This window comes from Urocampus carinirostris, chromosome 2 (assembly GCF_059441175.1).
Source record: "Urocampus carinirostris isolate Australia breed hairy pipefish chromosome 2, RoL_Ucar_1.0, whole genome shotgun sequence".
Lineage (NCBI taxonomy): Eukaryota > Metazoa > Chordata > Actinopteri > Syngnathiformes > Syngnathidae > Urocampus > Urocampus carinirostris.
In genome coordinates this window covers 7,473,137-7,612,724 of record NC_142350.1, presented here as the reverse complement: position 1 = coordinate 7,612,724, position 139,588 = coordinate 7,473,137, and the positions used below count along the sequence as shown (strand labels likewise).

Genomic DNA, 139,588 nt, shown 5'->3' with positions numbered 1-139,588 from the left:
TTATCTAATTTTTAGTTTCATTTCAGTTTTATACTGTGTAGAGCGACCTCGAGTTTCCTGACAGGCGCTTTGAAATAAAATGTATTATGATTATTACTATTTCAAAGGAAATGAAAACATCTAGTAGTGGAAAAACAAACAAAACTACAGTCAACATTTCTTTTAATCTCCAAGTCTTAGAAACAAATTATTTTAATAAGTGTTGGACACAAATATCACAGAATCTGAAAGTCTTGCACAGTCTCCAGCAAACACCATGAAAAGAAGTGGGTGAAATCTGTGACGCTGATACTGATTCAAATGAAACCTGTGAAAAAAAATAAATAAATCCATAAATCAATTTCCCTTTCTCTGCCACCCCCTTTTTTTTCTTACAACATGAACTGAATTGACTAAATCAGAGCAATCCACAACAAGATAAGAGCACAGACATGAGCAACAATTCACAAAAATCCTCCCAGGTTGAAAAATGAACGCCGTGAGGAATACAAAAATACTGTCTCATAATCCACAAATAAATACATGTATGAATAACACGATCGAAGTGGCAGCTTCATCACAATTGGCCTTGTAAACTCTACACGTTCTAGTGACACCAAAAAAAGTAACGGCCCCTTTAAATAAAGTTATGCTTATTACATCAATTGAAGTAAAAATGATAACACGCACACAGCACTTGGCACTTAAAACTAAAATCAACATTCCTTTGTTAGCTCATGTACATTTTTGTAAACAACTATGCCATTTTTTTAGGCATTGGGCGACAATCGGTTTGGGGATTTTTGTCACATCAAAACTGTCGCGGTTCCCTTCTTGACAAAATTTAGGTTCCGTTTTTACTGTGGAGGGGATGAAATAAACGAAATAAGTCCCATGTTAAGCTAGTGACACCTTATTTTACTTGCCCGCTAAAAATGTCGGACATTTATAGACGTCTGTTGGAGGAAATGACTGGAAAAAATATAAAAAAATAATAGAAATACTAACTGTAGTGTTTATCTGCAGAATTAAAAGGGGCAGTGTGTATTCTTCAGTGCTTCTTAGTGGTAAAGGAAAGTCATAAAAACAAGACGATTGATTAAAAAAGAAAGAAAAATACATGAACTACAATGTAATCGTGCATTTTTTTAATATAGTCGTAAGTTGAGAAATTTGCATTAAATGACAAAACACAATTACTGCTATGGGAACCCCCAAAAAACAAAAACCTTGCGAAACGAGGGGCAAAAAAAAAAGAAGAAAAATGATGCTGTTTTGTCACGTTGATACTCCGTAAATTTGCACTACACAATACAGACATGAGTCAAATATTACACAATTTTCCTTTAAAAGGACCTATAAAGGTGATATCGATTTTCACTCTCCTGAAGTACTACTTTTGTAAAATACACTTAAATAATTAACAAATTTTTAGCGCTTGTTTTTGGTTGCAGTACACAATACAGCGACATCTATAGGTCAAATAATACACACTGTCCCTTTAATGGCATTGTAAAAAAGAAATGCACAAAATACAAGTCAAGTAACGAGCGCTTACTGAGAATTAATTAAATTCGTTTAGTTGGTGTGGCCAAGGATTTAGTACTTCTCAGTTATGGCTGTGCCGTGGACAATTCTGCATGTCTCAACCACAGTAAATATATTGCCGATACTTTTTTTCCCAGCGTCATCAAATTGTCATCGCGTAAAGTTAACGGTGACCTCGAAGCATGAAGTTTTACATTCATGTATCTCTTAACTTGATGTCTTCTGTGTCTTTAAGGCAGGGGTGTCAAACTCGTTTCAGCTCAGGGGGACACATATGGTAGGAAAAGCACTCCAGCAGAGCCTGACCAGTAGATGAAAGAAGGAGGAAGAAAGAGAAAAAGAACATTTGAGATAAAAGAAACAATGGGAAAAAGAGAGCACAAAGAGAATGAGGGACACAAAGATATAGAAAGAGAAGTATAGGGAAAGAAAAAGACAGAAGAAACAAAAAAGAGAGAGATAACAAGAGTGAGAAAGAGACAAAGAAAGTGAGGGAAAAAGAACAGTTGAGATGAAAGAAACAATGAGAAAGAAGACAGTGTAATAAAAAGAGAATGGAGAAAAAACAGAGAGGTAGAGAAATGGAAACAGGGAGGGAAAGAAAAAGGAAGAAAAGAAGAAACAAAGAAAGGGAGCGGGAGAGAAAAAGAGAAGGGGAGAGAGAGAGAACCAGCGTGAGAAAGGAGAAAGAAAAAGACAAAGAGTGGAAAAAAAGTGAGGGAAAGAGAGAAAATGAACATTTGAGATCAAAGAAATAATAAGAACACAGAGAAAGAAAAAGGGCATGAGCGATAGAAAGAGTGAGAGAGAAAGGGAGATAAAAAGAACCAGAAAGGGAGAGAAAAAGATTAAAGAAAAAAAGCAAAGGAGAGAAAACAAGAGTGAGAAGGAAAGAGACAAAGAAAGGGAAAAATAAAATGAGAAAGGGATAAAAACACAAAGAGAGAAAAAAACAGACATAGAGATAATGAGTAAAAAGAGAGATAAAAAGACAGAGAGAAGGAGAAGGAGAGAGAAAGAGTAAAGACAAATAGAGAGACGGAAATAGAAAGAGATATAGAAAAAAGACAGAAGAGAAAGAAAGACAGAAATACAGCTACGGTTGTTTTGGGAGTGATACCCGTCTTTGGTGACATCAAGTGGACATATCTAAAAACGCATGTCATTCATTAAATCTGTTCGCGGGCCTGAACCGCCCACCGGGGCTGATGTTTCACACCCCTGCCTTAAGGGAAATGACGAGTATGAAACGAAAACTCTGAACTAAAGTCGCCGCCCCGCCTTTTACTCCTCCCCACCCCTCTTCAAAACGCTCCCTTCGAATGTCGATATGTATGCAGGAGTCCCGGAGTGCAAAATCTGTCAGAGGCTTGTCAACTCAGAAGGACCCGAACAGGAACCGAGTTGAAAACAAAAGTCTGAGGGGTAAGAAGAAAAACAAAGTGGGTGGAGTCATTTCTTCAAGGGCTGGTAGACTGAGGCATTGGGGTCCAGGGAGGAGGGACTATTGTCCATGAACTTAGAGGAGTAGTGAGGGGTCACCAGGCTCAGGTTGCTGCTGTCGGACGAGTAGGAGAGACTCGGCATCACTGCCATTACCTCGGCTATCTTCTGCTTGAGTTCTGCTATTTCTTGATCCCTCTGGTGGATCTGACCTGAAAACGCAGAAAGAGACACATTTCCAACAAGGCCTGGTACTGGTCACTGATCTCAAACCTACATGAGGGCAAGGAAACTCAAAAACCTCAACATGAGGAAAATGAAGAAACCTTGAGAATAAGTTCTAGAACATAAGTATGTCTTAAGCCTAGAATTAAACAGTTCCACTGAGGTTGCGGATCGAATCTCAGGGGGCAGAGCAATGCGTAGCCCCGGGGCCCGAATGGTGAACGCTCTCGAACCTGGGCATTTCTTCTTGGCTCTTGGGATCGCTCAAATCCAAGTGAAACAGGGTAGTATTGATCCATACCGATCTGACACTGATATACTCTGCTTGGAAATGTCACGGATTGGCGTGGTGGCGTGGAAGGGGACCGGACCAGAACGGAGGCAGGAGGCATGAAGGGAGAACTCAAATGCGTTGACGATCCATAAGTTTTATTTTACAAAATAAAAGTCGCCCAATACTCCGGGGCAAAACAGAACAATACAGAGTTCCTCCGGCACGAACTCAACAGGACAAGGCATAACAGACTAAAACAGGACAAGGCATAACAGACCGGGATTGTGAATAATGAGTAATGAACCCGCAACGGCAGAGCCCACAATGCAGCCTTAAATACAGACCCACAATTAGTGGAACTGCTTTCAGCTGTTGCCCAGAGGGCGGGGCAGACTGGTCACCAAGGCGACCGTGACAGGAAATGTCATGATCATTGAATAATTGACACCCCCACCCCTACAATGAGCACAGCAAAAACATTTTAGTAACTAAAAATTATTATTTTCAACTTTATTAAAGGTAGGGTTCATCATTTGAGGTGTACCTAAAAAAGTGAAAAGTGACATATTTTTTCTATTAAGTATGTGATAACAATCTCCAACCGACTTCAAGGAGTTCTTATTCTTTTATTTTACTTTTGGCAGAAAGGAGGAATGTGCTTGCCAAGAATGCAAATCATTTTAATCGTCGACTTGTCACCGACTATTGAAAGGATTAGTCGAATCATCGGCTTGTTCATTTTTTCTTAAACTTAGCTTGAGGTTGATTTGACGATGAGGCGAATGATAATAAACACTAGAAAAATTGGCACAAAAACAATATATCTTTTAGTGAGCATTAAGCGATTTTGTAAAAAAAAAAAATGAATACTGTATTTTCCAGACTATAAAGCACCTAAAACCCCAATTAGTCCAGAAATTTGAAAGTGCGCCTTATAATCCAGTGCACTTTGTAATCCAGTACCGTATTTTAGCAATGATCTCATTGATAATCATCGCTGATCTACACTAAATCACAAAATATTGTATGGAATGGGAATCAAACATGAGTAGTGGCAGTGAGTGTGCCGACATTTTACCACTGGACTGCCAGTGGTGCAGATGACATACGAAAAGGCATTAGAGCTTATCTCTTTATCACACTATTTTTTCTGCCAGAAAGACTGATTTGCATAGAGTACTCTGATAGATTAAACATTTGTGCACCGGTAAAGAAGTAAAGAGACTATTTAACCCAGGGGTTAGCAATCCAAAATGTCAAAAGAGACATAGTGGACTACAAAAAACAGGTTTGGAGCCACAAATATGTAAAATCGTTATAAAAGCGTTATAACTGTAGCAACACATACTGTATCTATCCATATTCATAGGAATGTGAGAACATCGTGTCATGCTTGTCCTTCTGCAAAAACAATATCATTTTCAAATATCAAACATAATTGCAAAAACGCCACTAGGGGATGTCAAAGATGTCCAGAGATGCTTATTGGCGACCCCCGGTGTAGCGGAACCAAAACTAATTACTACAGAGCACCACAAAGAATACAAACAATGAGAGACTGAATTGCACTACAGACGCTGCCCTACTTAGGAACTAGATAGGTTCCGGACGATCAATCGTAAGTTGAATTTGTTCATAAGTTGCTTCAGTGCAATATTTTGTATGTTTAAGGTCTATATAAGTATGTTTGAGGCTTGTATAAGTAACCTCTATTGTTTTGTACTGAAAAATAAAAATAATAAAATAAACGAAATGACATGCTCTATAAAGATAAATAAAATGAAGTTCAACTTACTTTTGGAAGATGGCCTTCAAGAGTTACTTACTTACTCCTTACTGGTAAAAATGTGGCCAAAAAAAAAGCGTTCTGACCATTTTCTCAACCGCATCAAGCTTCCTTATTCCACTTTCATTTTAAAACAAACAGCTCGCCTCCTCTTTACAGTTTACACCAAACGTATTGAATGGATGGACGAAATATCAAACAGCAAAAACGTCAACGTTCTTAGCGCAGTAAAGATACAGTACACGTAATAATTTATGTTTACACGCGAACTAGTAAGTAGAAGCCGGATTTCTTCTTCAGGGTGACCTCTCTTAGCGCCACCACAGCACTACAGTAATGTCCTGTACTCGGAAAAAGGTGCACACAATAAAAAATCTAAAAAAAAATCTAACTTACAGCAATGTCTGGATATTTTTTCGACATCCTGAAAAAACCCTATTTTGAAGCCTAATGACTAATTTGAAACCCTATCTGGAAACCCTAGTAACGCTTTAAAACCCTTAATTAAGCCTAAGAACTTGTTTGAAACCCTATCTGGAAACGTTAGTAAAAATTAAAACCCTATCATGAAGCCTAAAATTTAATTTTAAACCCTAGCTGGAAACCCTAGAAACGCTTTAAAATCCATAATTAAGCCTATGAACTAGTCTGAAACCCTATCTGGAACACTTTAAAACCCTATCTTGAAGCCTAAAAATTAGTTTGAAATCCTACATAGAAAACCTCAAAAGGCTTTAAAACCCTTAATTAAGCCTAAAAACTGGTCTGCAACCTGAGCTGGAAACCTTATAAACAAATTTAAACTGTATCATGAAGCTTTAAAACAAATTAAAAACCCTAGGTGGAAACCCTAGAAAGGTTTTAACCCAAACCCTAAACCCTAACCTTAAACCGTAACCCTTAATTAAGCCTAAAAATTAGTTTGACACCCTAAATGGAAACCCTCGAAACACTTTTAAACACTTTTAAACTGGAAACCCTAGAATTGTTTTAGAACCCCTAATTAAGCCTAAAACCTGGTTTGAAATCCCAGCTGGAAACCCTATAAACAAATTAAAACCGTATGGTGAAGCTTTAAAACTAATTAAAAACTTTAGGTGGAAACCTTAGAAAGGCTTTGACCCTAACCCTAACCCCAAATTAAGCCAAAAAATTAGTTTGAAGCCCTAGCTGGAAACCCGAGACACACTTTAAAACCGTATCATGAAGCCTAAAGACTAATTTGAAATCCTATCTGGAAACCCTAGAAACACTTTCAAACCCTATCAAGAAGCCAAAGACTAATTTGAAACCCTATCTGGAACCCCTAGTAACGCTTTAAAACCCCTAATTAAGCCTAACAACTAGTTTGAAACCCTATCCGGAAACCCAAGAAACACGGTGAAACCCTATCGTGAAGCCTTATGATGAATTTGAAACCCTATCTGGAAACCCTAGGGACACTTTAAAACCGTATCATGAAGCCTAAAGACTAATTTGAAACCCTATTTGGAAACCCTAGAAACACTTTAAACACCCTAATTAAGCCTAAAAATTTGTTTAAACACAATCTCGAAACCCTGGAAAGACTTTCAAACCCTTTCGCGAAGCCTTATAACTAATTTAAAACCCTATCTGGAAACCCTAGAAACGCTTTAAAACCCCTACTTAAGCCTAAAATTTAGTTTAAATTATAGCTGGAAACCCTAGAAACATTTTAAAACTCTATCATGAAGTTTAATGACTAATTTGAAACCCTATCTGGAAACCCCAGAAACGCTTTAAAAACCCTAATTAAGCCTAATAAATAGTTTGACACCTCATTTGGAAACCCTACACTGTAAATTTCTATCACGAAGCCTGAAAACTACGGTAATTCAAAACCCCATCTGGAAACCCTATCTGGAAACCTTAGGAATACTTTAAAACCCTATCGTGAAGCCTAAGAACTAGTTTGAAAACCATGCTGGAAAGCCTAGAAACACTTTAAAACCCTATCATAATCCCAAAGAAGAATTTGAAACCCTAACTGGAAAACCTAGACACGCGGTAGAGCCCACAATTAAGCCTAAAAACGAGTTTAAAACCCTATTTGGAAACCTTAAACATGCTCTGATGATGATGGCGGCGCGCATAGACGCAGCGGCTCGTAGCTCTTCAGCTAATTTTCTATTTATTATATTTTTTTGTTGACAATATCTGTGTTTTATTTGTTATTGCAACATCGACTGCAGCCTGGTCATCCTGGAAGGGGGATTACCTCATATGCGGTCTCTGCTCAAGGTTTCTTCATTGACCTCAGGTTGAGGTTTTAAGTTTTTCCTAGCCCTCATGTAGGTTTTAGATCAGGGGATGGTATAATTATAGTCTGTGGTTTGCAATAATCTGGTCCGTGCAGTCCTTGTGATTAAGGGCGTCACAAATAAACATGACTTGACTTGAATCACAGAACTAATTGATGTTTGCTTTCATGACGAAGCAGGAGTAGCTTACGATAACAACAGCGGCTAGCCGGGAGCCGTAGCCTGCAGCCAACTGGCTTACATAAGTGGCTCGAGAACAAAACAGGGGGAAAAGTATGCTTGATAAGACATTATTGGAATTTATAGTGTTTTATTCATATGAATTACAGTATACCACCACGAGTCGCTATATAACCAGGGGCTTTAAAATTAAAATGTATGTACATAAAAAAAAATGTGTGTGTTCTTTTTTTTGGATACATCTATATACGCAAGGCTGAGCTAGCATGATAGTTTAGCATGTGGACATGTTTAAACGACAAGCAGATGAAGAGAAGCGTAAGAAAAAAGATTGATTGATCGAGTAATGAAAGAAAAGCTGGTGTTCGCTTCTTGGGAGTGGCCTGGCATCATTGATGTGGGAAGATGGACTTTTCGCCATGACGACGGCGTCATCTGGATAAACTGTTGTCGTACCTGCAAGGTAAAACCGTCATCTTAATTTATTTCATCCTTCTCATTGTCTTTATTTTTAGAGAAGAAATGTCCTTCTTGACTCACGTGGTGACACACTCGGGGATCTGCACCCGTTGCGTGGGCAGAACCGCCGAAAGTTCTCGCAGACTCCCGACAAATTCCAGCTTCCTGCTGAACTTTGAACTGAGGGAAAAGGCAGAACTTGTTCAAAATATATAGGTCATATGTGACATTAACTCCTCGGGAAAGGACCTTATGAAGGGTTTGATGATGGTGATGAGCGCTTTGATGGCCCAAGTGGGATGGACCACAAACACACCTTTGAGGTTTTTCCTAAGTCTACAAAAACACAAAATAAATACATCAATTCAAAAAAATACGACCAGAAATACTCTGCTGCTTCCTTTCCCATTACAGAGACATGAAAGTCTTGGATCCCTTAACCACACGGGTCGTCGGGGCCCCATTTACTGTGTTGTGTCTCGGGCAAGTATAGCCTGGCGGCGCCCGTCCGTCTCCATTTTTTGAGTAGGAGTTTTTTCCCCCCACATGAAACAGATAGTACCGGTTTCTATGATTAGCACGAGCAGGAGAAGCCTCCTTACCGGACATGATTTCTTTCACCCCTTTTTACTCAATTCTCAGAATGTTTCTGTTCATTTGCAGGACTTTTTACTATTTTTCAGTTCTTTCTCATTTTTTGCAGGAATTTCCTTCAAAATGGTGCACTGTTTTTACTACATTTGCCATACTTTTCTCTATTTTTCCCTACTTTTTCCATAATTTTCACTCTTTTCGGGGTATCACTCGAGTACTTTTTAATGTTTTACAGTTCTTTCCCATTGTTCGCAGTACTCATTTCAATGCGGTTCACCGATTTGCACTACTTTCTACATGGTTTTCACTATTGATCTGTATTTTTGAATATTTTTATATATGTTCTATTTACATCATTTCTTACATATTTTCACCTCATTTCCCACACTTTACTATAATATATTTTCACAAGTTTATACTCAATTTGAGTACTTTTTCCACCTGTTTAAGTACTGTGTTTTTTATATTGTATAGCTGTTTGTGTGCAGTAGTTACTTGTTTCCATGGTGACTAGTTGCAGAAGAGGCCTAAAGATCTGACTCAGACACAGCACCTTCATCACCTGGTCGCTGTTGTTTTTTCGGCGTCATCACGCTCTTCAGAGACTAGCTGGACTTCAGCATTGACGGACTGATGCTAAATCACAGATATGCACAGAACACTAGATACGATACGCCCCTTTGATCGGCGTGCCTACTGCGAGGCCTAAGCTAGTCGGGTCAAAGTATCGGTCAAAAGTAGATGAATAACTTCCTTTTACTTTGTTTTGATTCCTATTTTATTAAAATGCTTAAAATATCATCTTAACCCTGTTTTTTTTCAATGAGTTACATATAAATTGTTACAATTTGTAATTTGTTTAACTGTTCATTAATTGTTGTTTTGACTTGAAAAAGAAGAAAAAAAAAAAAAAAAAAAGATTTATTTGGCCTTTATATTTTTGGGGATGAATTTCCCGTAATAACAGTGTGTGGTAACGTTGACAAAAAAGTTACCTACATGAAAATTGGTTGTAAAATTAGCAAGTTATGATTTATTTTCAATGCATGTCACTGCCTTAGAAGGTACGTTGACTCAACCAATATGTCCGCCACGTAGACACGTCAGTTGACGGGCTGCTACAGCGTGTTCTGTACATGACGGTGTACATTTATGTGCACTAAATCGTTCATCGACATTTTTTCACCCTTGGATTTCCATATCACGCGTTTAGATAGTGACGTCACTTGCATCTGAAATATTACAATGGCAAATTCTGGGTATTTATTATTGTTATTGTATCAAAATCATATTGCAATAAACAGATAAAAACGTAAGAATATAATTTAGATCATGGGTCGGGAACTTTTTTTACTCAAAGAGCCATAAAAGCAAAATATATTAATTTTATTTTGGGAAAGAGCCACACCATATATTCTGAGACAAATTTACTAAATTGCTAAACCCGCGCCTCAGACAAAAGCTTAGTCTTCAGCGCATTTATTTTTGTTGATTTGATAAAAATTACGAAAAGAGAATAATGCCAGAGCCCTTGTCCCAAAATCAACAAACATACCACTTTAAACTTGTCTCTTTCTTGCAATTACTCAAGATCGGTAAAACTCATTTTGAGCCATTTTTTTCATACATATTGGTTTCAAAACCAAATGCAAGCAGTTATTTTGTAAAAACGTCACAACATTCTGAAAACAGGGAGCCTGATGTGCTTACCTTTGGCGCAGACGGAGAAGGGCAAGAGATGGGAAGGAGTGCTTGCATTTTTTGCATAGCTCTACCCATCCCTCCCACTCACCCAATCAAATAACTTTAAGTTATTTTCCGGTGTTTTGGCGTATTTACAGTTTGTTCTGTGGATTCATCATCAGGTATCTGAACACTGTACACAGATTATATAGTAAGCTTTTATATAAAAGATTCTTTAACGTTGTACAGCCGAAACGAGTTTTTGTGTGTATGTGTTTGTGTGTGTGTGTGTGTGTGCGTGTGTATGTATGTGTGACACCTTAACTGTAAATTGTAGTGAAAAACGTGCCCTATATATTCTGCGAAGTACTGCTTTGTAATTCAGCTTTGGTTTGGCTTTGCGTGTATCTGAACAGGATCAATGGCTCAGGTTTGGAATGAGATGGAGAAAATTTGCATGCAATCAATTTTGTATCTGAGCCACAGGTACTCATAGAAAGAGCCATATATGGCTCGCGAGCCATAGGTTCCTGACCCCTGATTTAGATGGTGAGAATAAAAAAGGAAATAATTCAACGGGTTAAACAGCTCTTTGCCGCCCTTAGGTGGACATAATAAGGAAACGCAGATTGACATTTTTCAAATAAATGATTTTATCGGGTTTTATAGGGAAAATACCTTTGTGTTTTTTAACGAAATGAAACAAGGAAATTTATGGGATTTTTTTCAGGGAAAACCATTTCAGTTGTTACTTTTATTTATTTATTTTGGAGATTATTAATACCATTTTTGCTAACCTGTAAGTGACGGTGTGGTAGCATTCCTTTAGCCAGCCGATCCCAGGAAGTTTTTCTTTATGTCCGCCGGCACAAAGAAAAACAATCACGTAGTTTTCACGCACCATCAGCTCCAATGTGCCCACCAGGTATCTAAAAAAAACACATCTTCCAAAAAACGAGAAGAACAACACTTTTTTTTGAGTAAGTGTGCGACATACCTGAAGAGGTTATCCATCACATACTGATAATTCTCTAAAGTGCTCTCCGGCAGGTAGCAGGAGGAAAACACAATGATGTCGTTCATCCCGTCTCCATAGTAACCTGAGAAGACAGGTAAGACCATCTGGGGTCAGGGCTGGGGTAAAATTTGCGTTATAACAGGTTGAGGGCTAGGATTGGTTTAGTGCTTGCGTTAGGGTTAGTGCTTGCGTTGGGGTTGGGGTTAGGTTTAGGGTTAGGGGTAGGTGTAGGGGTGGAGTTAGGGTTGAGATAGCTAAAGGGTTATGTTTGGGGTTTGGATAGTGCTGGGGTTAGTAATGGTTTAGGGGTTTTGCTAGGGTTGGAGTTAGGGCTGGGGTATAGGTATTAAGATTGGACTCAGGGCGGGTGCTTGCAAGGTTCGGGCTAGGATTTGGGTATCACCAGGGTTACGGTTGGTCCAGATCCAAGTGTGTGTTTACCCCCATGTGACAGAACTCTGAGGAAAGGTTCTATGACGCTCATATTGACACCGGGTCCGTCTGAGAAAGAGCGCCACCTGGTGCCCTGGCTGTCCACTACGTCCTCACGCTCTAGTGGCCCCAGGCTCGGAGGCTCTGCCTCCATTTCCACTACTGGGTCGCAGCTGGGGTTTGGACCACGCCATCCTGAATCATCTGCGTTTCACAAATAATCAATATTTTTTATTTGACATACAAGGTAAAGAAGCAGTATGTTTGTGTTAATGGGAGTCAGATCACAACCAATCATAGTAAGCCTTCTCCCAGAGAACCATGATTGATCACTACCTGAAACCTGAGCAACTGTGAGATAATTTTGTCTCAAAATGGCCATTCACAGAAATGATAAAAACAGGTCAATATTACTTCTTAACTCATATTCAGTATACCTTGGGGGTCCAGGTCGTCGATGGGGAATCGAAGGGATTCACTGTCTGAGGGCGTCTCCATCGCGTCTAGGTCAAAGTCCAGTTCGTCAACATCCTCGTCGCCTAGAGACGGAGACAGGAAGGCTGAGTGGAAGTCGCCTGATTCGCTGCGACCTGAGTGGGTTATGTTGGCAATGCTACCTTTAATCAGTTGTAAACACACACATTCAAGTGTATGCTAAAGCTAAACTGCATTATAGACTTTGATAATTTTTTTAAGAGTATTTTTTCATACCTAAAGACACACTGAGCGTGGGGGCCACCAGAATCTTCCGGTTCTTCTTGTTTCCTTCTCCACCACATGGCGACAGCTCTAGAGTGACCGGGCGTTCTGTGGACCCAAAATGAGTAGGTATATTAACAATGATTAGGGTTAGAGTTAGGTAAAGTTATGCTTGGGGTAAGGCAGGAGTTAGGACTACGGTTCGGGCCCTGTTAGGCTTAGGCTAAGGCTAATGTTAGAGCTAAAGACTGGATTACCCTTGGGTTAGGCCTATGTAAAGGGCAAGGGTTAGGCTAGGGCTAAGATGAGGGTAAGGCGGGAGCTAAGGAAATGATTAGTCTTAGGCTTGTGTCCACGGATAGAGTTATGATTAGGCTTATGATTAGGATTAGCTTTCTGGTAAAGATAGGGCTAAGGCAAGATATGGCCATCTAAAATGTTGAAAGAGCCATATTGGACCAAAAATAAAACCCTCAAAAAATAAAAAGCTTCAACCCTTACAGCTACAAGCCTTACAAAGAAGGAAACACATGCTGTATATGCAGTATGTACTGTATACATTTATGTTCCTTGGAAAACGTTGAGAACATTTGTGACATGTTTATCTTCTTTCAGAAACCTTGTTTTCCATTATCAAACATTAGGACTAGGGAACCAGTAGGAGTGCCATAAAGCTGAATGTGGCTCCAGAGCTATCTGTAGCTGACTCCTGGATAAGGGTTAAGTTTAGGATTAACAAATATCAAACCTTTTTATTAGCCTGTCTTTGGATTTCATCAATTATGTTTACATTTGGCTAACTCCAACAATCAGTCTTTCACTTTACCTGCTCCACGATTCGAAGATACTCCTGACGACGATACCAATCACATGACGACCACGGTTTTCAGACCATCATGACGACAAAAAGATTTAAGCGACGTCTTATCCTTCATCCCTCATCACACTCCTCTTCCTTACCTGCGTGCTCTTCTTCACCGCCCAGCTCACGCTCCTCTTCCTCACAAAAAGAAAAACAATAAAATTGAGGTCAGTGGGTCAAACTAGGCTCAGATGTGGGCTCGTATGTCCCAACCTGCCGAGTCTGTTGCCTTGGCGACGTTGCATTCTTGGGGAAATCGGACACACTAAGGGTTAAGAGTGACATTTTAGATTTTTTTTACGTTATGTTTACCTAATGAACAGGAAAAGGTCACGTCGCTCGTCCTGGAAGTTGTCGTCACGGCTGACATGTTGCCTCCATAAAACCTCAGCTGTTACACACACACACTGAAGGAAAATTGTAAAAAGAAGACGCAAACAAATATTACATTGAGCCACACTTCAACACACAGAAGTAGGGAATAATAATGATAATAATCACCCAACAGGTAGCCCTCAGCCTCCAGTCAGACAGGAACCTGCCGCCTCACCTGATGACATCATCACTGGGTGGACTCTGACACTTCACCTGTGTGGGCGGGGCTAGCCGTGTGACTGCAGTTTTTTGCGCTTAAAAAAAAGAGCAAGTGCGTCCGAAGATCAGGAAGTAAGTCAAAAGGGGAAGTCAGATCAGGAAGGGAAGGCGGATCGGGTTTCAAGTGCCTTGACCAATCACAGGGCTTCTTCATGCTTGTGTGTCGGGTGACATGGCTGCCAGGTTCGGTCCGGTGATGAATGTACTTCCTGAATTTCCCCAAAATTAAGAAACAGTCAAATTTAGGGGTTTCTTTGATACCAATACCAAAAATCATGAGTAATCATTGATACCATTAATGCAGGATGAATGTATTTCCTGAAACCTTTGGACTTCAAATATAAGGGGCTTGTGGTACAGTATACCAATACCTAAAATCCTGACTAGTCAATAATACCGATACCATTAGTATAGAACATTTGCTTTACTCTGCAAAATAGATATATCTTTTTTGAATATTTCTTTAATAATCTTTTGAGTTCAGGTTCCTAAAAAACAGCTGATACCAGTATCAAAACCCTAAAAAAGGATGGTATGAACACTGATACAATACCTGGTATTGATGCTCGCCCATCCCTAATGTTAATTTTTTTAGACCTGGCGTCCGCATGTGTGATCATCAATGCAAAAAGGAAAAAAAGAAGTTAGAGCAAAATAAATTAAAAAGACACAGAGAGGGAAAGAGACAAAGAGAAACAAAGGAAAAGAAAAAGAGAGACACAGAGAGTGAAAGAGACAGAGAGTGGGAGAAATGGGGTGGAAAAGAGAGAGAGCGAGAGAGAGAAAGAGGAATAAATACAAGTACAGTGTCTTTGTGAGAGGCACCGGGCTTTGGCAACATCAAGTTGACATATTTCAACCTGCAGCTTGTTTTTCTCTTGCGCTTTTCTGAGTGTTGTCTCGCGGGCCGGATTCAATCCCTTAGCCGGCCTGATCTGGCCCGCGGGCCGACTGTTCGACACCTGTGATCTGGTCACTAAATTCTAATGTATCAAAATGCTGGTATCAACACTAATACCAATACCGGGTATCAGCATCCCCCCATCCCTGATGTTATGCCTGAAACTAATTTAATTTTGTTAAGATGATAGCAGCTAATATCAATGTTAAATTGTAATACTCAAGCTAACTCTCTCATCCGTATTGTTATAGGTAACACTAGCTTTAATTTTATTAGCATGAAATCATATAAAAGTAATACTCAAGCTAACTCACTCATTTCTAATGTTAAAGCTAACACTGCTCTTCATCTTTTTTGCATGAAAGTAGTTAATGTTAAGAGCTAATACTCAAGCTAACTCCCACACATCTGAAATGTGAAAGCTACCTCCGACCATTTTGCTAGCGTAACAGCAGCTTACATGAATATTCAAGATTGATACTTGAGCTAATTTGCCCATTTGTAGTGTTAGAGCTAACACTAGGTGTAATTTGGTTGGCATGATAGCATCTGCTCAAAGCTAATACTCATGTTAACTTTTGAAACTAGCATTGGGACTGTCATCTGGCGTTAAAATTGTATCCATTCTAAATTTAGAATTGGAGGCTAGGGTAATCTTGATGCTAAATCTGAAATGTGATGTTTAAAATTGTTTGGACTTGCGAATAATTCACCATTTCCAATAAAGCATGTGAAGAATGAGAGTTGTAGAACCAGTTTAAGGATTTTACTCTATCTTTATTTCTGGTATCCAAAGAACAGGTCAGACAACTATTCAACTTCTGGCACAATAGGTTTATATTTAGATACTTAGATTACAGATAAAGTTATAATATACATTAACTATAGAAACCCCCTTCTCGCCATTTGTATTAATATTCCATATTATCATTTTATCTTTTCGTATTAGTGTAACATATACATTACCATACAAACAAAAAGTTACACAAAAAGTCCAAAATGTATGCAATTATTATTTGTTTTAATGGCCTTCTGGTTCTGGGAAAGCTTTATGGATATCGTGTAATGTTTCACTTCACATTGGAAGGCAATAAAATAAATGGTTCTACTAGTGAATTTGACTTTTTCACAGATTGCCTACAGATTGGATGAAATCCCTTTAACACTTGGATATTTGAATAACATGCATATCCCAGGAGAGATTGTTCTAAAGACTTTTGCATAGTCACCAGGTAAAAATGGGAAAATTGTATGTTTCAACAAATTCCATATAAGAGTATAGGTTGATCAAACCTATCAAATAATTGAAAAACTATTATAATATTGTAGTCAAACCACTGTTGAATACAAAGGGATTTATGTTTTAATAAAATGTCCTGATTGTTCCGTATACATTACTTATACAGAGTGAAAAAAAACGTGTTTGAAAAAAAGAGACAAAGAGAAAAAAAGCCTATTGGTGGAAAGAAGACATTTTTATTAGTACTTTGTCAATATTGTAATTACAAGCTAAGAAGAATTGTATGGCACCCAGTTTGGACGGATTATGGAAGGGAATAATTTACTATATAGAGTCGGATTTTTTTTTAATCATGTGAGTTACCTGATTGATTTCAAATGAACGGTTTAAACTACCAAATAAAGAAATTGTAATCCTCCCTTTGCACAATCATTACAAAAAACACGTTTTTTAACATGTTGGGTTCTATTTTTCCATCGGAAATTGTTTAGTATCTTGTCAATCTCTGCTACTAATTTCTTGTCAATAAACAGAGATTGGGAGGAATATGTTAAACGAGAATTCTCTTCTGCCTTTGACAGGAGAACTCTACTTCTGGGAGAGAGAGAGAGAGAGAGCTCCCACAAGAGTCACTGAATTAATTTCTTTGTTGTTTTTTTCAATGATCGGATTGAAGTTCAGAGCAATTTTTTTTGTTACGGTCCTTGGTATTGTGATCCCCAGGTAGACAAGGTCGTTTTTTACCGGAATATTACAGATGGATGTGACTGAACATTTCTTGATACACATAAACCGGACGCCCAGGAGAATGTATTACCCCTATTTACCCCTATTTGAGAGACTTGTGTATCATCTGCTAATTGGATAATTTAATTTTTCTTGCCTAATATATTAATGCCAGTCATTTCACCAGAATTTATGGCAACAGCCAAAAGCTGGGCAACCAAAACAAAAAGGTACGGTGATACTGGGCATCCCTGACGAATACCCCTACATACCTTGAACCTGGGAGCCATAACATCAGATAATTTGAGTGAGCTATTGCTATTTTGGTACAAAGTTTTTTTATTGGCAGCAATAAAATATTTACCCAAAACAATTTTTCGTAGAGATTGTATTGCAAATTGCTGCTCGACAATAGCAAACGCTTTGTAGAAATCTAAAACCAGCATTAGCCCATCCCTCTCAACCATATCTGGATGGTCAAGAATGTCTATCACCAGTCTCACCTTGTTAGTAATCCATCCATACATCCATTATCTGCACCGCTTATCCTCAGTAGGGTCGCAGAGTGCTGGAGCCCATCCCAGCCATCTTAGGGCAGTGGGCAGGGGACACCCTGAACTGGTTGCCAGTCAGTCGCAGGGCACACAGGGACAGACAATTTGCTCGCTCATATGCCTATTATTCATGAAACCTGACTGAGTTTCATCTATGATAGATTTTACCACTGACTTTAACCTCCTTGCTATCAGAAGAGCATTCGTTTTATAATCTTTATTAAGTAAGCAAATTGGTTATCTCATACCTGTCAACCCTTACGTTTTTGCCGAACAAAGTACTTTTATTATGCATTTTAAGACGTGTACAACGTACAGGAAAATCTGTACGGAAAAACACAAATTCGTCAATTATGGGTGCCATCCGGTACACATCGACTATCACGAAACAGCAAATCAATCAAGTCAAACGAGTTCGCCGCGGTAGCCTCTATCTCGGTATCGCGAGCGGTTTGATACTACTGTGCGTATGCGTCTGCCGCCTGGGGGTTTCCCATCATGCATCATTCCGTGGTAGTTGTGTAGTGAAAGGTAGTTCGTCTCTTTTTAGAAAACCGGCTTTTTTGGCTCAACTCATTAAAGAGAGCCGGCTTTCAAACGGCTCACTTGTTTTGATGCATTATATTACGAATTATTATGTTGTATAAAGAAGTTAAGAAAAAAAAGTAACTATAAAAGGAGAAAATGAAAAAAGACCGGTTTGTGGTTATCCCTTTAATCAGTATATTACCAAAAATAATTTATTACAGAAAATGAATTCATAATTTGAATAAGAAAATTCTACTTAATTATATTTGCATGGATTTTTTCCTTCTACAGTGAGCGTCCAAGCTACTTATTTTTTGAACTTTTTTATAATAAACCTCATTCATGTCGAGGAACTCTGTATCTCACAACAAAATGTTAATTAACAATATATATGATACAACAAAACACATGTACAATATAACATGTTAAACTACAAAAATAAACAAGTTTGAAAAAAAATATGGTGTAAGATTTTTTTTGTATTTTGTAAGGGAAAATACGACAGTTTGTAAGGGCATGGAGCCGTGGAGGTTGACAGGTATGTTATCTAAGAGTCACTCCCACGTGGGCGATTCCAAATAATGTAATCCCTAAAATGTTTTCTTGAAAAAATATAACACCTAAAGGGAAATATTCCCCAACCATACAATCAACCATGGCATTAAGATGTGTGTTTGCGCATTTTCATCATATCGAAAGTCCTGGCAAAGACGTGTGCCGATGCGACGGTTCTATGCATTTTACGACATCTGTTTCTCAACCATGCTCTGTCATTATGGTTGCCAAAAATGAAATATTTTCAAAAACATAGTTTAAAAGTGTCGATTACTTGACAATAATTTTGCTAAAAACGATCAATTGTAGCCGTACATTACTTCAATGGAGACGTTTATCCCAATCAAATAATAAAGTAAAACGCGATTTCCAGTATGTAGTTTCACAACTAATGTTATACGACTGATATCTTTCAAAGTTGAGGATATTTTTTAAAATAAATGACTCCACAAAAGCTATTATTGTTATGGTACAGTTTTATCATGTTTTTTAACATTAAAAATAGAAATGATTTTTCAATGAGATGTTTTGAGTTTTAATTTGAAATGTGACGACAAAAGACTGCCACCTCCTGACTGAACTACCAAATCCCCCTTTTCTTCCGTCCACGCTGACACTCACTCACTGAATCGACAATTGCACTTTTTTAAATACCTGTTCTTTTCTATACATACTTAAATAAAGATTATGTTATTAAAACAATTTTCCTATGACGATGTGAAAAGCCAAGCTCCGCCCATTAAGCAATTATCAACAAAGTAACATCGCAGCATCGTAAGGTCGCCAAAAGGTAAAACAAACATTTATTTTAGTTATTTATTGCCATATATACTAAATAGTCAATAGAAAGCCGTTAAAATGTATTAATATGTCACAAATTGTTTTTGAATGTGTCGACATTTTCTTCTTGGGAACACAAAGACTTTGTTGTTTAGACATCTCATGCTAAAAAATAATTCGGGGCGTGTTGCGTAGTCTAGTATTTATTATTCATCATTATTTAATTTTATTGATGTAAAAATAACTCAAAGCTTTTTAACATGTTCTTGTCCACTTCGTATTTCAACCAAGCTAACATGTTAGCCTGGCTACGGACGTGACGTAGGCGTTTGTTATTGTCAGCCTCGCTAGCAGTTGTGGGCGTGGCTTACGAGGTAAACAGACGGATTGACGGAAAAGGAAGTGTATGAAATTCAATTAGTTATCGTTTAGTTTAATTTTATTCTAGGTTTATCTGTTGAATGTATTTGACTTTGTGCCTTTTCCGTAGGCTGCTTTTGTGAAGATGATGCCAGCGACAGGATTGATTGTCAGCAACTAGTGAGGCTTTCATGTTTTAAGCCCTGCTGTCATTTGGTCACATTCTTCATCATCATCTTTACCACAAAATGTCGGTCCCCGAGCCGGCATCAAATACTGATGCGTTCAACTCTCTGACAGAGGAAGTCGAGGAGAATCTCGTAGCAATGGCCGAGGCAGAGCTCACCTGCCAACCAATCCATGCAGAGGAAGACACCCCTCGGATTGACAAGGAGGTGGAGCTAACAGGAATTGGTCCAACGAGCGATAATTCAAAAGAAGACACGCCGGAAGGCGAGGTCAAGAAATCAGATGCAATTGAGAGATCATTAGAACTGACGGCCGATAGTTCTGGCAAACTGCTGGAATCTGGAGACTCCTCCTCTTTCTCCGTTCCCAGTTTGGATTTCTCCGAGGCGGCGACGGAAAATGTGCAGGAGGCGGATGAGGGTTTTGTGGCGGGGCCAAACCTGCCGGCCAATGAGTCGGCGAGTTTGAAAGGCGAGGAGGCGCCAGGTAAGGGTCGACTAGATCAGTGTTTCTTGACCTGTGGGTCAGGACCCTGAACTGGGTCGTGGGTCGTTTCCCTAACAGAGTAATGCTAAGAAGAAGAAAAAACGTTGGGTTGATTGCACTCCTTTTTAGTGGATGGCGATAATGCCTTGCTGGGAGTTCTTCTATCCGCTTGGTCGTTCGTCACGTTTGAGAGGGACCACATCTCATTTTATTTTCTAACCATAATAATCAGAAAATTAGTTTTTATGGGAAGGAAAAGAGGAAAACAGTGACAACATTGGTCGAGTGGAAGGAAACTTTCACAAAATCAGAAAATTGTGTATGAGTGTCTGCCATTGAAGCGCTTCTAGGAGGTTCAGTAAATGGTTTAAAAATGTTACATTTGTAGCTTTTTACCAGTCCTTATTAACCACACAACTAAATATGTTTCAATGATTAAGTATATACTTTATTAATATTTTGAGTATTTTATAGTACGTGGCCACATTAAAGCATCTTTAGGGGGTCGCTTTTACGCGATGTAGGTTTATATGCAAGTATATACGGTACTCAAAGTCGTTTTGGTTTGGCTAGTCATTTAGTTTTTTTTTTTTTAGTTTTTTTTTTAAGGTGAATATATTCTACACTAGCTGCTTTAAATTGCACAACCTTTTCATTTGACATGTTTTAGAAGAGGAATTGTTTTCTTGATTTGGGTCGGTGATTGTCTTTTGAGTTGAATAGTGGATCCAGAAGTCAAACCAGTTGAAGACCAGTGTACTAGAAGAAGATGTCATTTTCAGGTCTTGAGTGTAGTTCCCCCTCCTGTCCACAGGAGACGTTGCTCCTGCAGAGGCTCCGGTGGAGGTTCCGGTGGAGGCTCCGGCGGAGGTACCGGCATATTACCTTGTCAAGTGGATCACTTGGAAGGGGAAGAAGACGCCAATAGTCACTCAGAGCGAGAACGGACCCTGCCCCCTGCTCGCCATCATGAATATACTTTTTCTTCGCTGGAAGGTAAATATACTGTAGTAATCCCTCGGTGGTTGGAAGGTAAATATACTGTAGTAATCCCTCGGTGGTTAATAGAGGGTCAACCCCCCCGTGAAAAGTGAAAATCTGCGAAGTAGCGTCGCACCTTCATAAAAGCCCCCAAGGGTCAAACTTTAGTAACGAAATAACAACTGCAGATCTACAAATAAAAAAACAGAATTGCAGATGAATAAATGGTCTTTATTGTCTTTAATTAAAGTACAACAATATTGGATGGCTTCCCCTTCCAGAGTAAGGAAGCGATTTGAAGAGTGGCTAGCTAGCTACATGCTGGGATTGGGTAGTTTGAGGGGTGGCTTAAGAGAGTTGTTATTTTGCCTAGCCGTAGCAGTAGAGCCGACTTGCACCTTCGCTATTTGCTTTCTTACCTGATGTTTCCGCAGTTGCTTCCTGTACCCCATAACAATCCAGGGGGCACTCTCCGGTGATGACCATTTCTGTGCGCACTGACCTTTCTCGGAATCTGATATAAAGATTTATTTTCAATGTAGCTAAATGCTTCCCAGTTTTTTTTGGGGTGACTTGTGCACCTGCCCAGCTGTTTGACCAACAGCATAAACCCGCATATCACAGTGGCCACAGACACAGTCACGCCCTTCCAAACATTTGCTGTGTGCTGTCTGCTCAGAACACAATGCACGATACGTTGATATCAATGACAATTGGGACGATTCAATTCAAAACCTGCGAAGCAGTGAACTAGTGACACCCGAAGTGTCAAGTAGCGAGGGGTCTCTGGATATAATGTGTGTGTCTTCATGTTTGTAGGCGAAACTCCCAGCTCAGACAGAAGTTGTCACCACAGAGGACCTGATGGCTCACCTGGGTAAGCTGCCACCTCCATGTGTCATAATGACGTCATGACCCCCCTTCTGTGTGTGCAGGTGAGTGCGTCCTGTCGGTGACGCCGAGACAAAGGACTAACGGTATGGAGCTCAACTTCCAACAGGTACACAATAAATCTGAAGAAAAGGCGGGACTTAGTATAGCGAAAAGGCGGGACCAAACCATACAGGGGTGCTATTCTAATTGATTTCAGAACATGAGCGACGCCATGGCGGTGCTGCCCAAGTTGTCAACAGGCCTGGACGTCAACGTTCGCTTCACGGCCGTCACCGACTTTGAGTACACACCTGAATGCATCGTTTTCGACCTATTGGACATCCCGCTCTACCATGGCTGGCTGGTGGACCCCCAGGTGAACACCAAATTCCCGCCCCCCAATATTCCGAAAACCTCAACGGACACATTTTTGACTGCTGATTTGTGCACGTCGGCAGAGTCCGGAGATGGCGGCTTCCGTCGGTAAGCTCAGTTACAACCAGTTGGTGGAGAAAATCATCAACTACAAACACTCTGATGACAGCACCCAAGTTAGCGAAGGTACAAATGAAATATTAACCCTTATAATACTAACAAAGTTGGAACACAATAAGTCTTTTAAAATATGCATCTCAAACCAGTAGCCCTTCCCACTTATCAGTAAGAAGAGACAAAGTAGTGGTCGACTGAGCCTATTTTAGCCCTGCCCTATTCATAATAGCATAACACAATAGATTATTTCAGAAATACACATCAAACTGGGAGCACTTTGTGCTAATGAGTAAGAAAGAACAAAGAAGAAGTGGTTGACTTCTTCTATATTTTTTCTATCCTTATAATGATAATAATAATTGAGTAATGGTAATAATGAACAAAATTGAGTGTTTTTCTCAAATTTGAGAATGCGGCTTTAAATCAGGTGTGCTCTGTAGTCCAGAATTTACGGTAGTGCAGAACGTATATACAGAGTTTATACGAGAGCTTGAAATCCTTGAAAGTGCTTGAACTTTAATGATATGTTGTAAATGATGGAAAAGTGCTTGAATTTTGAGAAACCCCTTGTAAAGGCCTGAAATTCTTGCCATGTTTTTCAACAAGTCAGCTTAAAAATGACGCAGGCACTGCTCTCTGGTGACTTTGCTTTGCCATTGCATTTATTCATCTGTTGTGATTAACAACAGCCCGCATTAGTTTGTATGACCTTGTGCACTGAAATGTCATCGCCGCCTACAGGTCGCGTCTCAGAGGGAGTGCATGCTACACCTAAACAGGGCACTAAGAAATGTGTATTAGTGCAAGTATTACATATCAATTATGGACCTTTATTATATACCAGGGGTCGGCAACCTATGACACGCATGCCAGCAGTGGCAGGCAAGGGGTGAACCAGTGGCACGCGAGCGCACTGCAAAATAATACAAATAATTATGATTTTTTTTTTTAAAGCACATTTTTACCTGAAATTAAGACATTTTCAGTTGCGTTCAGTGTTGTTTAGGGGCTTTACGGTAGCGCCCCTCCTCCTCTGCTTCGTGTGTGAGCGTGTGTCTGCGCTGCACCTTGCACAGTAGGAAAAATCCCTGTTTTAACGCAGCCACAGAAACACTGGCGCGCGATAAATTAACAAATCATTAATGCTCCTCTAGCGAAAAAAATCTCGTTCTTTTCAGCCAGCGTGGACAGATGACTGGGGCATTGTGCAAATAAATGACCGTGCTGTTTGTGCATTATGCCTTGAGAGTGTTGTACGTCGCACATCAAGTGTTAATCGTCATTATAAGACTAAATATGAACATGAATTAAAGGATGAGTCTGACAAGGCGGAGACATTGAAACGCGTTGTGTCCAGGTACGGCCAGCAAACACAGACCCTGAAAACCTTTGTCACTGCTAAAACACCACCACTGAAGCAAGTTATCACATTGCTCACTGCATAGCAAAGCACGGAAAACCATTTATATCTTCGACCAAATCAGCTGTTATTTCTGTTGCACCTATTTTCAAGTAGCCTTCTGCCTTGCTGCTGTTATTTCAGTTTCAATATTTTCTGCAATAAGATTTCATTGATGAATTGTATGGTAGCTGTCCATAGCTTGTTTTTGATTGTAGTTCATTGTTGATGGAGAATGGTTGATTGTGGTTGATTCCTGTGGTAAAAAATTGAAGTCGTGGATGTCTACAGGATTTCCACATGTTGCTCACATTTATTTTTTAGTTTATTGATGAACAAGGATAGTGGAAGATAAATTTGTCAGTTATATGATTCAATGTACAGTATATACATGTTGTATATTAGGACTGGTGAAAAATTACAGCTGTCATTCATTCATTATCTGCATCGCTTATCCTCAGTAGGGTCATGGGGGTGCGGGAGCCCATCCCAGCTATCTTCGGGGAGTGGGCAGGGGACACTCTGAACTGGTTGCCAGCCAGTCGAAGGGCACTCAGGGACATACAACTCACTCGCTCATTCACACCAAGGGACAATTTGGACTGGCCAATTAACCTGACATGCATGGTTTTTTTGGGAAAATGTGGGAGGAAACCTGAGTGCCTGGATGAAACCCACGCAAGCACGGGGAGAAAATGCAAACTCAACACACACACACACTAACCACTGCGCCGCCGTGCTGCCCCAAATTACAGCTCTGTCGGATATTAAAAAAAAAATGAGTCATTGATCTTGGTGTGGCAAACTGATTTAAAAGGAAATTTGAAAGTGGCACTCACCACCAAAAAGGGAGTCGCTTCGCAGCGCTAAAGAGCCGCGTGTTGCCGACCCTCGCCCTAACCCTAGTTCCAGCGAACACCCTAAACCTAGCTCCAACACAAACCCACGACTCGAAAACTAAGCCCATGCCACTACGTTTTGTATTGGCTTGACTGCAACCAGTTCAGGGTGTCCCCTGCCCACTGCATGAAGATAGCTGGGATGGGCTCCAGCACCTCTGCGACCCTACTGAGGATAAGCGGTGCACATAACGGCTGGATGGATGACTGGTGATTGAACCCACAACCCTGAATGTAGAAAGGGGTCATTTTACCAGTTGAGATACCGGTAATGTGGAATGCTTAAAACTAGTGATGTGCTTCTCCGGTCAAATCCCTGAAGCGTGCTCTGAGTAATTTAGATGAGTGGTTCATGAACCGCAAGTTTGAAGACAGCAAAGCGAGTGTGCCCAGGAAATTATTCGTTATGTTTGAGTGAAGTACGAAAAAACGGCAAAGAAACACTATAGAATTCCCTTTACTTCACCTGGAACGTAGGTTTGATCCCCAGTTAAGACGGTACAAATCTGATGGTTTGGTTTTGGTTGGAGCTAGGGTTAGGGTTTTGGTTAATTCAACAAAAACCCTAAATCTATCTTGATTAGGATCAAATCTAGAAACCTGTATGAATAATACAGGCATTTTTGCAGCCAAGCTACCAGTTCTGCTTCAAAATTCTAACGCTAACGCTTGCTCAAACAAAAACTACCAGTTATGGCTGTAACGGTAGTTCAACTGAAAAGAGGCCTGTAATGCACCCACTAGGTTGAGATCGATTCCTAGTCAAGGCAGTACAAATTCTAGTGTTGGGGTTTCGGTTGCTTCAAAAAAAAAAAACCTTATTCTAGACTTTGTACTGCCTTGACTGGGGGATCAAACCCAGAACCCTTTAAGTGTAATATAGGTATCTTAGGAGTTAAGCTACCAGTGCTGTTTCTAAAAAAACTCTAACCCTTACCCCAGCTCCAGCCGAAACCCTAAGGGCTCCTTTAAGACTTATTGTTCACAGTTCTTGTATTTCCTTCACAATAATTAGTTAAAGGTAATGAAAAGGTTGACAGAGTCTAGATTAGCCCCAACCTAATAGTAAGATTTTAGTAATAACACAAAAAGTTATTTCAGAAATGCCTATCAAATCGGCCATTCAACAAAGTAGCAGCTTTCATCTTCAAGAAGATTTAGATAGATACTTTATTCATCCCCGTAGGGAAATTCACACTTTGACCCGCATTGTCAAAATCTCGTCTTTTTCCCGTTTGTCGTCAGGTCTGGTGGCCGAGCACTTCCTGGAGTCAACGGCCACTCAGCTGTCCTATCATGGCCTTTGTGAACTCAACGCCGCCGCCAAAGAAGGCGAGATGTGCGTCTTCTTTCGCAACAACCACTTCAGTACCATGATCAAACACAAGGTGGCGACAAAGTTCATTTTCAGTCAAGAATCAGCACGCATGCTAACTAGCGTCGCCTGCAGGGCCACCTGTACCTTCTGGTGACCGACCAGGGCTTCCTGAACGAGGAGGGCTTGGTGTGGGAGTCGCTCCACAACTTGGAAGGAGACGGAAACTTCTGCGACTCTGATTTTCGTCTGTGTCACCCTCCTCAAAGGGAGGCTCCCGCCGCTGCAGCTCCCCCTAAAGGTCCCCCGCTGCCTTGCGACCAACAGCAGCAGCGGCAAATTGACCAGGTAGCAGGGGTTTTTGTGTCCACAAAAGGGCATCTTTTCAACTTTCTAACTAAATAAAGACAGATTTTGGACGTTGGATTTTGGTCAAATCTGCTGTGTTTTAGAAGTCAGTTTTTTTTAAAGCCTATCATATGTAGTCCATTTTGTCCCCGAATTAAGATCTTTTGGGGCTAAATCTGTTCAGTTTTATGTCTAAAATAAGGTCGTTTTTAGCCTGCGCAATATTACCAAATTTTGTCCCAAAATAATCCAGTCCCCAAATAGATGTTTTCTAAGTCTTATAGACCCAATTAGGGATGTTGGATTTCAGGCTAAATCTGGTCTGCTTTAGACGTCAAAAATGAGGTTGTTTATAGCCTATCCAACAGACAAAATTTAGTCAAAGAGTATTCTTTGTTGCGTCTATTCGTCCCTAAAAAGGTATTTTTAATGTTTCGAAAAGGATTTATTTTTCATCTGATAAAGATGGCTCTTGGACATTGGATTTGGGGCCAAATCTGTCGTTTAAGCCTATGTAACACGTGCCAAACTTGGCCATGAATTAATCTTCGTTTGGTTTATTTTGTCCCCCAAAATTTGTCTTTTCAACATCTCTAAATATTAGTCTTTACATTTCTCATGCACCAACAAACATGGATTATGGACGTTGATCTTTTGCCCTATTCTTGTCTGCTTTAGAGATCTAAAATGGTCATTTTTAGCTCATGCAACATTGAACACATTTAGTCAAAAAATAGTTTTGCGTTCAGGTAGTCTTCACATCTTTTCAATGTCTTGAATGTTGTCTTTTTGAATGAATGAATGAATGAATGAAAACTATTTGAAACATAAAAATAAAAACAGGACAAAAACAATGAGTTAACAAAATAATGTTACATAACATGTTCTAAAAGGGGTAGTCAGAAGCAGATGCTTAGTCTTTTTAACCAGATAGCCGTCATCTCGGAGGTTGGACTTGGTGCTAAATCTGTTTGGTTTTGGATGTCAAAAATTAGGTTGCTTATATCATTTTCTCCAAAAATGGTCTTAGTTCTGTTTTTTTTGTTACCCGAAGGAGGTATTTTCAACATCTTCAAAAAGACCGATTTGGGGATGTCTTTTTAACCAAATAGATGTCTTTTGGGCGTTGGATTTGGGGCTAAATATTGTTTATTTAGATGTTCAAAATTTAGTTTTACCCAATCCAGCGTGGACCAAAAGTCCCTAAATAGAGGTCTTTTCAACAAATAAATACGTCTTCTGGACATTGGATTCTGGGCCAGATCTGCTCAGTTTTAGCCATAAGAATGTCATTGTCATTAGTCTATGCAACATGGACCAGATCAAGTCCTGAAATTGTCTCTGTTGTGCTTATTTAGTCCCCAACTAGATCATCCTGAAAAAGACGTCTTAACTAAATAAAGACGCCTTATGGATGTAGGATTTTGGGCTTGAATGTGGTCGGTTTTAGACGTCAAAAATGATATTGCTTATAGCCTGTCCAACACAGACCTAATTTAGTCAAGCAATATTCTATGTTGTGTTTATCTAGTCCCCAAAATACATATTTTTACCAAATAAAGTGTTTTGGGCTAAATCTCGTCTGTTTTAGACATCTAAAATTAGGTCATTTTAGCCTACTCAACATGTACCAAACTTAAGTCTAAAATTAATTTTGTTATGTATATTGTGTCCCCAAAGATGCCTCTTTTCAACATCTTGAAAAATGTCTTCTCACGTTTCTCACCGGGCAAAGATAGGGCTAAATGTCGAAAATGAGGTCATTTTGTGTTTATTCAACAGAAAACAAATTTAGTCTGAAAAAAAGTCTTAGTTGTGTTTATTTAGTCCTTAAGAAGACGTATTTTCAATTTATTAAAAAAAAGACGTCAACTTTGGTTTTATGTGAATAAAGATATATTTTCAGCGTTGGATTTTGGCCAAATCTGGTGTTTTCTAAATGTCAAAAATTAGGTAAGCGCGCAGTGCTTAGCGCTTGTGTGGCACAGTTCATGTCATGGGAACCTGTCGTGGGTTCAAATCCAGCTCCAGACTTCCTGTGCGGAGTTTGTATGTTCTCCCCGTGCTTGCGTGGGTTTCCTCCGGGCACTCCGGTTTCCTCCCACGTTCCAAAACCATGCATTTCAGGTGAATTGGCTGGTCCAAATTGTCCATAGGTGTAAATGAGCGAATGAGTTGTCTGTCCCTGTGTGCCCTGCGATTGGCTGGCAACCAGTTCAGGGTGTCCCCTGCCCACTGCCCAGAGATGGCTGGGATGGGCTCCAGCCCCCCGCGACCCTAATGAGGATAAGCGGTACGGCTAATGAGATGAGATAACCAATCCAACATATACCACATTTAGTCCAAAAATATTCAGTTATGTTTTAGTCCTTAAAGACGTGTTTTCCACTTTATTTTAACGAGATAAAGCGGTCTACTCGGCGTTAATTCTGCGGCTAAATTCAATCTGTTTAAGACGTCTAAATTGGGTTTGTTTTTATCCGATACAACATGGAACAATTTTAGTCTAGAAAGTCTTAGTTGTGTTCCCAAAAAAGAGGTATTTTTGACATCTTGAAAATGGCGTCTTTTTAACCAAGTAAAGATGTCTTTTGGATGTTGGAATCTGGGATAAGTCAGGTCTTTTTAAAACACACACACATATATATATATATATATATATATATATATATATATATATATATATCCCATGATCCAACATGGACCAAATATAGTCCCAAAATAGGCTTTTTGTGTTTAGGAACCTAAAAGTGTTTTCAGTGTCTTGACAAAGTCGGCGTTTAACCGAATAAAGACGTCTTTTGGACGTTTGCTATAGGGCTTAATCTAGTCTGTTTTGGAAATCTAGTTAGCCTATCCAACGAGGACCGGTTTTGTTGTGTTTATTTAGTGCCCAAAAGATGTTTTAAAGAAGATGTCTTTTCAACTTTAGTTTTAACCAAATACAGACGTCTTTTGGACGTCGGAATTTGGGCTAAATCTGGTCTGTTTTCAATATTTAGCCTATTCAACGAGGACCAATTTTAGTACAAAAAGTCTCTATTTAGTCTCCAAAGGGTTTCTTTTAACTTCCTAGAAAAGATGTCTTTTCCTCTTTCTTTTGTACAATTTAGCATTTTTAGCCTATCCAACGTAGACCAAATTTTGTCCTAAAATGTTTGTTTGTCTTGTCCCTGAAAAGACATATTTTTTTACGTCTTTTGATTGTGTTTTTTTTTGTTTCAAGGACTATCTGGTCGCAGTGTCCCTGCAAGAAGAGAGCGCCGGCGGAGGGGCTTCGGGACCCCTCAGCGATTTGGAACTGGCCCGGCAGCTGCAGCAGGAAGAATACCAACAGCAGCAACAGCAGCAGCGAGGACCACAACAGGCTCCTCCACAGGTAACCATGGCAACAACAACACGCTCGTCCATCATTGTTCTTTTTTTGTAGCCAACAAGTATATTCCTTTTAGGTCAGAAGTCAGGGGTCTCAACAAGGAGGGGCCAGGAGAAGAGAAAAAGACTCAGATTGTGTCCTGCTTTAACCCCTCCCCCTCAATAATGCCAAACCTTAGTGCTTTGTGACTTTGATTCGATTTTATTGGTCCAAAGTCACCTGTGATAACAAGGCCCTCCCACTCTGGGTTACGCTTATCACTGTTTTACATCCAAAGTCGGGAATACATTTTTTTTGGACATGGAAAAATGTATCATGTTACAGAAAATATGCAAAAATAATATTAAAAAGACAAACTTTTCACATTCAAACAGTTTTATTTTCGCATTTTTATCAAAAAAGGTAAAAGGCAACTGTACTTTTAAGCTCCATGGCTTGTTGGCATTCTTCACAAAAACAAAACAACAAAAAGTTAAAGCTAGCAGTTGCTAGTGGTGTGCTATGTCAAGTCTTTAAAAAAAAAAATCCTACTAATCTGTCCATAAAACCAGTTACTTTATTCTAGTAAATAAAAAAAGTTAGCTGGTTAGTACAACCTTACAGGAAAATATAAATATAGACTGTACATTTGTTAGGATTCATATTAAAGTGTTATCGTTGATATCAAGTCTTCGATCGGGTCCTTTCAATGTAAACGAGCCTCCCGATTGGCTGGAGTCGAATCGTAAAGGAATGTAGTGACGCCAATCAGAACGGAGACGAGTCGAGTAATTCTTTAAAGGTCAGAGTTCAAGGAATTTGGGTCTGTTCAAAGTGTATGACATCGTTGTGATACTTTGTTATGACTTCTGAGCAACAAGGTCTCAAACTTTGATATGTACCCCGACCTTCAAAACAAAAAAACGCCCTATTTAAAATGTAGCGTCAACGTGAAATCGCTAACGGACCTTCGTTGACCGTGTAAACAAGCGCGGCTACAGCGATCATGCTAACGTTTAGCATCAACGGCACAATGACCAGACGTCATCGGAACGAAACATTCAGCGGGTGTCGCGTGTGCAAGGTTAGCGTAGACGCTAAAGCTAACAAGCTAGGCTAGTGCGGAAAATCCGGCGTGAAGGAGGACGGTTGGCGAGACGACAGTAGCAGAGGGTAAAGAAACTGAGAAGGAGGGGGGAGAATCTCCCAGCATGCATTTGGTTGGGTTTCTAAGACATCTAGTTAGCTCGTTTTTAGCCTAACCACTCGGACATGATACAAAAATACCGGAGGTCTCTTCAACATCTTGAAAGACGTCTTTGAAACTTTTGTTTCAACCAGATCAAGACGTTGGATTTTGGGCTAAATTTGGTCTTTTTTTATTCATCTAAAAAAAGTTTGGGGCGGGCCCACATGGACTAAATCTAGTCTATACATAGTTAGAGGTCTTTTAACATCTAGAAAAAGACTTCATGTTTATTTAAAACCAAATAAAAATGTCTTTTGGACATAGGATTTTAGACCAAATCTGGTCTCTATTAGACATCTAAAAAATTAGCTGGTATTTAACATTGACATTATATAATCCAAAACTACCTGGCGTTTATATAGTCCTCAAAACACATCTTTAATGTCTACAAAAAGGTATTTCCCGGTTATTTTTCAACCAAATAGAGACATTTTTTTGGTGTTATTAGATTTTGATGTCTGGTTTATTTCAGACATCTAAAATTAGGTAGTTTTGACATGGACACAATTTCGTCCTAAAATAATGGTTATTGTGTTCATTCAGTCCCCAAAAAGACAAATTCTCAATATCTAGAAAAATACGTCTTTTCAAGTTTTTGGGGACCAAATAATGACATATTTTGGCCTTGGATTTGGTGCTATATCTGGTCTGTTTCAGACTTCTGAAAATAAACACTATTCAGCCCATTCAACGTGGGCCAAAAATAGTGGATGTGTTTATTTAGCCCACAAACTGAGGTCTTTCTAACATCTAGAAAAGGAAGCTTTTTTAACGCCTTGAAAAAAAAACATTTTTGTCAACATTGGTTTGAGGTTTTTGGGACGGAATCTCGGCATCTTTTTTTTTTTTTTTTTTTTTTTTTTAAAGTCTCAACCACTTTTTGCCAGGTGGGAGGAATTAAATAGCAGCAACGGGAGCACATAAAAGGGAATGAAATGGGCAGGAAGAATGCAAAAGATAGAAGCGCAAAGCATGTAGTCACATGATGCCGTTGGTGACGTACTGGAAGGAATCGTAGAGCTTGGTTGTGATGGAGCGCACGGAGCCGTCCACGAGCCTCTCCACCAGAAGTTGAAGCTGCTCTTCCGTCAAACTCATATGGAATCGTTCCTTCAAACCGCGGATGGTTCCGGAACCCTGGAAGCAGGCGAGGTGCGACCCTGGACCAAGAAAACCCCATATTCTGTCTCACTTAGGTCTAAACCCACAGAACAGAGTGGCAAATCCAACCTTGCTGCATGATCTCCACAATGTGTAGAACTTTGTCCATGTGCTTCCTGGCGGCGATCATCCCCTGCAGCATCAGCATCTTGTAGTAGACGAACATGTCGCCGTCCAGGCCGCCCATCACCTAGGGGCGGAGTTAACATTAAAGGCGGCCATTTATCGTGAAAATCTGCGGCGCTCACCTCCACAAAGTCGGCAGTGAGCTTGAAGGCCGAAGTCTCGAAGCCCAGGTTGCGCGGTGAGCTGGAAAGGATGAAGCCGAAGTCTATGTGGATGATGTGGCCTTCCGAGTCCAGGAGGATGTTGCCGTTGTGTCTAGGGGAAGCAAAACAGCCGAAAACAAGCTAGCAGCTAATGCTAGTAGCAGCAGCGGCCAAACTATCCACTGACTAGTGCTAGCGTCTGTGACAATAGCGAAGGGCATTTCTAAAATGAAAACGTACTACCAGAACAGCCCGGCGTTGCCGTAGGTGGTTTGTTGGAACGTGTGCATAAAAGACAATTGCATCAATCAAGATGTTGATTCCGATAGAAGATTGGATTGGGCGGCTTGGAGTGGTGGGTGGCTGGGAGCTGCAGTAGCCAATTTGGCCGCCAGAGGTCATTTGTGACCCCACAAAAGCATTTGTTAATCAAACGTTGGTATTTATTGGGCATGCCTTGACAAGCTAAAGACACTAGCAGAGGCCCAAAAAACTAACTTTTCACAAAAATCTGTTTGACCGTTTCGGAGCCTATAAGTCACATACACACAAATCGGGATTCATAAAAAAGTTTATAGTTAGATGGAATTTAGATTTAGATAAATCGTCTCATTACTATGCATATACTGTGTTATTACTGTAATTGATAAGTTCATTCCGTTTATAATATTGGAAACCTGCAAAAGAGAGCAAGATTTTTTCTTTACAACTTATAACGATCAACAAGGGTTTCTTTTTACTTAACATTTTTTCCGGCCTATAAGGCGCAGCGGATTACTACTACTCATCTAAGCGCTAGAAGTACTGGTCAGAAAATCCAAATAATATAAGCTAATTTCATTGAACATAACTAAAATTAATTGCTTTATTCCTAAATGCCAACCGTTTGTAATCATGCATTGCCAATTCAATTTACCATATTTTTGAGAGCTATACGGCGCACTTTCAAATATCCGGCAAGATTTTTAATTTTAAAATGTGTCTTAGAGTGGCAAATACTGTAATAAAAACATTGTATCCCATGATTTATTTAGATGTTTATTGTCCCTTTGTGCAATTATTGATTCCCGATAGGTGTATAGGTGCTCGTTTCTGAATTAAGATGGGACAATTGGAAAAGAGATTGCATTGGATGGCAGTACTTTATTTTGGCTTTTATTGCACTTTTGTTGGTTGTTTTGACCATTAATACCGGTTTACGTCATTGTCACTATCGCCCAATCAAGTTGCTGTCCTTTGACACCCTTTTCCACATCCAGATCCGATTTTGGAACCTAAAGGTTTTAAAAGAAAGGTCTCTGGGAAAGCCCTTTAAAAAGGTTGGCTTACTTTATTTGAGGTTTAGCTTCTCTCCCTGTTCTCCTTGCAAGTTAAAAATCCTTATTTTGAGTGTTTTCGAAACTTGAAACTTCTCGATTATTACTGTGTCATTACCTTTTTTACAACCTTGTTACTAGGTTCTAACTAGGTTATCACCGGGATGTTATTTCAAGGAGTGGGGCTAAAGTAGGTTAGTCAAAAATCACCGTATTTCCACATCCATAAGGCGCACATAAAAGTCTATGGTTTTCTTCAAATTGTGCATGTGCGGTGTAACGGGGCAGACATTGTTTAGGACACCATGAGGGTGCAGTTCACACTGCAGACCTTAAAGCTCAATTCAGTTTTTGGGGTGAAATCCGTTTTTTTGCCAAATCGTTCACATTTCCAACCAAATGGGACTTGTATGCGATTGCCTGTGACTTCTATGCATTTCCTGTGTAACCGCGACAAGTGCCCCACATGCGCAGAAAAGGACACATGACGTCACACGCAACGCGTCCATTGTTTGCGGAAGTTCTCATGGATGTTAACTCTTCCATTAGATTTGCTATTATTTCTATTGTATTTTACGAACTGCGGACCTAAAAACCTCAAATTGGCCAGAAATTTGAAAGCATGCTTTATAATTTGGGTGCCTTTTATACAATAAATTACGGTGGATTAAATTGGAAATGCATAGTCGTAATTAAATTGTGCTGTATATAATAACTGTTTCCCGCGACCCTACTGAGGATAAGCGGTGCAGATAATGAATGAAAAATGAATGAATGATAACTGTTCTGCCTTTGAGAAACATTTTGTGGAATTCGAGTGCCATCTTGTGATTACATGTTAATTTTTTGTTGCCAAAATTAATGTAATTGGTGAAACCATATGTCATATTGTTGATTTATGTTCTATGAAATGGTTTTAATCTGCATGTATTTATTTTTTATGCAACCATAGCCAATACTGTAGTTTTAATTCCATGCGCCTCATAGTCCAGTACATCCTATATATATCACAAAAGACTATTTTGGGGGAGTGTGCCTTATGATCTGGTGCACTTTTTAGTGCAGAAAATACGGTAGTTTACTGTGCAAACTAGGAAGTGAGAAAAAGGATGGTACAGATGAGGGGGATTAGGGTGTCCCCTAGGTCTAGCTGTATAGCTATCTTGTTATTATGTCTTCTTCCCAAGTATACTGTAGGTTTGCGTGAAAACATGGTTGCTGATAGGTTTACTTTAGCATGACAAGCAGCAAAGAGGAAATTGTAGTACCTATCTTTGACCTGCAGGAGGTAACAGACGAGGCTGTAGGCGGCACAGCTCTGCACAAAATTCCTCTGTGCACTGAGAAACTGTTCCGTGGTGAAGCTGCCGTGTTCTTGAAGGAAGTAGTCCAGTAGCGACAGCTGGCTCTGCTTGCGTACCTGACGATTCGAAATATTTAGAGAAAAGGGAAACCAGGAAGTGGAAACGCCAAACTCCGCCCACCTGATGCAGCGAGACGGCGTTGAGGACGGGTTCGATCATGCCGCTGTCAGAAGACATCACCAAGATCTTGTAGGGTTTGATCCACAGGGGCAGGCGCTCCTGTCGCCAAATAGCCTGAAGAGAAGCCGACGTCATGCGCAAGCGGCAATGGGCGGGAACGAAGAACAGGCGGACGGCACCTGCAGCTGCGTGAGAACCTGATACGCCAAAAGTTCTTGCCTCAGGTCGTCCCCGCACTTGACAATGACAGGAAGGAGACGCCAGCCGGGCAGGTGGCCGTAAGGGGACGTCTCCTGGATACGCCTGAGCAAAATATTCCAGTTTTGATTAGACAATATCACCGGGAAATGGCGTCATTGTGGCCTACCTGACTTTTTCCTCCCAGGGTTCCTTGAGTGTGACGGCTGAAGGGTCTTCAGGGTCCTTCCTGAAGGAAGTCTGTGTCTGCGCCAAGTTCTCTGACAGGCGGCGCCTGCAACTGATTGTCAACGGCAACCGGCACGGAAAGTGTCCTTGGACGCCCGCCACTCACCTTATGTCCCCGGCAGCAATGAAGACCTCCCTGCTCTCCACGCTGGTCAGGCTGTCCACCGAGAATTGACTTAGGTTGTCACTGCTGCTCGTCTGAACCTCCGAAACAAAGGAACAGTAAACAGGAAGTAACGAAGGAGACGTTTGGTGCCGCCCGGTGACCCTGGCATTAAGATCATTGATTGGATTTAACAGTCCGCCACTAATCCTACCCACCAACAAACATCAAATCAATGAAAGTAATGAAGGGTTACTAGTTTTGTCTGCTTAGTGAAATAACATATTACCATGTCGTTAATGTGTTATTACTATGTTATTACTACATTATTGTAAAGTAGCACAGTCAACTACAAAACCATCTTTCTCAAGAAAAAGTAATGAGGAAACCCTCTGTTGCCCCCCTGCTGGACCAGACATTAAATTAACCCAATATATATATATATATATATATATATATATATATATATACATATACATATACATAGCAGACACCAACCTTGATTGGACTTTAAAATAGCCACTAACGCAAGTAGCAGCAAGGGTCAAACTACCTAAATGCGCTAACATTGGTGACGTCACATTTATTTGTTTTGCCTTTAGTCAAAAAGTCAGCACAGACTAAACAACCAGACTAAACCAAATAAGTTTACATGCATGAAAGTCTGAAAACGACCATGTCAATTTTTCGTGCGCTTTCACGTGGCCTTACACAGCCATAGTATCGAGATTATCATCATCTTTATCTGACTTATCATTGCATGTCCACGCTGTGATCCCAACCGTTTTGGAGCCTAGCCACGCTTTCTTCATTAATTAAAAAAACTCGAGGCTCATCATCCATTCAAAATGTTCAAAGATTAATTTCCGACACAGTTTCCATATTGTTTTTATCTTAATTATCATCAGGGTTCTTACACATTTCTCATGGCCAAATTCAAGCACATTTGTAGGACATTCAAAGCCAATTTTCCAATTTCTCCATTTCTTGGTCTCTTCATCTGGCCTCTTGGGCGCAATGCGTAGGAGCGATGACGCTTCACATTGAAAAATGCCAAACGAACTAATTACAGCTGCTATAGGTCACGGGGAAGAAGAAATGCAATGGCAAAGCAGAGCCTTTAAAGAAGGCGTGTCGATGTCATTTTTAAGCAGACATTTCTTCTTCATTTACCGTGTTGTCCATGGAGTCAGACTTCAGAGATACATTGCAACAATTCCAAGCATTCAAAAGTACTTCACCCAAAATCCAAACCTTTTTCAAACCTTGAGAAATCAACATTAAAATTCAAGAATTTTCAATCATTTTAACCTCCCGTACAAACCCAGTGTCATTTGGTCATTGTGGCTCTGGAGGTAATTTAGATCATTCAATTTGGTTGATAACTTTGCTTTAATTAGAATTGTCTTATATTCTTAACCTGTTTTAGGAAGTTTGACTAAATGTTTATCTTGTTTTTGCTTGAAAAATAAATATTGGAAAGGGGTTCCAGTCTGATGTGCATTTTCTGAGGGAAAAAAAAAAAAAAAAAAAAAAACATCTGTTATCATGTCATACTGTGTTATAATTATGTTTCTATGTTATTACTATGCTGATAATATAAAGAGCGCTCACCTCTACCTGCAACTGCCCGATGTCATCAGTGGCCCAAGCATCATCGTCGTTGTCGTAATTGTGCACGCCGGACAGGTTGGGGGCCACGGGAGCGCCGCTAGCATCGCAGTCCAGGTTGTCGGCCGAACGGGCCGAACGGATTTGGGTCTCTGAAATGCGGGTGGGGACGTCTGACGTCTCAAAGTTTTCGCACTCCAGCACCTCTACGTAGATGATGTACGGAGCCTATAGAGATATTTATACATATATTTAATTTTACTGGTCTATCGTTCGTCTGGCTTTTTTTTTTTTCAAGCTACGTCGCTAGCTAGCCAGGTTCTCGGCCGCAACCAACTTGTCCTTGTTTTCTCATATTTTTAGCTTTTGGGGCTGATTTTTGTCCAGCAAAGTCACTAGCTAGCCTGTGTATGGTGATGCCCTTGCTACAAATACAAACCCAGCAACGTTCCTACCTTGTCTTTGGAGTTGAGCACGGCAGCTTGAGTGTGCGGGATTCGGACTAGGTGATGGTGGAAGTCGGCGGTGGGCAGCCACACCCTGGCGGGCAGTTTGTGGTTGAGCAGGGACAGTTCCGAGATCAGCCGTTGCGTTTTCTGCTCCTTGTTGGGCAGCGACGCCAGCCGCCGACCGATCGCCAGCAGGGACTTGACAAGCTCACGCTGGGGGCGCAAGCGCTCCGGCTGAGGGCCAATCAATACTTTACTCCGGTGCTCTCTGAATATTGCCCCTCCTCTCCTCACCTCTTGTCGGTGCGCCTCCACTTTGGGGTTACTTCCTGATCTTCGCAGGACGCCGCCCAGCCAACTGGATGCGGCAGCGGCGTCCGACTTGGATCTCTGGTGGCTTTTCCGGGAGGGTGAAGGGCTACGAGGGGGCCGTAACTCGTCGGATAATATCAGTTTGCGCAGTTTGGCCCCCCGAGAATGGCGTTGGGCTGAGATGTGCATGTCGGACGAATAAGCTCCCAGCAACCAGGCGCACAACAGCGAGAAGACGATGCTGCTGCTGCACCGGTGCAGCTTCCCACCCCAAAAAAAACTCACATTAATTTTTGTGTGTGCACGTTCATTTAAAGTTATATTTAATTTAATTTTAAGTGTACGATAAAAGTGCTTACGTATAATCAACAGTTTCTTAATCTCATACCAGTAATCTTCAGCCAACTGCTCCCCGTATTTTTGGTTGCAATTCCCCTTACTAAGCGATAATGTACATTGTGAACACAATGCGGCACCTATTTACTCACAGAAAAACAGAATAGAATATTATAAGTCTATGATGACGTCTTATAGCCGTGAGTGAAAAGTCCAGGTTGGAGACTTTTTTTGAATAAATAAAAAAATCCCACATAAAAATTGTATACAGGTACACAATTTAAAATGATCAGTAAAAATATATAATGTACAGTAAGGTAAAAACGATAAGGTTGACAGGCGTGCCATCTTGCAAACGCACCACGTGCACACATTTCTTACAGCGAATTCCTCCATGTATAATGCTCAAATTAAACTCACATTTCCTAAACATCATCTGATTTATCTTATTACTGTATTCTCTATCCTAATTTAATTACTCTTGGAGAGTGTCCGTAGACATAAGTAATAAGTGCTTTATAGCTATTCATGGTTCAAATTAGAAATTTGCGACACGTTACTGGGACGAGTTAAAATGGTATAAAAAAATACCACTGCATTATCGAAAATTTACAGAGACAACCAGAAAACTTTCTCGTTTCTCAAACGTTCCATTTGCGGCTTGAGTCACACGACACACAAATAAAAAACACCATGTCAGAATGAAGTCTATTACTCACCAAATAAGGCCGGAGGGCGTCGCCCACCTCACCGTCCATGTGCACGTACATACTGAGGAGTTGCGGCAGGTAAAAGTCGACGTCAGCCGGCGGGAAACCGAAGAGGCGGTTCCCGATGTAGGCCTGTACGCCGGGCTCCTTGGACTTGAAGAGGTAGGCCACCGCCATTGACGCGTCAAAAAGTTTGGACTGGAAAAGGCGCAAGAGCCACGACGAGCCGTCCGACACCGGCGAGAGGATGGCAGTGCCAGCGAAGCGCTCCTCGTCTTCTTCTTGAATGGCGCCGTCTTGATTCTGCATTTGGACCTTCAGCAGTACTTCCTGGCAGGCCTTCAGCGCCACCTCGGCGTCAATCACTGCTTACAAGTTGGAAAAAGGTATAAAGTAGGGTTTTAAACTAAAGACACTTTTCAAGTAAGGTCTTAAAACCTGTGTCAGAGTACATAGGGTCTAGATTTTAGGTCAGATTTCAAAGTAAGGCCTTCAACACGTTCAGATTGGGGTTTTAAATTAGCGAGGTCTTTTTTTGCCTTTTTTAAGTAGTTCCCAGGATTTTAGAGTAGGGTACAGGCTTAAATTGTGTCAGGGTTTCAAAGCTAAAAGTAGGGTTTGAAGTTAGTGATGAGGCATCAAAGTAAGGTCTTAAATTATTTTGCCTTTTTAAAATAGTTTACAGGGTTTTGGAGTAAAACATTGGCTTAAATTAGGTAAAGGATTCAAGGTAGGGTATTAAGTGTTAAGAGTTCAGGTCTTAAATTTGCAGAATGGCATCAAAGTACAATGTTAAATTTATTTTGAATTTTTAAAGTAGTTCTCAGGAGAAGTATCGGTTAAACTTAAATCAGGGTTTTAAAGTAAGATATTGAACAAGTGCCCTAGAGTTTCACAATGAATTGAAATCTGAAATCGCAATGTGACGTAGTGAGATTGCGTAAGGAGTAGATGTACAATGCATTCTCCATGGCGTTATCTTTCAATCTACATTGAACTTTTACCCATGAGTTTAACCAGCCTGTTTTTGGATTTTCAATCAAAGCCCCCTAAAGATTACAGCATTTTTAAAACTCTCCTTTACTTAATAGAGAAAAGAATAAGCTTAAATAATATGAAAACGCTCATTAAAAAATAAAATAAAAAGGGGAAATAAAATGCCAACAACTCGGCGTCGGAAATACGCCTTGCAATGGTTTAGTCCAGGGATGTCAAACTCAATTGAACTCGGGGGCCACACGATTGAACAAACATTCTGTCAGGGGCCGGACGAGTAGATTAAAGAGAAAGAAAATGAGAGATAAAGAAATAAGAGAAGGAGGGAAGGAAAAGGAGAGAGGGTGAGACAAAGAAAGAAAAAGGGAGAGAGCGTCAGAAACAAAAGAGATTTAAAAAAAAGTCGTGAGAGGGGGAAAGAAAGGAGAGGAAGAAAGAAATCCAAAGAGAAATAGAAAGACAGAAGATAAGAAAAGAGAAAAGAAAGCGCAAAGGGTAGGAAGAGAGAAAGAGAAAAGGAAAAAAGGAAGTTAGAGCATACGAAATTAAAAAGACACAAAGAGAAAGAGACAAAGAGCAACAAAGGAAGAGAAAAAGAGAGACACAGAGAGTGAAAGAGACAGAGATTGGGAGAAAAGGGGTGGAAAACAGAGAGAGAGAAATAAATACAAGTACAGTGTCCTTGTTTGAGGCACCTGGCTTTGGCAACATCAAGTCTACATATTTCAACCTGCAGCTTGTTTTTCTCTTGCGCTTCTCTGAGTGTTGTCTCGCCGGCCGGATTCAATCCCTTAGCGGGACTGATCTGGCCCGCGGGCCGCCTGTTTGATACCGGTGGTTTAGTCCATTTATTTTCTAGCACTGCTCTGGAGCTAGAGTCAGGGTGAAACTGGGCCAAATCATGTTTTCCACGAGAAAACTGGTAATTTTTTTCTAATATGCTTCTAATATGCAATGGACTCCGCCGCTTCATCACTCTTGCTGCTGCTGGACCTTAGTGCGGCCTTTGACACTGTGGACCATAATATCTTACTAGAACGGTTGAAAAAATGAATTGGTCTCTCAGGAACCGTCCTCTTATGGTTCAGATCCTACCTCTCTGATAGGACGCATTGTGTTAAATATGGGGAAATGACATCTGAGCCCTTTAGTGTTACCTGTGGTGTTCCGCAGAGTTCAGTACTTGGGCCCCCTTCTTTTCAGCATTTACATGCTTCCATTAGGTGATATTATTCGCAAGTATAATGAGATTCCATTGCTACGCAGATGACACTCAACTATATCTTCCGATAAACTAAACTGTGGAAATTTGGAGGCCTGCCTCACTGAGATAAAAGAATGGATGTCACTTAACTTCTTGCGCCTTAACTCTCAAAAGAACGAAATGTTAGTTATTGGTCCACCTAAATGCTGTGACTTGTTCTCAAAAACTGCTCTGAACATTGACAAATGTAATATCACCCAGAGTGACTCAGTCAAAGATGTAGGTGTCATATTTGACCCCGATCTATCCGTTCAAACACACGTGAAGAATATTACTAGAACAGCTTTCTTCCATCTTTGCAACATTGCTAAAATTCGTCCTATACTGTCTCAGTCAGATGCGGAGATTATAATTCACGTGTTTGTTACTTCCCAGCTCGATTCCTGTCATGCACTACTCTCTGGTCTCCTGAAGTCCAAAATTAAGAGCCTTCAGCTGGTACAAAATGCTCCAGCGACGTTTTTAACTAAGACAAGAAAGTTTAATCACATTACCCTGATTCTAGCTAACCTGCACTGGCTCCCTGTTAGCTTAAGATGTGATTTTAAGGTTCTGTTGGTATTATACAAAATCATGCATGGACTTGCTCCCTCACATCTTTCAGATTTAATTTCCCCCTATGTTCCGGTCCGGAGCCTTCGCTCTGAAAACGCTGGTCTACTAGTCATCCCAAGAGCCAAGAAGAGATCCGCAGGTTAGAGAGCGTTCTCCATCCGGGCCCCGGTGCTGTGGATTGCTCCTTCCCCTGAGATTAGATCTGCAACCTCAGTGGAAATGTTTAAATCTAAGCTTAAAACACACTTCTACTCTATAGCATATGAATAACATATTTTTTATGTTGATAATATCTGTATTATTTGAGGGGATGGTGTCATAATAGTCTGTAGTTTGCAATAGTCTTTGATCTGTGCAGCCCTTTGAGACTCTTTATGATTAAGGGCGTCACAAATAAACATGACTTGACTTCACAAAATAAGATCTGAAAAACATTATGAATTCTCGTAAAACCATAAAGAAATTTGAAGAAGTATGAGTGAATCAGTAAAATGTTATTAGCTTTACTTACATTAATGGGACAATGTGTTTTATCGGACCACTAGATGTTGCTGTTTTGTGAAGTAGGGGTGTCAAACTGTCACCTCGCGGGCTGCAATTGGCCACCGGGCCACATGTTTAAGAGCCCTGCCCTACACTGTCCGCCTACCAGGGTCTCCCAAAATTCTATGAGAAACACTGCTCACTATGATTTAGTTCTCAAAAAAAAAAAAAAAAAAGAATACAAAATGCACTTTTCTTATAAAATCCAAAATTGCATCGAAATTGCATTACTAGTCTGAAATATCGCAGTTGTTTTTTTTTCCCAAAATCGTTCAACCCTATTAGATGCATAAGTCACCTGTACATACACTCTTCTATTAGTCTCCAAAAAATAAAAATCCTGATGGCACCATGTCATAAACATGTTTTATGATGAATATCTTGAATATGACAATATTACAACTTATTTTTATTTGTAAAAGATTTTGAATAATAAAAAATTAATGCATCAAAGGGTTAAAGGTTTTTTGCTTTTTTAAAGTACTTGCCAGGATTGTAAAGTAGGGGCTTAAATTAGGTCAGGGTTTCAAAGTAAGTTATTAAATAATTAATATTAGATAAAACTTCAGAGTAAGGTCTTAATTTAGTGACATGACAGCAAAGTAATGCCTTGGACTTGTTTTTTTTTTTTAAACTTCTCTAAATCAAAGTTCAAAGTCGGGTTCTAAAATTAAGTACAAGTGAGGTTATAACTTAACCATTTAAAGTGTTGTATTACACTTGTGTCATTGCTTCAAAATAGGAGTAAACGAGGACATAACTTCAGCATAATATAGTAGCGATTTAAACTTGTGCTATTGCAAGTAGGGTTATAAATCAGAGTTTGTGTTTTAACCGTGGCTCACCTTGGGTCTCACCATCCGCCCGATCCAGAGGCTCCGGGGATGCGGGTTCGGGCGCTTCGCTGCTGAGGCTGGCGCTGCTGCCGCCCGGGCTGGAGCTTCGTGGGCTGGCGCTGGGCGAGGATGGTTGCTGGTCCCGGGTCTGGTGGGGGCGAGGCGTGGGCCGGCGGCGCCGCTGGCGGCGGGACGGGCCTTCCGACCAACTCTCGGACCCTCGAGACGAGGACGACGACGAGGCGCTCGAGGGTGAGGACGGGCACGAAAAAGCGGTGGGCGACGAGGACGAGGGGGTGGGCGCCGTTGTGTGAGCAGGGCTCAACTGGAGAAGACGCAGAGCTGGGGAGAAGGAGACCTGGGTGTCGGCCATTTCTGTGAAGGACGAGACAGGTACAGGTGTACGTCTTTATTTGAGTAGCTCTCAACGTGAGAATTTTGATATATGAGTTTTATTTGGAACAAATATATCGCTCGCAATATGAAGGAAAATCCAGGTCAAGTAGTCCCAGAGGCTACCACTAGAGACCGCTCACTGCTCGTGACCAAGAACAGATTAAGCGTGTATGAAGAGGTACAACTGTATGCATGGAGGACATAGCCTGCTTTAGCGACCTCAGCAGAACTAAACACATCCTGAAAGACCCACCTCACACTGTCAACTATGTTTTCGAACTGCACTGTCGCAGTCATGAAACAGTCTTAAAGTGCAATACCCAGTTCTTTAAGTCCAATGTTTTGGTTAAGTACAAAATTCTGGTTATGGAGTTTTTATTTTAGATGTTCTCAGCTTGATTTTAAAGAAGTTGTGAAGAAAAAGTATTTTATTGCAGAAAAAGTATTTTTTTTGTACTGATGTTTTTACATTGTACTGTTTATTTTTATACACTTGATTTCATTTCTCTAATTTTGTGCTAATAGAAGATTGCAGTTGTTGTTGTTGTTGAGTCACTCAAGGCGCCTAAGGTAATCCTTAGTAGCGCTAGACTCGCTCGTGGGAGGCTCCGTAGTTCTCCGAAGGAGAAGGGGCTGCGACTGTCCTGTGCCGCCAGGCCTGACGGGGTGCGACCCAAGCAAACCAAGCAGACGAAGCCTCTAAAGTCCTTAGTACGTTCGGACAGGCCGGTGCATGATTTATGGAAGCCCCGTGCCGTGGGCAGGTAGTACAGGTGATTGGGGTGTGGTCGCAGCGAATGGTTCAAAAGTACCACTGGCATTTGGACTGGGGGCCAGGGTTGCTCTCGATGTCGCCCGCCCTAAGAAGAACAGAGAGAGGAGAGTAGAAGAGAGAGAAAGAGAGACAGACAAGAGTAAAACGCAAAAAAGGGGGAAGAGAGTGAGAGAGGTGGGGAGAGAGTAGGAAAGAGAGGGATAGAGAAAATGAGAGACAAGATTGTAAAGGGGGAAGAGAGAAAAGGAGAGACAAATAAGGAGAGAGGACCAAGAAAAAAAGAGAGCGAGTCTAAGGGGATTGAGTTGGATTCGTAAGGCTCCCCCGGGAGAGAGCCCTTCGCAGGACACCGCAAGAAGGTTCCTAGTCTTTGTCCTGCGATTGCAGTTGTCATGTTGACTAATGTTAGGTTGAAGGTCTTTATCACGATACTCAAATTGATCATCTGACTCCAAATTAATGAACATAAATTTACCAGTGAAACTGATATTAACCTTGGCTTCACCTCTCCTAACAATTATATGTGCTCGTTCTGTAAGAGAGAAGACCAGGAAACCAATCATCCGAATCACCCGAGATTTTATTCCTAACAGCAAAAAACTAATACAGTATCGGGGGCTCGGGTCCCTCTCAATACAATCAGTGCTTCCCTGTGGCAATCAGGGAGGGACACTTTTCCCGAGGAGGCCCGAAGAGTTATCTATACAATCTTCAAATCAAGACCGCAAAACACTACCCACTCCCATTTTATTGGTTACATGACATCTGCAATCGGTTTCTTAAGATGGTTATTGGCTCTTCTCCGGCAGTCTCAGATGACGCTCTTTCTTGCGTACGCGACTGTCTGGGGTGCAGTTCCGTTAACACCACACCATCTGGCTTCCCAGGAGCGGGGATTCTACGCTCAACCTTGGGCCACCCTTCCCTTCGGTTTCTGTTATGTCTCTCTAGCGATTAAGCCTAAAAAACAACTATTCTACGTATTTGCAATACAGCTTTGAATTATTGAAAAACAGTTAGCATAACACTACAAAATAATAAAGTCCTTTACTATTTAGTTTTTAATGCAATATCGGGACCTGGTTAAAAGTGCATAATCCTGGTTATGTGTAGTGTTTGTTTGAGATGTGAATACTTTATATTAGAAGTGAACACTTTATATTTTTCTATTTATGAGTCTTTATATTGTATATTTTTGTCAACTGAAGTGCAGCTGTTCTCCCGCAATACAATGATAATCAAGAGGAATCTGATAGTCTAAAATTTTCAGACTGACAACCGGGAAACCTCCTCGTTTCTCGAACAGTTACATTCCGTTTACGGCTCGTCACGTGTAACAGAAACTTGATAGTCGGCCCAATCATGTTAAATGATTAAATGAGAGGAACTGTTCCAGACAATTTACAAGGGCGTCACAAGGCTGGAATTAATTCCTAAAGGACAACACATCTGGAATCCATCTCATACACACACCAAAACATGTTGAAATGATTTATCCCGTTCAAGAAAAAAGGAAAACACTACTACGCACTCTACTCTTTAACCTCTGTGACGTCGTTGCAGCCTACTTTGACGTGACGTCACCAAACAACGCGACAAAAAAACTTTATGGACGCGTGACGTGTCCGCGCATGCGCAACATTGCCTAAAACGAAGAATTGAAAATGTTGGCAAACGGCAAAAACCAAACGATGAAATTATCAACACAAAATGTCGAAGAGCTGAGACTGACCAGGTCTGAAGCCGACCGACAAGGGTCTCGTTCGACGCCGTCCAAATGAGTTGCGGTCGTTCTAAGAGTCCTCTTCGACATCCGTTTGTCTGTTTAAAGTCTCGACGTGTCGTTCAGGGTGTTGCACTTGCGTTTATTTCGTTTTTTTCCGGTTGTTTTGTGGTCGTCTTTGACGAAGCTGCTCGTTTTGTTTTCAGCCAGCAGTGACGCAAGATCAATTAGCAAGACATGACGCGGCGGCACCGCACTTCCGGTTTTAATTGCCGTAATAAAAGCATTCCAATTGGTTTTGGAATGGGATTTCCTCTACGGCAAGCATTTTAAATCGTTTTTATACATATTAAAATAATTTCAAGTCTAACTTAAGTCAACCAGAGTAAGTTTTCCTCAACCAGCGATATGTCTGTTTGGTGTTATTTTACTTTGCAAAGGTGATTGAACTACTTCTGAAGGCTTTATTTATGCTGCGGATTTTATTTATAAAGGGTCAGTGTGTAATTTTTAGTGCCTCCTAGTGGTACAAAATAACTTTCATTCGAATATTTTCATTTGAATATCAGGCCAAAATACATGAACTGTCATACCAAGGTTATCTATCTACCTTGGTCATATCCCTCAAGAGGGGTGACCGACAGCAAGACACACACATACAATTGTACACGCTGGGTTCTGTAGCACTTGTTTCCAATTGGATTAAATGGTGCCATTTGGTGGTCAAATATTACACCGTGTGGCCTTAAGCATTTATTGAATAACCCACAAAAAACATCTTAAACACACACTTTTGAACAAATTTTAGTCGTTTTCTGGAAAAAGGGCTTCCCACTTGGGTTGAATAATGTGAATTTAGGAAAAAATTATTTTTGTTTTGAATCGTCTCACGTAAATTACAATGCAAGTCACAGGTTAACCAATCTCATTTTTGGATGTCACACGATGTTACGGTTGAAAAAAATGTGTTTTGGTTTATAAATAAATACTACATACATGTTTTTAAATATTCTTTAATTCTATTAGTAGTTGTTTTGAAAGTAATTTTTTTTAAAAAGCACCATTAATGGAGGATTTTTTTTAATCTTCATTACAAAAACCATCGTGCAATATTTGTAAAAACAGTTTAATTCCAAAGGATCAACATGATCAATGTATTCATAAAACAAAAAAAATCAGTGAAGATTTTAAAAAAAAAAATGTTAAGAACCTAAAATAGACATATCAAATGTCTTTAAAAGAGTCTCTGCGATCGGTCGTTCAGTTGATGGGCTGGTAGCTGCTGTCCGAGGATGCCGCCCATTTCTTTCTTAGGCAAACGAAGATTCCGCCCAACAACAGGATGACGAGCGGAGCGCCGACTACGACGGCCATGATCACCGCCACCAGCGGGGAGAATACATCGGCGGGTGGGATGCCGACGCCCACCAGAGCCGTCCTGCCCAAAGACCACAGAGATTGTTTTAGGTCTGTATGTTTTACTCCAATTAGAGGCGCGGCTCAATATTTAACTCCGCCTACCTGCCAGAGACATTTCCTCTTGTGTGGGCGGAATTGAACACTTAATGTAAGATGAACTTAGGTCATGCCTCCAACTGCGTTTTTAGTGAAGTACACCCCGGGATACGGTATCCCGACCTATGACGTTTTCCCTCTACGGTGTGGAATATTTTTTAGGCCCCTCTTTACGACATTTTCTCCACTTTACCACATAAAAACTTCGCCGTTTTGTCTTCAAGACGCCTGACTGCTATTCGTCAATGTCATATAAAATGCTAGTCTTAAGGGTGGGCGTAAGATCCAGATATCAATATTATAATGAGCGAGTACTTCGATCTGATCGATACTATTGTCTTTGGTTCGATACAGTCTTCAGGTGTTGTCGTGGGTCTTAAAATTATACACACATTCTAACTTTCAAATTGGATACAAATGTGTTTTTCTTATTTGCAATACAGACTTTATTTTTAAAATATTGCGCAGTGGAAAGTATTTTAGTTCTCGTTTACATTGTTATACAGTATTTGTTTTTTTGTCACAGTATTTGCACTTTGACTCAATTTTTTAAAATTTTGTGCAAAGGGATGTAGTTTCATGTTGACATGGTTACGATTGGATTTTTGTAACGTAGACACTTTTGGGGTTCAACTCTCTTGACTTTTGTACTGAAACAGTTGCAATAGAAATTCTTACATTTTTATATGGGTAAAGTTAGCATTAGTTATTTAATAAAAAAATGTGCCTATAATATTTGTGCCGTGTTTAATATAATTTTAATAAATGATCACAAGGGGGAGGAGTTCAATTATTTAATATTTCCAAGCGAAAAAAAATCTGTATCAATGGATACTAACCTGTATTTACTTGGATCAGATACAAACCAAAATTCCCATTTTCTCCCACCTGTAGTTGACGTCACAGCAACATGAAATCCGACATGCTACTGGCTGAACTAAATCCCACAACGCCTTTTTCTTCATTCAGGCCAGAATCTCGCATTCTTTGTAAATACAGTATGAGTCTAAGATATACATTTTTTTTGTATTATATATATTTACTATGGGTCCCAAGGCTTCCAGTAATGCTAAAGGAAGAAGCAAAGCCATGGTAACCATGGAAATGGGGATACAGACCCAATTATTGGGTTTCCAATCCCTGCTTCAGAACGCACGCGATATATATCTGCGCTGTCCATGGTACCCCAGTAAAAAGTCACTAACCATCTTACAAACTTGGTGGCTCAACTCTTACAAAATCTCGTAAGTCGTTGATACAATACTGTATTTTTTTCTACTAAATTTATTTGCAATGGGTTCCACGGTTTGCAATGATGCTCAAGAGAGAAGTATGAACATGATAGCCATGGAAATGGGGGTTCAGAGCTAATTATTATACCGATCCACGCCTCAGAACACATTCATGACTTATACAGAGGGGTTTACTGTACCACAATAAAAAGTTGCTCACCAGCTTAGGAACTGGGTGACGTTGTAGAAAGGTTCCCCCGCCACGCCGAAGCTAACGTTGAGTCCGAAGACGACATCCACAGCAGAGAAGAACGCTAGCGCCAGGCCGCCGAACTCATCCAAAAACCGGCCGTTCTGTTGCTGTGGCTCAGAGTGTCGGCATGGCGACGCTTCCTCCAAAGCCGGGATCGACCGTCGGTACGCTACCTGCTTCCACAGGACGAAGGCCCGCCCATCCTCTGCGCTCTCATTGGCTCCCGACGTCCACTCAGATACCTGAGTGTGTCAAATGTCAACATCGAAGTGTAACCCTGCGACAAAGCTAGTTAGAAATAAATAAAAGGATAATTTTACATTGAAATACAATTTGATTGAAAACACATTGAAGTAAATATTTGATCCTATGACTAAATTATCATATGAAATAAATGGTTTTCATTTGCCAACTAGGATTTTTTTTTTCTCAATAAAGGTTTGTAGTTAAAAAGTCATTATAGACATTATAGCTTGTCTTTGATTGCTTGCAGAACACAGGACTTACAATTATGGAATAGCAACCATTGCTTGGAAAAATTAATCTCTCCTTCGTTTTAACTTCACCTGAAGACGGTGTGAATCACAAAAGGATAAAAAACTAACTTACGGCTAGGTTTTTTTTTTTTTTTTCATCCAATATCTGCACCGCTAATTCTCAGTAAATTTTTTTCCTTCCTGGTAAAATTTCTCAATTCCTTGGACTTCCTTGGATTATTCCTTTACTCTTGACTGATCTTTGGGACTCAACGTGTGCCCATAGAATTTAACTATGGATTTGGGATCACCAAAACTGGAGAACATCAAAATGTGTTTTTCTTGCTTAATTGATTAACTCTCTTGTCATTCATTTGAATTGTCATTTACATTTGAAGTGTATCCTTGTGTGACAGATTTAGGTTGATTCTAAAACCTCAAAAGTAATTTTGCGACTAATCATAGGTTCATCAACCGGAATTAGAGTAGAAGACTGGTCATTTAACTAGAATAGAAATGAAACAGGGTTAGTAAAACAAGATTACCCAAATTTAGGATTTCTCATTGAACACCGTAAACCAAGTAATAATATTATTTTACAATAATTTATGTAAATATTTTCTATTGTATTGTCCATTGTTTATTAAATTACTAATTTTTATTCAAATCAAGATTTTTTTTAAAAATAATTTCATTTAACCTTTTCCTAGTCCAGCAGTTTTCTCCCCTCTGCCTAACATTATAGACCAGGAATGTCTGGCTCTGGTGGCGGATCTAGACCTTCTGTTCTCAGCCGGCCGGAGAAGTAAAATAATGTCAACTCCATCATTCAGCCTTGATGAGTAGCCTACTCTAAATTTGATAATCAGAGATGAAAAAAGGATATTTTCTAAGCACGCAGTTATTCGCAAACAACGCGAGAAAAAAAAAAAAAATTCTCGTTAACCATTTGTTTATGTTTAGAGTTGAGTAAATGCAGCTTTACATTTGAACCACTTCACCAGAAAAATCGCAAACTCAAGTGGGAGCTATGATTAAAATACGCTTCCCTCAATAGTCACACTAATTTGAAATAAATAAAGAAGAAATGAGACTTTTAACAGCCAACAGGCAATAACATCAGATCAAACGAATAGGCTGGGCCTATTGAAGCAGAGAAAATACTGCACAATACAGTGGGACCTCTCTACTTGGTGGTTCGACATTCGCGGGTTCAGAGCTTCACGGGCCTAAAAAAAATAAAATAAAATTTATTTATTTATTTTTTTTATTTTTTTTTTTAGCATTTTTGAAGGGGCGTAGGGTTACTTTAACTTGATTACTTTCAATTACTCCAATACCAAATATGCTAATAAAAGACTAAAACTAAATATGAATAAAATTACTAAATTTTGTGCAGGCTTGGGGAGTAATGGAATACATGGAACGGCAAAAATGATGTTGGCAAGCTGTTTGGATTTATTTTCATTTTGTTTCTGTCGCATTTTATGTTAGTTTTGCCGGAGATCAAAGATTAAAGCCAGGAGAGAAAGCTTAACACGTGTTGTGAGTAATAATTTTATTCATATGTAGTTTCTTTTGTCTTTTATTAGCATATTTGGTATTGGAGTAATCCAAAAGTAATTGAAAGTAATCCAGTTAAAGTAACCCTACCTAACCCTGTTCCTAACAGCGTAAGTGTAAGAAAGACAGTCTTACACCCTATGGCGGCTTACCTTGAAGATGGATGGCGTGAACTCGTCATCGATGGAGCGGTGAACCCGGACGACGTCTAGCGGATAAGCCCCGCCCACCGCCGCCAGCTCCAAAACAAAGCGCGACTTTGCCGACCTCGGCGACAAACCGTCAAGGCGCACCGACACCTGGGAGGAGTTGACGGTGTGCAGAAGGCGGGGCCACGTTTCGTCACGTCCCTCCGACCCGAACACCGACAGCTGCCAATCAATATTTTATGACGTCGTCAACTCGAAAACAGGAAACTGAGATGACGACTTACGTGCAAACATAAGGAACCGCCGGCCACGGCGCCGCACAGTCGAGCCGCCGAACCCGAAAGCTCCATCGCCGACCACCTGACATCCTCTTTCAGCAGGTAAGGCGGGAAAAGATCATACGGCGCCTCCGCCGTGTTGTTGATGTCGTTATATTCCAACAACTGAAACAATAACACCATTAAAATTAGAGATCGACCGATTATTGGGCCCAATATTTGGGAATTTGATGTTGGCATTTTTATTTCTTTGAAGGGACAATTTTTAAGCCTCAAATACAGCAGAGCCTCTCTCTCAGTCGCTCCTATCCAAACTCAGTGTGCGAGTAAATGCGGTCATTTGTAGCTTGGCAGTTATTTTCAGAGTAATGCACTACTTTTGGGTGCCAGTAATCTAAGGTGTAAAACTATTACTTATTAAATGAAGTAACTAGTAAGTGTAACTAATTACTTTTTCAGTAACGCGCACGACACCTAAAATCTCAACTTAAGAGTCGATAAATGCTACTAGCGCTAGTACCCACCCTGCTAAAAATAAGCGCTGTTCTGGACACAACGCTGTTTGCCGGCTCCACACGCAGGCCACCGCTGGCGCTGCCGTTCAAGAAAAGCGGCCAATCCACCTACAAAAATAAGACAAAAATAGGAACATTGAAAACTTGTAAGATTATTTCATGACAAACCAAGGAATGAGTCGCACACCGTGACGTAAGAGTTTGAGTGGTTTGTGTGAACTAGCAGGAGCGCTGGCGCCCCCATGCTGCAGAACAGGAAGTGCAGCGTGTCATCGTCTCCAAAAGCTCTGATGTGGAGAAGGTCGCCATCGGGAGGACGGGAAGAAGAGCCTGGGTTCAATTCCACTGAGAACTGGTAACGTCATTAAAAGCAACATTCTTGATTAAATCGCTTTTAAATAGATTGACTAACAAGCTACGTACTTGACAGTTCCATGCCTAATCTTGTCAAAGTTCACGACGTTATCAATGACAATTAAGACAATTCAAATTCGGTCTAAATTGTCCCTACGTGTGAATGGGCGAGCGAGTTGTATGTCTGTCTGTCTGCCTTGCAACTGGCTGGCAACCAGTTCAGGGTGTCCCCTGCCCACTGCCCGAAGATAGCTGGGATGGGCTCCAGCACCCCTGTGACCCTACTGAGGATAAGCGTCACAGAAAATGGATGGATGGATAATTGTAATTCCATTAATGCGGGCCAACGGATGACTGTAGACATCAAACGTTGTATTTAACACAAGTGATAGGGAATTAGTAAGTAATCACTAACCTTTTTGGTTGACTATGCAAATACCTCCTTACAATGTTAATACAACAATGAAAATAAAAACACTTGAAAGTCAAGTTTTTTTTAGCTATTTTTTGTATTGTCGGATTCTAAAAATGCATATGTTATTTGTTACTAGGTATGAGATCTGAAAAAATAATTCGGAACTTTTGTTAGCTAACTTTTATCAGATGTGAACTTCCCCCTTCTGCCTTCAACCTTTCGACATTAAAAGAAATAAGTAGATCTTATTACACACTCCATTTTAAAGCGCAAAACACATTCTTCAGAATATTAAAATAAAATAAAACGTGCAGGTTTAAAATGGTAAGTGGCAAACCTTTACCAAAACGGAAATCTCATGGGCTTGTTGGAGCGGTTTATACGCGCAAAGACTTCGTTTGACTTCAATATAAAGGAACCACAGACTAAAATACAAGTCTGGGTCAAGATTCGATATTGTTCATTGAATTTAAAAATTTTAAGGGAAGAAAATTGGTAGTCTAAAGCGTAAAGCCGTAGTATTGGTAAGTTTTGTGGTTTGAACAATTTTATTGACACTATTAACAGCAAATAAACAATGTGAAGTTTGAACAATTTTTCTCGATAATTTTAGCAGCAATTAAGCATATTCACAATTTCGTTATATCTGACAATATGACATTTTAACAATTTTTTCAACATTTTTAACAGCAATTAACGGTTTGAACAAATTCATTGACACTAATAACAGAAAACAATCTTGTCAATCTCAACAGCAATCAAGCACATTCACAATATTATAAGTACGCATCAGTAGGCATGCATCATAAAAGACTAAATCCATATAATTCAAAGTTATGATTGGTTACTAATCCAGTAAATCACTGCATCCATCAAATTCTAAACAAAGACTTTGATGATTTTTACGCTCATCATGACAACCGCCGGAGATGCAATCACGAACACATTCATCAATCAAGCCAGGGATGACGTCATCGTAATCAAGAACTCAGGCAGCTAATAGCCTATAGATCAACATTTATATGTCAAATGTATCATTAAACACGCAAATGTATCAATTAAACGGTAAAATATTTAGTCAGTTTTGAAAAAATATTAAGAAAAATACAATTTAAACGCAGTTGTGTTTACGTCACGTGATTGAGTCAAGGCAAAACTTCGACGTGTACTAAAAATGTAAAATAACGCTGTTTTTTAAAGCTTACATTTCTGTTGGAAAAAGCCGGAGCCAGGGAACAAAACGCCGAGAAGAACGAAGCGAGGAGAGCGGCGCGCAGATGTCCAGCAGCCGCCATCTCTGTTGTGATTAATCACGTGAGCTCTCAAGACGTCAGCTGACCTTACAGGCCGCGCCCCCACAAGCCCTTGATTCGTCACGTGAATTGAGAATAGATACTTTAGTCATCCCCATAAGGAAATTCACACGGAATTGTAAATTGTCAAGTTTTCCTGTCTTGAACGGGAACATGTAATTTTTTTCACATTTAGATTTATACATTAAAATGTTTTTAGAGTGTATTTTGAGACATTTTGTAGGCCATTTGAAACATTCAAATACATCCAAATCAAATTAACATTTTTTGTAAAGCACTTCTCAGCCAAAATATTGCCACCCAGCGTGATGTACAATACACTAACTGTACATCAAGAAAATAAAATCCCCTCATCCTTAGATGCCTACTGTGTCATTGTGCTGGCATATACATTGCTGTTGATCCTTTCTGTACTCAGGTTGCATGTAAGCAGAGTTTCTCTGCTTTATGAAAAACATTGTCTGAGACGCTCGCCTCAACCATCTGGAGGTCTTCATGTTGATGTACACCGAAAAGGAAATTCTTATGTCTATAGACCAGGGGTCCTAAACTCATTTTATTTGGAGGCCAATTGAGCTGGGGTCTGAGTGAGGTTGGGCCTAATTAGGTTTTCCACAAAAAAAAAATCTGAAAAAACATTACACAGTATGTTGTGTGGCTGTTTCAAAAGGTTTCTTCATTCTCCTCCTGGAAAGGTTTTTGCGATTGTCCTTGCCGTCATGCAAGTTAGAGATCCGGGGATGCTGACACTTTAGTCCGTACAGCCCTTTGAGGCTTTGTGATTAAGGGCTATAAGAATAAAATGTCTCACTTTCCCCACCCAAACACCCGGAAAAGCAATACAAAGACACACAAAATGATTAGCAACCTAAAATGTTGAACGAGCCAAAGAAATCCAAAGAAAATTAATATGGAGCCACAAAGAGTGCGAGACCATATATTTAAGTGTTTTTTTTAAATCAAAACCAACAAGGGATTCATACTTAAAAGCTTTTAAATTGATGTTTATTCTAAAAGTTTTAAAACACGGGAAAATGTTAGGAAAGTATTTGTCCACTTGCAGGACACCACAAAAATGACAAAAAAACATACGCGACCCCCCATCTTTTCTTATTTTGATTATTCCTGGAAAAACCCCAGGGAGCCACTAGGGCAGAGCGAAAGAATCAAATGTGGGTCTAGAGCTGCAAATTGCTTATCTGGAGGTTAGGTAAGTAGTGCGCTATTTGTTATAAAAATGTATTATCACGGTTCATGTTTTCAGACAGTTAATCATTTTTAAAGTATACATAATTTATTCTTTCTCCGTATGTACCGTATTTATAGGCTACACTGTGTGGTTTACCAGGAGCACGACAGCAGACAGAAAAGATCATCGGTCCTCTCTGCCCACTATGGAGAAATTGCTGGTTTGCCATACCACAGCAGAGCCCTCAAAATTATAAAGAACTCTTCCCACCCCGGACACCACCAGGCTCCCAAATCAAGAACAAACAGGCTCAGAGACAGCTTCTTTCCCAGGGCCATCACCACCCTAAACAAGCCGAAAAACTTAAACATCTTGCATTTATCTTCTTTGCCGCTAAATATTATTCATAACCATTGAAGTATTATTACAACTTTGGCCAGTTTCCAAGCACTATGTTGTAAATACATTTTACCCATTTATCCTGAGTCATTTCTTTTCTCTTGAGTATTACATGTTCATTAACCCCGGACTGCCATGTCTAATCTCGTTGCATACTAAATTTCACAATGTTTACCAATGACAATATACACATTTCAATTTGATTTTAGTAGAACACTGTTATCGAGGAATTGCCTGAATGATGAAACATAAACACAAACCGAGACAGACTTTGACTTGAAACTTTATTGAACCACAGCTTAAATTTAGTCCGGCCCCTGTCCTCCCTGCTGGTCTTTGTCTTTCTTCTTGTGACCAGAGACAATGTCGTCGATGCGCAGCAACAAGATGGCCGTCTGTGGAAAAAAACCACTTAAGATTCTGGCAGGGCGGGGAGGCGGAAAAATCGTAAGGGATTTGTTAGCACCAGTCTCACCTCCACAGCCGTTTTGTACGTTTGCGCTTTGACGGTTAGCGGCTCGACGATGCCAACTGTTGCCATGTCGCACAGGATACCAGTCTCGCCATCCACGCCCCAAGAAGCACCGTCCTGTGCCGTGTGTTTGGCCTGAGAGTCCGAAAAAAGGAAATTGTGTCACTTGCAGTGTTCTTTAGGGAAAAAGAAAAAAATAAAGCAAAAGCCACCCACGGAAAGCAAGCTTGTAATCGAAGTAATCTTGTAAGTAATCGAGTAATACAAAGAGGGCACAAGTTACCTCACATAAAAATGTTTTTCTTCCTTTACATGCATGTTAAATCATTATGTTTATTAAGCATATAGACAGAGATTACACATAGGTAATATTAACAATATACAATTTCAATTTTTAACGTTTTTCATCTTGGGTAACAGGGGTTTGGAAGGCCTTAGATGACTACCATAGGTTTCTTTCCCTTGCTACATGTAAACGTACTCTATTTGGATACAGCCCTTTACAACAATACTTTCTGTGTACCAAAGTGCTTTTAAAGTAACAACAGAGAAACAATAGGGAAAAACCAAAGACAAATATATATATATATATATATATATATATATATATATATATATATATATATATATATATAAATAAAAACCCAAGAGTATCAAATAAAATCACATGAAATAAAAGTGTCCTCGTACTAGCGAGTATTAAAAGCCATCCTGAAAGAATGTGTTTTACCCTGGATTTCAGGGAGCCCAGGTCAGAAATAAGCCACAAATTGACTGGGAGCTGATTCCAGAGCCTGGGGGCACCAACTGAAAAGGCTCGGTCACCAAAGTGTTTAGATTTTGACCTGCGCACTTACAGTATAAGTTGCCCCATTGGACCTCAAAACTCCACCAGGATTGCAAATGGTTAAAAGCTCAGATGAATAAGATGGGGCAAACCCTTTTTAGAGCTTTAAAAACCAACATTAAAAGCAATTTAATTTTGCGAGCCCCACCTTAAAAGGAATTCATATTGCATCGTGGGAGTCCAGTGTAATTAACAGCTAGTACACGGTGGTGCTTCACATATCACATACCCGGAGTGAAGTGAGCACCCGAATGGTGGAGGCGCCGCAGTTCTGGATGAGTGTACGGGGGATGACCTCCAGTGCTTGTGCCACGGCGCGGTACGGCCACTGGTCGACGCCCACCAGAGTGCGAGAACGTTCCATCAGACGCTTGGACACGGCCATCTCCACGGCGCCCCCTCCGGGCAGCAGGAAGGGTTCCAGCATCACGTTGCGGCACACCTGCATGGCGTCCTGGAGGTTGCGCTCCACCTCCTGCAAGGAGAGCCATGACTCAGCTGGTGGCGAGTGAGAAATGTAACCAGAAGGCGGAGCTCACCGCCAGGATCTCCTTGCTGGCTCCTCGGAGCAGAACGGTGCAAGCTTTGGGCTCCTTGCACTCGGTGATGAAGGTGAAGTACTCGTCGCCAATCTTTTTAACCTCAAAGAGCCCAGCGCCGGTGCCCACGTCTTCATCGCGGAGCTCGTCAGTGCGGCTGACGATACGAGCGCCACAAGCCCTGAAGAAGAAAGGGGGGCACATTCACACTTAAGACACTCAATTAAAAGATGAACCAGACCTACCTGGCAATGCGGTTGTTGTCAGTCTTCCTGATACGCCGGATGGCAGTGATGTTGGCCTTCACCAGGTAGTGCTGAGCCAGGTCTAAAGGGGGTCACAATGTCAAGATTGAAATCTGAGACCATAGACTGGCTTGTCACGCACCTGATATCCCTTTTTCGGTAAAGACCAGGTCCGGTTTGATTCGGATGATTTCCTCGCACATCTGCTGGATGTACTCCTCTTCCATTTGCAGGATCTTGGCAAAGTCCTCTTCCTTGCTGATCTCTATGTCCGTCTATATCACAAAACGACTAAGAACTGAGCAACTTTTGGGGCAATGCAGTGTTTCCTCTGCATTTAGTTGTTCGACTTTTGAGTCCTGGTTGCATTGTGTTTTTTTCTATTAGTTGTGTGAATTTTTGCCTGAAAGGCAGAATTTCTGCATCACTTTAAGAGACCTTCTACAATCAAATAATCAGAAAACAGCGAATTGCTACCTGGCCCCTGATTGGAGGTTGCGTGTATCATTTATCTTTGTACTACAAGTCCAAACAGTGCTTTGCAGTATCAAACTATTCCTAAATGAATTATGTGAGGTGTTGGACTGTCAAGTGGACGGGACCAAGAAAAGCTGTTATCCCCCCACCTGGCTCTCGCCCTTCTTGTACTCCAGTGAGCAGTCAAGCAGGACAATGCGCGGCTCCTTAATGAGACGGCGCATGCGTGGGTGTGTTACATCCTTGTTGACCATCACGCCCCTCAGCACGCACGAATCCTCGATGAAGCCACCCGGAACCTGCGGCGCACGCCACGTTGAGATCCATTGGCATAATTACTCTGCGACGGCGCATCCGTACCTTCTCCACTTTGACATACTTCTTGATGTCAATCTCCTTGTGCCCGTTGTCTTCCATTTCCACGGTAACCACAGCGTCCAGCGCCATGCCGCATGCCAGCTCCGACCAGCGACTAAGAGCTTTGGTGTTGATGGCCGAGTGGACGATCTTCAGCATGGAAGGGCGGTCAGACGTGTCCACGGGGATGCTGTTAGTGAAACAAACATCATTTTCTGAATTTGTTACCAAAATTATGAGCCACAGTGTCCACCCACCTACCTAATTTCGTTCAAAATTTCCAACATGTCATCCAGGGCTCTTCTGTAAGCGCTGATGATGACAGTGGGATGCATTTGTTGCTCCAGGAACTGCTCCGCCACAGACAACATCTCGCCGGCTTTAGGGGTCACACAAAAAGCTTAGTGATGTTTAACATGGATAACTTGTACAGTATTCATTTAAAAAAGAAGAAATGTTGTGCCAGGGGATACAAATTAGCCCCAAAGAAAGAATGAGTATCCAAGAGCATTGTTATACTGCAGTAACGTTTAATGTGGACGACATGTAAACATGCATACTGTATTAATTACATAAAAACAAACATGCCATGAACAGACAAGACCTATGTTCTAAATAGCTCAGCAAACTGTTTATAGTTACATTTTAGAACATTCAAATACCAGCTTATGCCATTTCTGCTGACAAGTATTCATGGATAATAATAACAAAAACAAAATCTAGCCACCCTTTCATCATTATCTGGTAATTTCTATGCCTAAACACTGCTATTATAAGCATTTCCTCTTTTGTAAGATCCTTTACTGTTGACATTTACCCATTATTTATATTTTTTTCTCCAGAGATAAATTGTTACACACTACTCACCTAAAATGATGACAGATGTCGTCCCATCTCCTACTTCTTCATCTTGTGTGCGGCTGATCTCGATCATGGATTTAGCGGCGGGATGCTGCACCTGAATCTGTTGCCATTGAAACGGGGTCGTAAAGGGAAAACACACACTAAACATTTCAATTGTGCAAGAAGACCTTACTTCTCTCAAGATAGCATTTCCGTCATTGGTCATGACAATTCCACCGTTGGGGTCCAGCAGCATCTGCAGAGAGGCACAATGTTTATTCAAACCAGATTAGGATTAGCACCGCTAACAGTGTGGTAAGCATGTCGCTCACCTTCATCATGGCCCGCGGCCCCAGACACGTCCTGATGACATCTGCGATGGTCTATAATTTTAAATATTGATTTTTAAATTTTAAACCTCAGGTGCAAAATAATTTAGCGCTTACCTTGGCTGCATTGATGTTTCCCGTCTGGACTTTACGCCCAGATTCTCTCTTGACATTCTGGTCTACAGGCAAAATAAAACATGTAGCCCAATGACGATCTTGCCACATAAAGTCCAAAACATATCACATACCTAGTTTAAGCTAAGAGCTACATTGTTGCTGTAATTGATTAGTGCCAATGCGTACCGGTTTGATATGCATTACTCAAAATAACAAATTGTGTTAGTAATATTAGGAGTAGGATTCAAATAGGCTCCAAAACATCAGCCTTGTCTAAGGGTGATTAATGATTTCGATATAAAACTAATTTAAAAACTATTTCATGAGAATTGACTATGTACTTAATGGCAATGATCGCTTCAATGGAACTCAAACGCCTTATATCACAATAACTGATTATTGATGAGCTATTTTCAGAACAGGCTTCACAGGTGTGCTTAGGAGGCCATTTGGTGCCCACGGACCACTCTGGTGACATCGGGTCTCGAACACAGCTGAGCAAAACTCAGGAAGTTTTGATTTAAATTACCCTAACTACCAGCTCAGTAGCCTAGATGGTAAGGCGCCCGCTTTGAGACTGGGAGGTCGCTGGTTCGCGCCTCGGCCGAGTCATACCTAAGACTTATAACATGGGTAATGGCGGCGCCCTCTGTTGGCTGCGGCTGCATCGGCTCGCTACAACGGGTCAGGTGTAATCAACATTTCGTTCTGTGTACATTGTTACACAGAATGACAATACAAGGAAATTATTATTACTGTTTTTTTTTCAATATATTTCTAAAACAATAAATACTAAATATTGCCATCCGTGCATTAAAGTCCCCGGCATGAAAATGACATAATATAGACTTTGTATCCCTTGATATTCCATTTGACAATTTCTGAATATATGTCGCCGATGCAGGAAAAAAAAAGCTGTCCTCAAATTTTAATTAACGACTTTTACTTGAGAAATATCTTCCTGCTAATGCTCATTTCACGAATATTTTACCTTATAAATATTTGTCTACCCGATTAGTCTTTTTTTATAAATTTTATGTCTTTCAAGATATGATGATGTCTGATCTTAGCTATGATTTTAATAATGACGATATAACCTACTCTTAATTTTAGTAAATCACACAGGAAGATTATTGGCACAGATAACTAGCAAACATTAATCGCTTATACCTTATTTGACCGGTTCCACTTATGCTTCTATATTTACCCCGATGAGAAGCAAGAAAAGCTTGTACACTATGAGACTAAAAATTATTGGCGTGGAGATATCTATGACTTGGACCGATGTGCGTTCAAGACGTAAAATATAAACCAGTTATGCCAGCAGTTAGCTTATGCTAACACGTTTGGATGACAGCGACCGAGGGTGTGGCTAAGCTAATTTTATGCTACCCCGAAGACGCTGTGAATTGACGTAAAACTAAGTTTGTGGTATTAAACGCAAACCCTACGATAAAGAAAGAACAGAAACATTAAATGCAAGTTTTTAAAACATTCGCACAAACTAATTAGGCTAGCAGCTAGCTTGCTTGGTCATTCAGCTAGGCACGTGCCGGGGTGCTTTGTGTGGACGGGTGAGCAGGCCATTCGGTTCGAGTTAACACTTTAGAAGGTATTTTGAGCAGGGGGCGAAGAACCATGAAATGTTTTACTCACTAAGCACGAGGACCTGCTGGCCAAACATCTTGGAAGTAGAAAATGGCCGGAAGAAGATCGTAGACCGGCTCCACGCGACTCGAAGCTTCCAGGTCTTGTAGTGGGAGGGGCTTGTATCGTGAGCGGCAAAACAATTGGCCAGATTGGATAATCCATGGCCATCTAGCCGCCATGTTGGATGGGGCAATACGAATTTAAATTACAGTTGTCTCATCTCATCTCATTAGCCGTACCGCTTATCCTCATTAGGGTCGCGGGGGGGCTGGAGCCCATCCCAGCCATCTCCGGGCAGTGGGCAGGGGACACCCTGAACTGGTTGCCAGCCAATCGCAGGGCACACAGGGACAGACAACTCATTCGCTCATTCACACCTAGGGACAATTTGGACCGGCCAATTCACCTGAAATGCATGTTTTTGGAACGTGGGAGGAAACCGGAGTGCCCGGAGGAAACCCACGCAAGCACGGGGAGAACATGCAAACTCCGCACAGGAAGTCTGGAGCTGGATTTGAACCCACGACAGGTTCCCATGACATGAACTGTGCCGCACAAGCGCTAACCACTGCGCCGCCGTGCTGCCCAAATTACAGTTGTTTTATGCTTAAATGCTCACTTGGGTATTATTTGTCCGGGTATTTACTCTTTATTTTGCCAACGCCAAAAATTGCAGTCATTGTAAATCATACGGTAATATACAAAATCATGCATGGACTTGCTCCCTCATATCTTTCAGATTTAATTTCGCCCTATGTTCCGGTCCAGAGCCTTCGCTCTGAAAATGCTGGTCTACTAGTGATCCCAAGAGCCAAGAAGAGACCCGCAGGTTCGAGAGTGTTCTCCATTCGGGTCCCAGTGCTGTGGAATGCTCTCCCCCCTGAGATTCGATCCGCAGCCTCAGTGGAACCGTTTAAATCTAGCCTTAAAACACACTTCTATTCTATAACATATGAATAACCTATATTTTATGTTGACAATATCCATGTATTATTTGTTATTGCAACATCCATTGGAGCCTGGTTTTCCTGGAAGGGGGATTTACCTCATGTGCGGTCCCTTCTCAAGGTTTCTTCATTTTCCTCACGTTGAGGTTTTTGAGATTTTCCTTGCCCTCATGTAGGTTTTAGATCAGGTGATGGTGTCATAATAGTCTGTGGTTTGCAATAATCTGTGGTCTGTGCAGCCCTTTGAGACTCTTTGTGATTAAGGGTGTCACAAATAAACATGACTTGACTTGTTTTTAGTATTGGACACCTGCAAATAGTGCCCGCCCATTTCCCCCGTCCATAGGATGCTAGTTCGTTGCTTTAACTATTATTTCACATTGTTGTTCTTTTTTTATTATTATTGTACACTATTTTACCGTTGTCTCGATGAACTAATAATGTTTCTGTTATTTGATTTTCACACCCCATAGGGCAGATTTGTTTTTTGTAACCTTGATGATTTAATAAAAAGAAAGGGCTCCGGTGAGGGCCTTAGAACAGGTTGGAATTTCTTACCTTAAGGCTTTGCCACCTGTCCTCCTCGTACATTCAACATCTATTGATGTCTTCTTTTCTTATTCTGAGTGTCTAATAAAGTTTACCATTATCAATATATTAAATAAATAACCTTTAGTTTTTAGATATTTTATGAAATAATTTATTACACACCTGTAAGTATCTCTGCTAAGTAATTTACAGTGGCTGCATGGAAGCATTATTGACAAAACAAGTCACACAAAGCAGGGGTCAGCATCCATATATGGCTGAGAGCTTCTTTTTGTTTCTAATTAGCACAAAGGGCTACCAGTTTAATGTGCATTTCTAGAATAACAAAGTATTATATAATAACCAGGGCTGGGTAGGGTTACTTTAACTTGATTACATTTGGACTACTCCAATACCAAATATTCTAATAAAAGACAAAATAAACTAAATATGAATAAAATTACTAAATTTTGTGCGGGCTTGCGGAGTAACGGAATAAGTAGAATGGCAAAAATGATGTTGGCAAGCTGTTTGGATTTATTTTCATTTTGTTTCTGTCGCATTTTATGTCAGTTTTGCCGGAGATCAAAACCAGGAGAGAAAGCTTACCACGTGTTGTGAGTCATAATTTTATTTATATTTAGTTTCTTTTGTCTTTTTTTAGCACATTTGGTATTGGAGTAATCCAAAAGTAATTAAAAGTAATCAAGTTAAAGTAACCCTACCCAACCCTGATAATAACCATCGTTACTATGTTATTGTTATATTATTACCAGGTTTTAATTATTAGAAGGGTTAAAATGGGCTTAGACAACTATTAAAACATCATGGCAGTTAAAAAAAACACATTTTTGGTGAGCTATTTTCAGAAACACTCCACAGGCTACACATCGGGACCTACCTGGTGCCCGTGGGCACCATGTTGATGACCCCTGACGTAATTAAAAGTTGCCATTTTTTTTGTCGTTAAACAATAAGACGTTAATTCCACTACTGTATACTGGGCGATTAGATCAAAACCTATAAGAAATGGATGACCGGTAAGCTGAACGTGATGGGACTTTTCATGATGCAATTGTGAAATGTGGATTGAAAAGCAAAACTAGGACCACGTTGTAAAATTGGTTTTCCCTTTAAAATAAAAAAACAACCAAACATATTCAAGCATACAAATAAATACACTCAAACGAGCAATCAATCAATGGAAATACATTAATTAATCCTTTTCGAAGATACAAAATAAATACACAGATGCACTAATGAATTCATAACTTTCCAAATGCAATAAATTATAAATCTACCAAAAAAATCGATTAAGGGAAGTGTACGGATGCCGGCTGAAAGAAAATCATCACAGTTCCTCTTTCGCTTTGTGTTGGCCCGCCTGGCGGCGTAGAAAGCGCAGGAGGTCTTTAAGTTCTCGCTTTCCCTGTAATCAAAGATAAAACGATTCCCTTATCTAGGAAAAGAAAAACAAAGACCGGTGGGCTCACCTGGTATCGAATGGGCTCCTCCTTCCTCCCGGCGGGCGCCAAGTAGATAGTTGGGTAGCTGAGGAATTGAGCGATAATCAATTAAGGACAATCAGACATGTGTCTGCGAACACATCTCTTGACCTTACCCTTGGACGTCGTAACCTGGTGGCACATCGTTGTCCACGGCGTTCATTTTTGCCACAACCACGTTTGTGTCTGTGGATAGCTGACAGGAAGACAATTTGCTGCTAATGCTACCAATACAATTTTGGCCCTTCTTTACATTAATTTCCCCATTAAACAACATTAAAAATAAATTATTTCACAAGCCCAAAATAATTGTAAAATGTAGCCTGCTTTTGGTTTTCGTCATAGCATCATGAAGACGCCAATACGCTAATGGATGAACTCCCTCCCACATTGCTCTTTTCTTCATTCATTTTAAGACTTAACAGGTAGGTGATACAATAATGTATTTAATAGTGAATTTATTCACTATGGGTCCAAAATTGGCAGTGAGCCTAAAGGGAGAAACAAAAACATAATGATGGATAAGAAGCTTGCAATCATCAAGAAAACAAAGAAAGCACGTGAAATGCTAGCCTTGCTAAATTGCATGGCCATGGCCAATTGACAATCCAAAAAATTAAAATAATTAAGAATAAGGAGGCAATTAAAACAAGGAAATTTTCCAAATGCATTAAAGTCCCCATCTTCTTCTTCCTCTGCAACTATCCTCCACTGCACTCAACCAGCTCAAGTCACGCAGCTTATCCTCACTAGAGTTGTGGCGGTTCTGGAGCCGATTTTAGCCAGTGGGCAGGGGACACCCTAAACTGGTTGTAAATAATGCACAGTGTCGTTTTAAGACTGTGGGTTGTGGGTGGGTTTTCCCTTAACCCGTAGGGGGAAACAATTCTTGTGGGTCTGGTCATCCCTCTCCAGGCCAACAAATGTTTCCACCCTGTTTGGAACCGGGGACCTTTTGCGTGTTAGGCGGATGTGCCAACGTCTGCACTACATAAATACTCAAGTCCCACCAACGGAACAAATAATTTAGTTTTTCAGCTGAGACAGGATGAACTTTAAGCCGTCCAAGTACAGATCTCTGGTGGTGAGGAAGGGTAAGGTCTCAGACAAGTGACACTTCTCCATAGGAGACACCCAGATTCCATCAGTGGGAGAGAAGCCAGTCAAGAGCCTGGGGAAGATCTATAGCAGCACTTTAAAAGGACACAACAGCACTCCATGTAACAACAGAGGAGTTGGGAGCCTGGTTGACAGGGCTGGACGAGTCTGGGCTACCAAGAAAGTTTAAAGCCTGGGTTTACCAACATGGCATCTTGCCTCGACTCCTTTGGCCACTGCTGGTCCACAATGTGCCAATGACCACCATAGAGCTTTATTGAGGAAGTGGCTGGGCCTTCCACATAGCCTTAGCAGCATTGCACTGTACGAGAGGGACAACTTATTGATTCTGCCCCTCAGCAGTCTGAAGGACTTTATGATTACTCGAGCAAGAGAGGTACTGCTGTACAGGGACTCGAGTGACAGCAGTCTCCTCAGCTGGGATACAGTAAAGGAACGGCAAGAAGTGGTGGAGACAGTCAACCCGGCTGATTCCCGCATGCAGGATTTTGGGCTGTTGGGAGCAGTGGCGAGGGGATGAGTAGGAATTGGGAGTACCCCAAGACCTTCCAAAACCATGGTACAAGGGCTGGAAAAGTGCCTGGTTATCCAGAAAAAGGTTTGGGCAGGAGTGGAGGAAGTGTGCTGAAGTAGGACGATAGGAATGAGGCAGCAGGGGGAAGTGGACCCGTTGGGAAGAAGCGGCTGGCTGGAAGATTTTATGGACAAAGCTATGGCGATCTGTGCCAAACTCATCCACTTGATCTATGACGTGGCCAATACAACCTTCACTGCTGGGGCCTGGCAGAAAACCCTCTGTACTCACTCTGCCAAAGGGTTGGATCGCTGGAGAACATCCATAGCCGCTGCCCTCGAGCAATAAGAGAGGGACACTACTGCTGCGAGTGATCTCGGAAGCCACCAGTATAGGGATTTCCACTAGCAAACACCAACAACCAGCATCACCTTTGTCAGAGCTCGGGAGAATCAACAGCAGCACCCGGGTGAAGTAGGTGGTCTTCTGGCAACAGCAAAAGGACTGGCAACTAAAAGTACACCCAGGAAAACAGCTCAAGTTTCCAGAGAACATCGCAGTGACCACACTCAGGACTGATATCGTCCTTGTGTCAGAAACAACAAACGCAAGTGGTCCAGCTGTAATTGACTGTTCCCTGGGAAGACAGGATAAAGGAGGCTTCTGAAAGAAAGAGAGCCAAGTATGAGGAACTGACAGGCGAGTGCCGGAGCAGGGGATGGAAGACCCAGTGCAATCCAATAGAGGTCAGGTGCGGAGAATTTGCCAGTCAGTCTCTCATCAGGGCACTCAAGATGCTCGGAGTGAAGTGACTGCACAACAGGAAAGCCTTCAGGAATAACACAGACGCAGCAAAAGACATCCAGATGTAGATGAGTGGTTAGAGGCTCTTTAGACACAAGACTTGATCAAACCCGGGTGGTTCCCCATGGCGAGGGTGTCTGTTGTGGGTCCCGAAACACCCAGTAAACCCAGGTGTCAACACTGATGATGTGTCATGAATGCACCAAAAGTGTCTGCATTTATATAGCGCTTTTCAAGTCAATGAAGACCTCCCAAAGCGCTTAACAATATGCTTCACACTTTTCCCTTTTGCACACTAACTAACCAATAGGAGCGTCAGCCATGCAAGGCAACTACCTGCTATCGGGGGCATTAGGGATTCAGTGTTTTGCCCAAGGACACTTTGACATATAACATGGAGGAGCCGGGAATCGAGTCTGCGACCTCTTGATCCCAAGTCGAGCGCTCTACCTCCTGTAATCCTGTATATTTGAACTATAATGTTATTTATCTTCATGCACGCATATTCAGGTTTTTTACACCTTTTTCATGGCCAAATTCAAGCAGTTTTCAAGCACTTTCAAGGCCAATTTTTCAATGTTTCCAGTAAATTCAAAGGAAGAAATGCAGCGCCGATCGAAAGAACGTTTTTATAAAATAAAGTCGCTATTTTGATGATAGCACATACTTTTTACTATTTTGAGTTGTTCCTATCTTTTTGTGTCAATGCGCTGCTATAAACTGACGTAATTTCTGCCATTCTGCCTCAACAATTGTCTATGTCACATTTGTTTACAACTACGGAAAGGGCTTCATAGGTGTATGTTAATAACTGAATCGAATGAAGACAAACAAAGAAAGAAAATGTTGTATGTATAAAAGGCAAAAAAAAAAAAGAAACAAATATATCCATAAAAGCCGGGTTTCTAAATAGAGCTGTCCTCTTGGGGCAGTGACACTTAACATGTCAACGCCATGATGACAATCAGGCACTTTTTGAAAAATAATCTTTATAAACCATGTTACCACGCATTTAATTGAGTTAGACTGCCAAGAAACATAGCCATGGTAAGAATTTCAAGCCTGTCAAACAAATTCAAGCATTTTCCTGACCTTGAAAACACAACATTAAAATTCAAGCATTTTCAAAGAATTGGAGTACCTGTACAAACCCTGTATATTACACATAAGTAGCACCAGTGTCAGGAAGTTGAGGCTGTGCTGTCATCATGGAAATATGAACATATAGATATAATAAATTGTTATGTTATTTGGGGGTTTTAGTTCTTTCTCACTTAACTCAACAATTTTTGTATTTCCTCTTTTAATCTCGCTTATTTTTCACATATTGAATGCCAATATGTAATGCACTACTGTGCTGAGTGTCTGCAGATGCACAGTGAGGCACGTAATGCCTCATGGCAGAGAGCGATAGTGAGACCAATGATTTTTAATTAGGTGCACATCTTATCCCCAAAAAAGTAAAATTTGTGATAGTATTAACAAACAAGCAGCAAGTCAAGCATTTAGTAATTTCTTTCTTGTTTCATGGACTCGTGAGCAGTACCGTCACAGCCAGCGCGCTGTACACCGGTTCCAGCTTTTTGCAGTGTGGACAAGAAGGCGAATAGAACTGGATCAAGACGTCTTTGTCGGCTTGGTTGACGACGGCGTCAAATGACTCGGCCACCACCACCTGCATGCATTCATCGTGAATTCGCTTACTGGAGATAATCATAACCACGTAGTGTCGGTCACCAACTTTTACAGGGCCGGCGTTCTGGTACGGGACCGACTCGGACTTGATGTAGCGTTTGAGTTTCCCAGTGAAGTACTGATCCAGAAATCTCTCCAGCGAGGCCCCGTCCCTCCTAAAAATATGGACAACACATAACATTCCCCACCTTCACTCGCTCTCGTTAGCATGTTACCTACGTGAACTCCTCCCTCATTGCATATTTGTGACCGGCCTTAGTGCGAATAGTCACTAGAGGAACATCTCCGCCGTCAGACGTCCCCATGCCAAACTCGTCTTCCAGTTCACTTTGGAACTCCTTCTGATTGGCTACTGAGAAGAAAAGGCCCCGCCCCTTGTACTTGGACACGGCCTTCATCACCCTGACGACAACACACATGGACGGGGAAATCGGCGGGGACTGTTACTAGGGATGTTATGCAAATGTTTTTTTATATATATCACATGTGTCAAACTCAGGGCCTGTGACATTATTGTATGTGGCCCGCTAAGAGAAGCACAAGAGAAAATAAGCAAATTTGACTTGCAGTTTAAAATATGTCCAATGAATATCAATAACCAATCGGATAACATTGTGGAAACCCACTCCAATGTTATTGTTCTTAAAAAAAAGTCACAGATGCTGTTAAAGGCCATACAAAAAATAAAACCGAAAAAGCACCTGGGCGTCTTTGCAGAAGTTCAAAGGAGATTTAGCTCCTTTCAATGATAGCTATAATGTAACAGCAAAGTATATATTCAGGTAAACATTTTCATTGAAAAAACTAAAACAAAAAAAAAAATAAATGCAGAAAGATTCTTAAACAACTAAATCCATCATTTAAATTAGTGTTTGTATGCTATTTTTGTCATTTAACAGTCTGCATGAATTCCCCCAAGTTAAAAACATTGTACAGAAAATACTGTAAATTCAATTGTTGTTTTGCCTTTTATTTATTTATTTTTTTCCGCAAATGACAGTTGATAAATACAACAAGAGATTAAGGAAACAAAATAGAGAGGAAAAAAAAATCATAATTTTTTTCTAATAAAATCTTCCTGAATCAAAATGTAATTACATGCCTCCGAAAAGACCCCCAAACCCTCAAGCTAATGTACTTTTTATGCCATCTTGAGAAGGTTTTTTTCTTCCATGTGGCTCCTGAACTGAAATAAGAAAAAAAACTCTAAATAAGGAATGAAATAAAATCAAAATATAATAGCCAACATTTCATTTATTAGAATTAAACTGAATTAACAAACCAGCCAGGGTGCTAGAACTTTCCCCAAAATTACATAGTCCCTAAACTTCACAACATCAAAATAATGCTTTTTCGTCATCGGCTACATACATCTGGTTGTCACAACAACAGTGAATGTCACCTGTTCCTCCAGTAGTTGGACCCTTGGACGTTGTGTTTGTAATCCAGGTTGTAATATGCTGTCAGAAGGTCCCGAACTCTCAAACGATCTTTGTTCTCCAAGGTCATGTGAGGACAAAGTCCGAATCTAGATGCAAAACTCTGGTTATTACTCTCTAAATACTATGTGTTATATTGTAAATAGTTTGTTAATACTACGATACTACTAAAATGTAATATCGCGATTTATATAAATCTCCCAGCATCGCACAAACTCACATGTGGTCTCGGATGAAGCGTCTTAGTGACGGGATGGTCACCAAATCCCGATAAACAACAACGTCATCCTCGAACTGATTGGCCAGTCGGGGAGGCCGGAACAGAAGGATGCCCCTGCAACACACGAAGACTTATTGCAAAGTCAACGTAGAAGATTCGGCGTACAAAGACGCAAACTGACTCAGTTCTGAGGCCGTAGGGGGCGGCGAGCTCCATGTCAGTGGTGTGAGCAAACCGAAACTGGTCTCTCAAGAGTCCGGCGGCTTTTACAAAATCGGCCAGACCGGAACTTTCCTGGTCTGAAAACACACCTGCGGCACCGACAACAGCGGAATCTCAAAAGAGGTCCGGTCCGTTTTTTGTTGTTGTGACGCGTTAGTACCAATGACTGAAGCGTCGTAGTGGCGGACAAAGGTCTGAAGGTCTTCTTTGGTCCGCAATTTTACTGAGTCCGGACCCATCTGCTTCATCATGAACGCGACGATGCCCTCTGTCCCACAAACGTTACATAAGAAGACAGTTTTTTGGGCATCTTCATGGCGGGGTGTTTACCAGCGGAGCGAGGACCGTCGTAGGAGGCGGAGTCCCTCCCGTTCCTGAAAATCTTTAACGCCGGGTATCCAGACACACCGAAGCGACTGCAGGTGTCCACCTGAGCTGTGCAGTCCACCTGCCGGAGAAGAATTGACTGGTACATAAACTACTCCAATTGAAATTCCTGAAATTCTTTGCATTCCTTAAATTCCTTTGTGATTTGTTATCGGTTCATGAGCTTTCAGAAAGCTGCCAAAAGATAAGTACAATAATGATCTATGAGAGAAATTATATGCATTCATGGCATTCCTAACATTCTTAAGATTGCATCCTGATTGATTAATGACTTGTCATAAACTGTAAAAGAGCAATGCATTTACTATTAATGACTATAATTATATGACTTGTTCACATTTCTACTATTCCTTTATGGATTATGATTTGTTTATGCCGCTTCAATAAAGTGTCAAGAGAGCACTTCAATAATGATTTATGACTGTAATAATGTGCATTATTGACTTTCCTAGCATTCATAAAATAATTTAATGAATTATAATTGATTTTTGACCTGCCACAGCTCAGGTGGACCATTTGTCATAGATCAATAATTATCCATTATGAATTTTATGAATGGCAAAAATGTATATAATTACAGTAATAAATCTTTATTAAAATGATCTAGTAGCAGTTTTATGGCAAATCATTAATTAATTCATGAAGAAATTTCAACCTTGACAGATTTATGATCCCTTTGACAAAAATCTCATTGTTAATCTCTCTAAGATAAAGACAAACTGCACACTTCAAAAAACAAGACCCTACCTTGGCTAGCTGCACAGATCCTTTAAGTTTGCTAGCTGCTTTCTCAAATTCTGGAGCTAACTTTTTACAGTGGCCGCACCTGAAAAAAGAAAGGACAATACATATCAAATAATTATTGATAAAAAATAGTAAATAATAAGTTACTAATGGCCCCCTTATCCATTATTTTGGTTTCCAAGTCCTAAAAAACTCATAATACCTAATAAAAATGAAGAAATAAGTTATCCAAGGATCCAAGGATGACGGGAGGGAGGGAGGGAGGAAGGAAAGGGAAGGAAGGAAGGAAGGAAGGAAGGAAGGAAGGAAGGAAGGAAGGAAGGAAGGAAGGAAGGAAGGAAGGAAGGATGGAAGGAAGGAAGGAAGGAAGGAAGGAAGGAAGGAAGGAAGGAAGGAGGGAGGGAAGGAAGGAAGGAAGGAAGGAAGGAAGGAAGGAAGGAAGGAAGGAAGGAAGGAAGGAAGGAAGGAAGGAAGGAAGGAAGGAAGGAAGGAAGGAAGGAAGGAAGGAAGGAAGGATGGAAGGATGGAAGGAAGGAAGGAAGAGTGCAGAAGAAGGTAGGAATGGATCGTTGTTGGGGCGGAGGACAAGAAGGAAGAAAGATGAGAAATGGTGGTACTTGAGAATAGGAATCAAAACGAAGGCAGCGGCATCACCAGGGCGCGTAGAATTTGACGAGCATGGTGTCGTGCTCCGTTGCCAGGTAGTCGAAGTCGGCGTCCCCAAGCACCAGCACGTCACTGCGAGAGGAACACAAACCCAGCAATGCAGACAATAAAAAGATGAAAAGGTGACAGGAAACCGCCATTATAAATGTCAAGCAACGACTCAAAAAAAAACAACACGATCAAAATAGGACGAGCCTGAGACGCTCCAATGTAAAAATATTAAATTCTGCTTCCGGGACTTACATTCAAAGTAAAAGAAAAGCGCTGTAAGTAAGTAGCTATATCGTTGTAAAATTAGGTGAAAACGATTTTTTTGAGTCAAAAAATATATTTAAAACATTTAAATTGATAAATAATTCTAGGTAGTGTTTGAAAAAATTCGGTAATTTTAAATGGATCGTCTTTCATCTTTATTTTGATGTTTGAGAATGGTGACACCGTGCCTCACTTCCCGACTACATTAACAATTACGAACAATTATTCAAGATTCAGTAAACAAATGTGGCCAAAATAATTTTTATTTTCTTCAATTTTGTTTCCCTTTAGCTGTTAAAGGGAACCCAAAAAAAAGCACGATTATTCGTGTGATGAACTTCCACTGGGTGGCGATAGTTGAAAGACTTCGCAGGGAAGACGCACCAAAGAAGAAAATCGCAGAAGCTAGTTATTTGGATCATAAGAAACAAGAGAAGATGAAGTTGAAAATGTTGGAAGTACTAATTTAATATTTGGGTTTGTTCTTTTACCACTTAAATAAAACTATTAGTACTTCGAGACTCTTTTAGATCGCGTTTAAAATACACGCAAAATATTTTTATTTTTTTAGAAAATGATAAATATACGCTCCTAGATTTAAAACAAGTAAAACATAATTTGTGTTTTATGATATGACTACCGATTCAAAATGATTTATATTGCATTTTTTTTCTTAAAATCAACCAAACATGCCCAGTACATTTTTTAACAAGGATTTGTGATTGTGCATAGCATGAATGGTCTCGCGGAGCACGCCACAGATCATCGTTGATCCAAGATGAAGTCGTCCTGTAATAATCTGAAAGGAGACTTTTTGGACTTCTCTCTACTACAGTCACCCGAGAACCAAGAAGACCCCTATGATGAAGACGCCAAGCTCATCATCACTGCAGGTAACACACAATTATTTCTATGACCATGATAATATATTCTGATTGGCGACTTTTTCCGAGTCAGGCGAACAGAGCAGGAAACGAAAGAAGCCTTCGGAAGATGAAGACGAGGACCAAGTTGACGTCAACAAAGAGGAAGAGCATCCAGGTGAAGGATTGGAGATAATCGACACCATGCTGGACAAATCGCTGGAGAGCAAATCCAAGCAGCACAACTTGACCAGTATCAATGTGCGCAACATCATTCACGAAGTTATCACCAACGAGCATGTTGTGGCCATGATGAAAGCCGCCATCAACGAGACGGAAGCCGTGCCGCAGTTTGTGAGTTTCAGTTGTTCGAACGAGTCTTTGATGGACGATGGGACTGATTGATTTGTTCCACAGGAGCCCAAAATGACTAGATCGAAGTTGAAGGAAGTTGTGGAGAAAGGCGTGGTGAGATTTACCATATTTCCATTTCTATTTATAGTACAGTAGACCCCGTTGCTGACATCAATCTATTCTGATGCGGGAATCGTAAATAGAAGTGGCCGTATAGCGGGGGAATAGAAACCTTTGATAATGTGTAGCTAATGCATTCCAAAGCCCTATTACCTTCGATAAAAACATTAAAATAACTAAATAGTATCTAGGAAGTACGGCAGATTTAAAAATGAAACTGATTTTTAAACTTTCCCTTGAAAAAACTAGCGATGTGAATATTGTATGTGCCTTCTTCTAACTTGTTTATTATCCCAGGCTTTGTTTCCACGGTTATCGTATTTTTGCCTCTCCCTTTAGCGTCGCAGAAAGCCTTGGGACCCATAGCACATAAATACAGTATTGAAACAGCTGAATTGCTACGTCTTTACGAAGCACACACAATTTTGAACTGAATGAAAAGAAAACATATTCTGGGAGGTAGTTCAGACAACAGCATATCTATATTTTCATTATGCCGAAGCTAACCAATAGCAGACCAGCTTTTTCAATGAAGTTTACCAATGGCATACAGAAAACTTGGAGACATAACTTTGCATACTCACAAACACCATAAAGATTTTTTTGTCAACGTGCACTATAAACTATAAACTATAAAGAGGGGCCAATAAACATCTTATTCCACACTGTAAAGTGAAAACATCGTATGGCAGGGTTGCCATATCCTGGGAGTCTACTGTATTTACCTTTCTTGGCCTGAATGAAAGTCTTTGTAATATTTCTATAATCCATCTAATTATACGCTCCTAAATCCTTTCTCATGTTGCTAATGATGTAACTTTAGGTGATCCCAGCGTGGAACATCTCCCCCATCAAAAAGAAACGAGACGTCTGCAAGGTTGGAGCTCAATTTTGCAGCTTGTTGATGGAGGAAAGATCTCTAAGATGGGTTTGTACATTCAGGTTCATCAGTTTGTGGACATCCCCCTCGCCGAGGAAGATTCCTCAGATGAAGAATATCGTCCTGACGACGAAGATGAGGACGAGACAGCTGAAGATGTGAGGCCCCCTTCTGAGCAGATGACGGATCTGTGACATTGCTAACGTTACGTTGCCCCACAGACATTGTTGGAGAGTGACATTGAGTGCGTGGCTTCACCCCCTAGAGGTGGAGGGCTGCATGCAGCGACCAAACGACAAACTCGGAAGGTAAAGAGCAGCAAGGTTTTTTTTTTCCCAGGACATTTTGTAAGTTTCCCTTACTGTCATCCTCAGACCTCGCGGATGGAGTCTGTTTCAATGGGTCCTCCCCCTCCTCCTAAAGCTCCACCTACTCTCACACAAAACGAGGACAACTTCCTGGAAGAGCTACACGCCGTGGAGGCTGAGCTGGCCGTGTGCATGGAGCAGTACCAGGTGTTGTTCATTAGAAGCTATCAAGAATTCTACAGCTAAAGATGCTAATGCTAAGAATGCTTGTCATGCGTGAACGATTCTTAACAGCAGCCTCTGGAAGTCACAAGTGAGGGCGGCTTGATGGCGTATCGCACACGCTCAAAGCGCCCTCTTCGAGACATCCCGCTGGGACAACTGGAGGCGGAGCTCCGAGCACCCGACATCACGCCCGACATGTACGACTTTGGCTTCGCTCACGAGGACAGCGACTGGACTGATTGGTTGAGAGGCCTCATGACATCTGAGATGGACAATGATGGTGAATGCCGCTAGGGATGTTTGATACCACGTTTTTCTTGAGTTCCTATTGATATCGATATTACATAACGATACCAATAAAAGATACATTCCCTTCTCTCTGCAAAAAATTACTTCCTTTTTTTGTTTTGAAGAAAACCTTTATAATGTCAACATAATACTTTTGCATTAATAGCAAATTACTATTTCCATCATTTCACTTCCTTAAAAAAATATAGTTGCTGATTGTTAAATAGCCCAAAAAGCAAATATCACCAGTACCCATTGACTATTATTATTACTTTTGTAATTTTTACAAAATCCATAGATTTACATAATCTGTAATGTGATACAAACTGTTCTACTGAAGATTTGTAGCATTTGGTAGCTCTGATTGTTTTCCAGATGTTTTTTATTTTCTCAAAATATCGTATGTAAAGACTCGATGGCTTGTATGATGTGTCCAGAGGAGTGTGACGACGATGACGATCCAGAGTACAACTTCCTGGCTGATGTGGATGAACCGGACCAGGAGGATTACCGTGACGACAAGGCCGTGCGCATCACCAGTCAGTGGATACACAAGCGCACACACAATGTTGGGCGCGTTACAAAAAAAATAGTAATTATTTACTAAAATTATGTCTGTGGGTGCGTGGCTTAGCGTGTTGCTTGCAAACTTTGCCTCACCTTTATTGGCTAGTGCTGTTAAACCTGCGTTTAATTGGCCGGCGCCTTTAAAACAGACCTGTGACAATTCTGGTTGGCCCAACCCTCCATCACTCAAATAACAAAGGAGAAAAAAAACCATCAAACTATAAATCATTGAAAAAAAAGGCAGTGTCTTGCGATCACACAATAGCATTATGTCACATCGCAATATCGATTCGATTTTGGTTAAACGTCCAGGCCTACCACCGACACCCAAAAGTAGCGCGTTAACCTGAAAGTAACTATATGGTTACAAATTATTCTATATTCTCGAATTAAAGCTGACCCCCTAACACTGCTTTGAAATAAATCAAAGATAACGTGCGCGCCAACTTGTGGAAGCGGTGAACCCTTCAAATGAATACTTAGCCGAGACACTACATATCTGGGCTCAAAATCTCTCAATTTCTGGGTACTGTCGAAGACATTTTCTTTTTTATCTCCAGGCATGGTGAACTGCAGAAATAATTTTACAAATAAAAAGACCTAAATTTATCACACTTTTACCATAAATTCTATGCTCACGTTTGCTCCATTGCTTGATTTATTCCTGGTTAAGCCACGTCCCTTCCCACGCGCTGCCTACTATTAACTACTGATGACACACGACCAAATAAGCACCTGATTTCAATATTTCTTTTATAAGGTAAATATGGCATAGATGCGAGTATATACGGTAAGGAGAATATCTTCAGGATGAGAAATTCAACGACCTCGTACTCTGTGCTTGAGACGGCGGAACGTAACAGTATCAGTTTGTGCTTCGTAGGTTAATACAAACACCCTTCTTCAGCATTGCTGGCGGATTGAGGGTTATATGTTAGAGCTTGAGCAAAGGAGGAACAGTCTACAGTCAGAGGACCTTGTAATTCATGATCAGCTTTTAACATGTAGCGGAGTAATTTGGGTTACAAAATTGTATTATGCGCTATAGTACTTATTACAGAGAAAAGTGATTGCTTTCCATTGTAACGCGTTAGACCCAACACTGCACACAAAAGTGTTAACATATTGTCGATGTTCTACAGAAAAGGAGGTCAATGAACTGATGGAGGAGCTCTTTGAAACGGTGCGTCCCACACACACGCAAACACCCATAAAAATATTTACACTTGTTCATATGTTAGTTGAAAGACGACCTGGTAGGCCCAGAAGTGGACGACGAAGGCCACGAAGAAGAAGAAAGACAGGAGGACCCAAATCCACAAACCAAGCACCCCGTCACACACGTCCGAGAGCCACCTGAGGAAGTTTGCGGAGGCAGGGAAGTGGTGCAACCAATGGGGGCGTTGCGTACCGTGAAGGAGCAGCTGAGTAAAATAAGGAGCTCCCACCAACACCCGCACGTCGAGTACGTGCTAAAGCTGGACACGCAACACCGGCGCACTCTAGCGCAGCAAATTCAGCAGGTACACACTGAATAGGGTTCCTTCCAGAAACCATGCAAGGCCTGGTCAAACTCAATGGACGACAATGTGTTTGAAGCATGTGCAGTTGCTGCTACAAATTCACCTGCTCACATCACCTGTAGAGAAACTTCGTAGTGAAGCGGAGACGACGCGGCACTACCTGGTAATGATAAAACTTGCTGACGGACATTTCGGAGCCCTGTTGAATTGATAATCGCTCATGTTCCATTGTTGCAAAAAATCATTTTTGGAGCATTTTTCCAGAATACTCATATGGAGAGAAAACTAACACCTTCCAAAGGGGCCGGAGGTCCGGCACCACCTAGCGTCCATTCAAGCAGGCTTGGCAATGTGGACTGAGTATATAGAGGAGTTATCCTGGCATATTTTAAAATAATTGTATACATCAAAATAAACTATATAAATAACTAATTAATGACAAAATGCATAAACAAAGAAATACGTACTGTCACATTTGTTATATATTTAGGTAATATGTAATTCATCAATATGTTAATTCATTCATATTTTAAAGTATTTGTTTGATGCATTTATTTCTACATATGGTGGGATCGGTTTTCCTGATTGACCCTTTGTAAACATGTGACCTAACCATGTAACGACAACACGAGGGAGGGTAGTAACTCGTAGTAAACTGTGGACGAGGCCAACAACAATGAAAAACAACTATACTATACAATATCATTGGCAATGACGAGTCAAACAAATATTTTCCAGCTGTCTGATGAAGTGGCTCACCTCGTCGGAAAGCACAAAGGGCGCTATTTGGAGAAATTGAGAATAGCATGGGCTGCACGGCAGCGCAGTGCGGCACAGTTCTGAGGTCTTGAGATCGAACCTTCCTGTGTGGAGTTTGCATGTTCTGCCCATGCTTGCGTGGTTTCCCTCCCACATTCCAAAAACATGCATGTCAGGTTAATTGGCCGGTCCAAATTGTCCCTTGGTGTGAATGAGCCAGTGAATCATCTGTCTCTGTGTGCCCTGTGACTGGCCGGCAACCAGTTCATGGTGTCCCCTGCCCACTGCCCGAAGACAGCAGGGATGGGCTCCAGCACCCCCGCGACCCTACTGAGGATAAGCGGTGCAGATAATGAATGAATAATGAATGAGAATAGCATTAGCAATGCTAGGTACTGAGCAATACAGTCTGTCATATTCAAACAACTAAATAAATTGTCCAGTCTGCCTGACTTCAGTCCACAAGATCTGTACCACTATATCGTAAATGGAGTATCCCCATACACCGGTGCTAATCTAAAAACTTTTTAAATTCTGGATGTTTACTAGTTCTTCGTAGCTGGTACGCTTACTATGCTTCATTTTTCGGACAAATGCACCCCGGCGTAAGATATCCCCCTCGCGCAGATGTTACTAAAACAACTTAATGTCGACATTTTCGGGAAATGTAAATGAAAAGTAAAGCCCGGGGCATTTGCACCTTGTACAGAAATCCCTTTTGAGCATTGTGAAAATATTTACTTTGGCGAAATGACATTTTCTCTTATAATAATAATAATAAGGCAGTTTATTTCGGCATAATAAGCTTTATGATAAAGCACATAAGAATTTTCAATACATGTGATATTCAGAAGATTATTGTTTTGAATCCCTGGTTAATCATAATAAAAGCAGCTGATTTACCTAGTAAGAAATGGCAATTGTAATACACTAATGTAGCTAGTTAGCACTAGCTAACCTAATATATTAAATGTCTTTGACGTAACTTGTATATACAATACTTAACATTAAATTGCTCAGGAATACATCAAAAATACCTCGCAAATTTTTGAATACTTGAGGGCTCCCAGCCTGCCAGTGTTGTGCCTTGGCACATTGTCAGTCCCTCCGTTTGAATACAGATAAACATTACCGTCTTCTGTCTTCATCAAAAGGGATAATATTCCAGAATCGGGCTTAGAAGATTGCCCACCCTACAGGAATTAATCACAATGGTGAAAAGTGTTGGTAATACTTTTCTGTCGTGGTTATTGGTATTTTTTTCAACTCTACTAACATGCGCTCAAGTGCCTCCTGCCGTCCGGAATGGCTCTCATTCTGCCAGAGAAGACAACATGACGTCACATGCAAAGGGTCAATACTCACTCCCCATTGTCAAGCCTGCACGGATGGACGTTAGGTGGTGCTAAACCTCCTGCCCCTGTTGTTGTTTTTTTTTCTAAATTAGTCAACTGAGGTCAACAATGCATAAAAGTTATGTTTGTTTGTTTGTTTGTTTTGTTTAAAACAAAAATAATAACACTAATATATACATATATATATATATATTATATATTATATCAGTCGTATGCAAAGGTTTGTGTGCCCCTGATCATTTTCAAGATTTTCCTTTATAAATCATTGGTTGTATGGATCAGCAATTACAGTTAAATATACCATATAGACGAACACAGTGACACCTGAGAAGTGAAATGAAGTTCATAAGATTTACAGAAAGTGTGCAATAATTACTTAAACAAAGGTAGGCAGGTGCATAAATTTGGGCACCTTTGTTGTTTTATTGATTTGAATACCTTAAGACTAAATATTGGAACACAAAATTTGTTTGGTAAGCTCATTGACCCTTGGCCTACATTAACAGGTGAAGCCAATTATGAAAAAGGGTATTTAAGGCGGCCAGTTTCAAGTTCTCCTCTTTGCATCTTCTCTGAAGAGTGGCAACATGGGAGCCTCAGAACAACTGTCAAATAACCTAAAAACAAAGATTGTTCTACATCATGGTTTAGGGGAAGGATGCAAAAAGCTAGCTCAGAAATTTCAGCTGTCAATTTCCACTGTGAGGAACATAGTGAGGAAATGGAAGTCCACAGGCACAGTTCTAGTTAAGGCCCGGAGTGTCAGGCCAAGAAAAATCTCAGATAAGCAGGGGCGAAGGATTGTGAGAACAGTCAACCTCAACTCACAGACCAGCTCAGAAGACCTACAACATGATCTTGCTGCAGATTGTGTCACTGCGCATCGTTCAACTATTCAGCACACTTTGCACAAGGAAATGCTTCATGGGAGAGGCATTCGGCAAGAGCCTTTTCTGCGCAAATGCCACAAACAGTCGCTTAAGGTATGCTAAAGCACATCTGGCTCCAGCTTCATTTTGGAATAAGGTGCTGTGAACTGATGAAACTAAAATTGAGTTATTTGGACATCACCATAGGTGGTATGCATGGTGGAAGAAGAACACAGCATTCCAATACAAACACTTGCTACCCACAGTAAAATTTGGTGGTGGTTCCATCACGCTGTGGGGCTGTGTGGCCAGTGCAGGTACTGGCAATCTTGTTAAAGTTGAAGGTCTAATGGATTCCAGTCAGTATCAGCAAATTCTTGTGAACAATATTCTAGAAACAGTGACAAAGCTGAAGTTGGGCCCTAGATACTTTAACAAGACCACAACCCCAAACACTGCTCAAATTCTACGAAGGCATTCATGCAGAGGAACAAGTACAATGTTCTGGAATAGCCATCTCAGTCCCCAGACCTGAATATTATTGAAAATCTTTGGTGCAATCTAAAGCGGGCTGTCCATGCTCAGAAACCATCAAACCTGACTGAAATGGAGATGTTTTGTAAAGAAGAATGGTCAAAAATAACTTCAACCAGAATCCAGACCCTCATTGGAAGCTATAGGAAGCTTTAGCGGACGTTATTTCTGCAAAAGGAGGATCTACTAAATGTTGATGTAATTTTTCTGTTGGGGTGCACAAATTTATGCACCTGCCTAGTTTTGTTTAAGCAACAATTTCTGTAAATCCTATGAACTTAATTTCACTTCAGATGTCACTGTGTTTGTCTGCTATTGGATATATTTAACTGAAATTGCTGATCCGAACAACCAACCATTTATAAAGGAAAATCTTGAAAATGATCAGGGGTGCCCAAACTTTTGCATACGACTGTGTATATATATATATATATATATATATATATTTACGTACTTAAAGAATAATTGTATGTTAACATATCAAATTAGTGTGACTTGATACTCACCATCTATCTTGCTTTTCAGTTCGAGTTAGACATGTTGGCGCAGAGAGCCGAGCTGATGATGTCGTTGCAAAGAGGCGCAACATCCCAGTACAGCAGCGCTTTCAGAGCTTCCAACCTGCAGGGGGCGCTAAATCTTCTGGATGAGCTGCGGCACCAACCTGTGGACTATGTGCATCTTGACCACGTACCTGATGCACGTGGGCAAAGTAGGTCAAATTCACCTTCTTGCGTGTTGTGACGCACATGTAATGTGTTTGTTATTGTGTGTTACCAGTGCGTAAATTCCCCGTGATGCCCGCAGAATTGGCCTGGCTCTTTGCCACCCGGCCAATCTTCCTCTACCCGCAATTACTGCCGCGTGTAAGCCTGGACCCGGCTCTCTTTGGCCCCCGCAGGACGGCTGCCTTCACTGCAGCAGAAGACTGGTATATGCACAAAATAATTGAATCGCATACTTATCAACCAGTACCTTTTTGCTGTACAAAGTTCAGCTTTTATGCGTTTTAAGACATGTGCAGTATAGGAGAAAATCTGTATGGAATAAACACAAATTTGCCAATTACGGGTACCATCCGGTATGCACCGAATAGCAAATGAAACGAGTTCGCTGCAGTAGCCTCCATCCGTATCATTTTGTTTTCGCAAATAATCGAGCGGTTACTTTGCACATGCATTTCCTGCTATTGCATCGTTACAATCACAAGCGAACATAGCAAAAGCACAGTACGACATAGTTTTAACCTTTTTTGGAATAAAATCATCAAGTTGTGCTGTCCAGAACTGAATTAAAACCCGATAAGTTAAATAGAAGAGCCAAACATCAAAAAGAATGAGAGCAAATGTCAGGACGATCCGAGGGATTGATACAAGCGTCAAAGAATGTGTGGAAAATTCTTATTGTGTTGCTTGCAAAAATAACGTGAAAATAGCTTTCTCCGATTTAACCTATTTATCTATAGGTGTTCATTTTGCTCCTAAAATAAGGACCCGAAGATTTTTAAACAGCGAGTTAATGTTTTGCCATTTCATCGCACAGGCTTGTCCCATCAAAAGAAATGCTAGTTTAAGCAAAGAAAGCAACAGTAGCATACAAAAAAAGAGCACAGCAGTAATTATTTCAACACTTGTTTACATATAATGTATAGAAAAACAATTGTAAAATGTCAAATATTAAACTGTACCATAATAAATAATTCCAACTATGTCCATAACTTAATGCATTTGAAAAAATATAAACGGTGAAAGATTGTTTTGTAAGAAAAAAGGGGCCTTGGAGGTTGACAGGTATGGATTCGCAACTTACAGATTTTTCAATGGAGGAAATGTGTGTGCACGCTGACAGTTTGCTCGTGGTGGGCTTGCGGAACTTAGAGGGCACTCGTGACCCCCCACAGCTAGTGTCTGAATTGTTGCTGAATAAAAGTGCCATCCAGGTGAGACGCAGGATCTTGCAGTGTTGCAGACAGGGAACCTCCGATAATATCGTCAAGGTGACACACACTCACACAAATAAAGCATACATTTTACCTGTCTTGAATGGATGTATGTATATGTTTGTGCGTTTAGACCTTTCGATATAAGCGCATTGTTCCTCGCATGCCACTGGCGTGTGCTCGTGTTGCTGTATCGGAGCGGCGCCCCCCGGTGGATAGAGACGCTCGCCTCATGCCTCTGTGGCTTGTGGTAAGACTCAGGCAAAGAGTATATTCATGTACACATGAATATTATTTCAGTGTTTCCTGCACCCTCCAGAGAAGTCTCTCTGCAATCGCAAAGGCGGTTAGCCCTGCCCCCCCAGCTCCAAGCTCCGCTTCTATACGTTACCCACCCCGCCTCCCTCCTCACCTGCACTTTCGCCGCATGGGTTTTGTCTGGCATGCAGAGAACTCCTCATCGCCACCTCCTCAAAGCCCCCCCAACTCTGATGACAACGGCCAGAGAATCTCTGGAACGGAGACGGAGCTTCCTCTTTTGTTGAAATTCCCCAATTGCAGTGTTGTTGAGGTGACACAATATGATTGAACCTTGTTACCTGCAAGATGCAGGTGTCATTTTGGGTGTTTTTCATCCTGCAGGACACAGAGCCCCACCTAGAAGGAGAATCTGAGACAAAAACGGGAAGTGATGCACACGCCCACCAGGAAGCAACTCCATGTCTTTCTGCTAAAAACGTCTTAATGGGTGTTAATGGAGAAAAGAAGGTGCTCTGGACAAGGTGAGAACAAACGCCTCCATCTCTGTCCGCTTCTACCTAGTAAGGAGGGCTGAAGCGATTAGTTGACGTTGTCGCCAAAAATTCGATAATAGAAATAGTAGACAATGGAATTTATTGTTAACTATTGTCGCCGGACATGAATATAATCCCTGCTGAAAGTCGCACATGCGCACAGGTCTCGAGTGGTTACATAAACATACAGAAATGGCGGCGTCTACATCAAGTACGCGTACCTGGATACATTGAATAAAAAGATTATTTTGCAAAGCGGACCTTGCGTAGGATTACCGTAGCTCGGATGTGCACGAACCATTAAAAAGCACCTCGGACATTTGAACTAAACGTAGTCCGACTCGTCTCGGTAAGATTAAGTAACGTTCAAGACAATGCTTAATAATTTGAATGAAATGATTGTACATTTTAGGCGCATGAATTTCACTATTAGGAGAGCATGACTGTTTCTGATAAAAGTATTTGATATCAATTCATGCAGCCTGAAGTATAAATGTCAGTTGTTAAAACAGTTTATTTTCAAACTGTTGAGAATCGTTAAGTTCATTTGTCTCAATCTTTGCAGTTGACCACTGATTGTACTCTACAAAATGCACATATTTCTTTTATTTACTCTTCTGCTGCTAATTAGCCTGATTTTGGTTTACAGGGATAAACATTTTTACTTGGTTTTAATTATTTATTTCCCTGTCCCTAAAAACAGGTTTATTTATGGATTTATGTCTAAAGATCGAGCACTGCACCTTTTTTTTAGATTTTTATTTATTTTTCATACGAATCTGCAATATGTACAATAAAAAATATTCTTTTTATTGTACCCATGTTCTTTGTTTATCAATACAGATTATTATATACCGTATTTTCCGCACTATAAGGCGCACCGGGTTATAGGGCGCACCCCGAAAAAATAGTTTTTGGTCCTATTTTTGACATATATAAGACGCACCGGATTATAAGGCGCTACAATGGGAACGTGGACAAAACAGTCAGATAGTTCAGTCCAACTTATTACCCCCTTAACATTCCGAAAGCTTGCAAAGACGCAAATACGTGTCGAGAACACGTGCGAATGCGGTGTCCGTAAGATATCACTCAAATGCATCGTTCCATCATCCGGAAGGTTAAAGTCTTGGGATTCAAGAAATGATAACCATTCCTTCGTATCTATTTTCTTTTTCGCTCGCAACTTTACTGTGCATATGACAATAAACACTTGGAATTGAGTTGAATTTAAAAATAGACACTCCATTCCATCCATTATCTGCACCGCTTATCACAGAAACATCGAGTTCAGTCTGAAACAAGACAATATAAAACCGGGAATAGCTCACCGAAGTCATTGTGTTCATAATAATGTGCAGGCAATGTCCTCTTATATCCGTAAGGGTAGTAAATCCAGGAGAATACAATATTTACAAATACAGAATAGAAAAAAATGCTTTCTCTATACCATCGGCCACATGCTATACGCATTCATCTTTTTCGGCCAATTGCAGGCTTTGTTTTGCTGTTTAAGCCAATGGCAGCCTGTACATTATAAAAAGGATCCGCCTCTTGACCTCCGAATAACTTTAGCCAATAGTGATCGATTCAACTGATGATTGACACATCTTTTTCGGCCAATTGCAGGCTTTGTTTGCCGTTTGAGCCAATGGCAGTCTGTAAATGATAAAAAGGATCCGCCTCTTGACCTCCGAATAACTTTAGCCAATAGTGATCGATTCAACTGATGATTGACACATCTTTTTCGGCCAATTGCAGGCTTTGTTTGCCGTTTGAGCCAATGGCAGTCTGTAAATGATAAAAAGGATCCGCCTCTTGACCTCCGAATAACTTTAGCCAATAGTGATCGATTCAACTGATGATTGACACATCTTTTTCGGCCAATTGCAGGCTTTGTTTGCCGTTTGAGCCAATGGCAGTTTGTAAATGATAAGAAGGATCCGCCTCTTGACCTCCGAATAACTTTAGCCAATAGTGATCGATTCAACTGATGATTGACACATTGGTTAGCCAATGAAACGCCGGTAAATAAATCCCACCATCCACCGCGTACTACTTGGCGTTCGGGGGAAAATCGAGTCGGCGGCTGCAAGTTAGTTGGAAAACTTAATGTTGATCCATAAATAAGGCGCATTGTATTATAAGGCGCATGGTCAGCTTTTGAAAAAAATAAAGGCTTTTAGGTGCGCCTTATAGTGCGGAAAATACGGTAGTATTATTATACAAATAGTTTCAATAGTCTGTGACTAGTCGACTAATAAAATACCCATTAGTTGCGGCCCTACTAACTACCAAAGTCTCATTTTTCCCAATCAGAGAAGCCGACCGTCTCATCTTGACCACTTGTCAGCAAGAAGGAGCCAATCAGAAGACGTTCAAGCGCATCTCCGCCCATCTGGGAAACAAGACAGCCCGACAGGTGAGAGGGAGCAGAGCTTATTCAGGAAGTTTCGTCGTAACGCGATTTATTTCTAGGTTGGCATCCGATTCCGGGACCTCCTGTGCATTTTCCACGGGGCCTCGACATCTGGAGCCAGTCCCTCACACACCAAACAGGGACCAGAACCGGAATCATGACCAAAACTGGAGTTGAAATGAGAACTCAATCAACTCTTGTTTACTATTAATTCACATTGAATGCATTCATGTCTTGGTTTTGACAAAACATATTTTGAGGCTGATGAGGATGTTTATTCGAAGTGCTAAATAAAGATTTCTACAGCCAATGTTGGATTTCAAACTGTCCAGTTGATGTTTTTGTAGTTTAGCTTTATTTTTCCTCTCCGTTCACACAGACGCAAGGTCCCAACAGGGTTCTTGCGAATTCTTGGAAAGATTTAAAAGGCATTGAATTTATTATTCCAAAAACGAGGCCTTAAACGGCATTAAAATGTCTTAAATACAATTTTAGAAAATCTTCAAAATGTGAACACATTAATAAGATTCATATTTGTTTGAACTAAAACGATTTAATAACAATCCTTTTTTTTTAAAATAATTCACCGAATTACTTTTGTGGAGTGACCACAATAACGGAACTTTAAGTTGGGCCTTTCAGAGCAGACGCATGTCTTAGGTTTACCCACAATACACAGCAATTTCAGACAGACTTTGGGGAAAGTCTGAATGTAAAGAGGAGTGCCCGTCTGACAAAGGTTTTCTGCCATGGCTCAAAGCTGTGTGAGGCAAGATGTACTGTGTGCAAGAAATTTGTGGGTTTGGTTTTGTTTCAATTGAGATTTTTTTTTCGACCAGGTCTTAAATTGTCCATATCACTTCCTTTTTGAGTGTAGTTCATTGTTGATGAAGAATGGTTGAAGTTATGGATGTCTACAGGCCTTTCCACATGTGGCTCACATTCATTTTTTAGTTTGTTGATGAACAAGAATAGTAAAAGATATAATTGGTTGGTCATACGATTCAATGTATATCCATGTTGTATATTCAGATTCAGATTCAGATATACATTATTGTCATTCTTGTACACGTGTATACAGAACGAAATGTCGATACATCTGACCCGCACAGTTTCCTTGAATGTACAGATATAAATAAAATGTTTGGACTGGTGTAAAATTACGGCTCTGTTGGATATTAAAAAAAAAAAATTATTGTGCGAGTCATTAATCTTGGTGTGGCACACTGATTTGCAAGGAAATTTGAAAGTGGAACTCCGCACCGAAAAGGTTGCTGACCCCTGGTTTAGGCTGTTTTCAAATATATTAAGTCAGTGAGATACTAAAGTAAATTGCAGCTAAAACATAAGTTTTTCACCTATAAGAGCAGAAGTTTTTATCCACATGTGCAAATAATGCTTGACTGGCTCATGCACTGAATTTTAAGTGACAGCATTACGATTTTATTTAAATAATGTGATTAGTCCTGACCAATGACAAACGATGTACCATTGACAAATAGATTATTTAAGATAAAGTCACACGGAAAACTTGTTTTGGGGAAATGTATTTTTCAACAATAGGAACATTTGTGTTAAAATGAAAGTGTAATTATCGTGGAGAATGACACGTTTTTTTAGGTTACACATTAGCATCTAGGTTTGCATACCGCTAACAACTTTTAAATACCACAAAAACACAATATACGAATACAAAGACTAGTGTCCATTTTTACAATTCACCGTCATCAATACTACATTTACAGTGGCTTGCGAAACTATTTGGCCCCCTTGAACTTTTCAGACTTCAAACATTAAGATATAAAAGTTTAATTTCTTGTGAAGCATCAACAACGGGACACAATCATGAAGTGGAACACACTCTGTTGGATATTTTAAACTTTGTTAACAAATAAAAAACGAAAAAGTGGGTTTGCAAAATAATTCAGCCCCTTTACTTTCAGTGCAGAAGTTCAGTGAGGATCTCTGCATGATTCAATGTTGATCTAAATGACTAACAATGATAAATGGAATCCACCTGTGTGTAATCAAGTCTCTGTAAATGCACCTGCACTGTGATATTTTCAGGTCTGTTTAAAGCGTAGAGAGCATCATGAAGAACGAGGAACACACCAGGCAGGTCCGAGATACTGTTGTGGAAAAGTTTAAAGCTGGATTTAGATACAAAAAGATTTCCCAAGCTTTACACATCCCATGGAGCACTGTGCTAGCAATAATATTGAAATGGAAGGACTATCAGACCACTGCAAGATCGGCCCGTCCCCTTAAACTTTCAGCTCAAACAAGGAGAAAACTGATCAGAGATGCAGCCAAGAGGCCCATGATCACTCAGGATGAACTGCAGAGGTCTACAGCTGAGGTAAGAGAATCTGTCCACGGGACAACAATCAGTCGTATACTGCACGAATCCGGCCTTTATGGAAGAGTGACAAGAAGGAAGCCATTTCTTAAAGATATCCATAAAAAGTGTTGTTTAAAGTTTGCCACAAGCCACCTGGGAGATACACCAATCATGTGGAAGAAGGTCCTCTGGTCAGATGAGACCAAAATCGAACTTTTTGGCAACAATGCGAGACCTTATGTTAGGCGTAAAAGCAGCACTGCTCATTACACTCAACACACCATCCCCACAGTCAAACATGGTGGTGGCAGCATCATGGTTTGGGCCTGCTTTTCTTCAGCAGGGACAGGGGAGATGATTAAAATTGATGGGAAGATGGATGGAGCCAAATACAGGACCATTCTGGAAGAAAACCTGATGGAGTCCGCAAAAGACGGAGATTTGTCTTCCAACAAGACAATGATCCAAAACATAAAGCAAAAGCTACAATGGAATGGTTCACCAAAAAAACATATCAGGGTGTTGGAATGGCCAAGTCAAAGTCCAGACCTCAATCCAATTGAGAATCTGTGGAAAGAACTGAAAACTGCTGTGCACAAACACTTCCCATCCATCCTCACTGAGCTTGAGCTGTTTTGTAGGGAATGGGCAAACATCAGTTCCTCGATGTGCAAAAGCTGTAATTGCAGCAAAAGTAGTAACTCAATGGGGCTGAATGACTTTGCACACCCACTTTTTTGTTTTTTATTTGTTAAAAAAGTTTAAAATATCCAACAAGGTGTGTTCCATTTCATGATTGTGTCCCACTTATTGTTGATTCTTCACAATAAATTAGTTCTCTATCTTTATGTTTGAAGTCTGAAATGTAGCAATAGGTCACAAAGTTCAAGGGGGCAAATAGTTTCGCAAGCCACTGTAACAGTTGAACTAGAAAAACATGTAATTTTTTAACAATTGATTTTTGGCTTGTCATTCTTACCAGACACTAGTTTTTCATTGAGAGTATGAACTAAATCGCTGCAAAAGCGTTTTTATTAACTATTGAAATAGTTATTGCAATTAAAAGTGTACAGTGTTTATACAACATATATATATATATATATATATATATATATATATATATATATATATATATATATATAAATATATCAAATATTTTTCTCACCTTATCCTCGTTAAACCCACGAGGATCACGCAATATGTAACGAGGATTACGAGCTGTAGTACAATTATCCAAATTTGTTTATATTTCGCCATTTTTTGTAGTTTGTAAAATTAGTTAAATTGAAAGTTTGGAATATAAATAAAACAGTTCAAACTTTTACCCACAACCAAATATTTTACTCACCGTTAAGTTGTCATACATGCCAACCTTTTGACAAAAGTGGTACATGATATCACGCAATATATAATAAATATAAACTGATAGTTTAAAACCGGAAGTAGCCAACTTTTAATTTAACAGAAATGTAATACGAGCATTTGAGCGGTTTATTTACGCAGGAATATGGTTATCTCTTCAAAATAAAAAAGCCTTAGACTAAAATTCTAGATATTTTGTTTTAAACTTAAATTTTGAAAAAAGCAGTGGATTAAAACTATTAATCGGTAAGCATTTTTAAGGGGGGAAAAGCTGTAGTATAGCGCAGTGTTTTTCAAACTTTTTTGAGCCAGGGCACGTTTTTTTACATACACTAGTGTGCCGCAGCACAGTGGTTGAAAATCACTAGTTTAGAGGTAAAGCAGTAGTGTTGGAAAGTCTTTGAGCTTGAATAAACCGCTCCAGCAATCCCATTAGATTTCCATGTTGGTGAGTTTTCCAATTCTAGTTTTTGACAAGGTTTTTTTTTTTTCCAATATTCTGGAGACAGATTGCATTTCACGCGTAATCACATCTACCTGCTTTTTAAGGAAATAGTCCTGTTCATTAAAAAGCCATGGGGTTAAACGCAACAGTTCCAACGAGACAGCCATTAGTAAGACAAACAATTAAAAAAATCTTTCTTACTCGCTGCCGCAATATCCTTGTGTTATCTGTCACTGCAGCCTCTTTCAAGCTTCTCATAATGTATTTCGCTTCTTAGACGCAATCGAATAAACTCTTTATTTTACATCTTTTTTGGAGCTTGGGTTAACGTTTAGACTATACTTGGCTTTTTCTTTCGTCATTTTCATGCTACACTAACCAAAAAACTCAGGGAAAAGCATGAAATAACTTTCCACCCCCTTCCCCCTTAGTGCCCCCATTTTTTTTCTTAATGTATTCCGCCCCAAACAGCTTTGCTAAGAGCACGGTGGAGAAAAAGCATAAGGGCTCTTTGAACTCAGTTGGGCACTATTAAACACATAAAGTACTTAATAGAGAAAATATTCTACTTTCAACAAAACCTCAGACAACGCACCCCACATTAGAAGGTCATAGTTCGTGTGTTAAAAGGGTTTTTATTAAAAACAGGAAGTCTAAAAGTTGTAGTCCCAAAATTGACGTCACTTTCGCTGCGCTTTCACGTCTCTGTTCAGTTTCAAGGTCTGGTTTTCATCATCCCGGTGATACAAAGACTCCCGGCGCCGAGTGCATGGACTCCGGGCCAGAACCTCACGGTATCCGTAGGGAGTAGTGATCTTGGGCACGTGTGGCAGGGACAAGGCTGCCCGGGTGTTAGCGTCCACATAACGTACTGTATCCGCCATCGGGAGGTCCCGTTTCGGGGTGCGAATTGGCACAGGAGAGCGCGGGCTTCGGGGCGGGATGAAGAATTCCGGGACCTGATCCGGAGTCAAGAGTAGATACCGTAAAGATGATCCTGGCTTGGCTGAACACATTGCGGAGGATATAAAGTCGACAGAAACTTAATCGGGGGCTTTCTGTGCCCCAAATTAAGCCTCAAAAATTTCTTCAGTCACAAAAAAGCGACAAAGTCATGAAAAATGTTTGCCCAGCCGATGCCAATTATAGTTGATGAAGTGGGCGGGGCATTATGATGACATCAAATCAGCCAATCACCACTAGAACTGGAAACTTAACAATCGAAGCCCAAGAGTGACAAAATAAAATTGAAAAATTTCCTCTGAATTATTATTTTTAACACAGCTATCCGATTTCAAAATAGGGTGTCATCAAATCAACATTGTAGGTTGTTTTTTGAATATATTTAAGAACATAATTCTTTCCATGATAAAGTATGTTAAATGATCATTCTAATCAATGGATACTCACCAAGACTACCGTTTTATGCGTTAGAATGGTCAGCAACCACTGGGCCACTGAACGGTACTGGGTAGCATAAAAAAAAAGTTGCCTTATCTTTTGCCAGTACCGTATATACCGTAACGCGTCATATATGTGGTTTTACAGTAGCACATTACAATATTTGAGCAACGATTGATCAGTCAAAAAATATCGCTTATCAACTTTGCAAATCATTGGATGCAATAGAATCAAACTTGGATTTCAGCAAGAATAGCACTGAATCTTAACCACAAGACCACAAATATTACACTCCATCATTTGTATCTAGTACCATGAATAGAAATAGTGTGACTATAATATTACTAATGTCTTTTCCCATGTCATCTACATTACACTAGTGTATCTAGGCTTATTATAATTGTTATTGTTACTAATAGTAATCGAGCCGCAAGAATTGTGTCAAAACTTTAAACTGGTCCAGAGAAGGTTGGGGGAGAACAGACGTTGAGTACCACATTTTTGCTCTTAAAGATGTATACAAATCCAAACAACAACAAAAATCTGGACTCAACTATTTTATTTTGAAGTGGGACCAAGTGTGCGTGAATAAACAGCTCGAACAATCGCATTTCATTTCCGTTTTGGTAAAAATTTGCCATTTCCGGTGCTAAACAAGCACGAGCTTTGTTTTTTTTTTTTAAATATTCTGGAGACGGATTGTGTTTTGTGGGGGAAAAAAAGGGCGCCCAATAAAATCCACCGCTTTATAATGTCTAAAGTTCGGCACTTATCTCAATGAATAGCCATATGACATAATCGGCAGTTATTGTTTTATGTCTAAGTCATTTACAGTATATTCATTGCATTCTGTCCCTCTTGGGCTTCCATACTTAACAAGTGTCAAGAGAGTAAAAAAAAAGTGGTCGGCCAGGCTTCGTACAAAGGCTTTTACTGCAGCGGGGAGGACAAGCTAAAAAACAACAGGAAGTGAAAAACCTCCACAATAAGAGTTGTCAAAAAAGACAAGCGTCACAGTGCATGGCGGGCAAAAAGTCCATCGGGGATCAATCGCTGTCCGAGGCCACGGCCGACGAGCCCTTCCTCTTCCTTTTGGGAGCTTTGGGCTTGGCGTCTTCCTCCTCCTGAGAAGGAAAGAGGAAGTGAGGCGGAAGTGGGCGTGCCATTCTCTGTGTAGAAGAAACCTACCGAAGCGCTGCTGGATGCGCTCTCCTCCTCATTGTTGCTAGGCGGGGCAGCGCCCTTGCGCGACCTCGGTGACGTGGCAGCCGCTTTCCGGCGGGACTTAACGGGTTTAGCCTGCGAGTCCTCATACTCTTCGGCCAGGGCGAAGAGGTCGCTAAACCTGAAGGTCACATGATCAGAAACCTCAAATGAACTCTCAACTCTTTATTGCCCTAATTTCCCTTTGCTTTTTTATCACACGATTGCCACTGATAAGAGCGAGTCAATAAGTGAATGCAGCTTATCGTCTAGCAGGGGTTGACAATATTTGTTAAACTGAGAGCTATGTTTTGTTACCGAGTAGTGCAAAGGGCACCCAGTTCGATATGCATCTCTAAAATAACCTATCATGGTATTTCTATGTTGTTACTATGTTATTAACAGCTTCATTATTGAAAGTATGGTCAAATAGACTCAGTCAACCACCCCAAAAAAAATCATTGTACTAGAAAATCACAATCACACAGCACTGGTGAGCTATTTTCAGAATGGGTCCGCTAGCACCTCAGCTGTCCTTAATTCATTGAAGGTCATAACGTATAAATACGTTTTTAGAAACATTGTCTTTGAGTGCCAAAGTGTAAAAATACGTTGTTGTTTTTTAAATAAAATAAAAAAACAACTTTTATAAAGTGTTTGGCGGAGCTCATCAGTAAGGATCCAGCCTTTGGGGATGATTCCAGAATGAAAAATCACCATTAGAGTGCAGAAGTGGCTTTGCTAAGATCTTTGTCCGCACATCAAGGGAGACCCACTTCCTAGTATTGCTTCTTGAATCCAGCGATTGAAATGTGTAGGCGTCCCCATATGGCGAGTAGGTAGTGAAGCAGTGTGGGGAAAAAGCAAGTAAATGGATACATGCAGATAGAGCTTTTTCCTTTCTAAAAAAAGATCCCTTTGACATAGTCGGCGCAGGGAAGATGACGTTTCGTGCCTGTGCGCAGGTACGCAATCGCCATGGTAAACGAAATCCTGTGATAACGAAATGTGCTTCCAAAGTTCACGCATTGTTCATGCATAAATTCAGTGTTCTTGCAATAAAATGTTACTCTTTGAGTTTAAGGAAAGCATTGTTTAGATATTGGAGTTGTCAAAAATGAAAAAAAAATTACCAAAGGGAAAGTTCTGTTTGATATTCATCCTTTTACAAAAAGCAGTAGGTTTTTTTTTCAAAACAAGTTAATATTCGACTGTGGTTTATTTTCTTTCAAATGAAAGATGAGGGTTCAAGCTTTCTTTTGATATGCCATATGGTTATATAACTTCAGAATTTAAATTGGCTGGCATTGGGGCTCCTCCCATTTCAGAGAAATGTCTGTCATTGAATAAGTTAAGGGGGCACCCTGGTGCCTGCGAGCACCACTTTGGAGACAACTGGTCTCGAACATGGCTGGGCAACCTTGGTTTTGGAGGAAAAACAACATTTTGGCCCTGTTTCACCACTAGGACAGATTATTTCGCTTCAAATAAACTTTGGGGGAGAGTGCAGAGGGGTATGAGGCCTAGCAGCACCTAGAGTCAATCTTTGCGTGCAGCTCATTGCCTTGACTAGCGCTGTACAACCTCGTTTTTTTAGCACAGTATTTCTGAACTTTGTTTTTTATTCAAGTCACACTTCTCATTTAAATAAAACTCGAGAAAAAAAGAATAGGCATATAAATGAAAAAAATGTTTATGAATAGGTCGGATGCCTCTGAGCAATACGAGCTGTTGGAAGAAAAAACAAATTCATAAATGGCTGAGTTAAGACAATTTTAAGGTCACATCCAAATAATGTACACTGACATACACTGTGTAACAAAAGAAAACGCTTGCCACAAGGTCTAAACAGTGTACTGATGTTAGAAATGACTGATAAGGGCCCCAACAATGTCCGTGCACACCAATAGCGATGCCCGGACCTGAACTCAACAAAAAAAGGCTGCCAACGGTCAGGAATTGTTCTTACCTCATCTTGTTTCCTTCGTCGCAACTGGCCTGAACGTGCTGCAAAGCCTGAAGGATCGGCGTCTGACTGAAAACTGAGAACGTCCAAAAATGTAAGCCTGAGATCACACCGTGACGAAACGAGCCGACGTTCAAACTGACAGCTGTTCTTGGTGTTGTTCAGACTCAAGCGCAGATTGTCCAGATGTTCCAGGATCTGCTCTAGCGTCAACTGGGCCAGTTTACTACTTGAACTGCGGAGACTGAACACAAACAAAAAAGCTTTTGGGATTTGAAAGTCGAGTATCGAAATGAGAGCGGCGTGGATCTACACACCTTTGCCTTTTTCGCGGTTGGTTGTTGTTCTTGATGAGCTGCGCTTTGATGTGTTCGGCGAGCGTGTCGTCGTGTTTGGAGGCCCAGTGCCTCAGCAGGCTGGTGGTGAATTGGTCCTCGTTGTGGCAAGGTCTGCTCAGTACCATTTTCACCATTTCTTCACTGGGCCTGGTGGACAAAAAGGGTGAAAGGAGTGCAACTTTGGTTGTGGTTGTTGTCACGGCGCTTGGTTTTACTTTTCTCGTCGGAGCTGGAGCAGAAGGCAGGACAAGGCCTCGGGATGCTCTGCAAAGAGAAAATAATTAAAAAACAAAGTATTAATTATCCCCCAAAAATGCATGTACGGGAAATGACAACAGATGTGAAGAAAATTACTAGAACCGCTTTCTTCCATCTTCGCGACATTGCTAAAACTCATCCTATACTGTCTCAGTCGGATGCGGAGATAATAATTCACGCGTTTGTTACCTCCAGTCTCGATTACTGTAATGCACTACTTTCCGGTCTCCCGAAGTCCAGAATCAAGTCTTCAGCTGGTACAAAATGCTGCAGCGAGGCTTTTAACTAGGACAAAAAAGTCCGATCCCATCACGCTGATTTTGCATTGGCTCCCTGTTAGCCTAAGATGTGATTTCAAGGTTCTCTTAGTATTATACAAAATCATACACGGGCTTGCTTCCTCATATCTTTCAGATCTGATTTCCCCCTATGTTCCGGTCCGAAGCCTTCGTTCTGAGAGCGCCGATCTTCTGGTGATCCCGAGAGCCAAGAAGTGTTCCGCTGGTTCGAGAGCATTCTCCATCCGGGCACCGGTGCTGTGGAATGCTCTTCCCCCTGAGATCCGATCTGCAACCTCAGTGGAAATGTTTAAATCCAAGCTTAAAACAGACTTCTACTCTATAGCATATAACTAACCTATACTTTTCGTGGACAATATCTTTGTATTATTTGTGATTGCAACATCCTTTGCTCTCTGGTAATCCTGAAAGGGGGATGCCACATGAGCGGTCCCTTCTCAAGGTTTCTTCATTTTCCTCATGTTGAGGTTTTTGAGTTTTTCCTTGCCCTCATGTTGGTTCCAGATCAGGGGATGGTGTAGTAATAGTCTCAAAAATAGTCTGTGTAATAACCTGTGCAGCCCTTTGAGACTCTTTGTGATTAAGGGCTATACAAATAAAAATGACTTGACTTGACTAGATGAGGTTGGTGTTTTAGTGCTGCTAGGCGATAACTGTACATTTTTTAAATATATGTAAAGATGACGCTGACAAAAGTTTTAAGGATGCACAATAAGTTTTTTCCCTATTAATTACTGACAAAAATATGCTTCTGGACAATGTTCCTTCTAAGCTGCATGTGTGCGCAATTGCGCACTACCCAGAGCTTTTCCGCGCACAAGAAAATCTAGCCAGCTCACAAAAATGAGGGCTCGAAATTGCTAATCAAAAAGCGAATTAAGTCAAAGTTACAGTACATGAAGGTAAAAATACACGGGTTCCCCTGACGATGTATTCTAAATGCGGAATTTTGAAGTCAATGTCGAAGTAGAATGAAGTTGAGTAAAGTCAGTAGAGTTTTCAGAGAACCGGCTTTTTCGTCTCGGCTCACTAAAAATAACCGGCTCTTTCGACCCAAACGGCTCTTCAGGTTCTTTTAGCTTCATTAATCCCCAGACGACCAAATACTATGTAAAATTGTACACAAAATGACTTAAAGGAAGGGGGGAAATAGAACAAAAAAGAAAAAATACCAAAATGAAAAAGTAGTGAAAAGCTAAGAAAAAAAAGAAACAAAAGGAGAGAAAAAGAGAAAAAAAGAGCAGGAAAATTTCAGAAAAAAGCCAGAAGAAAAGAAAGAAGCAAATAAAGGGAAAAAGGTAATAGAGAACAAAAAAAGAAAGAAAAAAGTAACAGCTATGAAAAAATAAACACAATGAGATTTTTTTAAAAAGGAATTTAAAAAAAAAAAGGGAAAAAAACGGGGAAAAAGATTGTGTTGCATTCAAATAATTTCCAATTATATCAAGTTAATCTTGTTGCCAACATTGTACTTCCACTAAAAATGTAATTAAATACAGTTCTGTATCTTACAACCGACTAAATGAGCCCCCAAAAATGTTAGTATTATGCGACAAAAGACACCAGGAATAAAAGAAATGGAAATCTTGTGAAAAAATTGTAAAAACAAATGACGTTTGTCGACCGAACAACCTTTGCAATAGTACATTTATCAATTCATTCAAAAGTGAAAAATAACTTAGCATTGCCGAAAACAAAATGTAACTTGATGTTAAGTTTTGGACATATTTGATAATGATTTAGTTGCCACACTTGGGGTCCTGTTGCTCACTGTTGTTTCAAAGGTTGCTCACCGATTTTTTGTAAACTCTCAGACCCGAGGAAAATTGGAAAATTAGAGGGAACATTGCTTCTGGATACTGTTACTAATAACCTTTTCTTTTAACTGCAAATTATATTTTTGGGGAAAAGAAAAACACACACAAAATGCATCCATCCATCCATTATCTGCACCGCTTAACCGCAGTAGGGTCGCGGGGGCACTGGAGCCCATCCCAGCTATCTTCGGGCAGTGGGCAGGGGACACCCTGAACTGGTTGCCAGCCAATCGCAGGGCACATAAATACAAAGAACTCACTCGCCCAATTATACCTAGGGACAATTTGAACCGGCCAATTAACCTGACATGCATGTTTTTGGAATGTGGAAGGAAACCGGAGTGCCCGGACGAAACACACGCAAGCAAGGGGAGAACATGCAAACTCCACACAGGAAGGTTCTATCTCATGACCTCAGAAATGTGGCGCACATGCGCTAACCACTGGGCTGCCGTGCTGCCCCACACAAAATCCAATTTGTTTAAATTGTTTATCTAATTTGAATAGGAAACAAACTTAAAACGAGTAAGAGTGTGTCAAAAGAAGCATATTTTTTTCTGTACTAAGAATTAAGATTTTGAGCTTTAACTTTTCTTTGCTGTGACTGTATTATGAAACTTTGTGGGTCTTAGGAAAACAATTTAGAGTGTGTATAATGTCACGTAATTTACAAAAATCTACTACAACATTGCTGGAATGTCTTCGTTTTAAGAGTATATCTAAAATAATTTAAATAATTTTAAAAAAAGTTAAAAACACAAAAAGCATTTTTATTGATGTGTAAGTACCGATTTTTTTTTAAGTATAATTTCTAAAGACTGACCGATATGAGTAAAAAAAAGGGGTCAATTACGCATCGCTGCCCGTCAGTGGAGAGGTCTGGCTCGTCTCCGAAAATGGATGACACTTTCCAACGGAAAAAACAATGGCAACATGATAATGAAGATGCTGTATCCGAGTCGTATCAGGAGGCTTTCCCTGCTACTGGTAACCATGCAAACCAGGACTATCTGTTTCAAGTGGGGGAGAATCCTCCTACCCCCAAAAAAACGGCCTGGAGAGGGATGGGCATCATCAGGCTGTACTTGCCCAAGACACACCACAGAGAGGGGTGCCGCGTCAACCGTTGCGGTTAAGGGATCCATTAACTTGAATCCATTATCAGATCATTAAGCAAAATCAAAGTGTTTCAACCGTGCACAACAGGCAAAACCTTGGAACTTTACATTTTCGAGGTGCGATTTGCACAAAAGAGGTACGGATTGGGTCTAAAAAGGAACTTATATCCCATCATACTCAGGGCATGAATCTCTCTGGACAGCAATGACGGATTAAAGTATAGGGAAACCATACACGTTGAGGGAGCAACAATTTTGCAAAAAAAATAGAGTGGACCAAAATTCCCCCCACAATTCCCAACGACTCGTTACCAATTATCGTAAACATCTGTTTGAAATACATTGTAAAGCTCTTTTGGGAGGTCTTCAATGACTTGAAAAGCGCTATATAAATGCAGACTGACCGATACATGTTAAACCTCTCTCGTGAAGATGCTCACAGATTTCCCTGCAGTAATTGCTTTGTTATTTTTAATATTAGTCCCAATCTTCAGCTGGTTACAGCTTGCGACCTAGCAACGGTAGCCATTTGTGGGCCATCTTTGATAATCAAAAACTTCATTTCCATGGTTAACATGTTTTTGCTTCTCCCTTTAGTATCAGTACAAGTTTTGAGACACATTCCAAATAAATACAGTGGAAAAAAAAAACTTCTTGAATTGTCTTCTCGCTATGTCTTAACTCAGCAGGAGGCACTTCAGCCAATAATATATAATACTTTTTATGATGCATTGACACAAGCCAATAGCAGACAGCCATCTTGGAGACATACCTTGTCATGTGCATGAACAATGCAAGTTTCAAATTCATTTATTTAGAAGTTTTGGAAAAACAAAATAATTTGTAGTTGATGTCCTATAGTAAAAATGCCATTGAATAGAAACGTTATTCCACACGATAAAGTGAAAATGTAGTAAGGTGGCGTTCACTGTATCCCAGCGGAGGAGGGAAAAGTCGGTCCTCCTTCAGGGTCTACTCTATTTTGAATAGTGTTCCCTGTGATGTATTCACAATGGCTCGGAAAAATGAGTAAACAGTACTTTTGACTCGTTGTCAATGTATAAAATCAATGCTTTATTGTTACCATGCAATTTTCAAATGGGCATCATTAATCTAGTCTTTAGGATTTGAACACCAAAAGTAACTTTATGTGTATGAAAGCACCGCTAAATCACTGCTCATCTTTGAGCTCAAGCTCATGAGTGAAAGCAGGGCCATGATTGTGCCTGTAGGTTCTTGTTTTTTTTTTTCTTTTCTGTATTATAAGATGAAATCCAAGATTTTTTTTGCAGTCTGCATATAAACATATACCCTTTTTTGATTGGATAAAAATGGTGGCTACCTTTGTACTTGAGGTGCTGCAGGATGGGGATAATAGTCTCCAGAGGGATGCTGTGTGCCAGGAAGAGCTGCCACGTGCTGTACTGCTCGAACGTCTCCCAGTCCAAAGACTGAACTGATATAAAAAAAAAAAATAAATAAATAAATAAATAAATAAATAAATAAATAAAATCTGCCAGAAAGTGCCACCAACTGTCTATGTTGCATATGTGTGCTCACTTAGTATGTTGAGAACCGAATCCTTGCGGAACATGACCAAGTTCCCCATCATCACGTGACACATTAGCTCCTGCAACTGAGGTAGTGCCATGTTAGCATCGCCATGCTAAGCTAAGTGGTCTCTTTAGCCAACCTGAGTAGAATCGATGACCGCCACGATCATGTTCAACAGCTCGCCGCTCCTCAACGTCTGGTCTGGGAACTGAAATGGAAGACGATCAGGCCACTGAAGGCATCGTTGCGTTGGCGTGTTTTACCTCCGAATAAATGGAAGGGGTGAGGTAGCAAAGCAGGCGCACGTCATCCTCCTGACACGCCTTCATGTCCATCATGAGACACGTGTGGAGGTCGCCGAGCGCCGTTGCTTGCGCGAAGGACTCGTACAGCATCATCTTGCCGTTCGCCGCTTTACTGCAGTACAAAAAAGCAGAACTTGAGGTTTTGCTCCCTTGAGATCTAAACTGAACACACAGGTCCAACTCTATCATTATTTAGGAATGAGTAATTAGTTAAAAGTGGGGTGTATGGTTTTTTTCAACTTTAAAAAGTGAAAATTAATTATTTTCACCGTACAATAATGGCCAACTGCGTTCAAAGAGCCCTTACACTATTTTTTCCGCCACACCTACCTGCTTTAATCTTTTAGCAAAGCTGTTTGGGTCTGAACACATTAGGCAGGTGCTATGGATGGTCGGGGGTGTATGCAGGAGAGTGACATCATGCTTTCCCCAGTGGTATTTTTTCCTTTCTATTTGTTGGTGAAGTATGAAAATGGTGTAAGTAGGGATAGTCCTTCTTCTAGGACAGTCCAAAAAAAAATTCCATATACATTATTTGGAACACCATTATTTCCATTCTATCATGATTTTTATTTTTAGGAAAATTTGATAACATGAAAATAAAATAAAAATACTTTCAATTATGTTTCCGGAACAGATTAAAATTTAATTGAATAAAAATTTGCTAAGTAATTTAAAAATAATAAATATCACTGATGAAGTCTCATCTCATCTCATTAGCTTAACCGCTTATCCTCAGTAGGGTCGCGGGGTGCTGGAGCCCATCCCAGCAATCATCGGGCAGTGGGCAGGGGACACCCTGAACTGGTTGCCAGCCAATCGCAGGGCACACGGGGACAGACAACTCACTCGCTCAGTCACACCTAGGGACAATTTGGACCGGCCAATTCACCTGAAATGCATGTCTTTGGAATGTGGGAGGAAACCGGAGTGCCCGGAGGAAACCCACGCAAGCACGGGGAGAACATACAAACTCCGCACAGTAAGGCCGGGAGCTGGATTTGAACCCACGCAGGAGGTTCCCACGACTTCAGAACTGTGCCGCCGTGCTCACTAATCAAGTTAAAATGAATAATAGGTAATAAGAATAGTTGTAAAATATAAAACAATACATTTTGATAAAACAATTCATAAAACTGAATAATAAAATAAATGAACTGATAATACATGTAACCAGTACATTTTATAAATAAACATACACAGATGTATACATATACATGTATATCATGTACAAAATTACTTAACTAGAACACTTAAATAATAAATAGATAATTATCATAATTATTTCATTTAGAGCGGCTAAAAATAACACATAGCTTGAGTTTGTTAGAGCTACTTATTTGTTAGAGCTTACTAAAAAGGCCAGTAACAGTGTTCTCGTCTGCCTAGACGCATATCATTTATACTGGGGACGCATAGAGCCGAACTACCCGATTATTTTTTTTAACAAAGATTTACCGCACTCCAAACTTTTCGTCAGGCAGATCCGCCATTTGTTGTTCGCGGTTCGAGTTTTCGTCTGCACGCCAATCTCGGCCAACGAGATCTTGTTGCTTCGAGATTACGTCATTGTTGTGGTGCTTGTCGTCGAGTTAAGGTGAAAATCAACACAAAATTGGTAATTTCTTCAGTGTCAGTAATAAGTCGAAACATAATGCAGAAAGTGATAACAACGGCAATAATTCTGGCAAGAAAAAACGGTGGAGAAAGTCTTCAGAAGATCGCGAAGGCAAGGAAAAAAACGTGCGTTGAAGCGAACGATTCAACGAAAGAAAATAAAAGAATACTCCTAGCAAGACAAGGACTTTTCTGCCAAAATTGACTAAATTATATTTCTGGTTACGCTATGAGGAGGATGATGATGGAGGCTACATGTTCTGTGATGCGTGTACCCAGCGTGACAAAAAAACTGGATTGCATAAATCATTTTGCGATACGAACTTTCAGAAAAGCACATTGGATCGGCACAGCGACAATGAAAACCACAAATTAGCTATGGAAATTCTGTTTCTGCAGGAAGAGAGAGGCAAGTATGAACGGATATGACATCAAAAAGAAGACTTGGCCATGCTTTCACTCTTTAACTGCTAAAAGATAGTTACGTGGATGGCAGTATTTTCAGTATTTTATAATGTACAATATTGTGAACTGAAAAATCTGAAGCGATAACTGTTTTGTATTACCAATCAACTGTGATGATTAAAACTGAATGAAAATATAGATTTATATAATTATTTCAGGGCAGCACGGCGGCGCAGTGGTTAACGCGTGTGCGGCACAGTTCTGAAGTCGTGGGAACCTCCTGCGTGGGTTCAAATCCAGCTCCCGGCCTTACTGTGCGGAGTTTGTATGTTCTCCCCGTGCTTGCGTGGGTTTCCTCCGGGCACTCCGGTTTCCTCCCACATTCCAAAGACATGCATTTCAGGTGAATTGGCCGGTCCAAATTGTCCCTAGGTGTGACTGAGCGAGTGAGTTGTCTGTCCCCGTGTGCCCTGCGATTGGCTGGCAACCAGTTCAGGGTGTCCCCTGCCCACTGCCCGATGATTGCTGGGATGGGCTCCAGCACCCCCGCGACCCTACTGAGGATAAGCGGTGCAGCTGATGAGATGAGATAATTATTTCAGCAATATTATTTTGTATAATTTACAATATTGTTGTGAACTGAAAAATCTTGAAGAGAAAACTGATTTGTATTACCAATAAACTGTGATGATTAAAACTGAATGAATATATAGATTCATATTACATATTTGTCGTCGATTTACAATTTCAACCTCGATAACACTAAATTTTGGGGACCCATAGATCTCTGTTGGGACCCATAGATTTTTGAGCATGCGAGTCCCCGGGACCCATCTTTTCAGAGGTAAAATGAACACTGCAGTAAGATTGAATTTGTCAAGCATCAGGAGCCTGAATCACGGAACTCTGTGACACAAGTAGCGAGAGAAGGAAACAGTGGGAAAAAAAAGTCAAATATGACAAGTGCCAGATGCCTGAATCACGAAATTTGACAACATTCGCTTGCAAGAGCAGCTGTGGAAGGCAAGTGACACTGAAGGACGAAGCAGGAAAGGCTAATAATGACAATACCAGAAGCGAGCCCTAGCCTGCAATCAAGAGGTTCACATGAATGGCTTGAGATGAAAAAAGTGGAGAAAAAAGTGGGATACGCCTAAATAAAAGGAGTCAGTGACCCCATACAAGGCCAGCTGTGTGCAGTAAGTGGCCGCTAAGTGCTTAAGTCACCACAGGGACAAGCTAACAAAATCATAATCCAGACTTTTGTAGTAGTTAAGCGGTGGCCAAACTTGGAACTACAAATTTCTAAACTTTAGTATTTTAACCCTACTAGGGGTCACTATATATTACACACTGGAGCTTTAGGGAATATTTGAATGCATAAAACTTTACCTGGCTTTGAGGTAGTAGAGAAGGTGGTACCCTATCTTGGGCTGTTTCTGGTAAAGTTCTGCTAGCATGTCCAGAAGCACAGAGAAGCCACTGTTGTCCTCCTGCATGGTGACCAGGTTCCTGAAGACCAGGCAGACCGGCTTGCACACCGACTCCTCTAGGGACCTGAAACCCACGTGGGATTGGTTTGGCGCACTCGCACAAATAGTAAGCGGTCTTACTCGTCCGTGATGTCTTCGGGCAGAACATCTCCTCGGAAATGTTCTTTGAAGATCTCTGCTAGGCATGACGCTAACGCGGACATCTGCTCAGTGTCAAAATCCTCCTGCAAAACATTTGCGTAGACACACACTTGTTATGACTTAGATGTGTGTGTATTGGGGCTGCAACAATTAGTCGACATCGTCGAAAATTAGAACGATGATCGGAAAAAGTTAACAATGAATATTATTGTTGACCATTTTTGCCAGACGATGATTTTCCAACTGAGTGAGGCTTCTTACACAGGGCTCCTACGGCTGGGGACAAGTTCAATTTCTTTTTAAACGTCTTTTGAAATTAAATTTAAGACCAAGTCGACAACAACCATAATTGAAGCGAAAAAAACAAAAAACACAACATGAATTAGAGGCAATTTTAAACAAGTGTTTATTTCATTCTTATTTTTAAATCACATTTTGATCCAGTTGAAAAATTTGCATCCGAAAAACATAGCTCTCTCCTAGGTTTTAGACATGAAAAACAAATAAAAAGGATGTGTATTGCACATCATGGATCTTCAGTCAAAACTGGCAGATAACTATTAATTCCAAAGAACCATTTTGCTACATTCATGAAGCATATTTATCATTATGAATGAAAATTCTTTTTTAAATAAATATGTGTAGTTGTAATCACATTTTTAAGACTTTTTGAAAAATAGATTTAAGACATTTTAATGCCATATAAGGGTGTATTTCAATGCTTTTTAAGACTTTAAGGAACCGCAAAAACCCTGCTTACATGATTACAATCTATTCTGAGAGCTCATGCGCAATAGCGTCTCTGTTTCAAGCAATAACATGAAATGACTGTGTCAACAACAACTACACGAACCAAAACGTCAAAAGTTTGGGAGCATTTTAGCCTGGATACAGCAAATAAAAAGACTTGCAAGGTTTTCAAAGCGGACCTTGCGTATCATGGTGTATCTCGGTAATTCACGAACTTTTTAAGTCAAAGGATGTCGGACTGCCCCGCCACCCTACTGAGGATATGCGGTGCAGCTAATGAGATGAGATGTCGAAGTGTTGAACAAAACGGAGTCTGACTTGCCTTTGTATGATTTAAAAAACATTCAAGATGACATGATGACATATTTTATATTTGCATTCATCCATCCCTTATTTGCACTGCTCATCCTCAGTAGGGTCGCACGGGTGCTGGAGCCCATCCCAACTATCTTCGGGCAGTGGGCAGGGGACACCCTGAACTGGCTATCAGCCAGTGGCAGGGCACACAGAGACAGACAAGTCACTCGCTCATTCAAACCTAGGGTCAAACAATCATATAAACAAATAATCATATCTTACATCATTATAACAATTATTTGTTATTTAATTGCGATATGTACAGTATTTAACAGTTTTTTCAAAGTTTAAGGTGGGATTGGACGTGCACCAAGAATGAGCCACAAGACCCCGACCAGACCAGGCGAGCGCCCGTGCCCATCCACACTCCATCCGTAAAAAAGCAGACGTCCAGTCTCGTTTCATGTCACAGAAAATACTGTGCAGTATTTCTTAGCTTCAGTTATGTCGTTTAATCTGACGTCATTGCCCGTTCACTGCTCAAACTTTATTTTGCCTTTCTGTTTTCCTAATTTAAATCCGAATGACAATCAAGGCAAACATATTTGTATTCATATTGATTCATTTTGATTCATATAATTATTTATTATTTTAATGTTTTTATCTGGTTCGGAACTAAATTCATAGGATTTCCTAAAATACAGAAATTTCACTTTGCGAACCCCACCTCAGAACGGATTCATGTTGTATCCCGGGGGTAAAGTGTAGTGACATAATAATAACATAGGTATAACACAACAAAAGTTATATTTTCAGAAATACATATCAAACTGGTGGCACTTTGCATTTTTCACTGTCAAAGTAGTTATCAGCTTCAAAAAGGTTGAGAAAGATCGGATTCTCTTTGTTATTTGTAAGGGGTACACGAGATTTAAAAATATATTTTTAAAAAAGCAAGGAAGCCTACACAAGCACGGGGAGAACATGCAAACTCTGCAAAGGAAGGCTGGTAGCTAGATTCAAACCCATGACCTAAAGAAGTGTGCCGCGGTCGTGCTGACCCCTCAGCTGCCGTGCCGCCCCCATATTAGCATATCACGATAAAAGAGAGGTTGAGCTTCATGCCATACTGTGCCTGACAAAAGTATTTGAAGTTAAATGCATGCAGTCCAAAGAACAAATGTCAGCTGTTAAAAGCGTTTGGTTAGGAATCTTTAACCACTTACCATTCGTGTAAAATTTGCCTAAAATCCCAATTCAAGACCGACACAAAGTAAATTGAATTCAACCGTCTGGAGAATGTGGACGGTTTTGGTCTCTTTTGAAAGGTAACACTCTAATGTTTTGTCCCAAACAGAAATAATCACGGAAAGTTAAACTCACATTAAATAATCTGAGTTGGAATACACGGAATTATTTTTTCCTCGCCTGAATTTTTTTGGGGCAATCAAATAACGGTGAAAGAGTGTAGCATGGGCATCTTAGACTGAAAACAGGTCACAGCTTGAAGCCTTACCTCGTACCTTGTCAAATTTGATCACAATCTGAAAAATTAAAAATTGACTTTTACACATTTTTCTAACGGTAGATCTAGGCGTTTCCAAAAGTGCCCATTTGGAGACCGCATTTCACAGCATTTAAAACTTATATATTTGTGTATTTTACTTTGGCCCATTTTTAGACATTGTGAAGAGATTCAAATGTTTGTCTCCTTCTAAATGTGAATCCATAATTGTGCACACTTGCGCGTAGTAATGGTGTGTAGAAATGAAGCGGATTTGAATACACACTGTAAATGCGAACATGTTTATGGTGGGAATTCATTGGCAAATCAATGTGTCAATCTACATTTAAATTGGTAATTTTTGGCTTAAGATTTTAGAAGCTGAATTGGTCGTTGTTTTCCCTCATAGGTTGTCACAGACTCAGGGCCCTAAAAAAGCTTGCAATTGGCCAAGAGCGGTGTCAATCACAACGCCAGTATTGAATGGAAATATTGAAAATAATCTGCCTACTTTGTTTATTTTAAAAGGGAGTACTGAATCCCAACTGACAGATACAACAAAGCTTGACAAACATTGCCGGAATGCTGTCTGCAACATCGTGTGTTCTAGAGTAAATATTTTACACGGTTGGATTCACTGGACTTACGTGAATGTAACAACACTGTATTTGCAGGGAATCGTATCATGAGCTGACTCCTAATATTTTTTGGGCATCTTGTTTTAGACCAGGGGTCAGCAACCTTTTCGGTGCGGAGTGCCACTTTAAAATTTCCTTGTAAATCAGTGTGCCACACCAAGATTAATGACTCGCACAACATTTTTTAATATCAAACAAAGCTGTCATTTTACACCAAACCAAATATACAACATGGATAGACATTTTAATCGTATAACTCAGTCTTTTTCAACCCTTTTTGAACCAAGGTACACTTTTATTTATAAAAAAGTTCCGTGGCACACCATTGGTCGAAAATGTTTGTTATGTCAAATATTTTACTATAACGTTCATCAATGATATCTTGTTACAGAAAATATCAAAACTTGAAATAACAGCAGCAATGCAGAAGGCACTCGTGCGTGCACACACACGGTTCTTTGAAATATTCGCCATCAGTCAATTGTTTTCCACACTGGCTGGAAAGAACGAGATGTTTTCGCTCAAGGAGCAGTCATGATTCGTTCATTTATCGTGCGCGTGTGTTTCGTTGGCTGGGTTAAGACACAGAGCTCTCCTTTGCGAGGCGCTACGCAAACACGCGCTGACACAAGGAGGAGCGCTAACGTAAATGGTCTGCATTTATGTAGCGCTTTTCAAGTAAAGCTTCTAAATAACACGGTGCGCAAATGAAAATGTCTAAATTTCAGGTAAATGCGCTTAAAAAAAAAATCTGTATTATTTTGACGTTCGCTCGAGTGCCACTGCTGGCACGCGTGCCATAGGTTGCCGACCCCTGTTTTAGACTGATAGTGTGCTGAGTATATTTTAAAACGGTCATATCTTTAATCCCAAAAAGTTTAAGCTTTTCAATTATATGTGGCATGACGAATTTTGGTGACTGGTGACATCGTGTAGACACAACTTTGTATATGATCTGTCGGAAAGTTAATGGGTTGAGTTATTTTGTTACAGACTTTGCAGTTGAACAGTGATTGTACTTTACCTTGAGTTTTCTACTGCTGCTTATGAGCCTGTTCTTGGCTTACAGCAGAGGTCGGCAACCTATGACCCGCGTGCCACTACTGAGGGGTTGACCAGTGACACGCAAACGCACGGCAAAGTACCTCGTGCATCAAGTGTTAAACGTCGTTACGAGACGAAACATGAACATTAATTCAAGGAGGAGTCTGACAAGGCGGCGACATTAAAACGCGCTGTGTCCATGTATGGCAAACAAACACAGACCCTGAAAACCTTTGTCACTGCTAAAAACACTACAACTGAAGCTAGCTATCACATTGCTCACTGCATAGCAAAGCACGGAAAACCATTTACTGATGGCGAATATAATAAAGAAACGTGTGTGTGTGTGTGTTTGTGTTGCTGTTGAGCTGTTATTTCTGTTGCACTTATTTTCAAGTAGCCTTCTGCCTTGCTGCTGTTATTTCAAGTTTTGATAGTTTCTGCAATAAGATTTCATTGATGAATGGTATGGTAGCTGTCCATATCACTTGTTATTTGATTGTAGTTCATTGTTGAAGAAGAATGGTTGATTCTGGTTCATTCTTGTGGTAAAAAGTTGAAGTCATGGATGTCTACAGGCCTTTCCGCATGTTGCTGACATCCATTTTTTGGGTTTATTGATGAACAAGAATAGTGGAAGCTAAATTGGGTCAATTATATGATTTCAATCTATATCCATGTTGTATATTTGGACTGGTGTAAAATTACAGCTCTGTTTGATACAAAAAATTGTTTTGGCAATCATTAATCTTGGTGTGGCACACTGACTTATGAGGAAATTTGAAAGTGGCACTCCACACCAAAAAGGTTGCTTACCTCTGGCTCACAGGGGTGAAAAAATGTTTACATTTTTTTAATGGATTATTTATTTGCCTGTCCCTAAAAAAAATATTTTTTTATTGATTTGTGTCCCTGCTGACGGAGCACTGTGCCCAATTGGTTTTAGATAGGGCCTTTTTATGTATTTCTTGTAGGAATTTATGCAGTATGCTCAATAAAACATTCTCATTGTACCCTTTTTTCTTGTGTTTATTGTCATTTGCCACATTGTTAAATCAACTTCATGCTAAATTTAGGAAAAAAAAAAGGATAATATGATTATTTGACCAACCGTTTCAATGGTTGGTGACTAGTTCATTAATATAACAGTTAGTTGCATCCCTAGTGTGTATTTGTGTGAGCGTGTCTAACCTCCAGGATGAGGTCCACGATGTCCTGCATGACTTCACACTGGGACTCGGTGTCACTGAGGAATATTTTATATCATATTTAAGATGCAATAAATATTGAAACTCGTGCATCGAATTCTGACCTTGACTTCTGCAGCTGGACCACTTTGTCCTTCATGGTGTCCTCCAATTGGTCGAGCCAAGGTGTGATGTCAGCAGGCTCCTCCACCACCGCTTCACGGATGGGATGAAACCGAAATTCGCGCTTCTTCCCTATTTTCAGATTATGTATGAAAGAATTAAACCCCTTTCATTCTTTTTGCGGTACTTTCGACATTGTTCTGTACTATCGCGAGGATAATGATGACCTTTATCATTCACTTCCTCCTCGTCGTCGCTGAAGGCGGCGTCCGTGTTGTCGTAGCAACCTTCTTCTTTGTCCATCAAGTTATCCATCTCCATGGATGTCATCTCCTCCATTTTTACTGTGCGCACATGTTACTTTCAAACAGCATGCAAGCATGTGTATTATTGTGTGTTTATGTGTTCGTACCTTCCATAGGAGGCGAGGGGGCACTGCAGAACTCAGGAAATCTTTCTCGGAGCATGGACCGAAGTTCTCGGTCCAATTTTGGATTGTCGAACAAAGGAGCCAAGTGCCTAAAAAGCAACATAAGAATAGAAACATCAGAAATATTGAAGAAAAAATATTAAATTGACATCATCAGACTACTGTATTCAAATAGAAAATAATATGTTGTAGAAAATGAGTAGATTAAGTTTGGACAGCAGGGGTGGGGGTGGCTCACAGACATGAACTAGCATTCTTCTGTAAATGATTAGTAAACAGAATGTCTTAAATCAGAGTGTGCTTTGATTAAAGCATGCTGAATTTTCCAAATAGTTGAAAAATAATTCTATTTAAATTGTTTTGTAGCCAACCTTTGGATTTTTTACAAGGTTTTTCAAATGATCTAAAAAGTTGGTGCTCTTAGAAGGCAAGACAAATTTAATAGATTAAACTCTCGTCTTCTGTTTAATTTGTCAATCGATTATTCCTTCAAGAAGTGTAGACCTCGTAAATTCGCGACACGGTAGTGCCTGAGCCATGTGCAGTCTCTCTTTGAGACGACACAAGCTAAGAACATTCTGAGAATATTACCAGAATTTTTTTTTATTTTCATGTTTTATATTCATATCATCCAAATGATTACAACTTTTATTCTTATATATTCAGATTATTATTTTTCCATGTTTATACGATGAAATTAGGTGACAATATCTACACCTATTTTAAACATTATGTAACCAATCTTCTTGTAGATGCGACAAGTTAAAATGTGTGCTGAGCCCTGCATGTGAGGGTGGCCAAGTCATTTGGGCATCTTTTTTCCACTGTTTCCTTCTCTAACCACTCATATTAGCCACTTGACTGCAGACTATGGCTCACTTGCCACTATTTTCAGCTGCTTCGTATAAATAAATGTTGCCCTATCAATTGTTTACTGGCCGTTTTAGTAGTTACCGCCACTAGCAGATCAAGTTAGCAACTTCCACCAGTTCTGACCACCTTCAACTTTTGGCTCTTTCCAGCCGCTCCGGGTGTACCCAGTGCTCTCTGTCTTTTGTGTTCATCTACTGGGCTTAACACCAGTTTTTATGTCCTGTTGCTGAATGAAATTCATCTTTCGGCTTCAGTAGTGTGTCGTGTCAGCTCGATTCTAAACAACGACTTCTAGTGGTGAATTATCACACACTGTCACTTGAAGGGATTTTTTTTGGTCACATGAACCTTACAAAACACGTTTGCGTGGATGTCTTACGCTAGCACTCTTTTCTCCATGATGAATGTGAGCGAGTTGAAGACTCCCTGACGGACTTGAACTTCCAGCGGAGGGAAGAAGTGAGGAATGATCTGAAGAGGTAGGACACAAAAAAAATCAGATGAAGGAAGCCAGGACGTGGGATCTCATGGAGGCAGAGGCTCACCCGACACATGAAGTCAAGCAGCGTTGCCGTGATGGCGGGATGGGGCTTCATGGAGTGATGCATCACCAAGATGGCCGGTTCTGCATCACGTGACCAAGTTAGCGGCATTAAAAAAAATAAAATAAATAAATAAATAAATGTGCTTACTAGCGTGCTACTCACCTATGTTCATGATACTGTCTTTGTCGGGGTTGAAGAAGAGCCAATCGTAGAAGAGCGCTAGTTTGGCGTTGGAGGCGGCCACGTTTGACTGCACACACAAATTTAGGGTTAAAATGGGCACAGTCCAGTCCTGTACAAAAGAAGTCTTTAATTGCTTGAAAAGTGTAAGATGTTCTTTTCAACACATTAAACTATGTTTAAAAGACAATTACCTTTTTTTTTTTAATTAAAATTGTCCAATTTGGATGGGCAAAAGAACCCCTAATTTTAGGCGTCTGTTAATGGACTAAAAAATAGACCGTATTTAGCCCACTAGGGTTCACTAACCTTTTTGAAACCGAGAGCTACTTTTTAGCTACAGATTAGAACGAAGGGCTACAAGTTTGATGTGCACTGCTAAAATAACAACTCATCATGCTATTACTATGTTATTATTATGTTATAACCAGGCTGTAATTAGTGGAAGTAAAGGTTAAAATGGGCTCGGTCCAGTCCTGTCCAAAATATGTCTTCAATTGGTTGGAAAGTAAAAGTTGTCATTTCGACTACATTAAACTAGATAAACACCCCAACGACCATTTTTTGAAAGAATTTGGCCAGAAAAAGTTTTTTTTTTTACATCAATTTTTGGACTATGTGCTGCAGCCTGGTCATCCTGGAGGGGAGATTACCTCATGTGTTTTAAATCAGGGGATGGTGTAATAATAGTCTGTAGTTTGCAATAGTCTGTGCAGCCCTTTGAGACCCTTGTGATTGAGGGCTAAACAAACAAACATGACTTGACATCCTTGTATTTGACAATCATAACAATAAAGCCATTCATTCATTATTACCGGGTTGTAATAAAATAAATTGTCGTTAAAATATGCCACTAAAGAGCCATGCCAGTTACAAAGAAAGCACCTAGAAAATCACAGAGATCCATAAATGGTGAGCCACTTTCAGAATCAGTCTGCCGGCTACTCAAATGTTCTAAGGGGACTACCCGGTGCCCATGGGTCCCAAAAAAGGTGACCTCTAGCATACATATTTTAAGGGGCAAAAGAAAAAACTCAGGTTTAACTGATTCATTTACCGTGCAGGTGGTGAGGAGCCAGCCAATGATTGCCCAGCGGGGCAATATGTCAGAGCTAAGGACCTCATTGGACGGGTGGACCACGCCACAGATGTACCGGATGAGATCGCAGCGAAGCGATTGGCTCTCTGCCATGGACAAGTACTGGCGCTGGAACCAGTCCTGGTAACGTTTTTGCTGTCCGAAGCGTACCTAACGGGGTAATACAGAACTGAAGACTTCTATATAGAATGATAATCTATCACAACTTACCCTAGAGGTCATGAACAGGAGCTTTGTCTCCATGTCGGGGGTCAGACGACACGCTAGGAACTTTCTAGAAGTCCGGGCAGTGAGAAGCTGAAGGATGCCTGCACACATACATTTTCTAACATTAAGGACATCCAAAGTCATTTTTTTCTAACTCTCTTAGCTATTGATATTCATCAGACTAATGGCAATATGGTATTGTGGTCCATATAATTTCTTTCATTTTGTGTTTTGCAGTCGTATTGCCTAAACAGTCGCCACACGCTTTTTCTTTCTGTGTGTCAATAACGTTGCGTTCTAAGTTGTACACGTGCGGAAAACAGCTTTATAGTTTTCAATGTCTATCCAGTTTCTAAAAGCTATCATGTCAACAAAACGTACTGGACCCACAAAGCACCAAAGCAGCTACTCATATTTCAGATAACAAATCAATCATGCAATATAGTATCAAGAATATTCTTTAAATCATTATAAAACAGTGGTATTTGTTAAAGAAAGAAATGTTTTGAATGTTCCTTTCATGCCACATTTTGGTTTTCTAATCGCCCACATGGTGACGACAAGATGGGTTAGGTGGGTTAGTGGGTCCCTTAACTACTAGGGTTGTATGGGGCACCATTTCCTGTGGTGTGTAAAGCATGGTGGCGCCCATCCCTCTCCAGGCCAACATGTTTCCTCACGGTCAGTAGTGCAATATAGCACCAAGATTATTTTTGAAACAAGTTTGACAGTAGACATTATTTGTATCATTAAAAAAAGGTCTATAAAGTTCAGTACATTTATTTGTTAAACAAATGTTTGAGCCTGTAAATTGGGTCTGTTTGTTTATTGTGCTATACAGTATTTAACAAATAAATAAATGAAGGTTTCTACTTCGCAGATTTGATCTATTGTGGGGCCTTTTTGGAACGCAACCCCCACAAGGAACAAGGAATTACTGTACTCCATAATAATTGCGAGATGGTATCAAAGTCCTTATGGAATTTTCCCAATATTTGGAGCATTTTTCATAATTTTCATGGTTTTCTTACCCAATGAAATACAGCAAACTAATCACAAGACACAACATAGTCCTTATAGAATTTCCTTCATTTTTGGAACTATTTTGTGAGGTTGGTTAAAGCAAGTTATGAAAAAATTATTATTAAATAACAAAATCCAAACAGACTTTGACACAGCATTTTGTTGAACAATTTAACTCAAGTTTACAAAAGTACAATTCAGAGTGCTTGTAGTATTTAGTAACATTTTTAATAAAAATATATATTTTTTAAACTCCCAGCAACTTTTTGCCATGTCCAAAACCACTGATAGGCCTATTGATATATGATGTTACGGCAAACAGGACTAGTCATGGTTCTCCACCTTACCGGTGAACTGAGGACTGAGGACTTGAGGGTTGTGAAGCAAGTCCCTCCACAGCAGATCCATCTCAGGGATCCGGGCCACGTTCTGCAGCAGGCGGACCAAATCTCTGCCGATTATCACGCACTCCAAGAACTGAGCATTGGGGGGAAAAATGGATGAAAAAAAGGCAGAAAGAGACAATCCAGTCCAGTTGCCTGACCCAGTTCTTCACCTTCTCCCTCAGCATCCCGATACAGAAGTCCACTTCCTTTTGGCGGAGAGAAAGCAGGTTGGAGGCGCCGTGGTCCACAATGAGGCGCAGATACGTGTACACAGACATGGCAATCAGCATGCCGCTTTTCAAAACCCACTCCCTGAACACAAACATCGAAAGTCAGGAAGATGCAAAAAATAAAGAAATTAAAAATTAAAAAAATTAGATAAAAAATTAAAAGCGAGTTCTCATGTATGTGCGTCATACTTTTGCTCCAGCAGGATGTCGAGGACGCTCTCAGCCAGCCACAAGTTTTTTGCTGAAACGTCACCTCCTGCAAACAGACGAAATTGTTCAGTCAGTATAGTAGATATGACGCCCCCGCCTTATGACATTTTCAGATTTCGTTGGGATATAAGATGCATTTTGGGGGCCTTTTTTACTGCATTTTCCCTGCAATACAATATCAACGACAAACTTAAAATGAATATTAGGATATGTGTGTGAGTCTGACCTGCAATTTGTTTGAGCAACGTCATAACGACGCCATCCGTCGCCATCACACCGCTCTTTACAAGCTCTCGGACCAGCCACACAAGCTGCAAGAATGCAAACCCATTTCAAAAACCCCTTTCATCATGACGACGTCATGAACGTGTTTTTACCTGTTTTCGGGGGACGTCCTGCAACTTGAGAAACTTCTCCATCAAGATCTGGTTGACCTTCACCAGCACCACGTTCATTCCATCTCTGTTCACCAGAGTCAGGTCCCTGTAACACTGCGCAGACAATATTTTGTTTTTCGTCTATGTCAAACAGGTTTCGTTCACCCCTTTCATGGCCAAATTCAGGTTTGTTTTTAAGAATTTCAAATCCAAGTTCTTTTTTTCAGTACCTCTAAAAAAGGAAACCCAGTGTGAATTTTGTATTTTGCAGATCCACAAATATCCACCCATTATCTGCACCGCTTATCCTCAGTAGGGTCGGGGGGTGCTGGAGCCCATCCCAGCTATCTTCGGGCAGTGGGCAGGGGACACCCTCAACTGGTTGCGCCAGCCAGTCGCAGGCCATTCAGAGATGGACAAGTCACTCGCTCATTCACACCTAGGGACAATTTGGACCGGCCAATTAACCTAACATGCATGTTTTTGGAATGTAGAAGGAAACCGGAGAGCCCGGAGGAAACCCACGCAAGCACGGGGAGAACATGCAAACTCCACACAGGAGATCCACAAATATATCTACATATATATATATATCTACATGTATATATATACCACAAAACTTTCTCCCATGACTCCTCTGTATTATCCAAATGGTCATATGCAAACTTAAGACGGGCCTTGACATGCGCTGGTTTAAGCGGGGGAACCTTTCGTGCCATGCATGGTTTCAAATCATGACGTCTTAGTGTATTACCTAGAGTAACCTTGGAAATGGTGGTCCCAGCTCTTTTCAGGTCATTGACCAACTCGTGTCGTGTAGTTCTGGGCTGATTCCTTATCTTCTTTAGAATCATTGAGACCCCACGAGGTGATATCTTGCATGGGGCTCCACTCTGATAGACATTGACTGTCATATTAGCTTCTACCATTTTCTGAAGATTGCTCCAACAGTGGAGCCTTTTTCACCAAGCTGCTTGGCAATTGCTACGTAGCCCTTTCCAGCGTTGTGGAGGTGTAACATTTTGTGGTGTCTTTGGCCTTCACCATTTTACAAGTTAAAGTCTTATCTAATCTGATTCAGGATGATACATGGAGTGCAGGTGGCCTTTTATGGGCAGATTACCAGGTCTTTTAGGGTCAGAATTCTAGATTATACACAAGTGTTCAAATACTTATTTGCAGCTGTATCACACAAATAAATTGTTAAAAAAAAAATCATGCTTTGAGATTTCTGGATTTTTCTTTTTAGTTTATCCCTCTCAAAGTAGACATGAACCAACGATGAAAATTTGAGACCCCTCCATGATTCCTATGTGGGAGAAATAGCAGGGTTTTCAAATACTTATTTTCTTCACTGTACCCAGAATTGTGTTCTTTCGGTCATGGTCCCACAGTTCATGACCATAGGTGAGGGTAGGGACATAAATCGACCGGTAAATGGAGGGCTTTGCCTTTTGTCTTATCTCCCTCTTCACCACAACGAACCGATACGGGTCCTCATGACAGCAGATGCTGCACCGATCCAGCGGTCAATCTCCCGTTCTATCCTACCATCACTCGTGAACAAGACCCCAATATACTTGACCTCATCTACTTGGGGCAGGATCTCATCCCTAACCCGAAAGGAGCATGCCACACATTTCCGACTGAGTACCATGGTCTTCAACTAGGAGGTGCTGAACTTATTCCTGGCTGCTTCACACTCGGCTGCAAATCGCTCCAGTGAGAATTGAAGATCCCGGCTGAAGGAAGCCAACAACACCACATTATCTGCAAAAAGTAGAGATGCCATGCTGAGGGCTCCAAACCGGAACCCTTCCCCAGCCAGGCTGCGCATAGAAATTCTGTCCCAAAAGTTATCAACAGAATTGGTGACAAAGGGCAGCCCTGGCGGAGTCCAAGTCCCACTGGAAACAAATCCGACTTACTGCCAGCAATGGGGACCAAACACTGGCACCGGGCTTCCAGGGACCGCACAGCCTGGATAGGACAGACTGGTACACCATACTTCTGAAGCACTCCCCACAGGGCTTCTCTAGGAATACAGTCGAATGCCTTCTCCAAGGGTTATTGTTCTATTTTCTTTATTAATTATCCATTATCCGTAATCGGGGGGGAATTTTTTAAGGGTTATTATTCTATCTTCTTTATTCATTATCCATTATCCGTTATCAGTCTGTTCATAATACGCTACAAAGCCTAGGAGCCGGGACTCTTACTCTCAGCCAAAAGGCCAAGCTAAGGTCCTAGCCTTCATAGTACACAACCCTAGAATCACCCCCGGACCTCCCTAGACTGTCCACCGACCAGGGTTTCACAAAAATCAAAAGGAAACACTGTTATGGAGAGTCAGTGGAGGTTTGACTTACCCTCTGGGCTTGGGCCGGTTCGGTGAGTAGCAGAGCGAAAAGTCCAAGGCAGACTTCTTCATGCTGCTGCTGTCCCTTGCACACCTGGTTGCCAAGACAACATCATCTTTAAAATGTATTTCTTTTGACAGAAGGTGACGTCATAATCTTACGCTGGCTGTGAGAGCATCGTTAGCTTCTCTCTCGGAAAGGCCGTTGGTCAACGAGTGAAACACTGCGGTGCAACGCTCCAATTTCTGCACACACCAACGAAATAAAGTAAGAAAGCTGCGCATGCGCTTTACAGTTTGAACTTGTACGTTTGTTTACAAGGCAGGTAAAGCTAACAGGCTAAGCGAACAAATATACCAATTAGTTAAGCATTTTCTACAGAAGCCTAAATTATTTTTGTTTTCTTTTTATGAGCTTTTTGCCGCAGTTAAGTTTACCTCCTCCAGCTCATCTTTAGCGTCCAGCTGGGTGGACACCAGCAGGCGGCCCTGCGGCTTGTTCTTGGCCGGTCCAGCTTCCATCTGAGCTGGCCGCTTCGTTTCGCCTTCCCGGCCAATCCGAAGGCACTAACAGGGGCGCAGGGGAACGTTTAATAAAGAAAAACGAAAGAAAATGTTTGTTTTATCACAGTTTTGGTATTGGAGCTTTACTCCTGCCCCGCTCCGTGCTACTGTCCGAGGGGAACATAATGGACATTGCTTCCGGCCTTCCGACCAATCAGTGGGGAAATACGTCAAAATGACGTACAAATGGCCCAATTGGGCGAAAGCGGGTTCGGGCCGAATTTGGGCCAATCAAATGTAGAGGATGGGAACTTGACGTCGGGTTAAAAACAAAATAAATTAAAACGAATGATATGTATATCTGAAAATATAACTTTTGTTGTATTATACCTATGTTATTATTATGTCACTACACTTTACCCCCAGGATACAACATGAATCCGTTCTGAGGTGGGTTTCGCAAAGTGAAATTTCTGTATTTTAGGAAATCCTATGAATTTAGTTCCGAACCAGATAAAAACATTAAAATAATAAATAATTATATGAATAAAAATGAATGAATATGAATACAAATATGCTTGCTTTGATTGTCATACGGATTTAAATTGGGAAAACAAAAAGGCAAAATAAAGTTTGAGCAGTGAACGGGCAATGACGTCAGATTAAACGACATAACTGAAGCTAAGAAATACTGCACAGTATTTTCTGTAACATGAAACGAGACTGGACGTCTGCTTTTTTACGGATGGAGTGTGGCTGGGCACGGGCGCTCACCTGGTCTGGTCGGGGTCTTGTGGCTCATTCTTGGTGCACGTCCAATCCCACCTTAAACTTTGAAAAAACTGTTAAATACTGTACATGTCGCAAATCAATAACGTGGCATTTTTTAATGGATTAACAAATAATTGTTATAATGATGTAAGATATGATTATTTGTTTATATGATTGATTGACCCTAGGTTTGAATGAGCAAGTGGCTTGTCTGTCTCTGTGTGCCCTGCCACTGGCTGACAGCCAGTTCAGGGTGTCCCCTGCCCACTGCCTGAAGATAGCCGGGATGGGCTCCAGCACCCCCGTGACCCTACTGAGGATAAGCGGTGCAGATAAAGGATGGATGGATGGATGATTGATTGAAGAAGCGTCCAAAGTTATTTTGGAGACACGTCTCTTTTCTGGTCATTTCTTCATTCTGTGATGTGATGTTTGTTGCAGCATGACTAAAAAAAATACAAAAAACCCCAAAATACAAAACATAGCTTTATTACCCTCAGGCAGCGGAAAGAAGCATTTGAATTTGTATTTACTGTATTATAAAATAAATCATAACTTTTGATAAAAATTGTACAGAAGCTTTTTTTCTACATACTCATAAATCTATGGTGTGTCGGGTTAAATCATTCAACAGGCCAGATATGGCCCTCAGGACATATTTTTGACATCCCTTGGTCTGTGGAGGCGGAGCGGTGGTCTTCTGCCGTCCAGTGCCTGTTCCGAAGGGGTGCCGATCAAATTAGTGAGTGTGCTGATGAAATGCATGAGTGGAACTGTTTGTTTCCTAACTTCTTTTCTATTTGAATTGTTTGTTTCTATTTACTTATTCATTGATCCGTTGTTTATTGATTTTTTTTCCCCTTTTGTTTTTAACCAAATTCTTGATAAACAGTTAGGATTTTGTATAGTTTAAATTTTCTATCTTTTATTAAATGTTATAATTCATTTATTTTTCATTTATTTTAAATTATATGGAACTGTTTTCACAGAAACTTAACGTTTTGATGGAATCATTTTATTGAATTATGTATGAATTTCTATTTATTATCTTAAATAGTTTATTTTTTATTTTCTTAAGGAAACATATCTTTTTTTCCCATCTAATTATTTATTTACTGTAAACACACAAAAATATATAGAGATACAAAAATGATGGTGGTTTGAGCAGCCCTTCGAGACTTTTTGTGATTGAGGGCTAAACAAATACACATGACTTGACTTGAATGTGAAAACGTCATAAGGGAGGGTCACCTTATCCCGGGGGTATTGCAATTGCTTGTTATTTAAAGGAAAGTGTCCTTAAAAAGTTTAAAATGAAATATTAACTCTTTTAAGTATGTGTTAACAGTGCCCAATTGAGCATTCATATATTTTTTCCACTGCGCCTATCTGCTTTTATCTTACTTTTACCCTCAGTAGGAAAGGGGCAGGGGAATGAGAGTAGAGTGATTCAACATGCATGCTCGAGGTTTTCTTTTGTTCTCGGATGAAAAGGGTTAGGTAGGAATAAGGACTGTTTCAAGTACAGTTCAAATGCGAACCCAAACCTCCAAAAAAATGAAAGTTTATTCATGCATGTCTAAGAATTTTACATACTTGCACGCACAACAAAAGAACTTTGACAAAGGCCACAATGATGTTTTCAGCCAGAAGACGGCGTCAACCAGGAAAATATTTTGAAGTTACAGATTTTAACTTTAAAGTAGGGCTAAAGCACTCTCAGTCAACCACAAAAACATCTTTAAGAACCACTGTCTTTAATGAATGTTTCATGCATTTATCATATGATACAGAGATATTGTCATTCGGTTCCGTCAGGGTCCACGTCCAGGGGTCCGAGAGTTCCTGCCGAATCGGAACCCGAAGCCGCCTTTCTCTCTGTTGACACTCTGGAGGCCACCCAAGATGGAGGTGAGGACCTCGCCCTGACCACCACCACCACCGCCTTGGCTAGCCTCCTCTCTCGCCCTCCTTCGTAGTCCAGCTTGTTCTGCAGTCCAGGCTCGCCACGCCGCCAAAGAGGATGAAGAAAGGGAGGAGGAGAGCCTAAAGGACTGAGAGCGAAGGTGAATGAGGTCCACAGAAGGAGGTCCAGGCCGGGGATGCGGGGTAACGGTGGAGGGCACGGGCAGCAGGAGGGTCAAGGATAAGAGTGCCAGCTGGGATCCACCGGGATACATGCGGACCTTCATCTGGAACAATGGAATATGAAAAAGGGTCCTAGAAGCAGAGATAAGACCAGGCCTAAATAAGCCAGCCCGAGGTATAAAAACCCGAGGCACTAAGCCTGACCAATTAACTTGATTTTCAGGACTGCACCTGAAGCAAACTCGAAATTTCATATTTTATTCTTGAGGACTTGGGAAGAGGAGTGGTGATTTATGATAACAAATAAAAGCTTGTTTTTTTGTAACATTCGCCTGACACGCGATGGATCCCTGGTTCAAGACTGGGCAGAAGCATATTTTTTCCTGGAGAGGGATGGGCGCCAACAGACTGTACTTGCCCAAGACCCACCACAGGAAATGGCTCCCCTACAACCCAAATGGTTAAGGGATCCAACTAACCAACCAACTAACCTTTTGTAACAACATCTAAGATAAACAAGACTGTATAAACATTGACATATTATATATTAGTGTGCCTGTAGAGCAGGGGTGTCAAAGATGCGGCCAGCGGGCAGGATCAGACCAACCAAGTAAATTAATCTGTCCCCGAGACAATGCTGAGAGAAGCGCAAGAGGAAAATGAGATGCAGTTTTGAAAACTTTGGGGGGGCGGGGTATTCGAGGGGATTCTGTGTATTTGACTTTCAATTTGTTGAGCATAAAAAGATTAAGATTGTTTTGTAATTTACTAATATTCTAATTCTGTTTCCCGTGTTTTAGTGTTCATATAAAAAAAGCAAAAAATATTCTTTTTGTCTTTTTTTATATTTCTTTTTCCTCTTGTTATTGTAATTTTCCTTTTGTTTCTGTTTTACGTTTTTGTCTGTTTTCTTTTCTTTCCCCTCTTTTTAGTCATGCCATGCATAATGTAAAATATTAATTGGTAATGTGGGGATTTAAGTCACAAAAACAACCTGAAGAGTCGGTTTTAGTGAGCCAAGCCCCCCCCCCCAAAAAAAAAACGGTCTCTCAAAATAGTCGGGACTCCCAGATTTTCAAGTAAACTCCGGTCAAAGACGCCACTGCGGTGTTTCGTATTTACTCGGAAAATTTCAAATTCTTTACATACAACTTATTTTTAATGTAACAGAAATAGTTACGTTCCCTGGTAATTAGTAACTTTTACTATAAAGTGATCCAGTTAATAATTTGGTTACTTTTGGGAAGAAGTAGTGAGTATAACTGCAACTAATTATGCGTTCAGGGACATTTACTAAATCCCCAAATTTTCTTCCTGCATTTTGCAGTAAATAGTTGATCGAAATCCAACTATTTGATCACTGCATTGTTATGTTGAGAGAATCATTAACTTATCCTAGTGAATCTAATACTGTACTTCTAAGAAGTTTGGTATCGCCACTTCAAACAAGTAAAATGTTTGTTGAAAAATGGAAAGTGAACCATGGCCGTGTTTAAAACAATATTGGGTTCTTAAAGTAAATTAAAACATAGCGTGTCTGGTTTGCCATGTGAAAAAGAAAACGGCATTCCTGCTGAATGAATGATACTGGTTGGTTAGTTGTTTGGTTGGATCCCTTAACCACAAGGGTCGTAGGAGCAACATTTTCTGTGGTGAGTATTGAGCACGTACAGCATGATGGGGCCCATCCCTCTCCAGGCCAAGTTAAAATCAGACACATTTTTGTAGGACTACAAGCAACTACCTAACCTTTGTTTCCTCCAATTGTTTTTCATTGTTCGTTTATGTTAAAGACTGTTTAATAATTGCATTTTTATTAGGGAATTAGTTTATTTGTTATTGTATGTGTTTGTCTTGCCGTCGGTCACCCCTCTTGAGGCATATGACCAAGGTAGATAGATAGATAGATGCCAAACAATTATCTTAATTAAACAATTATCTTTAATTAGCATATTTGGTGTTGGAGTTATCCAAAAGTAATCCAGTCACATTTCTTAAATATTATAGTATTCAGAATAAGTTACTGAATACATTTTTAAACAGGTAACTAGTAAGTGTATCGGATTACATTTTTAAATTAACCCTCCCAACCTTTGTTGTTACTGAATAAAGGTAAAGGGTCACCAGTTTGATATACATTTCTAAATGATCATGTTATTACAAAAAGGATCTAATAGAAAATTCAATGAGGAAAAAAATTGTTCTATGAGAAGTACATTTTTCCTACCTTTATGTCCTTTGCCCAGCGGAGCGGCGGCATTGTCCAACTGGGGAAGGTGACCTTTTTAAAGCCGGGTCAACGGTGGGAAGGGCCCCATGACGCACGCCGGTTAAGCGTTTACTGACGAGCACTTGCGTGGCTAATTAGCGTCTTGATTGGAGGTGGGAAGGAGACGGCTGCTCATTAACGTGCCCGCCGGCATTAAAATGTCTCCAAGGCGCCGGACGACAAACATGCCGGTTGAAAAAACGCCAAAAAGCATCCTTCTTAGAAAAGCCGCCTTTCCTGGCGTCTTAAAAAAACAAACTTTCATTAGCTTAAAAATTGAAAAAAAAACGTCTTTTAAGTGACGAAATTCAGACCAACATTGACGTTCAGGACACAATTTTAACTTGCTTAACTCAGGGGTCAGCAGCCTGCGGCTCTAGACCTGCATTTGGCTTTTTAGTACTGCCCCAGGGACTCCCTAAGAATTTTCCAGAATGTTTGAATAATTAGAAAAAGAAAGGAGAGCAAAATATTGTTCAACATAAGTAGCAAATATTGATGAAAATAACTTTTTATGTGTGAATCAGCGTTTCTTTTATTTTTAAAATATATTTTTAAAAGGCTTTCAATTTTTTGAATCTCTGTACAAATTTGTTATTTTTCAATCGTTAAAGCTTTCAAATTTTGCGTTGCCGACCCCTGATTTAGCCCAATTGAGTTCCTTTTTAAAAGTAATTCAAAACTTTTTTGCATCACTGTAGGAAATTAAACAACTCGTTTCTTCGGCAGACAATTTGACTCAATTTAATTTGTTGTGGACATTTTTCTTTACCATCTTAGGATTTTATTTTTTATTTTTAATTAATCATCTGTTTATTAAATTGTTCTTATTATGAAGAATTTGTTTTTTATCTAGGTCAAACAAAATTAAAAAAACCTGTTCGCTTGTCAAGACTGTGCTCCATTTCATAAAAAGTTCTGGTGATATATATGGAAAAATATTATTTTTTTTCGAGTAAATGAGGAAAACATTTCTCATATGGGCTTTTTTCTTATTATAAGTATTATTTTTTTACTTTATGAAAAATATTTCTCAAAAAACAGAAACATTCTTAAAAATAGCCTAATTAAATGCATACATATTTTTTGGGCTTTACAAATATTTACAACTAGTAAGAGGAAGACCACCACAAGTTTTATATATATATATATATATATATATATATATATATATATATATATATATATATATATATATACATCCATTATCTGCACCACTTATCTTCAGTAGGGTCACGGGGGTGCTGGAGCCCATCTCAGCTGTCTTCGGGCAATGGGCAGGGGACACCCTGAACTGGTTGCCAGCCAGTCGCAGGGCACACAGGGACAGACAACTCGCTTGCTCAATCACACCTAGGGACAATTTGGCCCGGCCAATTAACCTGACACGCATGTTTTTGGAATGTGGGAGGAAAACTGGAGTGCCCGGAGGAAACCCACGCAAGCACGGGGAGAACATGCTAACTCCACACAGGAGGTTTGAACTCACGACCTCAGAACTGTGCCGCACACGCGCTAACAACTGCGGCGTGCTGATATACATGCATACATATAAATAAATCAACAAAACCTTATACAAGTTGGGGATTTTGGTCCAAAAAATATTTTCCAGGGTTGCATCATGAAATATAAAAAGTTAAAAACCACCCATTTATTTCACCTTTTTGGCACAGAGGTCAAAAATAGGCGTGGCCCATTGACCCAGAATTGCAGTCTATTTTTTCTTGTGCGGAGCACTTGGAGGGCTAATTAGCAGCTTGATTTGAAGCGCGTTTGCCGGCACCAAATCATCTCCTTGGCAACAATAGTTTGCCCATGCTTTTGGGCAGGGCCGAAAAGACCGAACCACTCATTTCTCACAACAATTTATTTGAACAAAACCACATCTATAATACAAAAACACATTTAGAGGAACGCATGTACAGGGGAATAGCGGCGGCAATATTGCTCAAAAGTCCTGCTGTCCGCGAATGCGTCGAGCCAATTGGATGTCTCGGGGGAAGACGGTGACCCGCTTAGCGTGGATGGCACACAAGTTAGCGTCAGAGAATAGGTAGACCAAAAAGGCCTCTGCTGCCTGCAAGAAAATATTGATGAATGAATTAAAATATCATCAGCATTGGTATATTCCAATTATTTTCTGAGATAATGCATTTTGAAGAAAGTTTTTCTCATCTTTGACTTCCTGAGCTGTAACATCATTTGAAGAACACCAGCCCCCTAGCAAGGCAATCACCCTTTACATATCAACTAGTCAATAAGGTTGTATGTGTTTTAAACCCCAGTTTTGGTAGTTTTTGTGGAGAATGTCTAGTGTCGCAGATGGTTGCAGCAATAGTACAACAAATGGCAGCTAAAATGGGGCAAACTGGCAAAAATAACATGCACAGAGCTAACAGGAGATGAACCAGCCAGGACACGTCAGGCAAGCCGGCTACCATAAAGGACAAACTGGGACTGATCGGCGAAAAAAAACGGAAGGCTGGCTGACCGAAAACATGATGAGCCGGTAATAACAGCCACAGCAGCAGCAAACACGAACCCAGGCGGGAGAAAAAACTATGGGCCTAGCAGGAGAGCCAGCTAGCTGACTGCCGAATGCTAATCCAGACCAAATAAAAGCCTTCGGATGCCCGCACACTAACAGGGAGCTATCTGGAAAATATTATATTAATTACAAGACAAGCAGCAAAAACACAAAGGAAAAGTCACAATCACCTACCTAAACGTAGGCAAAGGCAAAAAAGGAACGCACGCTGTACACGACTGCAGGTAAACTTACCCTTTGATGATCAGTTTGGACTAAACAGTAACCAAGCGCCGAGCGGCACAGTTTGCAAAGTTCCAATGACTCCAAGCTGAAATGTGCGCTTAAGTCTGCAGATTTACTACAATCGATGTCCTTTTTTCAACAGGACGCACCATTTGTTTTGGTTCTCGTCCTTTTCTGGTGACGTCACAGCTCAGAGGTATGAGATCAAAATGTTTATATTGAAAATTCATTCCTCGAGATGTATGGCACGTGGAATAATTCGGAACATATTTGAATGATTGTGGGTCTGTGCCTGATTTAAAAAAAGGGTCCTTTAGTATCCCTTTAAGAACTTGAGCTGGTAATTTTTCAAAATGTGCAAAACTTATAGAAACATACCCGAAAAGACTTGTGGCTGTGATCGCAGCTCAAGGCGGTTGTACTGAGTATTAACTCAAAGCGGAACAATATTTTTGACAACGGCACTTTTCAATTTTGTATCTGTTAGCACAATGTAGAATTCTGGATGAATTTGGTTTCTTTTCACGATTGTGTCTCAAATGCTGTTGATTCTTAGAAATGTTTTTGAATTTGTTTTTTTATCATCTAGAAGTTTGAGGCTTAAAATATGGCAGCATGTCTCAAAGTTATTTGGGCGATAACTTTGCCAGGCATTTTAGAGCGTTGCACCTTACCTCTTGAAGCGCCATCAGGGCCAAGACCTCCCACCTGAAGGCCGTTCTGCCGAAACTCTGGCACACTTCCCGCACCACGCGGGCAAACGGCGCTTTTCTGAGTAGGAGGTCTGTGCTCTTTTGGTACTTGCGAATCTCCTGGAGGGCCTTGGTACCCGGGCGGAACCTTCGTCTCCTGGGTGTCTGCGGCTGCGTCGGTGGTGGTTGGCGCCCTGCAAGAAAAGAAACCTTTAAAACCTGGTATAGGGGCACATATTACACCGAATAATGAGAGTACAGTAACCCCTAATTCATCCCTTTATTTATGTTCAGTAAACTTTGGTTCATTCAGATTCAGTTTATCCGGATCTTCGCCAAATCCAGATAAAAAGTTTGGCCCGGATGATTTCTAATGTATTTCTTACGAAAAATCTATGCATATTCCGGATTTTATAATCCGGCACTTCGGACATTCCGGATCAAAATCCTAATCATTTTGATCCATTCCGATGCATTTCGCCATGTCTATTCCGGATCAATCTCCTATGCACATTAGCCCGTCACAATGTTTGACGCTACATTCCAGGAAATTCTAAGTCGACAGGCCGTCTTTGAAGTTTTCTTCCCGCAAGAGGCTGGACGACGCAACTTTGTATGCCATCCTTTTGTCCATAGACAAACGCATTTCTCCATCCGCTTGTCTTCGTGGGACGTCTTCCCGGTATCACTGACCGACTGTACTTCATTGTGCCTTGATTCAAGTTGAATGAATAAATGAATGAAAACTTTTTCCGAACATTAAAATAAAAACAGAACACAGTGTCCCCTCCCCACTGCCCGCAGATGGCTGGGATGGGCTCCAGCCCCCCGGCGACCCTAATGAGGATAAGCGGTACGGCCAATGAGATGAGAGATGTTCGGAAAAGGGTAGTCAGAAGCAAATGCTTTGATTCCCTACCCCTTCATCTTCCCTATTAAACACACCAATTGTATAACAACAGTTGTAATACTATTAATAATAACAGTTATGGTATAACAACAGCAACAATAACACAAAGTTAATCATAGTTCTAGACGCACTCGTATCACTCAGACCCGATTTTCTTCATCCCTGTATTCCACCAGGAATTTTTTTTTGTATTTGAATTTGAACAAGTGAATAGATGGACATTGTTTGATCTTGTCTTGCAAACCATTCCAGAGCTTGACTCCACACACAGACACACACATACTTCTCCTGGTGGTTCTCACCTTTAGGATTATGAATTCACTACAGCCCCTTAAGTTATAATTTCCTTCTTTTCGAATGAATAATTTATGAATGTTTTCTGGCAAGTTTTTGTTGACCTTAAATAGCAGTTGTGCAATGAAAAATTTTACTAAATCATCTAATTTTAATAGTTTGGATTGCAGGAATAAAATATTAGTATGATCTCGATATCAGACCCTGTGTATAGTTCTAATTGCACGTTTTTGGAGGATAAAAAGGGGCTGTAGTGAACTTTTGTAATTATTGCCCCAGACCTCTGCACAATATGTTAAGTATGGGAAAACTAGAGAACAATATAATAATTACAATTCATTATAGTTTAAAATGAATTTGGCTTTTTTAATTATTGAAATGCTTTTAGATACTTTATTTTGTAAGTGTCTGATGTGTGTTTTCCAGCTTAATTTATTGTCTGTTATGACCCCTAAAAACTTAATTTCTGATACAGCTTCTATTGCAGCACCATCCATTTTTACTTTGGTTTTATTTAAATTTAAAGATAATTTATTTATATCCAGCCATACTTTTAGGTTAATTAGTTCACAGGTTACATAATCAATATAGTTGTCATTTGAATAGAAAATGTTAGTGTCATCTGCAAATATTAGTATTTTCAATAGTTTTGAAACATTAAAAATATCGTTGATAGATAAATTAAATAACTTTGGACCCAGGATAGAACCCTGTGGTACCCACAACAGATGTCCAAGTATTCAGATGACAACTCTCCCATTTTTACATATTGCTTCCTCCCCGTCAAACAACTTTTAATCCATTGCAAAGCCACGCCCCTGATACCATATCTTTCCAGTTTTTTTAATAGTATATTATGATTAGTGATATCAAATGCTTTTTTTAAGTCAATAAATACCCCGTGTGTATGTCTTTTTTTCTATGCTGTGGGCGATTTCTTCTACTGCATCAATAATAGCCATTGTTGCAGATCTGTTTGCTCTAAAGCCATATTGACTTTCATTAATCAATTGATGTTTATCTACAAATTGTTCTAGTCTATTATTATAATATTTTAGAGAACTGAGGAAGCAGAGATACCGGTCTATAATTTGTAAAAATGTGCTTGTTTCCATTTTAGTATATTGGTATAACTTTTGCCATTTTCATTTGATCTGGAAATTTGCCTGTTAGAAATGATAGATTACAGATGTGGTCCATGATTTTACAATGCTATTTATAATTTGCTTTACTAGTACCATATCGATGTCAAAACAATCCATAGACGTTTTGTTTTTACAGTTGTTAACCACGTCTAAGATTTCTGATTCCGTAACCCCAGATAAAAACATGGTCTTGGAGTTCATTTTTATCAGTGACTCAAATTGTTTACCACTGCACTCTGGGATATTTGCAGCGAGCTCTGGTCCACATTTACAAAATAACTATTGAAATTCTCCACAACTTGATTTAAATTGTAATTTTCACTGTTCTTATCAACAAAATAGTTTGGATCTGCATTACTTATATTCTTTCCTTTTATTATACTATTTAATATATCCCAAATACCTTTAATATTACTTTTGTTATCATGTAATAAATTGGTATAATATAATTTCGTTCTCGCTCTTTATATTCCTGTCAATTTGTTGTTATACGTTTTATAATTTTCTATATAAGGTGTTTTTTTTCTTACAAGCATTATATAAACCCTTAGTTATCCATGGATGCTTTACAGATTTATTCTTAATATTAGTTTGTCTCTTGGACAGTTTTTGTCATACTTGTTGGTGAATATTTCCAAAAATATGTCAAACGCACGATCCACATAATCTGTACCATATATAGCATTCCAGTTTTGATTAACTAAGTCCTCATAGAATTATATAATCGTCTCTTCAGTTCTAACTCGTTTGTAAACATATTCCATAGTTGATTCTATGATTGGGCGGCAGTGGCTCATCTTGAGATCAAGAGATCGCAGTTCGAATCCCGGCTGCTCAGTGTTACATGTCGAAGTGTCCTTGGGTAAGACACTGAACCCCCAATAAGCAGGTTAGCGCCTTACATGGCTGCACGGCTGCTATTGGGAAATGTGAAGCACATTGTAAAGCGCTTAGGGAAGTCTTCATTGACTTGAAAAGCGCTATATAAATGCAGATCATTTCATTTCATTTCAATCTTGTCTAGTAACATTTTCATCATACACTGTAAATACTGGCAGGTGATCAGAAATATCACAAACCAGTAAATTACGCACGTTTGTAAATTCAATATTATTTGTAATTATAGTGTCAATGAGTGTTGCACTGCGTGAAGTAATCCTACTAGGCCTTAATATAGTTGGGTACAAACTCATACTGTACATTATATTAATATAGTCATCAATATTTTTATGTTTGTTTGGATTCATTAGATCTAGGTTGAAAACACCACAGATGAATAGTGTTTTGTTGCCAATTGTTGACAATGTTTTTTCAGCCCAGTTTGTAAAGTTTTCAAGGTTGAGCCCGGTGATCTATATACACAACTGACTATAATATTTCTGTTTTTCATTTATAATTTCTATTGTAAGACATTCAAGTAAATCATCGATGACAAATGACATGTTTTGTATCATCTTAGGTTTAAATCTTGTGTGCACATATATAGCTACTCCTCCTATTTTGTTTGTTCTATTTACATAGTTCAAATTATAGTCAACTCCCTTTTCCCCATTGAACCACGTTTCTGAAACTGCAATCACACTAAACGGGTTCTCAAAGTGCTGTAAGCATTCTGTGATGTTTTCAAAATTTGAGTACATGCTTCTACTGTTGAAGTGAATTATTGAAAATTTCCCTTCAGATTTGACTAAAGTGTTATATTTATTTCCAATATAACATTTGCAATTGTTCAAACTAGTTGATAGAAACTTGTGGTCAGGATCGATTTCATTTGATTTTGAATTATTGGAGTCAGTGTGATCAATAATGCGCAGTTCCGGTAGATCATGGCCTAATAATATAATATGATCGATTTTTTCATTGTGATCTGTAATAAAAGTTTTTATGTTGTCATCCCAGGATGCCATTGTATCATTTGAATCCATCATTATCCGAGAATGTCCAGTGTCATATGTATTTACCGCTCCATCCAGGCCTTCAGGCAAATCTGTCCAGCTCCTGCATTTCTCGAATCCAAAGTATTTTTGCTTCTTCTGGAGTACCGTTTAACTTTATGTATACTCTACGGTTTGAAATTTTGAGTTTTTGCTTAAGTGTTCATTTAAATAAAAATTTGTCCCTTTTAAGTTGTGATCGATTCGTGCAAAACGACTCTGAAGGAGTCTACGCCGAGTGTCACATCATGGCGTCAGTGAAGAAGAGGAGTCGAGAGGACCGGACATTAGAAGAAAAATCAGGACAGCGACTAATCCGCATACTCGATTAATCTACAAGCTCTAACATATGTTCAACAAATAAAAGTACTGTAATCCGTCAAAGTTTTTTTTAAACAAATAACTTCAAACAACATCCGGACTCCTCCACATCGCCTCTAATTGGCAGTTGCATGTCGACCTTGGGAAGCAACTAAGGTTCCCCCAGCATATGTCTGCAACATCGCTCCGACCGGACATGATAATTACCTCAGAGACTTCGAAACACCTGATCATGCTGGAGCTCACAGTCCCGTGGGAAGAGGGCATTGAGGAAGCCAATGAAAGGAAACGCGCAAAGTACCAGGAGCTGGTAGAGGAGTGCAGGGGCAGGAAAGTTTTCTTTGAGCCAATAGAGGTCGGCTGTAGGGGTTTTGCTGGACGATCCTACTGCAAAGTCCTACGACGGTTGGGTGTGACAGGGGCAGCCAAGAAGAAAGCCTTTTAATCCGCTAGTGAAGCTGCAAAAAAAGCCACCAGGTGGCTTTGGCTCATAAGGGCAGATCCGTGGACTGCTACTGGGACGCAAGTTGAGGCCTGATCAACCTCGGCTGGGTCACCTGGGCGAGAGTGTCTGATGTTGCAAGACCCGAAACACTCAATGAACTCAGGATACATCACTGACGATGCGTCCCAGTTGCATCCAGGAGATGTTTCTTTCAAGAAGGTACTGTCAGATAATAATTTTTAAAATGATGTTGTTGCATGTATTGCACTAAGGGGTGAAAATGATTACAGGAATGTACATTTTTTACTTCACATGATACTTTGTCACCTACGTTTGGACGATAAAGAAAACTGCATTTACCTTCCTTCAGGTAGGGGGTGGGCAACCCAAAATGTGTGACGAGCCATGTCGAGAAATCTGATTTTGCTGCAGTAGAAAGCGTCTTCCTCTGCCTTTGGCCAGAGCCACCAGCGCTTTTCTTGGCCCTGAGCGTTTTGTTAATATGATGAACTCAGGATACATCACTGACGATGCGTCCCAGTTGCATCCAAATGATTTATGCAATCCAGTTTTTTGTCACGCTGGGTGCACGCATCACAGAACATTTAGCCTCCATTATCATCCTCATCATAGCGTAACCAGGAATATAATTTAGTCCATTTTGGCAGAAAAGTCCTTTTCTTGCTAGGAGTATTCTTTTGTTTATCTTTCGTCGAATCATTCGCTTCAAAACACGTGTTTTCCTTGCCATTGCGGTCTTCTGAAGAATTTCTCCGCCGTTTTTTCGTCCCGGGGACGCACGTTGATTCGACACAATGCGTCCCCAGCAAAAATTATGCGTCTAGGACGCAGGGACGCAGGCAAACGAGAACACTGATGATGGCTTTTAAAGTTACTTGAAGGATTTGCCCGTTAATACGTTCGTCAAGCTGTTGTACGCCTGTGAACAAGACTGCAACATCCGAGGGCGTGTCCCTGGCGTTTTACCTTGGCCAGCTGCGAGCAGCTGGCTTAAAACTGGTGCAGTCCAGGGAAATCTGATTTCGGCCAAGTACTCTGAATGTCGAATTGAAGAATTTCAATGAAGCGTAGGTACCCGGCACAAGTTACTATGACTCCCCTTAGGCAGCCAAATACCTTGCTTTGTAATCAGTGACGCGCTCGAATACATTATCAAGATTCACACTATTCCTATGAGACAGTGCTTTTCAAATATTTTCTCTCTTTTGGTGGCCAGCTGTCCGCCCAGCTGCTTGACTGACCGCTTGCCTCAGCCCATCAAAGTTGTGCGCACACGTCTTGCAAACTTTGCCTCGCCTCTGTTGGCGGGTGCCATTAAAACCTGATTCTGATTGGCCGGCCCCGGAAACCCCCCAAATGTGAGATTTCGTATTGGCCATTACCCAAAAAACAAACAAACTATTAATCTTTAAAAAAAAATGCAATATTTTGCGATTACACTGTCACACTACGTCACATAGTGATATCGATTAGATTTCGGTAATCGTGCAGCCCTAGTACCCTCTGTAGTACAGAATTTACAGTAAATACACAGTATGGGAAAAATGTTTCACTATTCCAATAATTCGGTGTTCATACACAGATTTCGAATATTTTTTGTCTGGGTAACAAAGTATTACTGTTCTTACCAACTCCGGACGGGCCTGGTTGTGGCGACGGCGGTTGTGGCGACGGCGGTTGTCGGCGCCTGTTGGGGGTCCTGGGTGATGGTGGTTTCTGCGGGCGACGGGTGGGGTTACCCCCTTTTCTCCGTCTCGATGAGTCGTCGTGGCGCATGGCACAAGCCGCAAACCTTAAACGGACAGGGTACATTAGTTCGCGCCTCTTAGTGGTACAAAAAGTCTTTAAAAATGTAACAACATCGATTTGAATAATAAGCCCAAATACATGAATATCACATAGAGTTGTATTTTTAAAATACTTGTAGGTCGAGAAATGAGCATTTATTTGATATGACGCTTTCCAATTTCTCTTTTTCCTTCTTTCCAATTTCTTTAATTTATCCTTTGGCCTTCTTTTTCTCTCCTTTTGCCATTTTTTTCTCTTTCTTTCAAATTTTTCATTTTTCACTGTTTTTTATTTTGCCTCTTCATCTTTTTTCTCTTTATTTCTTTAAAAAAAGATCTTCCTTTTCTTTCCATTTTACCTTTTTTCATATTTTCTTGTTTTTTCCCCTCTTACATTTGTTTGCTATTTCTTTTTCTTACATTCTTTTTTTATATTGTCTTAAATAACAACATAGTTAACCTTGTTTACAGCGAGATGAAATGTGGCACTCTAGGATGACCATATAATAACAAACTTTACAAATTAAAATATAAAAGAATATTAGGGAGAATAAGCACCTACTTACAAAATAGTGCTAGTAAACTGGTGAAGTTGTAAGTGCATCAGGCAATACTGCAATGACGTTTGACTGTGCTTTAACAATATTTTTAAAGGAATTTACAAGCAGCATTCATATCAAAAACATTTAAAAGTAATTATTAAATTAGGTTAAAAGCAAATGTTTCAGGAAAGCATAATCAGTGTTATAAAAGTTATAGATTATAAAAAGATACATTGATTATGAATTTTGTTATTTTTGAAGTTGATTTAAATGTTTCCATTTTAATAACATCTTAATATTTTGATATCGATATTTTTTGGGGAAGAGAAATAACTTCTAAACTTTAGACTCTACAGTATTTGCAGGGAGAAAGACATCACCAATTTGAACATAACTTATTGTTACATAATTTTAATATGACCACATTTGTTGGCCAGGAGAGGGATAGGTGAAACCAGACTGTACTTGCCCAAGACACACTACAAGAAATTGTGCCACTACGACCCGTGTGGTCAGGGATCCAACAATCCACCCACCCATGTATAATATATAAACAGACTTTTTATACTCCTTATCTCCATCCCAGCCACTATCCCTCAAAATATATGCATAGTCTTTTTTCTTCTTGTATATACAGGGATCAGAATTTTCCGCGGATCCGCGGATTTCCGCTGTTTTTGAACCCCAAAGGCATTCCGACTTTTTCACTTTTTCTCTAGCATAGCAAACAAATTCAAAATCCGACTGTCTCACTCTTTCCTTTATTGCTCTGGCGCACCCTGGCGGCCGTTAGAAAAATTGGCCGCATTGTTGGGGAGTGGGGGGGGGGGGCTCCGCCCTGCTTTATTCCTGGACCCTGGCTATTTCAGCTGAAAATGAAAATCTCCATTCTGATCCCTGTATATACATAATCAATTTTATTTTCATTGTATCCTGGTTTAAAATTTTTAAATTTAATTTCAATTAAGATATTAATGGTATTATAATGTTAATGACTTTAAATACCATTTTGAATCAGATGGTATTTTTACACCCCTTCCTCAATATATTGATGTAATTATTTAAAAGAGCAACAATTTCCAAGACAGAGTACAAGAAAAATACATTGCTACTTTCATCAAAAAACATTGTTTACATTTTCATAAACAAAAGTTTCATTTTTATTTTAACCACCGTCAGATAAAAAGTATTTACTAAACAATATTAACGTTAAATGGGTGAATTTTAAATGTAATTTTCATACAACCTGAATGTGCACAAACGTTTGCATTTATAAATCAAGTTTTTATTTTTTAGTAGGATTTCTATTTTTCTCCTTTATTGTAATAGGATACCATTTTATTAATGAAATTTTAGTCAAAAAAAATATACTGTATACGCACACACTCATTATATATATATATATATATATATATATATATATATATATATATATACCAGTATATATATATATATATACATATATTGAAAAGCACTAATTCAAATTGTGAATTGAACCAAGTATTCATTTCAATTGATAAAAACAATTAAAACTGATATAAGAAAATTGAAAATGTATCAAGAAAAACGTGACACAATGTGCGGTCGTCCCTTGAGTTAACGTCCGAGGTTGTAAACTTACCGATCTTTTACTTGCCTATTTTTCTCCTTTTCCTCCCTTTTTGTTATTTCCACTCGTGTTTTCCTTTCGTGGGTTCACTTTTATTCTTAGACTTGGAAGAAAAAAGACGCCCAAAACAAGAAAGTCAGCTAAATAAGAACTTTTGAAAATACAGTACCTGTAGTTACATTCAAGACGAGTTTCAGTCCAATTTTAAACGACACAACTCTAACAGCGTTGACCAATTGGAGAGTTACAAGAAGTGACGTCATGAAGACGCGCCACTTTTGGATTTCCTTCATTTAAATTTGTTTACGTTTGTCGAAATGTTCTATAAAATCAAATCCGTCAAATAAAAACTTACATGATAAATACTCACTTCAATCAGGTATTTAGTTGAAAATATTATTCTTGGTAAAAAAAAAAAATCTTTGATACCCTTAATGCAGCGTTCTACAAACCAGACAACATTGAAATTTTAATACAGCAGTGCATTGGTTATTACATTGGTCGAACACGCGAAAAGTCGCTGGTTCGAGACTGAGTGGAAGCATAAATTGACCTGGAAAAGGATAGGCACCACAGGAAATGGTACCCATATGACCTTATCACTCTCCTCAAGCGGCTTTTAAGTAAACCTACACTTAAACGACCCAACATTGATCCAAAAATCCTATGTAATTATAAACCTGTGATTTGAGAATAATCTTTTTGATTCTATGCAATCGGGATTCGGGGCTAATCACTCTATTGAGACAGCCCTGATTAACGTAACCAATAATTTTCTACTGGCAATGGACTCCGGCAAATACACAGATATTGTCAATACAGTATAAAATATAGGTCATTCATATGCTATACAGTAGAAGTGTGTTTTAAGCATAGATTTACACATTTCCACTGAGGTTGCAGATCGAATCTCAGTGGGAAGAGCATGACATCTGAGCCCTTTAGTGTTACCTGTGGTATACAGCAGGGTTCAGTGCTTGGCCGCCTTCTTTTCATCATTTACATGCTGCCATTCGGTGATATTATTCACACGTATAATATCAGTTTCCATTGCTACACAGATGACACTGAACTATATCTTCCGATGGAGGAATTTGCCACACTAAACTGTGGAAATTTGTAGGCCTGCCTAACTGAGATAAAAAGATGGATGTCACTCAACTCCTAGCGCCTCAACTCTGAAAAGATCAAAATGTTAGTTATTGGTCCATCTAAATGCCGTGACTTGTTCTCAAAAACTGCTTTGAACATTGACAAAAGTAATATAACCCAGAGTGACTCAGTCAAAAATTTAGATGTCATATTTGACCCAATTCTGTCCTTTCAAACACTCGTTAAGAATATTACTAGAACAGCTTTTTTCCATTTTCGCAACATTGCTCAAACGACCCCTATGCTGTCTCAGTCGGACGCGAAGATTATATTTCATGCGTTTGTTACCTACCGTCTCGATTACTGTAATGCACTCCTTTCTGGTCTCCTGAAGTCCAAAATCAAGAGCCTGCAGCTGGTACAAAATGCTGCAGCGAGGCTTTTAACTAAGACAAGAAAGTTTGATCACATTACCCCGATTTTAGCTAACCTGCACTGGCTCTCTGTTAGCTTAAGATGTGATTTTAAGGTTCTGTTGGTATTATACAAAATCATGCATGGACTTGCTCCCTCATATCTTTCAGATTCAGTCTGGAGCCTTCGCTTAGAAAATGCTGGTCTATTTGTGATGGCTAGAGCGTTCTCCATTCAGACCCCGGTGCTGTGGAATGCTCTGGCCCCTGAGATTCGATCTGCAACCTCAGTGGAACTGTTTAAATCTAGGCTTAAAACACACTTCTATTCATAGCATATGAATAACCTATATTTTATGTTGACAATATATGTGTATTATTTGTTATTGCAACATCAGTTGCAGCCTGGTCATCCTGGAAGGGGGAATTACCTCATGTGCAGTCCCATCTCAAAGTTTCTTAATTTTCCTCACGTTGAGGTTTTGAATTTTTCCTTGCCCTCATGTAGGTTTTTAAATCAGGGGATGGTGTCATAATAGTCGGTAGTTTGCAATAACCTGTGCAGCCTTTTGAAACTTTTTGTGATTGAGGGCGTCACAAATAAACATGACTTGACAAACTATTCTTCTTGAAAAATATATATTTATTTGGAATGTTTTTGAGGAGAAGTGCCATTTCATTATTTTTATTTAAATCTATTTTTATTATTTTCACAGCAAAGATCTCAAACCCGAAGCCCAGGGGCAGGGGCCAATTGAGGCCCACAGGATGGCAGTTGATGCCCCCTGCCTTAATATGAAAGTTTAAAGGGATAGTTTGGATCATGAATATCCTAATGATTTAAAATACTCATAGGTCAATACATTTGCATTAACTTTACATAACATAAGCTAATTGTTGCCATTTTGCTGCCATAGGCACCCCCCAAAACTTTCCCCCCACTTTCCCTTGTTTTTGTCATGTTGACCAGTCTTTTCTTTCTTGCTTGTCCATATATTTTATACAGTATTCCCTTTTTTCTTTTCATTCCTTTTTCTAGCTTTGCCCCCCACATTTCTTTCCTTTGTGATAGGCTGTGTAAAAAAATAAGAAAAACGGTGCAGTTCTGCCCCTTTGAGTGCCCTCAGATGGTATTCTTTGTGATTTGTAGCACTTGTTTTCAGTTGCATCCGCCCACTACTTTGGTGTACCAGCTCAAGGCTCGTCACACCAAACTTAAATTTGTCAGTTTTCCTTTACACATACATTTATTTACTGTTATATAATACCATGCACAAGTTTTACACATAAGTAGTACTTACAACATACTATTTTGTTATTTTAGTATTTAATCTCTGGAAACAAGAGTTCGGAACAAATTAAGTAAAAGATTTGCATCCGGGATTCTACAGTTTAATTATCCAAGTCTTCTATGTTTTTATATCAATTTTTATTTGTTTTTGCTGTTTTCTCCACCGTCTGCATCCACCTACAACCCAATTGTACCAGCTTAAGTCATGCCACACCGAAGATAAAAAAAAAACATTTACCT

The 139,588-nt window shown here is 40.2% G+C and overlaps 10 protein-coding genes and 1 pseudogene across 29 annotated transcripts; 2 read left to right on the top strand and 9 right to left on the bottom strand.

Moving 5' to 3' along the window:
* Nucleotides 1-7,717: 7,717 nt before the first annotated feature.
* LOC148370870 (BCL2/adenovirus E1B 19 kDa protein-interacting protein 2-like) lies at nucleotides 7,718-14,113 on the bottom strand. 4 transcript variants are annotated; one of them, XM_088327778.1, is made up of 13 exons: nucleotides 13,966-14,113; nucleotides 13,777-13,871; nucleotides 13,678-13,710; nucleotides 13,563-13,598; nucleotides 13,429-13,452; nucleotides 12,615-12,710; nucleotides 12,341-12,493; nucleotides 11,913-12,107; nucleotides 11,451-11,553; nucleotides 11,251-11,382; nucleotides 8,426-8,512; nucleotides 8,258-8,356; nucleotides 7,719-8,173 (listed from the first exon to the last, which is right to left on the bottom strand). In XM_088327778.1, the coding sequence occupies exons 2-13, from the start codon at nucleotides 13,832-13,834 to the stop codon at nucleotides 8,149-8,151; spliced, it is 1,041 nt and encodes a 346-aa protein (XP_088183904.1). In that variant the 5' UTR covers nucleotides 13,835-13,871; nucleotides 13,966-14,113; the 3' UTR covers nucleotides 7,719-8,148. The 4 variants fall into 4 exon arrangements, with proteins under 4 accessions (XP_088183906.1, XP_088183908.1, XP_088183904.1 ...); XM_088327781.1 differs by having other exon boundaries at nucleotides 7,720-8,173; nucleotides 12,341-12,442; XM_088327780.1 differs by lacking the exon at nucleotides 13,429-13,452 and having other exon boundaries at nucleotides 7,718-8,173.
* A 5,026-nt stretch (nucleotides 14,114-19,139) lies between these two features.
* mindy1 (MINDY lysine 48 deubiquitinase 1) lies at nucleotides 19,140-30,431 on the top strand. 2 transcript variants are annotated; one of them, XM_088328656.1, is made up of 11 exons: nucleotides 19,140-19,352; nucleotides 19,833-20,377; nucleotides 21,192-21,373; nucleotides 22,178-22,235; nucleotides 22,294-22,358; nucleotides 22,449-22,607; nucleotides 22,690-22,792; nucleotides 26,267-26,409; nucleotides 26,472-26,684; nucleotides 29,911-30,063; nucleotides 30,137-30,431. In XM_088328656.1, exons 2-11 carry the CDS (start codon nucleotides 19,951-19,953, stop codon nucleotides 30,206-30,208), a joined length of 1,575 nt encoding a protein of 524 aa, XP_088184782.1. In that variant the 5' UTR covers nucleotides 19,140-19,352; nucleotides 19,833-19,950; the 3' UTR covers nucleotides 30,209-30,431. The 2 variants fall into 2 exon arrangements, with proteins under 2 accessions (XP_088184782.1, XP_088184783.1); XM_088328657.1 differs by lacking the exon at nucleotides 19,140-19,352 and adding an exon at nucleotides 19,703-19,746.
* Nucleotides 24,327-46,810, bottom strand: LOC148370868 (phosphatidylinositol 4-kinase beta-like). 7 transcript variants are annotated; one of them, XM_088328651.1, is made up of 14 exons: nucleotides 46,563-46,810; nucleotides 43,669-44,034; nucleotides 39,475-39,833; nucleotides 38,114-38,680; nucleotides 37,668-37,886; nucleotides 36,051-36,148; nucleotides 35,886-35,990; nucleotides 35,698-35,821; nucleotides 35,519-35,632; nucleotides 35,303-35,454; nucleotides 32,698-32,830; nucleotides 32,519-32,639; nucleotides 32,292-32,448; nucleotides 24,327-24,378 (listed from the first exon to the last, which is right to left on the bottom strand). In XM_088328651.1, the coding sequence occupies exons 2-14, from the start codon at nucleotides 44,030-44,032 to the stop codon at nucleotides 24,342-24,344; spliced, it is 2,550 nt and encodes an 849-aa protein (XP_088184777.1). In that variant the 5' UTR covers nucleotides 44,033-44,034; nucleotides 46,563-46,810; the 3' UTR covers nucleotides 24,327-24,341. The 7 variants fall into 7 exon arrangements, with proteins under 7 accessions (XP_088184777.1, XP_088184779.1, XP_088184774.1 ...); XM_088328653.1 differs by having other exon boundaries at nucleotides 36,051-36,142; XM_088328648.1 differs by having other exon boundaries at nucleotides 37,662-37,886; nucleotides 46,563-46,809.
* An 800-nt stretch (nucleotides 46,811-47,610) lies between these two features.
* On the bottom strand, nucleotides 47,611-54,662 carry glmp (glycosylated lysosomal membrane protein). Its single transcript, XM_088328658.1, has 7 exons — nucleotides 54,509-54,662; nucleotides 52,722-52,886; nucleotides 52,544-52,642; nucleotides 52,026-52,184; nucleotides 51,745-51,963; nucleotides 49,521-49,795; nucleotides 47,611-47,991 (listed from the first exon to the last, which is right to left on the bottom strand). The coding sequence occupies exons 1-7, from the start codon at nucleotides 54,596-54,598 to the stop codon at nucleotides 47,814-47,816; spliced, it is 1,185 nt and encodes a 394-aa protein (XP_088184784.1). The 5' UTR covers nucleotides 54,599-54,662; the 3' UTR covers nucleotides 47,611-47,813.
* A 1,812-nt stretch (nucleotides 54,663-56,474) lies between these two features.
* Nucleotides 56,475-62,199, bottom strand: cct3 (chaperonin containing TCP1, subunit 3 (gamma)). The gene is made up of 14 exons (XM_088328647.1): nucleotides 62,087-62,199; nucleotides 60,431-60,492; nucleotides 60,317-60,367; nucleotides 60,178-60,240; nucleotides 60,009-60,105; nucleotides 59,403-59,520; nucleotides 59,145-59,331; nucleotides 58,934-59,083; nucleotides 58,450-58,582; nucleotides 58,308-58,389; nucleotides 58,063-58,243; nucleotides 57,753-57,998; nucleotides 56,680-56,811; nucleotides 56,475-56,599 (listed from the first exon to the last, which is right to left on the bottom strand). The coding sequence occupies exons 1-14, from the start codon at nucleotides 62,112-62,114 to the stop codon at nucleotides 56,510-56,512; spliced, it is 1,620 nt and encodes a 539-aa protein (XP_088184773.1). The 5' UTR covers nucleotides 62,115-62,199; the 3' UTR covers nucleotides 56,475-56,509.
* A 2,469-nt stretch (nucleotides 62,200-64,668) lies between these two features.
* pdia8 (protein disulfide isomerase family A, member 8) lies at nucleotides 64,669-73,112 on the bottom strand. Of its 2 annotated transcripts, XM_088328645.1 has the most exons (13): nucleotides 72,859-73,112; nucleotides 72,208-72,286; nucleotides 71,404-71,521; nucleotides 71,234-71,341; nucleotides 71,033-71,162; nucleotides 70,852-70,965; nucleotides 70,595-70,720; nucleotides 69,412-69,594; nucleotides 69,239-69,347; nucleotides 69,044-69,172; nucleotides 65,177-65,256; nucleotides 65,049-65,106; nucleotides 64,669-64,984 (listed from the first exon to the last, which is right to left on the bottom strand). In XM_088328645.1, the coding sequence occupies exons 1-13, from the start codon at nucleotides 73,008-73,010 to the stop codon at nucleotides 64,907-64,909; spliced, it is 1,464 nt and encodes a 487-aa protein (XP_088184771.1). In that variant the 5' UTR covers nucleotides 73,011-73,112; the 3' UTR covers nucleotides 64,669-64,906. The 2 variants fall into 2 exon arrangements, with proteins under 2 accessions (XP_088184771.1, XP_088184772.1); XM_088328646.1 differs by lacking the exons at nucleotides 64,669-64,984; nucleotides 65,049-65,106; nucleotides 65,177-65,256 and adding an exon at nucleotides 65,337-65,551.
* On the top strand, nucleotides 72,974-87,232 carry gon4la (gon-4 like a). 6 transcript variants are annotated; one of them, XM_088328643.1, is made up of 21 exons: nucleotides 72,974-73,136; nucleotides 73,858-74,018; nucleotides 74,083-74,342; nucleotides 74,406-74,456; nucleotides 75,286-75,339; nucleotides 75,405-75,500; nucleotides 75,564-75,650; nucleotides 75,717-75,857; nucleotides 75,945-76,155; nucleotides 76,601-76,702; nucleotides 77,873-77,913; nucleotides 77,972-78,253; nucleotides 78,330-78,416; nucleotides 82,296-82,482; nucleotides 82,551-82,701; nucleotides 83,619-83,766; nucleotides 83,843-83,959; nucleotides 84,029-84,280; nucleotides 84,352-84,491; nucleotides 86,823-86,925; nucleotides 86,982-87,232. In XM_088328643.1, exons 2-21 carry the CDS (start codon nucleotides 73,904-73,906, stop codon nucleotides 87,081-87,083), a joined length of 2,727 nt encoding a protein of 908 aa, XP_088184769.1. In that variant the 5' UTR covers nucleotides 72,974-73,136; nucleotides 73,858-73,903; the 3' UTR covers nucleotides 87,084-87,232. The 6 variants fall into 6 exon arrangements, with proteins under 6 accessions (XP_088184769.1, XP_088184768.1, XP_088184770.1 ...); XM_088328642.1 differs by having other exon boundaries at nucleotides 72,974-73,140; XM_088328644.1 differs by lacking the exon at nucleotides 72,974-73,136 and adding an exon at nucleotides 73,442-73,602 and having other exon boundaries at nucleotides 75,948-76,155.
* Nucleotides 87,233-93,203: 5,971 nt separating this feature from the next.
* On the bottom strand, nucleotides 93,204-119,148 carry ints3 (integrator complex subunit 3). The gene is made up of 29 exons (XM_088328637.1): nucleotides 118,886-119,148; nucleotides 118,610-118,693; nucleotides 118,458-118,541; nucleotides 116,089-116,202; nucleotides 115,938-116,022; nucleotides 115,691-115,757; nucleotides 115,442-115,583; nucleotides 115,233-115,362; nucleotides 113,866-113,963; nucleotides 113,614-113,805; nucleotides 112,539-112,626; nucleotides 112,377-112,456; nucleotides 112,211-112,302; nucleotides 110,941-111,047; nucleotides 110,756-110,872; nucleotides 110,531-110,660; nucleotides 110,410-110,464; nucleotides 104,965-105,068; nucleotides 104,744-104,908; nucleotides 101,288-101,441; nucleotides 101,169-101,232; nucleotides 101,031-101,111; nucleotides 100,813-100,926; nucleotides 96,194-96,242; nucleotides 95,958-96,125; nucleotides 95,784-95,884; nucleotides 95,644-95,716; nucleotides 93,660-93,816; nucleotides 93,204-93,595 (listed from the first exon to the last, which is right to left on the bottom strand). The coding sequence occupies exons 1-29, from the start codon at nucleotides 118,967-118,969 to the stop codon at nucleotides 93,518-93,520; spliced, it is 3,057 nt and encodes a 1,018-aa protein (XP_088184763.1). The 5' UTR covers nucleotides 118,970-119,148; the 3' UTR covers nucleotides 93,204-93,517.
* Nucleotides 119,149-121,270: 2,122 nt separating this feature from the next.
* Nucleotides 121,271-124,199, bottom strand: qrfp (pyroglutamylated RFamide peptide). 2 transcript variants are annotated; one of them, XM_088327776.1, is made up of 2 exons: nucleotides 124,038-124,199; nucleotides 121,271-121,914 (listed from the first exon to the last, which is right to left on the bottom strand). In XM_088327776.1, the coding sequence occupies exons 1-2, from the start codon at nucleotides 124,068-124,070 to the stop codon at nucleotides 121,537-121,539; spliced, it is 411 nt and encodes a 136-aa protein (XP_088183902.1). In that variant the 5' UTR covers nucleotides 124,071-124,199; the 3' UTR covers nucleotides 121,271-121,536. The 2 variants fall into 2 exon arrangements, with proteins under 2 accessions (XP_088183902.1, XP_088183903.1); XM_088327777.1 differs by having other exon boundaries at nucleotides 121,271-121,942; nucleotides 124,038-124,100.
* Nucleotides 124,200-125,931: 1,732 nt separating this feature from the next.
* LOC148370860 (histone H3-like centromeric protein A) lies at nucleotides 125,932-138,140 on the bottom strand. Of its 3 annotated transcripts, none has more exons than XM_088327775.1 (4): nucleotides 137,997-138,140; nucleotides 134,243-134,406; nucleotides 127,527-127,738; nucleotides 125,932-126,156 (listed from the first exon to the last, which is right to left on the bottom strand). In XM_088327775.1, exons 2-4 carry the CDS (start codon nucleotides 134,388-134,390, stop codon nucleotides 126,028-126,030), a joined length of 489 nt encoding a protein of 162 aa, XP_088183901.1. In that variant the 5' UTR covers nucleotides 134,391-134,406; nucleotides 137,997-138,140; the 3' UTR covers nucleotides 125,932-126,027. The 3 variants fall into 3 exon arrangements, with proteins under 3 accessions (XP_088183901.1, XP_088183899.1, XP_088183900.1); XM_088327773.1 differs by lacking the exon at nucleotides 137,997-138,140 and adding an exon at nucleotides 136,565-136,794; XM_088327774.1 differs by lacking the exon at nucleotides 137,997-138,140 and adding an exon at nucleotides 136,580-136,794.
* Nucleotides 130,904-132,763, bottom strand: LOC148370861 (uncharacterized; annotated as a pseudogene).
* Nucleotides 138,141-139,588: the final 1,448 nt, after the last annotated feature.

Coding starts and splice junctions, on each gene's coding strand:
- LOC148370870 (XM_088327778.1), bottom strand. CDS start 13,834: ATGTCAGCCGTGACGACAACTTCCAGGACGAGCGACGTGACCTTTTCC. Junction 12,494..12,614: donor CACGCTCAGTGTGTCTTTAG/GTATGAAAAAAT, acceptor TAACCCACTCAG/GTCGCAGCGAATCAGGCGAC. Junction 11,383..11,450: donor GTGATGGATAACCTCTTCAG/GTATGTCGCACA, acceptor TGTTTTTTTTAG/ATACCTGGTGGGCACATTGG.
- mindy1 (XM_088328656.1), top strand. CDS start 19,951: ATGTCGGTCCCCGAGCCGGCATCAAATACTGATGCGTTCAACTCTCTG. Junction 22,608..22,689: donor GCTGGCTGGTGGACCCCCAG/GTGAACACCAAA, acceptor GCACGTCGGCAG/AGTCCGGAGATGGCGGCTTC. Junction 26,410..26,471: donor GTACCATGATCAAACACAAG/GTGGCGACAAAG, acceptor CGTCGCCTGCAG/GGCCACCTGTACCTTCTGGT.
- LOC148370868 (XM_088328648.1), bottom strand. CDS start 44,032: ATGGCCGACACCCAGGTCTCCTTCTCCCCAGCTCTGCGTCTTCTCCAG. Junction 38,681..39,474: donor ACGCCCTCCGGCCTTATTTG/GTGAGTAATAGA, acceptor TGGGGTGGGAAG/CTGCACCGGTGCAGCAGCAG. Junction 32,449..32,518: donor TGTGGAGATCATGCAGCAAG/GTTGGATTTGCC, acceptor TTCTTGGTCCAG/GGTCGCACCTCGCCTGCTTC.
- glmp (XM_088328658.1), bottom strand. CDS start 54,598: ATGGCGGCTGCTGGACATCTGCGCGCCGCTCTCCTCGCTTCGTTCTTC. Junction 52,887..54,508: donor CGGCTTTTTCCAACAGAAAT/GTAAGCTTTAAA, acceptor TGACGTTACCAG/TTCTCAGTGGAATTGAACCC. Junction 49,796..51,744: donor TCACGCCATCCATCTTCAAG/GTAAGCCGCCAT, acceptor TGACACACTCAG/GTATCTGAGTGGACGTCGGG.
- cct3 (XM_088328647.1), bottom strand. CDS start 62,114: ATGTTTGGCCAGCAGGTCCTCGTGCTTA. Junction 58,390..58,449: donor TACCGAAAAAGGGATATCAG/GTGCGTGACAAG, acceptor GACCCCCTTTAG/ACCTGGCTCAGCACTACCTG. Junction 56,600..56,679: donor CGTACAAAACGGCTGTGGAG/GTGAGACTGGTG, acceptor TTTTTTCCACAG/ACGGCCATCTTGTTGCTGCG.
- pdia8 (XM_088328645.1), bottom strand. CDS start 73,010: ATGGCGGTTTCCTGTCACCTTTTCATCTTTTTATTGTCTGCATTGCTG. Junction 72,287..72,858: donor GTCAAATTCTACGCGCCCTG/GTGATGCCGCTG, acceptor TTCTTTTTTCAG/GTGCGGCCACTGTAAAAAGT. Junction 65,107..65,176: donor CCAGGTTACGACGTCCAAGG/GTAAGGTCAAGA, acceptor TCAATTCCTCAG/CTACCCAACTATCTACTTGG.
- gon4la (XM_088328643.1), top strand. CDS start 73,904: ATGAAGTCGTCCTGTAATAATCTGAAAGGAGACTTTTTGGACTTCTCT. Junction 75,340..75,404: donor AGAAACGAGACGTCTGCAAG/GTTGGAGCTCAA, acceptor TTGTACATTCAG/GTTCATCAGTTTGTGGACAT. Junction 83,767..83,842: donor CCTCCGATAATATCGTCAAG/GTGACACACACT, acceptor TTGTGCGTTTAG/ACCTTTCGATATAAGCGCAT.
- ints3 (XM_088328637.1), bottom strand. CDS start 118,969: ATGGAAGCTGGACCGGCCAAGAACAAGCCGCAGGGCCGCCTGCTGGTG. Junction 112,457..112,538: donor AGACAGTATCATGAACATAG/GTGAGTAGCACG, acceptor CACGTGATGCAG/AACCGGCCATCTTGGTGATG. Junction 95,717..95,783: donor GAACAACACCAAGAACAGCT/GTCAGTTTGAAC, acceptor GGACGTTCTCAG/TTTTCAGTCAGACGCCGATC.
- qrfp (XM_088327776.1), bottom strand. CDS start 124,070: ATGCCGCCGCTCCGCTGGGCAAAGGACATAAAG. Junction 121,915..124,037: donor GCTGGGCAAAGGACATAAAG/GTAGGAAAAATG, acceptor CCATTGTTCCAG/ATGAAGGTCCGCATGTATCC.
- LOC148370860 (XM_088327775.1), bottom strand. CDS start 134,390: ATGCGCCACGACGACTCATCGAGACGGAGAAAAGGGGGTAACCCCACC. Junction 127,739..134,242: donor ACCAGGCCCGTCCGGAGTTG/GTAAGAACAGTA, acceptor CTTTTCTTGCAG/GGCGCCAACCACCACCGACG. Junction 126,157..127,526: donor CCCTGATGGCGCTTCAAGAG/GTAAGGTGCAAC, acceptor ATTTTCTTGCAG/GCAGCAGAGGCCTTTTTGGT.